The 144,179-nt window shown below is 38.5% G+C and overlaps 3 protein-coding genes and 1 pseudogene across 6 annotated transcripts; 3 read left to right on the forward strand and 1 right to left on the reverse strand.

The window, feature by feature from the left end:
- Positions 1-1,358: 1,358 nt before the first annotated feature.
- Positions 1,359-51,310, reverse strand: vta1 (vesicle (multivesicular body) trafficking 1). Of its 2 annotated transcripts, XM_063001208.1 has the most exons (8): positions 51,111-51,304; positions 35,022-35,116; positions 30,442-30,569; positions 22,224-22,299; positions 20,578-20,689; positions 6,676-6,867; positions 4,944-5,021; positions 1,359-2,183 (listed from the first exon to the last, which is right to left on the reverse strand). In XM_063001208.1, the coding sequence occupies exons 1-8, from the start codon at positions 51,199-51,201 to the stop codon at positions 2,038-2,040; spliced, it is 918 nt and encodes a 305-aa protein (XP_062857278.1). In that variant the 5' UTR covers positions 51,202-51,304; the 3' UTR covers positions 1,359-2,037. The 2 variants fall into 2 exon arrangements, with proteins under 2 accessions (XP_062857278.1, XP_062857279.1); XM_063001209.1 differs by lacking the exon at positions 4,944-5,021 and having other exon boundaries at positions 51,111-51,310.
- A 344-nt stretch (positions 51,311-51,654) lies between these two features.
- Positions 51,655-62,476, forward strand: LOC134320564 (uncharacterized). 3 transcript variants are annotated; one of them, XM_063002011.1, is made up of 4 exons: positions 51,655-51,901; positions 58,285-58,680; positions 59,118-59,217; positions 62,435-62,476. In XM_063002011.1, coding segments are annotated over exons 2-4 (495 nt in total). In that variant the 5' UTR covers positions 51,655-51,901; positions 58,285-58,286; the 3' UTR covers positions 62,436-62,476. The 3 variants fall into 3 exon arrangements, with proteins under 3 accessions (XP_062858081.1, XP_062858080.1, XP_062858079.1); XM_063002010.1 differs by lacking the exon at positions 62,435-62,476 and having other exon boundaries at positions 59,118-61,392; XM_063002009.1 differs by lacking the exon at positions 62,435-62,476 and having other exon boundaries at positions 51,835-51,901; positions 59,118-61,392.
- Positions 62,469-65,559, forward strand: LOC134320839 (G1/S-specific cyclin-E2-like; annotated as a pseudogene).
- A 10,100-nt stretch (positions 65,560-75,659) lies between these two features.
- Positions 75,660-120,274, forward strand: nmbr (neuromedin B receptor). The gene is made up of 3 exons (XM_063002475.1): positions 75,660-76,060; positions 76,714-77,059; positions 119,891-120,274. The coding sequence occupies exons 1-3, from the start codon at positions 75,660-75,662 to the stop codon at positions 120,272-120,274; spliced, it is 1,131 nt and encodes a 376-aa protein (XP_062858545.1).
- The last annotated feature ends 23,905 nt before the right edge of the window (positions 120,275-144,179 follow it).

Raw genomic sequence — 144,179 nt, forward strand, 5'->3', positions numbered from 1 at the left:
TTAGATTTCACCTTCATCAGCCAATAATACAGTGGACAGAGGCTTACAATGCAGATGAAGATTCAGAATTTGGTATAAACAGTATAAGTTCATGCGGCAGGCCAGACCTCTTAACAGTTTAGACTGGTGGTGCCATGGGAAATCTTGTCTTGAAGCATACTGCCCAACATTGTGAGTGTTGTTGCTAATCATTCTCAGCACTGCAATAACATTAACATGGCAATTACAAGGTAACCTGTGCTGTACTGTTATGTGTGAATTAGTGTTAGGATTTTTAAACACTGCTTAAACAAACTGGCCTTTTACAGCTACAATTGTCCTTTACCCAAACATTATTTGGTCAGTGGAGGGGGGGCAAAGGGGGTTTTCTTTTGACTGATAAGTGGAATACAAAGACTAAATACATAATAAATAAATACATTTGTATTTATGGTCATTACAGTGATGGAAAGTAAACCATCTGCCCATCGTCTGTTTAATGACTCAGTCCCAATTTAGGAGAAAAACCCCAATAAAAGCTGAAATTCCCTAAATGAGGAATTAACAAGAAATAAAAGTAAAGTAAAAATAAAAAGGGTCTAAATTATTTTGTTAATTAAATTTCAGTTTTTATCCATGTTTCATTCAAAATCAAACCCGCAACACAATGAAGTGGGCAAAATAACAGTGGGTCTAAATACCTTCTGAATCAGCTGTGTATGTATGTGGATGAATTGATAGCTGGACGGTTGGTGAACAGACAGACAAATGCAACTGAAAATATTCAAACCCAACAAATGAAAATGAGGATTTTTTTAACTTGCAAAACTATTTTACTTTAAATAAAGCCTTTATCAGTAAAATGATTCAGTAAATTAACAAAGAAAATGAATAGAATAGAATTAGAATAGCACCTAATCCTAATACCCCTTCTGTTGTGTTACAACATGTTTAAACTATTAGGACCAAATAATGACCCTTAATTTGCTTCAGCTGTGATGTGTTATATAAACACCACCCAGAGATTAAAGTGTTCAATGTGTGTGAAAACTAAGAAGCTACCACAAAAAAAGGAAGATCATTTCATTGCACCATAAGGGAAATGGGTACAAGAAGATTTCCAAGACCTTGAACATTCCTTGAGTTTATTGTCCAGAAGTTCTTAATTTATGGTGTAGCAGCAAACCTGCCTGGCTGTGGGAAAAGCCCAACATTTTGTTTAAAGGACTAAGCAATCTCATCAGGAAAACAAAGAAAAAAATCCATGTTACTAAAGGCAACCCACGTTAGCGGCAACCCTGAGAAGATAAAAAACCAAGTACTTAATGGCATCTCATTTTATTTTACCCTTCCATTGTTAAAATGTTTAAAGTAGAAAATTTCACATATTTATTTCTTGCATTTATTGAATTGTAGAAATAATCCATATAAATCAAACTATATATAACACAAATCAGTTCATTAATTTGCTTTTCTGAAGAATACTAATGATTGCTGCTGCTACCACTCTTCAAATGGAACAGAAAATATCTAAAGGACACTGATTTAGTGACGCTAAATAAACTCAATGTATGCAAAGCCATGGGAGTGAAAAGCAGCATGAAAATACAATTGAAATATGTTCAATCATTCGTTCATATAAATAATAACTTAATCCAATGTTCCAGTAACTGCTCTCAAATGAATGCATTCTCTCATGAGAGCAATAAGCAGCACAAACATGCCAGTCAAAAAGTGAACAGAACTAAAAGATTTATTGCCAATGCAATTATCCTATGAAACAATGAAAGAGAATCATTTGATGTTAATATGTAAAATAACTGCAAATCCCCTTCACCAAAACAAACAGGACAGCATAGTGAATGAAAGTTTCAAAATAATGAAGCTTCTGTTCGTCATGAATTATAAACAATCTCACTAACAACTTATGACTTTAATGTAACTGCATATAAGTAAAGAGTAATTTGCATGCATTAGTCATGATACTGCTCATTCTGATTCAAGCCTCTGCACAGTCCATTAGGGCCAGATAAGCGATAAAGTGGCCACACAAAGCCCTCATTCTTTGCCAGTGGTTAGAAGTTTAAGGGCTTTTTGTAGATTCTGTACAGCGGTAGCCACGTCTTCATACTGCAGAGCGCTACCGGCATATTTACAGTACTTCTGAGCCCGGGTAAAGTCTTCTGGTGTCAGATGCACACTACCTACAAGTGAAAGTAATAACAAGGACATTTAATAATCTGTAAATAGTTGAAATCTTAAAATAAATTCATTAACATTAAAATGAATAAAATATATTGTATTACATTAAATTAATCTTTAACTTACAGTGTTATGCCATATAACTAACTTAAGAATGAGCCAAACACAGTATCTTTATCAGGCAATAAAATATTTCTAATATACCATCACATCTACAAACCCAATGAATAATTTAAACAAAACTGACAGCAATTATTTGCAAAATGATTTTTTTTTATTAAAACTGCAAAATTATATTCATGTTTTAACCAAATAAATGTATTGTTTTTTGTGTATATATACAAAATTCAATGTTTTAACTTGATGGCTACAACATTTTCCATAAAAGGTTGGGGCAGGGGTATGATTATCACCATGTTACCAAGAAACCAAGGTGTTATTACCTTTCCTTTTAACATTTTCTGATTCGTTGGGAACTGAGGACACCACTTGTTTTAAAAGTGGATGTGAAATTTTCCCCACTTTTGTTTAATATAACTCATCAGCTGCTCAACAGTCTAGGTTCTGTGGATCTTTTCCACATCTGTGCCAAATTTACAATGAGACCAGCAGGTTTGCGAACAGGTAAGTCTAGCAGCTGCCCTCTCTACCCAAGAAGCCATGCTGCTTATACAAGCAGAGGCTTTTGAAAAGATGCTGTCTAGATTGCAGCATACAATGCAAAAAATGTTTACGCACTTTTTAGCAGTAATGGTGCTTTTGCAAATCTAAAAAAGTTGGGACAGTATGGAAAATGCTAATAAAATAAAAATTCAGTGTTCCTTACATGTACTTTGACTTTCATTTGATTGTAAACAGTTTGAACCTGAGATATTTCATGTTTTGTCTGCTCAACTTCATTTCATTTGTTAATATACCTCCATTCCTGCATTTCAGGCCTGCAACACATTCCAAAAAAAATCGGGGCAATTTAGGGCTAGTAATGCAGTTAAAAAACTAAAAAGTGATGTGATTCCAAACAGGTGATGTGAACAGGTGATTGTAATCATGGTTTGGTACAAAAGCAGCGTCCAGGAAAGGCTGAGAGTCTTTGATGAGCAGAGATGATCAGAGGATCTCCAGTTTGTCAACAAATGCATGAGAAAATTATTGAAATGTTTAAAAACAATGTACCTCAAAGAAATATTGGAAGGGATTTGCAAATTTCTCCCTCTACAGTGCATAATATCATTAAACGATTCAAGGAATCGGGAGGAATTTCAGTGTGTAAAGCCCAAGGGCGCAAGCTTAAACTGAACGCCTGTGATCTTCGGTCCCTCAGACGGCACTGCATCAAGAACCACCTCAACAATATCTGATATAACCACATGGGTGAGGGATTACTTTGGCAAACCTTTGTCAAGCATTACAATATGGAGTTACATGCACAAATGGCTGTTATCAGCAACAAGTCCAAAATCCAGGGTCTGTCATGGTATGGGGCTGTGTCAGTGCCATTGACAAAGGTAATTTACACTTCTGTGATGGCAGCATTAATACAGAAAAAGTACATTGAGGTCTTAAAACAACATATGCTGCCTTCAAGACCTCACCTTTTCCAGGGACATCCATGCATTTTTTAACAAGACAATGCAAAACCACATGCTGCACACATTACAAAGGCATGGCTGCGGAAGAAGAGGGTACGGATACTGGACTGGCCTGCCTGCAGTCCTGACCTGTCCCCAATAGAGAATTTTGAAATGAAAAATGCGACAACGGTGACCCTGTACTGTTGCACATCTTAAGACGTGTTTGCAGGTAGAATGGAACAAAGTAAAACCTGAAACACTAAATCACTTGGTATCCTCGGTGCCAAACGTCTTTTAATGTCCTTTAAGCAAGATCTCTACATATTCTAGGAATCTGTTAATAATGTTATGGACTGTAGATAGTGAAATCTTTAAATTTCTTGAAATAGTGCAATGAAAAACATGGTTTAAACTGTTTACTTAAGTGTTTTGAACTATATGGCAAACCTTGATTCATCCATGCTTATAAATGCTTTTTGTTGATGCTCCATGAAAGTAGAAAGTACCAAGTGTGGTTTTGATTACCCAGTCATACAATGCCAGTGTCACGATTTTTTTTGTGTTGCAGGTATCAAATTAAGTAACTTATATTTAAAAAAAAAACATAGAGTTGGTTAAGTAAAACATTAAATCCGTCAATGCCTGGAAAAAACAGTTTGCAAATTACTTGCTATGTTTTTGCATTCTGCATTACTAAACCTACTGTTGTGAAATTGGGTTTGTAGATCTGACTAAAAACAACAGTGACAAACATTTAATAGCCTGTTATTACATTCAAACTGAATGTGAATGTCAATCTAAAATGAATTAGCTTATCTGTGTTGGAATGCTTTCAGTCTTATATTTTGCTAATGAAACAAAAATGCTAAACCCTACATGCATTAATGAATGACTATTAAATATAATTTAACCAAGTCTAAGGGCTTAATTGTTTCATCCCATGCTTGAAGGGCAGTGTTTAGCTGTGGAATTTTTCTAATTATACATGCATCGCTGTGACGTGGCATTTCCTCAAGCAGAGATGGATTTTTTTTTGTCTGTGTTCAGTTGGCCCCCTGCAACTAGAAAAGTGCAGCTGACTTTTTACACAGGTAAAAAAATATTTAAATATTAAATAAAGTTTTTTATGCTTTCTGACCACTGGAAGAAAAAGATTTGGCAGATGGAACGCTGTTTTGTTGTTTACTATACCATCTTGGATGTTGTTGACAGGCAAGGGATCTCCTGGTGGCATGGTCCGGGAAGCTGGAACTGGTTTAACTGCCTCTCCTATACAGAAGTGATTGTATCAGTGTATAGTAATCAATCTATCTTTAGATTTGTGCTGATTAGCAAAGCAATAGCATGCAGTGTTTGTTTGCTTTTATGGGCAGCTCATTGGGTAGCACTGTCGCCTCACAGCAAGGAGGTCCTGGGTTCGATCCCCAGGTGGAGTGGTTTGGGTTCTTTCTGTGTGGAGTTTGCATGTTCTCCCCGTGTCTGCATGGGTTTTTTACAGGAACTCTGGTTTCCTCCCACAGTCCAAAGACATGCAAGTGAGGTGAACTAGAGATACAAAATTGTCCATGACTGTGTTTGACATTAAACTTGATGAATCGTGTGTAATGAGTAACTATCTGTCCTGTCATTAATGTAACCAAAGTGTGTGAAACATGGCATTAAAATGCCACCGAGCCATCCTATCGCCCAATAGCAATGCAGAGAACTTTTAAGAAAGAGATGCAACTTTGGGCAAAGCAAGCACAGAACTTGTAAAGAACAAGATATTGTTAAAATAGCTGGTTTCATTTTGGCTTCACCAACTAAGATCAGGGCAAAATGACTCATATGATTTGAGGCGAATTAGGATCTTTACACCTCGAAATTGGCTTGGAAAGGCTTAGTCACTTTCACCAAGCATGAAAGCAGAGGCACTATTCACTGGAGACTGTAGGCAACAACACCAGAGGCTGGAAGAGGAAATCTGGAGTGGGAGATATCACAATTGGATGCCAAACACACTACAGCTTTCTGGTTTAAAAGAATTAATGGAATGTGAGGCTTCAGAAATGAATTTTTGTTTTGCATTAATTCCACAATAAGATGACAATGAAAAGTCAAAACAACAAATAAGCTTGACTAGGCAACTAGTCGGTCAGTTTAAACCAAAAAATTAGAACTAAGAAAAATTTCTTATAACCCTAAAGTGTAGCTACTTTTACTAAGGTATATTATAATTTATATTTGTTGTAGTTAAATTCTTATTAGTGGATGCTTGATAATGCAATTACTTGTATTTTAAACACTACACATCACATGCTTAAATGCTTTTTATTGGGTGCGCCCATATTTAGGGGTCGACATATCTGATTTGTTTTTTATGCCACAAGTCTGTCCTGACGCAACCCTCCTTTTGATATCTAAACTTGGGATTGGCACTGAGAGTGCGCTGACAACACTGCCCAATGGCTAGGCTGTTTGGTCATCCCCAGGAATCACGTCTATGTAGAAGCCCAAACGGCTGATAGCACCACAGAGATCTAAACCCCAGAACTCAGCGATAGTGGGCTAATGTTTTGCAGTAGTATTTATGGTACTGTTAATAAGAAAAAGTAACTATAAATTACACACTAAAGCCTGGTTTATGCTTCCATCCTAACTGTATTCTGAAGTCTTTGGTTGGTCAGAAAACACTTTGGATGGGCAAAAACAGTTTAAAATTTTGGGCAGTTATAATTATTATACGCAGATATTATTTGGAAATGTAATTACACTAATTCCCCAGCTGGTATTAATTTTGCACATTGCAGGAAGACCAAAAAATAACACAGCTATACCAATATAAGATCCACATTACTGCATTGTATAGGTAATATTACCAACTGAAAAAAATCTACCAAAAGTTTCACAGTGAAGGTGTCATATGGAAAAGTCCAAATTGTACCTGAGGGACGTGGGAGATCTGCAGGAGTGTTGGCTGGAGCGTGGGAGCCAGGAGGAATCTGGATATTGTTGTAGTTGGGGGGACTGACTGCTGGGCCTTGGTCTGCTGGACCCACACTGAAGGAGGGCTGCGGATGAACTGGATCAAAAGAAGCCGGAGATGGACCGCCACCTTCAGCACCAAACTCATCATCTACATGAAAAGAAAAATGACTTTATGATTTTAACGTGTTGAAAACAAGGTCTTTAAACTATTCACACAGAATGAGATGGCTTTATTTACCAATACTACATGACTTATCAGAAACTATTAGTAATCTGTACAGTATGTATAAATCTTATTTTAATATTTGTTTAATATATCAACCATGACATTTAGCAGTCCAACATTTATTTCATGCCATTTTTATTACTTATAATTGATTAAAATCCATTTATTGCAAAGCTGAATTTGTTGATCATGTTAAATGGTTCCTAGAAGGAAATTCTAGGACTTGGTGGAAAGAGTAAAGCATGAGGCAAAAAAACCCAAAAAAACCCACATACAACATCCAAAGAACTTTAGGCTGAGCTGGAGACATCTAGAGTGATGGTTTCAACCACCTGTACCATATGCAGAACACTAAACAAAACAGGGCTCTATGGGTGAAGGCCCAGGAGGACCCCACTGCTTAAAAAAGGCATAAAAAGTGTGACTGAACTGTGCCAAAACCCACATAAACAAACCACAATCTTTCTGGGAAATGTTCTATGAGGAGCCAAAAAAGGTGCAATAAGCTCACAGATGGCTAAAAATGTTTGGAGGCTGTCCTTGTATAGTATAGTAAGAGTGTCTTAAATCTTGTCCATGTCATACTATGTATTTCTGTATTTCTTTTTTTAAATGCCCTCATGGTTGACAGGTCAACTTTTCTGTTAAATATATTTGGACATGCTATTAAAATATTAAAATGATACAATTTTGACTGCAAATTTATGGAACTGAAAAATTACCAAAATAGGTAGCACATTTTTTGTTGTTGCATGACAACTGAATTGAAATAACACATGACTTTAACCATTACACTGTATGTATGGGAATCTTTATTATATGGGAAATATGCAGCTGTAAATTGTGTGAAGGTGACATTATATGGATTTGATTAGTTTGTGATCAATGCATTTAACAAGTGGGATATCAATATTAAGAACATCCATGCACCATGAAATCTTAAATTGCCTTAATTTCCTTCGGGATTAATAAAGTATCTCTCTCTCTCTCTCTCTCTCTCTCTATCTATCTATCATTACTACATGCCCACTCCCCAGTAAACATGAGCCTGTGACACACAAAATTTAAAAACATAGGACCAGTGGTAATGTGGTGACTTGTATAAAGAAATATATATGTCCATATATTGGTAATGTTATAATGTTATATTGCTAATGCCAGTGCCTGAAATACAATCTACACCGATTAGCCATAACATTAAAACCACCGCCTTGTTTCTACACTCACTGTCCATTTTATCAGCTCCACTTACCCTATACTGACTGTAGTCCATTTAGTTCTCTGCATGCTTTGTTAGCCCCCTTTCATGATGTTCTTCAATGGTCAGGACTCTCCCAGGACCACAACAGAGTAGGTATTATTTGGGTGTTGGATCATTCTCAGCACTGCAGTGACACTGACATGGTGGTGGTGTGTTAGTGTGTGTTGTGCTGGTATGAGTGGATCAGACACAGCAGCGCTGATGGAGTTTTTAAACACCTCACAGTCCCTGCTGGACTGAGAATAGTCCACCAACCAAAAATATATCCAGCCACACTAACACACACTAACACACCACCACAATGTCATTGTCACTGCCGTGCTGAGAATCATCTACCACCTAAATAATACCTACTCTGGGGTGGTCCTGACTATTGAAGAACAGAGTGAAAGTAGGGTAAAAAATCAACAACTCTTTTCAATCAACAACTGAACTTAAAACTGGTTGCTTGTTAATATTTTATCATTTAAAGCTTTATTTTTGTAGTAATTCATTAATCTTCTCATAAACATGAATGCAGTTGATAAAGATTAGATACAAGGCTAATACAACAATCTTGTTTTAGTGTTCTTTGCAAGTTTCATTAGCTCTTAAATGGGAAATTTAGTTTGGGGGAAAGATTTTGATGATTTTGATGCTCTTGTAGATGTTAGGGAAGGTCAATTAGGAAATGTCTGATGGAGACAGGTACTTGGGAAGTTTCACACACTGGAGCCACTTCTCCCCTCAATAAGTGAGTGTGTTAAAAATATGTCAAATTTAGCACCTAGTGTATGCCACTTAATGGCTGCATTTTTCTAATTGGACATTTTGTTGGATGTTTACGCTCAGGCATATTTCAAGGAGCTTATTTTGTTTCAAAGTCTTCAATTCAGCCCACCATCGGTTTTCAACAAAGGTGTTTATTATTGGTTTGGCGTCTGAAGGTGGGAGTTTACGCTCTGTTTCTTGCTCTCCTATTTCCTCTTTGGCTACCTGGTCTGCACTTTTGTTTCCTGTGATACCCGATACCTTGTTCCTGGTATCTAACACATTATTATGTCATGGTTTCTTTTGGTAAGTACTTGTCTCTTTTCCAAGATGTGATTAATGACTGGGCGTTGCTGTGTAAAAGCTTCCATTGTTAAAAAGCATCATTTTAAATCAGTGCATAACAATGCATTAGGTAGGTGTGCTGTGTCAATATGTTTCAGTGCCATTTGAACTAAGTGGCCTTCTGTTTTGGATCTCGAGCTGTGTAATGGTAGGATTTCCTTGGCTACATATTGGTCTGTTACCATTGCTGCTGCTACTTGTCCTACATGTTAGGATACGTCTGTGCATATGACTGTATGGGATGGATATTTTTCTCTGACAATAGAATTCTTTGAGATATGTTTGCATGGGTAGTGTTTTTGTTATTAGTATAATGTTTATTTATTTGAGTTTCCATGGTGAAATGGCATTAATGTGCGGCTGGGTGAAGTTATTTAAATCCTGGTTTAAGGCATCCAGGTGTTGTTTTGCTCTTATTGTACAGTAGATTGACTAGCTTTGGATTTTGTTAATACTGTGTTGTGTACTACAACAGGCATATCTCCCTCTGTACCCAATGCATAAATCACCGACGTATCAGCTCTGGAATGTGCCTGTTGGAATTTTCTTGGTTAGGCTATTGATCTTGAGGTTAAAAAGGGTGACTGATAGTACACTCCCTTGCAAAACTCCCTTTTCCCAATTGTGATAATCTAAGTATCTGTTACTGTATGGAGGTAAACCTGTCTCATCAGATTTTGAAATTTAAAAGCCTTTGACTTTTGATTACTGAACTTTAAGCCTTTGAATTTTGATTACTGAACTTTTTTTGCCTCAGAATTCAACCCACACTATTTACAATAACTCATTTTCACTTTCATTTTTCGATGTTAACAAATTCAAAATCAAAAATTCAAGTTTATAAAATTCAAATAATATATATTCAGGTTGCTCAAATTCGATAGGTCAAATTCAGATCACAAAATTCAGATTAAAAAATTCAGACTAAACATCCGGGACACGCAGGATGAGCAATTGATTCCAGAGCCGTAGAGAGAACCGCTGTGACGGGGGCGGGACATTTCTCTGCGCAGCTCCGGGTGGAGCTCTGTTCATTTCCACTACTGAGCAGCATTTTCAGCTGTATGTTGCTTTGTTTTAAAAAAATAATGAATTTGATGTCATTAATATACTTAATCCTGATATTGTTTAGCATTTGCTCAGCACTAAATGTTACATGTTTATCTTAATTAATAGGTATAACCGAATTTAGCTTAGTCAATTAAGCTAAATTAATGCCACTAGAGTCTTTTTACCTTAAATGAGTTGATTAATCAAGAGTCTTGTTACAGAAATGATAATAAAACATTAGAACCATAATAAATCATGCTACTTTTACTTTCATACTTAAGTACATTTGAAGGTAAATACTTTAGTACTTGTACTCAGTGAAGTGGAGGTAAAGAGTTAAAAAGGTAAAGTTTATGTATAAACATGCTTGTTTGCATTACATGATTGGTCTGTTTGCATTCATTGTTGTACCAGGGGTTGCTTAGAAGTTTTTGGGATGTTCTCCTCTGCTATCTTTTTCAGAGCAGCAGTAAACAATTCCATTGGTAGCAAGCAAGCTAACATCTCCTCACGTGTAGCGAAAACGGTTAAATTGTCACTGAAAAGCCCACATTTGCAAATAGGTTACACTTGTACACCTTTATACAAATGAAAAATCAATGAGAATTTATTTACATAAAAAAAAAAAGAAACTCAGTTTGTTGCTCCGCATTCGTCCACCATATTTAAAATCTTTGGCAAAAAAAGTTGCACGCACAGAACACTGGGATTGCCTTCACCGCTAAGGAAGCATCGGAGGCTCCCTCGTTAGTTTAGTCAGTTTATCGCTTTGAAATAAGGCACCTTAGTAGGCAGCATGTTAAGGCATCTAAGAAGTCAGACAGCCTTCTTCTCGGGAGCATGCATAGGATGATGTAAAATGCTGTCTATGTAGTGAGCTCACTAAGTTGTCGGACAGACCCACTGTTAATTGTGGAGTATCAGCCATGACCTGATATGTTCATCAGACTGAGATTGTTTGCACTTAGGGCTGGACGATATGGCTAAAATTTATATCACGATATAACTCCTAATTTCGGTCGATACGATATAATTCCGATATCGATATGAATAATACAAATGTCAGAAAAACTGCCAGGAACACCAACATTGAAAGGCTGTACCTGCGAACCTCTGAAAAATTTATTTGCAAAGTCTATGAAATCTCACCCTTTACAACTACATAATATTTTAGAAATAATAATAATAATAATACAAATAAATGAGCTTTCACCTTTTACTTGTATTCAGCATTTGTATAGACAAAAACATGACATCATTCTCAAATAAACATAAGCTTTGACAATATATAATATAATATATTAACATATGTCTTAACCAGAGGTGGAAAGAGTACTAAAATATTGTACTCAAGTAAAAGTACTATTACTTTAATAAATTGTTACTTAAGTACGAGTAAAGTTACTAGTCTAAAAATCTACTCAAGTAAAAGGTATTACACTCATTTAAAATGTACTCAGAGTAAACGTTACTTAGTTACTTTATTAACAGCAGGGGGGGGGGGGTCTCTTCTGTGTAATGCAAACAGGACATGTGGATATAAATCTCACAATAGTTGTTTTTAATTCAAATATAATAGAAGAAACATGTTGATACAACATTTAAAACATTTAGGGGTGTGTAATGTGTCATTTTAGTCCCATAAAACTTTTTTAAACTGTATAACCACTAGTGATGTGTCGTAGAATTATTTGAATCTATTGAACGGCCCTTTAAACTGAAATAAAAGAATCGATTCGCGCTTCTGGGAGTCGTTATGTATATATACGGCTCTTTAAAAGGAACCGAGACAAAAGATCCGACTCCCCGTCGCAGAATTCACTGCAGCAGTTTCCCAGATTTCTTTAGCGTTTATTATTTTACTCAGTAACGGATCTTATTTAAAATGTAGCGAATTACAATTCTTAATACAAAACATACTTAAGTAAAAGTAAAATTACAGGCTGTGAAATCTACTTTGAAAAGTATAAGTACACAAAAAAACAAAAAAGTACACTCAATTACAGTAACGCGAGTAAATGTAATTCGTTACTTTCCACCTCTGGTCTTAATTAAGCAATAGAACACTAGCCTTCGGCTCGTGCCTGCGACCAAATCACAGCCGTGATGTTATTCGCGATAACACACGACCTCAAGTGTTCTATCGCTTTTATACAACAGTTTTTACAAAATAAAGAAAGAAAATAAATCAAAGAAGCCCTGAATTTCATATTAAATATGCTTTAATATTGACAATACCTTCCGCCAAAAAGTAGTTCCACAACGAATATAAAGTTTAACACTACAAAGCAGAAATCCCAAGTTGCAAAAACTCATTTTAGGGAGGTAAGAACAACAACAAGAAGAAGGCAAGAACCTCCGAAGGGAAAAAAAAGAAATAAAAAACCTCTCACACACACCAAAGGATATGGGTGATAACAGAACTCTTAGGAGCTGCTAACTGGGCTATTAAGCTAACTGTTCGCGTTACTAACACATTAAAGTTCCCTACATAGTGCACTAGATTGTGTATCAGATCGCAGATTTATGTTCCCTACTTAGTGCACTAGATTGTGTATCAGATCGCGGATTTATGTTCCCTACATAGTGCATTAGATTGTGTATCAGATCGCGGATTTATGTTCCCTACACAGTGCGCTAGATTGTACATCAGATAAACGCGATTTAAAGATTTAAAACGCGATTGGGAATAAAGTCTGTGTTGCCTGCGTGCGCGTTTGTGTGCATGAAGCTTGTCGTTACTGGCAACGCGTCAGCGGAGTAATACAGTTGTGGTGTGAAAAGGCCGTGCTGTTATCACGAATATCAGCACAGTTAGAACGCTTCTCAACCAATCAGATTGTAAGGTCGGAACTAACTGTTGTATAACTAACTTTAATCCACAACATATACTGATTATTATTTGTATGTAAACATTTTCGAACAGAAGTGCTCAGCCAGGATAAAGAATATAAAAAGTGCTTAAGAGTTGCTGCAGAATTTGCTGCAGCAGATGTTGTGCTTAAAGAATACAGAAAAAAAGAGTCTAGTCTTTCCTCTCTTATCAACTATTTCTACTGCTTCTTTTTTTAACTGTGGATGCTCGTTCACTCACAGCTGTTGAACTCATTCTGCCGCTGATATCCACCGTGTTGTAGCAGAGTGTAATCAGAGCGGTAACGCTGAGCACTGGTTTCGTGCCTGTGCCGAACGTCATCACGCACTGACGTATGAATATCGATCGAATTTATTTAAAAATCATATCACCGTTATTGAAACATTTTCTATCGCGATATATATCGATATCGAATTATTGTCCAGCACTATTTGCACTAATTAATTATTCTGTTATTTTCCCTTTTGAGTTTGTGTTCTGGCTTCCTTAAAATGGGTTGTGCCCATTAAAATCCCCAAGTAGCATATAAAGTTGGGGTTACTGTTCCACCAATTTTTCAATTTTTGGGTCGTCAAGACATAGTGTGGTGGAATGTACACATTACATATGGTGATGGTTCTTGGTGAGATGTTAGTTACTCAAATTGCTGTTGCTTAGAGGGAAATGTGGCTGTGAAGAATATCATTCCTGATGAAGATAGCCGTCCCTCCTGACAGTCCACCAGTGTCTGGGCCGTGATTATGTATATAAATGTAGGGTTTAATAAGCTCACAAATGGCTATAGTAAAGATATAGTAAGTATAGTAAAGGTGCATTTTTTAATGGCTTCATGTATGTTGTCAGGTCAACTTTATTGTTGAATATAATTGGACGTGCAGTTAAAATATTGTAATGAGATAAAGTTGATAAATAACCACTTATTTCTTAAAATTTTGGCTTTTTTATACTAAACAATTAGGGGTGTCAATAATCTGGGCTGCAACTGTATGAGTACAATTATGCTGTGACAGTATACTGTCTAAGCAACTGAGGGTTAAGGGCCTTGCTCAAGGGCCCAACAGCAGCAACCTGGCAGTGGTGGGGCTTGAACAAGTGACCTACTGATTACTAGTCCAGTACCTTAACCACTAGGCTACAACTGCCTACAGAGAATGCCCTTATTTGTCATATATACATATACACGTGTACAGTACAATAAAATTCTTTTTCCGCATATCCTGGCCCGTTTGGAAGCTGGGGTCAGAGTCAGCCATTGTACGGCGCCCTTGGAGCTGAGAAAGTTAAGGGCCTTGCTCAAGGGAAACTAAAAATGACCAAAATGTTTTTGTTTTGTTTTTGCATGACAACTGAATTAACCCTATTGAAAAACCAGGACTTTAACCGTTTAAGTTAAGGTTATTTATTCTTTGTTTGACTATGGCAGGTCTTACCCCTTTTTTGGGCAAAACACTTTGGTTTTGTGCTTCATTTTAATATCTTTGATGTCATGATGCATGCTCAATAATCCAGGTACACATCCACAAGGTTGAATCAGTTCATCTGGACACAAAGTTTCGTGTGGTTTTCTGAACTGGTTCAACTTTGTGAAAATCTTGGATTGTTTCCACTTTTCTTATGTCTGGATTTATTTTGCCATGTAAACTGGGGTAACTGTAGCCTAGCAGGTAAGGTACTGGACTAGTAATCGAAAGGTCGCTGGTTCAAGCCCCACCACTACCAGGTTGCCACTGTTGGGCCCTTGAGCAAAGCCCTTAACCCTCAATTGCTCAGACTGTATACTGTAATGTAAGTCGCTTTGGATAAAGGCGTCTGCTAAATGCCAAAAATGTAAATGTAAATGTAAGGGGTCTGTTTCCTGCTTTGTCGTCATTTTTACTCATGTCTTTCTAGCTTTGTACTTGGGTCAGTTAATTAAAATCATTCACTTTAAAAAGTAAATAATTCCTACAAGATCACAAACATTTAATAAAATAAAAAGTTAAGTAAAATACCTTTTTATGTACTATGTTTGAATACTGGCAAACATTAGCTCATGTGATCAGCCTGTCACACTGACTGACATTTTATTACTTTGCAACTGAACAAAAGGTCCAGTCCAATGTAACATTGACAAACGGGAGAGGAGCATCCATGAATGCCGCAGAGGAGTCCTGATTTCAAAGCAGCACACAATAACACACTGGACAGCTTTGTGTTGTTAGAATAATGGTGTGAGGGAGGTTTTAGATACTGAGATATGGTTCCAAAATGACAGCAGGTTTTGTGAATCCGTACTATAACGCAAAGGTTAAAGTGAAAAATAAACAACTCTGCATTTGTCCCAGGAAAAAACAGAGGATGAATACATAAGCAGTTGCCATGAAGATTATCAAAATTTTTATTTTAGCCTTTATCTCTATTTAGTTAAGCCTGCCATAACTACTAGTAATGACAGGGTAAGCTTCCATAGATGTAAAAATTAACAACATGGACTGTGACCTGTGGTCTCTAAGCTTTTGCACTGTATAGTAAAATTAGTGCCCTTAAACATTTATACATTTTAGTGTATAAAATTGTTTAATAATTTGAATAATTGTCTTAAAATTTACAGCAGAAAAATATTTAAGTTTAACAGATATAATCAGTTATAGTAATATAAATTGCAAACGGTCAGAAAATTACCCTGTTGGAATAAAAATAACTGGAATTTTAAGTCTCATGCTTGTTTACCCAGGTATTAAATCTTAATTACCAGAGCTGGCATTGCATGTGAAAGCTAAAATGCAGAGTGCATTGATTAGATAATTAATCATGTTAAGACCTAAGACATACATGTGTGAACAAAAGATAATGGATTACTAGATAATGCGAAGGGAACTGATTTAAACATTAAAAAGCAAATAACAGAAGCACCGCAGCCAGTTGTTTGGATGGATGAGTTTTTTGGGCATTTTGCACTGTATCTGTACAATCAAGTGACAGTTGGATGTCTGTAATGATTTTAACACTGTGCCAATTTCAGATCCACTCCCGTGAGAATTTGTTGTCATCCAGTTGCACTTCTGATGTAGTACAGGCATCCACAACATATGCTAGCAAAGCATGTCTCAACATGTCTGCAGCATAATTATTTTATTATAGAAATCTGCTGTAAATCTGTACATTTCATGGTTATGTGGTATTTAGAAAAACTGATTTTATTCACATTTCATGTGAATAATGTCAAAACTATTATTTTACCTAAAAAAAGAGAGAAAGAAGGCAAGAGTAGTGAAGCAAATGAGATCACTAGAGCCAGAGGGACCTGTGTATGTAAAATCACTTTCAGTGATTTCCTGAAACTGTTTTCACACCTGGCCTGAATATTTAAGTTCATACCTGGGGGAGGACATCATTACCACAATGATGGATTTCACAAAGACAACTCCGGTTTACACCTCAGCTTGATTTTAGCATTACATTCGAAGTGCATGAAGAATATGCAAATTACAAGATATGTTTAATTCATGTTTTTGTTTACTGAACTGTGTTTAAATAGTGACTTTTCACTTTTGTGAGTATAAACTGTAAATTTATGAGGAATAAAGATGGAGAAAGGCTAAATAATTTTGCAAGACTTTTTCATTACTAATACATTATTCAAAACCCAAAACATCTTTACACCAGGACATAGACACTGTATTTACAAAGTGTAAATCACTTCACATCCCCCACTTTGTTGGCACACTTTGCAAATTCTTTTAGGAATGGCTTTTGCAGCTCTACAATTTATACCTTTTCTGTAAAACACCTTAGATATGGTTTAATATTTTTTTTTTTAATGCATTTTCTCCCTTTTTTCCTATTTTTTAGCGCATCCAATTTTTACCCATTTGCGTTATGCATTCTCTCTACTGGTGCTGACCTCCACCCCGATTGTGGAGAGCGAACTGACACACGCACCCCCCGCCATGTGAGCAGTAGCTGACTGACCTACACGAGGCGAGTTCATATGCGAATCAGCCTTGTGCATGGAGAGCCACACCCTGATCAGGCATTATTCCTCTACTCTGTGCAGATGCCATCAACCAGCCAGTAGAGGTCGTAATTGCATCAGTTATGAGGTCCCTATCCCGCTTCCTCCCTGGGTGAACAACAGTCAATTGTTGTTCATGTAGCCACCCATACAGCCGGATGGCAGAGCTGAGAATCGATATGATGTATTCGAAATCCCAGCTCTGGTGTGCTAGCGTATTTTACCGCTGTGCCATATGAGCGGCTAGATATGGTTTAATTATAAATGTCTTCAGTCACAGCTACAAAATTCTGCAACTCGGTACAGGGCTCGACAGTAATAGTGTTTGAATGGAGCATCTGTGCTTCTACAGAAATGTAGAAGCACATTTACGGCATTGGATAGACCTGCAGAATTCTGGGACACAGTTCTACGGCGTGTCAAATGGGTCAGCAGTTTGTCTAGAGCAAGAAAGTCAAAGCTTATGACCAGAAGAATACTATCCTTAGTGTCAAGGAGGACTTCCCTCTCATAGAAAATCTGTGGGATTTAAAGAAAGCAGTACAAAACCCAACAAACCTCAGTAGGCTGGAAGCTTTTGAATTAAAAGAATGGCTGAAGATTCCACAACAGAGGTGTCAGAAGCTTGTTAACACTTAACAAAATCACTTATTAGAGGTGATCAAAGCAAAAGGATGTTTCAACCAAAAACAGACGGAAAGTTGAATTAAAGTGCACATGGACATTTGTCAAGAGAACTAGATTTACATTTTCGGCATTTAGCAGACAGACGCCTTTATTCAAAGTGACTTAACAGTACTGTGACAGTATACAGTCTAAGCAATTGAGGGTTAAGGGCCTTCCTCGAGTGCCCAACAGCTGCAGCACCTTGCAGTGGTGGGGCTTGAACCAGCAACCTTCTGATTACTAGTCCATTACCTTAACCACTAGGCTACAACACTCATCTGAACTAGATGCTTTTCAAGTAAACTCAAAATTAGCTCGAATTATGCTATCAAAATTGCTGGAATGTATCAATAAATATATATTTTTTTATTTGTAGAAACCTCCTTGTTTCTACACTCACTGTCTATTTTATCAGCTCCACTTACCATATAGAAGCACTTTGTAGTTCTACAATTACTGACTATAGTCCATCTGTTTCTCCACATATTTTTTTACCCTGTTTTCACCCTGTTCTTAAATGATCAGGACCCTCAGAGGACCACCACAGAGTAGGTATTATTTGGGTGGTGGATGATTCTCAGCACTGCAGTGACACTGAAATGGTGGTGTGTTCGTGTGTGTTGTGCTGGTATGAGTGGATGAGACACAGCAGTGCTGCTGGCATTTTTAAACACCTCACTGTCACTGCTGGACTGAGAATAGTCCACCAACCAAAAATATCCAGCCAACAGCGCCCCGTGGGCAGCATCCTGTGACAACTGATGAAGGTCTAGAAGATGACCAACTCAAACAGCAGCAATAGATTAGTGATCGTCTCTGACTATACATCTACAAGGTGAACCAACTAGGTAGGAGTGTCTAATAGAGTGGACAGTGAGTGGACACGGTATTTAAAAACTCCATCAGCACTGCTGTGTCTGATCCACTCATACCAGCACAAAACACACTTACACACCACCACCACCATGTCATTGTCACTGCAGTGCTGAGAATGATCCACCACCTAAATAATACCTGCTCTGTAGTGGTCCTGTGGGGGTCAGCCTAATGCCTTTTAATGTAAGGGGTTTAAATATTTTCAATTGCAACTGAATGTTACGTGATGTCTCACTAACTATAGATGTTTTCAATGTAGACACCCTGCTGTTTTTGTCAGAATGTTCTTGTTCTATGTTCTTGTTTGTCTGCTACAAAACTTGATGGTAAACACCTCTTATTTAGCCTCCTGGAACACGGACATCAATTTATTCTGCATAGTCTGATTGACATACTGCAAAACTCAAAAATGTAATACTAGGGTCAGTAGAATGACATTTTTTGGGAGGGGTACACATTGTTGGCAGTGAGCTAGAATGATGTCACTACTCGAGTGCTGAGGCCCAGCTGCTCAGAGAAGGTGCAGCACTTCTATAAACATTACACGGCTCTAAGTTTATTCATATAGCAAATGAGTAACAAACCTAAACCCCACATGGGAATGTAATGTCAAATAAAATAAAGATAAATATGTGATATACAATTAGGCATTGAGTCATGTTATAATAATAAAAAAAACAAAGACAATAAGGGTACAGGCCATACTTAAGTGAATCTTTTACTTTGTGCCTATGTAAATCTATACACACGCATTTCCCTGAGGATCAACCCGACAATGACTTCATCTCTGAACTGCAGAACTGAGTCAAAAGCAGCCCACCCAGCAGCTGCTCTAAGTGGGAATACATTTAACAGCCATTTTGGCTTGATCTATTTTAGCATGTGCGTTTGTGTGTGTCTCTATAGTACTCAGAGCCAAGTGAGCAAACCTTTCAGTGTTTATCTTCCTATGATAATCAGAATTATTTGATAAGTCATTGTTAAAGGTATAATCAGATGTTAATCCCAGGTAAAATTCTCTTAATGCTACAAAAGAGATACATTACTATATGATGTCAAAGTTGGGACAGAATATGCTATTCAGATCCTATAATTATTCACATATGTGAGGAGGTCAAATATGTCATCTGACTATATTCTTAGGTTCATCAAATCAGCCTCAGATAATTTCAGCAGTACACATGGGGTCTTATCATAAAAAGGCTGTTTGCACCGTACATCTAGTCCTGTATGCTTGCTTCATATCCAAGTGATCATAGGACCAAAGCATCTCCATCAAATAGCTGATTATGGAGACTTTATTATACTTTCCACGTGGTATGAGACAATGTGGGTTAAAGGCATCATTTTGATTTTTTAAAATAAATCCACTGCTTTTAATCATTATTTTTTTGCATCTGTCTTTGATACCTTTATTTTTATGGCAGCCCTTCCAAGAATTCTAGGCATGTTAACGTCACAATATACAGTTTGTACATTTAAGCTCATCAAGCTCAGTTAATTTTGTTGGCTAAAATTGTGGTGTACATCTGTGACATTTCTAGCCATCTATTCCGATTTACTTTATTCCAGAATGAGCAAATCCTTATCTCCAATAGTTAGGTTGCCTTGGTTGAAACATGTTATTGGGTTGGGAGTTGGGAAATTGCTCTCCCACCACTTCTCAGAATCTGATAAGAAACACAATGAGCTAACCTTTTCTGCATCAGCTGTGTAATCTTGGAGGAAAGGCTTGAGCCAAAGGGTATTTTGCTAAATGGAGCCATAGGTTTGGTTGTTTGTAGAGGGAGTTGCTGATATTATATCAGAACTTACCATATGCTTCCCCTTCCATGCCAATAGGCCCAGCTTGAGGTGTCTCACCGTTCTTCAGGCAGTTGTGAATATAGGTCGCCTTCCATCTAGAATACTTCCTGTGCTGGATGTTCTAGATGGGGGAGGGGGTGAAATGGAGGAAGGAATATTAATAGTGATAATTAAGGAAAGCTGTGTCAGTAACAACTCTCGCCCTAAGGGCAACATCTGCAGGAGTAGATTAAACTGAGAATGTTTGGACCAACTTTAGTCTGATATGTTGAGATCTACATTACAGTTCAAGTCAGGTTAAAATATTTAAATAAATAAAAAAAATCGAACATAAAAAAGTCATACCCCCTGACATGTTAAACCAAACCAACCGAACCATGAATCAAAATGAAGTTTAACATTTTGTAAATGCAATTATTATTATATCACAACTACTTGAAACTGTATGTGCTGATTTGTGCAAATGAAACAAATCATTGCATTTGAATACAACATACAAAAATAAAAGAATGACTTAATTTTTTTCTACCATAAATAATTAAAGAATGTGTGAAATCTCTTTGTTTTATTTTATTATTTTTTCTTCACTTTAATATAAGTAATTCTGCACTTACAAAACTAATGTAGCAAGATGAACATGTGCAAGATCTATAAGAGGAGGGCACTCACAGACACCCAAGACTGGTGGCTACTATACTGTAGAATGCTTAGGAACAAAGTGCATTAGGAATGGTCCTTAATATGCAAAAACCAGAGCAAATCAGCTCCCAGCTTCTGGTCATGGCTGGCGTATTACATTGCTGGGCCTCAAACTTACAACCTCTGGGTAATATTTTTTTACTTGGTTTTACATCAAATATAATCAAGAAAAGTAATAAAGAAAATTTCTGATTAAAATGGTCTATTTAAATATTATGAGTGCAAATGAAGTCACAAATGCTTTAACTAAGACACTAAAAAAGAATTGTTACCTCTTTTTCACATCTTTTTCACCACATAGACATAGATAAGATTAGGGCCCTTGAGGTCTGTTACTAAAAAGCTTCCGTTCTGTAAGTAATCCAATATGGCAGAGCTTTTTGTGGCCTGTTCAGAGAGTAGCAGTGTTATAATGGAGGGCTGTTTCTGAGGCCCCATTGTCTTGGTTCACATTACTCAGACAAGGCTGACTATTAAAACAGTGGAGCCAATAGGCACTCTACAGTAACAAAATGTCCGGCCCTAAGGGGCAAACAGCACTCAATGAAACATTGTCCATCGTTTGATGCAGGTCGCTATTCTTACTTTTCTCAGTATTACAATGAGAAAAAGAGAGAAGGAGAAAGCTGCAGCCATAGATACAAAGCTACAAGTATTAGGCATGTTGGAAGGAGAGTATTAACCCAGCTCTGCCACAACAGAAAATTCCCAAAAATCGACACACTCAACTGAGTGGTGAGCCATGGTTCTGGGCACCACTTTTTATTTTCCTCTATTCTTTTTCACTTAATAATGGCTTTTGTAGCTGCATTAGGGTTTAGCAACACAAGCATGCCAGACGGTGTTGCTGATTCCACTTTAATGTGTTTTCATTTCATCCCATTTTTCTACGGTTTCAGAGCTGTAAGTAATTGGTTATTTCAGACAACCTACATAGTCATTTTTGGCTTTCTTACCTCTTCTGACAACTCGCCAAACACAGAGAGCACATCAAGCAAAAGGCTTGCAGTGTAGAAAGACTTGATCATGTTCCTGGAAAAACAGGGAAAGATGTAAATGTGGCTACAAGTTTGGTGGGGAGACTGGGATGGGTGGTTCAAATGTGCAAGTACAGCTTGTAATAAAAGAAGGGTATTGTTTACAAAATGTTCATCATTTATTATTGTAGCAAGCTTACATGCAGCACAGTCGAAGTGTAAAATTGCTTTCTGCTGGCAGTGCCACTGATTGCTAAGCTTGAAATAATAAACAATGTAGACTGACAGCATTCGACAGTTTATTGTATGAAATTAATTATTTGATTCCAGGAGAAAAACATGCAACTGCGTTCTTCATAGTTCACAGTTTACCAGTGGCCATGCTGTATTTTCTCAAAATGTAAGGATTCTAATTTAAAGTTGGATACAAAAGCTCAGGGTTTTGTACAACACTTAGAATAATTTTGTCTGCCATGTATTCGATTCTGGCTACGTCATCTAAACAATCTGTCTTATTGGTGGCACTTTGAAAAGGTCAACAGCAAACAAAATTTAATCAGATTCATGTGTAATGCTCAAGGTAATGCAGCCTCACTCCATAGTAAACAATGGCATAGCCAGTGTAAGAGAAATTTTGCCTAATGACAATTGCTTACTTCACGTAGATTGTTTAATAATCACTTTGCATTGCTTCTTTTGCTGTTTTACAGTAAAAAGAGACAAATTTTTGGTGCAATTTTATGACAAACCACAGTTAACAAGCATAAGATTTATGAAGACTTCAGTTTATCAGACTCGTCTTTAGAGTCTAAAGTCCTTCATTTGTTCCTTCATTATCACTTATTGCTTAATTCTGGTCAGTCTGTCATAACAACTGGGGAGGTAGGAATGCACCATGGACAGGATGCCAATCAATCACTGGAACACACTGTCACACATTCATTCAATTTACTGCAGTCAATTAAAATGCCACATGTTTTCATGATATAGAAGAAAACCGAAGTGCATAATGGATACCCACACAGACACAGTGATGTAGCAGCACCCACACTACCAGCTGTGCCACTGTGATGCCTAAAGCTGCCTACATGAATGAGCAAAATCACTGAAGAATACGTTCACCCCTTCAAAACAACAGCAAACCTGGCCAGAGTCATAAAATTTGGGCAGGATGCAGCTTACTGGATTTAAAGGACCATAAAAACACATGCTTTCTGGGGGCCCCCTATAGCCATTGGCTACAAGTCAAATAAAGTCTTGTTAACACTTTGCAGAGATGGAAAGAAAGACCAACATGATGAGTTAAACATTAGTTAAACAATTTTTTATTCTATGTTAGCTCCTTCAAATATTCATGTCTGCACAGTTACAAATGACGGAACACTAATTTCTTCAAGTCAGGTTCAGCTTGCAAACTTATGAAGCATAGATGATTAAATATTGGATCTTACATGCAGCAGTCTAATACTCGAGCGCATCACTGCAGACTGCCCAAGCTTGCAATTAAAAATCTTAGCAGTGCTAATAATCTGTCCGGGCATCCAACAGACACAACTGGCCTTGTCTGGGATAGCCATGACGGAGATTCTCCTCACAGCCGCGGCGACAAGTGGGAGGGGGGAGGGAGTTGGAATTGAAGTTTAGGGGTGGTTGAATAGCATCACATAAAGCATAGCGTAACTCTCCATACTTTCTGTGTGGGGGCTAATCACTGCCAGGTGATAAAGAGCAGCCTGTGACTGTGAGTGTGTCAGAGGAATGTCACTAATTAAATGGTTAACAGATACCCAACAAATAAGTAATTGTTTAATTAATGCTGTCAGTTTAAAATGTCTTGAGCAATGCAACTATTACACGTTAAAATCAAGAATGGTGAAGCTAGTTGTTGTCACAAATTCAGACTGCAATGTGCAAATTTTTTTTTTTTTTTTTTTTTTTCATTTTCCAACCACCTGAATCGACGAGTTCGAGATATCAGCTCTGGTGTGCTAGCGTGTTTTACCGCTGTGCCACTTGAACGCCCATGCAATGTTTTTTGGTTGTTCCATTTTTGTTTGAAGAGTGTCATGAGTGTCATGATTGTGGAGTTTAGGAACCACTGACACATTGATTTATATAAAGTTAGAAACCATGTCAGAGCTGCTCATTTAGTAATGCTATCATTATTATTTATATACATGTACACGACTTTGAACAGCAGTTGAGCAAATTTAAGAGGCCCAACATCACATCACATTTAAACCCTGCCCAGAGTCTGAGCACTGAAGTGCTTACTTCCTCTGCAAAGTATTTTAGTCAAAATAACCAAAATGCAAACTGGCATCTAGCCGTTGTCTTGTACAACCCCCACCCCCCTCTCTCTCTCTTACACACACACATACACACATATGGCACTACTAAATTAGGAACCTGTGACTCAGACAGTAGTGACGTCATAAGAATTTTGGTCAATCCTTGATTTGTTTTTACTTTAAAATACATTTTTGTCTGAAGTTTGTAGTGTTTTTTTAATTTCCTTCAGGTGCTAACAGTGCAGCAATCCAGAAACTAAGAACTGTGTCTGTTAAGACAGCCATTTTTATTCTGGGACAGATTAATCATATTCACACGTCTCTTTTTCACTCTATGAAGTTCCTAAATCGTTGCCAAATAAACTAGTTCCAACACAGAAACTGTGGCTAGGCTGGATGTTGCTGATATTACTGGTGAGACTGGCTATTTATGTGTGACCTCTTCAAAAGCTTATTTGATACACAGCATTTAAAATGCACATACTGACTATAAAAAATAGAACAACTTTGAATAAGAAAATTGTGTTTAAAGCCCACTGAATCAGCAAACACACCTAATAAACTATTTGCAATGGCTTTAATCTAGAAACACTGGCCATAAAGTCAAGAGAGCAGCAGTAAATGCCCTCCATCAACACACAAACAGCAATAAGGACACGTGAGGCAGAAAAACACTGTTATTGCAAGGTTACGCTAAATTCTAACTTACACATTAGATTTCTTGTTTTTAGGAATGAATTGCCTAACCAAACATTTTATTGCCAAAATAAGCAAAAATTATAATGTATCCTATCAAAATGATTTATAGTGTTGACCATAACTGGGATAAAGCAATTGATGATAAAAAAAATAAATAAATGAATATATACACTATATTGTCAAAAGTATTCGCCTTCACACGCATATGAACTTGAGTGACTCCAATTCTTAATCCATAGGGTTTAATATGATGTTGGCCCTCCCTTTGTAGCTATAACAGCTTCAACTCTTCTGGGAAGGCTTTCCACAAGGTCTAGGAATGTGTTTATGGGAATTTTTGACCATTCTACCAGAAGAGCATTTGTGAGGTCAGACGCTGATGTTGGACGAGAAAGCCTGGCTCGAAGTCTCTGCTCTTATTCATCCCAAAGGTGTTCTATTGGGTTGAGGTCAGGACTCTGTGCAGGCCGGTCAAGTTCTTCCACACCAAACTCGCTCATCCATGTCTTTATGGACCTTGCTTTGTGCACTGGTGCGCAGTCATGTTGGAACAGGAAGGAGCCATCCCCAAACTGTTCCCACAAAGTTACAAGCATGAAATTGTCCAAAATCTCTTGGTATGCTGAAGCATTAAGAGTTCCTTTCACTGGAACTAAGGGGCCGAGCCCAACTCCTGAAAATCAACCCCACACCATAATCCCCCCTCCACCAAACTTGACACTTGACACAATGCAGTCAGACAAGTACCGTTCTCCTGGCAACCTCCAAACCCAGACTCATCCATCGGATTGCCAGACGGAGAAGCGTGATTCGTCACTCCAGAGAACACATCTCCACCAACCATATATACATACAGGGGTTGGACAAAATAACTGAAACACCTGGTTTTAGACCACAATAATTTATTAGTATGGTGTAGGGCCTCCTTTTGCGGCCAATACAGCGTCAATTCGTCTTGGAAATGACATATACAAGTCCTGCACAGTGGTCAGAGGGATTTTAAGCCATTCTTCTTGCAGGATAGTGGCCAGGTCACTACGTGATGCTGGTGGAGGAAAACGTTTCCTGACTCGCTTCTCCAAAACACCCCAAAGTGGCTCAATAATATTTAGATCTGGTGACTGTGCAGGCCATGGGAGATGTTCAACTTCACTTTCATGTTCATCAAACCAATCTTTCACCAGTCTTGCTGTGTGTATTGGTGCATTGTCATCCTGATACACGGCACCGCCATTGGATGCACATGGTCCTCCAGAATGGTTCGGTAGTCCTTGGCAGTGACGCGCCCATCTAGCACAAGTATTGGGCCAAGGGAATGCCATGATATGGCAGCCCAAACCATCACTGATCCACCCCCATGCTTCACTCTGGGCATGCAACAGTCTGGGTGGTACGCTTCTTTGGGGCTTCTCCACACCGTAACTCTCCCGGATGTGGGGAAAACAGTAAAGGTGGACTCATCAGAGAACAATACATGTTTCACATTGTCCACAGCCCAAGATTTGCGCTCCTTGCACCATCGAAACCGACGTTTGGCATTGGCACGAGTGACCAAAGGTTTGGCTATAGCAGCCCGGCCGTGTATATTGACCCTGTGGAGCTCCCGACGGACAGCTCTGGTGGAAACAGGAGAGTTGAGGTGCACATTTAATTCTGCCGTGATTTGGGCAGCCGTGGTTTTATGTTTTTTGGATACAATCCGGGTTAGCACCCGAACATCCCTTTCAGACAGCTTCCTCTTGCGTCCACAGTTAATCCTGTTGGATGTGGTTTGTCCTTCTTGGTGGTATGCTGACATTACCTTGGATACCGTGGCTCTTGATACATCACAAAGACTTGCTGTCTTGGTCACAGATGCGCCAGCAAGACGTGCATCAACAATTTGTCCTCTTTTGAACTCTGGTATGTCACCCATAATGTTGTGTGCATTGCAATATTTTGAGCAAAACTGTGCTCTTACCCTGCTAATTGAACCTTCACACTCTGCTCTTACTGGTGCAATGTGCAATTAATGAAGATTGGCCACCAGACTGGTCCAATTTAGCCATGAAACCTCCCACACTAAAATGACAGGTGTTTCAGTTATTTTGTCCAACCCCTGTACATATAACATTACATACATATAACGTTAAAACCACCTCCTGGTTTCTACACTCTGTCCATTTTATTAGCTCCAGTTACCATATAGAAGCACTTTGTAGTTCTGCAATTACTGACTGTAGTCCATCTATTTCTCTACTATCTTTTTAGCCTGCTTTCATTCTGTTCTTCAATGGTCAGGACCCCCACAGGGCAGGTATTATTTAGGTGGTGGATCATTCTCAGCACTGCAGTTACAATGACATGGTGGTTGTGTGTTAGTGAGTTTTGTGCTGGTATGAGTGGAACAGGCACAGCAGCGCTGCGGGAGTTTTTAAATACCGTGTCCACTCACTGTCCATTAGACACTCCTACCTAGTTGGTCCACCTTGTAAATGTAAAGTCAGAGACGGTCGCTCATCTATTGCTGCTGTTTGAGTTGGTCATCTTCTAGACCTTTATCAGTGGTCACAGAACGCTGCCCATGGAGCGCTGTTGGCTGGATATATTTTTGGTTGGTGGACTATTCTCAGTCCAGCAGGGACAGTGAGGTGTTTAAAAACTCCAGCAGCGCTGCTGTGTCTGATCCACTCATACCAGCACAACACACACTAACACACCACCACAATGTCAGTGTCACTGCAGTGCTGAGAATGATCCACCCCCCAGATAATACCTGCTCTGTAGTGGTCCTGTGGGGGTCCTGACCATTGAAGAACAGCATGAAAGGGGGCTAACAAAGTATGTACTGTAGATAAACAGATGGACTACAGTCAGTAGTTGTAGAACTACAAAGTGCTTCTATATGGTAAGTGGAGCTGATAAAATGGACAGTGTGTATAGAAACAAGGAGGTGGTTTTAATGTTATGGCAGAGAGAGAGAGAGACAGATAGATAGACAGATAGATAGATAGATAGATAGATAGATAGATAGATAGATAGATAGATAGATAGATAGATAGATAGATAGATAGATAGATAATATACAAATAGCAACCACAAGTCCAGCAGTTAACTACAGTATAAAAAGAATATATAATATTGTATATAACATTTCCGTAGATACTTTAAGGTGGCAGACTAGAATTAAATGTAAGGTTTAAAATAAGTGAGATTTATTCTACATGGCCAGTTTTTTAATAAAGCTAGCTTAGTTAAAACTATGCTTGGCAAACTGGGTTTAGTGATCTGAAATCATTTATTATTACATATATACAACAAAGGTGCTCGTAAAAGGAGCCTTCAGTTCTTCACATCACTTTGAGTTGAGAATTTATAAGGCATAAAGATCTGCCAACACAGTGATTTTTTTAAATTAAAATACAAAAGTGGGGTAAAATAATTGGAATTGTTTTTTAAATAAAAAGCTAAAAATTAGAAATAACTAATTCTTTTAAATTCACTTGGGACCAAATCTCAGTGGTTCCACTGGCCAGTTGTGAGTCAGACAAGATTGGCTATGCCTGATGGCTGAACAGCTTATGCCAAGTTCACACTACACGACTTTCCAAGTCGTCAGGTCGCTGTACAGTTCACACTACACGACTGAATCTCTCGCACCCGGGAGTCTTTCAGTCGGTGTATATTTCACACTACACGACTGATCGGCGATAGGGGGTTTCACACTACACGATCCATCACCAACTGGAATCTCAGGCGAGCTTCTCTGGTCTCCTTTTTTTCTTCTTTTAAACAAAAACACACGTGAGAAGTGACGAGGGTTTTAATGACACCACGTCCAAAAATGCACGTCAACAAGTAGCGAGTGATCAAAGCTGTTTGTGGTCTGATGTGCAGCGTAAAATCAAAGAGGAAAAATAAATGAATCTGAGTGGATTTGGCAACACAAACAGTATATGGCTTGTTCTGCAGTAAAGTGGATGTTAATTAATAATTTTGTAATGCAGCGTGGGTGTTATGTTTTGTAGAGGACGATCAAATCAGAAATACTACGTGTGTGTGCCGGTGTATCCTGATATAAACTATATCCTCTCCTGCATTTCCCCTCACACCGCATCCTGTGTTCTCATTGGCTGTTCGACATGTCACTCATTCCCAGTTGCCCATCTGAGATCAGATATCTGACGTGCTAGAAAACTCGATCCGGTTGGGTCGAGTTGTTGGATAGTTCACACATAGCGACTGAGAGCCGAGTTTTGATCGCCGAGTGAACGCTGAGTTGCTCCCGACCCGGAAAATCAATCGCCGAGCGAAAATCAGGGCAAAAATCGTGTAGTGTGAACTAGGCATTAGCCATTGGGAGGTGCACTTGTCACACCCAATTACTCACATCCATAAACCCAGGGGCAATTTAAAATTAGCCATGCAGCAGAATGTGCGTGCCTGTGTGTACGGTGTGCTTGGGTGCTTAGCAGCTTGCTTTGTGATTGTTTACTTTATTAGTCACTAAATGATTTTAGTACTTCACTTCTCCCCTTTCACACTGCACGCTAAACAATGGCTTATGCAAATAAAAGTGGCATACATAGGCAAACAAATGTAACAAAAGTACATTAATATATTTTTTTGCAGTAAAACTACCTGTCTACTAAAGTCTAGAAAGATTTGTTGCTTATTTATTGTTTAGCTGAGGAGTAGCTCAGCAGTTAAGATTCTGCACCACTTAACTGCCCAAACTTAAGTGCCCAAAAAACCTTAGGTTATATTTTGCATTTGCATATATTTTTACATTGCAGTGAATAAGAGCATGTGGCACATTAGGAAAGGAAAAAAAAAAACATATTTAAAATAAATGACCTTGAGCAGGGAAAACCAACTTAAAAACCACAGTGGTGCTTTGATAGACTTAAAACCTGAACCCATGCCAGGCATTCAGCTCACTGGCACCAGTGAACCAGTTCAGCTCAATGTGACGTCACTTCCCACAACAGCTTTATTATACCGGCGTGAACTGTAACACAACACCTGGGTAATCCATGCCTGTCTCACTCCCTGAACAGAACCTGTCTTTGTTGTTAATTTTAGATTTCAGCCCTGCTGGTTGTGGCCAGTTTGTACTGATGGGAAGGTATGACGAATTGATTTAAACAGTTTAAGGCATGTAGTCTAAAAACAATTACAGAAACCCTATTTGCAAGGAAATATAAGAAGCAGTTGTGCAGGCTTACTTGTGAAAGCGACCAGCTCTATCTTCATTGTCAGCATAAAGGAACATCTTTAAGGCATAGTTTTCAATGTGGGCATTACCCACAATCTCCTGGGAGATAGATTCATTTGTACTAAGCTCCTTCTTCATCTGCAACAACACAAATAATTAATGTAAATAAATAAATAAATAAATAAATATATATATATATATATATATATATATATATATATATATATATATATATATATATATTAGGGCTGTCAAACGATTAAAATTTTTAATCGCGATTAATCTCAGAATTTCATATAGTTAATCGCGATTAATCGCATTAAATAAAATCTGTGTAAATGTTATAGAAAACAAGGTTTTTTAAGTGAAATGTGAAAAGTGGACGTTTCTACACGAAGTGAGTGTGTTTTGACCCTTTTGGGGCTTCCATAGTTCATGGACTAGCGTGCTTGACTCCGGTATTCAGTGCCGTAACAGATTAAGTTAATAAAGTGTTTTGCTCCCGACAACTTGTGAATATACCGTGTATTTATTTCTTTATTATGCAAGTGCATCCCTACGACGCTCAGTTATATTATTTTAACAAACCGCAAATAAACAACGGTGGCAAGTCCGACATTAAAACGTTGGTTCTACCAGTCAAGTCTCAACATGAACTAGAATTTGCGTTAACGGCACTATTGTTTTTAATCGCGTTAAATTGAGATTGCGTTAATGCGTTATTATCGCGTTAACTTCGACAGCCCTAATATATATATATACAGTGCCTTGCAAAAGTATTCAGCCCCCTTGAACTTTTCAACCTTTTGCCACATTTCAGGCTTCAAACATAACGATATGAAATTGTAATTTTTTGTGAAGAATCAACAACAAGTGGGACACAATCGTGAAGTAGAACGAAATTTATTGGATATTTTAAACTTTTTTTAGAAATAAAAAACTAAAAAGTGGGGCGTGCAATATTATTCAGCCCCTTTACTTTCAGTGCAGCAAACTCACTCCAGAAGTTCAGTGAGGATCTCTGAAAGATCCAATGTTGACCTAAATGACTGATGGTGATAAATAGAATCCACCTGTGTGTAATCAAGTCTCCGTATAAATGCACCTGCTCTGTGACAGTCTCAGAGTTCTGTTTAAAGCGCAGAGAGCATCATGAAGACCAAGGAACACACCAGGCAGGTCCGAGATACTGTTGTGGAGAAGTTTAAAGCCGGATTTGGATACAAAAAGATTTCCCAAGCTTTAAACATCTCAAGGAGCACTGTGCAAGCGATCATATTGAAATGGAAGGAGTATCAGACCACTGCAAATCTACCAAGACCCGGCCGTCCCTCTAAACTTTCAGCTCAAACAAGGAGAAGACTGATCAGAGATGCAGCCAAGAGGCCCATGATCACTCTGAATGAACTGCAGAGATCTACAGCTGAGGTGGGAGACTCTGTCCATAGGACACAATCAGTCGTACACTGCACAAATCTGGCCTTTATGGAAGAGTGGCAAGAAGAAAGCCATTTCTCAAAGATATCTATAAAAAGTCACCTGGGAGACACACCAAACATGTGGAAGAAGGTGCTCTGGTCAGATGAAACCAAAATCGAACTTTTTGGCCACAATGCAAAACGTTATGTTTGGCGTAAAAGCAACACAGCTCATCACCCTGAACACACCATCCCCACTGTCAAACATGGTGGTGGCAGCATCATGGTTTGGGCCTGCTTTTCTTCAGCAGGGACAGGGAAGATGGTTAAAATTGATGGGAAGATGGATGGAGCCAAATACAGGACCATTCTGGAAGAAAACCTGTTGCAGTCTGCAAAAGACCTGAGACTGGGACGGAGATTTATCTTCCAACAAGACAATGATCCAAAACATAAAGCAAAATCTACAATGGAATGGTTCACAAATAAACGTATCCAGGTGTTAGAATGGCCAAGTCAAAGTCCAGACCTGAATCCCATCGAGAATCTGTGGAAAGAGCTGAAAACTGCTGTTCACAAACGCTCTCCATCCAACCTCACTGAGCTCGAGCTGTTTTGCAAGGAAGAATGGGCAAAAATTTCTGTCTCTCGATGTGCAAAACTGATAGAGACATACCCCAAGCGACTTGCAGCTATAATCGCAGCAAAAGGTGGCGCTACAAAGTATTAACGCAAGGGGGCTGAATAATAATGCACGCCCCACTTTTCAGTTTTTTATTTCTAAAAAAAGTTTAAAATATCCAATAAATTTCGTTCCACTTCACGATTGTGTCCCACTTGTTGTTGATTCTTCACAAAAAATTACAATTTCATATCGTTATCTTTGAAGCCTGAAATGTGGCAAAAGGTTGAAAAGTTTAAGGGGGCTGAATACTTTTGCAAGGCACTGTATATATATATATACATACAGTGCCATCAGAAAGTATTCACACCCCTTCACTTTTTCCACATTTTGTTACGTTACAGACATATTCAAAATCCGATTTGAGTATAGTTATCTTTTTAAAAATCTACATGAAATAGCCCATAATGACAAAGTGAAAACATGTTTTCAGACATTTTTGTAAATCTTTTAAAAATGTAAACATTTAAACATAATAGGTACATAAGTATTCACACCCTTTGCTATGACGCTCAAAACTGAGCTCAGGTGCATCCAGTTTACACTGATCATCCTTGAGATGCTTCTACAACTTGATTGGAGACCACCTGTGGTAAATTCAGTTGATTGAACATAATTTGGAATGGCACACACTTGTCTATAAAAGGTCTCACAGTTGACAGTGCATATCAGAGCAGAGACCAAGCAATGAAGTCAAAGGAATTGTCTTTAGAACTTTGTGTCGAGGCACAAATCTGGGGAAGCATACAAAATAATTTCGGCAGCATTGAAGGTCCCGAAAAGCACTGTGGTCTCCATTATTCGGAAATGGAAGAAGTTTGGAACCACCAGAACCCTCCCTAGATCTGACCGCCCGACCAAACTGAGTAATCGGGGAAGAAGGGCCTTGGTCAGAGAGTTGACCAAGAACCCAATGGTCACTAAGGCAGAACTCCAGTGTTCCCTTGTGGAGATAGGACAACCATCCAGTAGGTCAACCATTGCTAACACACTCCACCAATCAGGCCTTTATGGTAGAGTGGCCAGATGGAAGCCACTCCTCACTAAAAGGCACATGGCAGCCCACTTAAGGATTCTCAGACCAGAGGAAACAAAATTCTTGAATCCAATGAATTGAACATCTCTGGAAAGACCTAAAAATGGCTGTCTACAGACGCTGCCCATCCAACCTGACTGAGCTTGAGAGGATCTGCAGAGAAGAATGGAAGAAAATGCCCAAAAACAGGTGTGCCAAGCTTGTACAGACATACCCAAGAAGACTTGAGGCTGTGATTGCTGCCAATGGTGCTTCAACAAAATATTAAGCCATGGGTGTGAATACTTATGTAGCTGTTATGTTTAAATGTTTACATTTTTAATAAATTTACAAAAATGTCTGAAAACATGTTTTCACTTTGTCATTATTGGCTATTTCATGTAGATTTTTTAAAAGAAAACTATACTCAAATTGGTTTTCAAATATGTCTATAACGTAACAAAATGTGGAAAAAGTGAAGGGGTGTGAATACTTTCTGATGGCAATGTATTTATATATATATATAAAGCACAGCACTGGAAGAAAATCCCAGGAAGGCAGCAGGAAAGTAGCATTTTAAACACAGCCTCAGAAACTACACTCAAACATGTTCCACATGTGCAAAGTCATAAAGAGAGCCTGTATATCCCTGCTGTGGGACACTCTAAACAGCCCGGGCTTTCCATGACTCATCGATTCCTGGGATGCATGAGCCACTTTCATTCTTCTCCAGAAGTAATTAGGGTCCTCTGGAGAGTTGCCCACACATGATTAGTAAACTTGTCCACTGGGCTGTTCTTAATACCAGTGACAGCAGTGCCCAGCAGCTTTCACAGTTGGTTGGTAGTCCAAACAAGTTTTATAACCCATCACAATTTGCGCAATGATGGCATCTGTAAGAAATCTTTTGCAGTTATAAATGCCATTAGCAACTTAATGTGTTTAATCAAAATACATTGGAATAATCTAAAAATGAGAAGAATACCTAATAACTGGCATTGCACTGACGCTTGAAGTCAAAGTGTAATAAAATAGCCTTTACTAAAGTAATAATAATAATACGTGTCGGCATAACTATCTAATCTGGTTTCTGCATGGTTACGTGACAATGCATTTCTTAATTTTCTGTGGTTATCTTGATGTTTTAGAAATAGCATGAGCCAACTTATTACAGCAATAATTATAGCTCTAACTAAGCAAACTTAAAATTACAAAGGTACCCCCACTTTATACACAGTTGAGCTGCCAGGAGAAGGAAGGAATTAAGGTGAAAGTAAAGTGGTGTTTATGCAATCCTTACTTTTTGCTACTACAGTAGTGTTTTATTTCTGTACTTCTTACACTTGTGCTTGATAAGCCACAAATCAATGACAAGGTGTTTTAATTTGGTCCTTTTAATTTTAATTTATTAGTAGTCCCTATATAATTACGTATCCTTTCTCAATAAAGTATTGTTAACAATCAAGAGCTTTTACCATCTCCAGCTGATCCATGAGTTTAACAAGGAACTTTCGACATTCTGGAGTTTTACTGTCCAGTTTCATCCCTGTCTGCATGGCATAAAGACGACCTGAAACACATAAAACACATGAAGAGTCATGAACGATTTTACATGAAACAAAATTCAGTAGACAGGTATGTCTCAGCTCTAGTGGACACTAGTTTAATGCTGTCTTCTGTATTTAATATGACTGAGACGTCTTAATAAACTGTATACATAGTAGCATGTCAGCATAGACATAATGTCACTAATTTGACAGAGCTGTGCATTTTATGTAAGCATTTCTGTAGGTGTGGCTGGAGAAATCTAAAACACTTCCAATTATTATGTTAGATGCTTTAAATTAACACACAATACTACAGTAAAATCAGGATGGCTTTAGTGAAAGCAATTTACTCACAGATAAACTATTGACCACAAAAAGTGGTGTTAGTTTTTACAGGGTTGCTTCTAAACTACTGGACATTGTTCATCTCAGCTATTATGACATAAACTTGCAAACAAATACAAATAATTAGAAACTGTCAGGAAAGGGATAAGACAACAAAGGGCTGGAGCAGTGGGTCAAGGAAATTAAGCCAATGGAGTGTTCGGATCATTATGTGTTTATCGTGAACCCCGGGGGAGATCAGTCAGTAATGACGACAATACATTTTACCTCCCTCGCTGTTAGCAGTGTAAGAAAAACATGCAGCTTGTCAAACACTTTCTAAGGAAATAAAAAATAGTTTTTGCTTAGTTTACACACCCCAGAGATGATCTTTTTGACAAAAGAAAACAACCCAATTATTAAAGTACCATAATTATTGACATATGCTTATCTCACAAATTACTGGTGTACCTTAATGTGCAATTTTGTGTATGAATAATACAATATGTTATAGATTCCTTTTTTCTCTTCTAATAAACGCTAATAAATCGTAGATACAAAAACTGCCTGTAAGGGTGTTTGACATTGAATATGAACTGATAAATCATGTGTAACCTGTAACTACCTGTCCTACCATGAATGTAACTAAAATGTAAAAACATGACATTAAAATCCTAACAAACAACAAAATGCTTATGAATAAAATCTCAATTTTGTTAATATAAACAGTCCAAAATAAAGACCTAACTTTAGACCAGGCATATTTAATCTCATCAATAACGTAAAGATCCCATCTTTGGATGGTCTATAAATGATGCTATAAATGCCACACATTAAGAAAGATGAGACTAAAATCCTAACATAGTAAAATGATGTGCAGTGGTAATTACAACTTCCTCATGAGAGAGAAAAAGAGCAAATGTACACATCTGGAAATGCTCAGACTAGAGAGAATACATTTTGGGCACTAGGTGTGTGTGTGTGTGTGTGTGTGTGTGTGTGTGTGTGCGTGTGTGTGTGTGTGTGTTTTGTGCTGGAAAAACAGCTATATAAAATGAGAACACGTTTACCAAACAGTAAACATGACCAAATTCAAACCTTGTATGTTACTACGTCTGAAAAGTATTACCATTTCTTTTTCTGTATGCTGCTTGGCCTCTTTCTCCATACATTACATGTAAATCTTTTTCCCGCTGAATAATGGTTTTTACAGTGGTACTTAAACACAGGAAATGTTAGAGTCACATATCTAAAAGTCATATTAAATGACAAATCAAAGCCATTTCGTTAATTAAAAATAATAAAAAGTAAAAAAAAATTATCTCACTAAATATGTTTTAGACATTTGGGTAACATCCACAATTTAAACATCATGTTTTCATATACTTTCTTTATCTGAAAAAAAAAATGCTTCTTGGATGAAGCATAAAATATATTGGGTTCATTGTGTATATTGGGTTCATTGCAATAAAATAGAAAATGTTAACAAGTTAATCATTGACTACCCCAGCTAACATTCAGTTAATGCCATTTAAAACAACTGAAGTCACTGATAATGCAAAGTAATAAACATCACAACAATCATAGTCCGCTCCAGCCTTTGGCAGGATCCTTTATGTGATTATGAAATACCTATGTGTTACAGTCTTTAAAAAGAATGCAATATGCTTTAGTTTAGCCTTCTTAAATGTTTGGTTTCCAGCTAAATACAAAATAAATAAAGGTTAAAAATAAATGACTGCCTCACTAGCAACATTTAATTCCATCACAAGTTCTTTAAATACAGTGCCCTCAATATATCTTGGATCAAAATAAAATGACTATAGCACTACAAATAGCACTACTACTACTTTAACTTTTCAGTAAAACTTTTTTTAAGGAAATTTCCCTACATTATTAATGTTACACTGTAAACTAATGTTATCATTATAGCCATTTACCGGTTTGTGAAATCTGAACAAACATTGCTTTGGATACAGAGCATTCACTACATGCAAAAAATACCAGTGTAAAATGATCAGACTTGTAATTTTATTATTTTACCCTAATGCCATGACAGCAAAATATTTAAGGATTTTTTTCCATCCATTTGCTCCCAATTTAGTCTCCAATTCTACTCCCACTGGAATCTTGCAGTTGGCACAGCCCAACACTGGATGAGGGCTGAGACCACATGCACCGCCTGACACGCAATCCTTCATCTGCCCACAATGGGGCCTCATAGAGAGTTGCATCATGTACAGAGAGATATGCTACCTCTCCAGATCATCCATCACGAGTACAGACGCCTCGACCAGACAGCAGAGGCCGCAAAAAATGCTAAAATAGAAAGATTCTCTATTGTATACACACACACACAAAAACACTCACACAGTTCAGTTTCTTATTTTTGAGTAGGGTCAGATGATAATATGTCATCAGCGCTATGCAAAAGCAGACAGCAAGTCGATACGAGTTCAAATATCATGTCTATAATGTCTCTGTTTTACTGAAAGAAATAATTTTGTTTTCACAATGGTAGAAAAGTAAATGGTAAATAAATGAAAATAGTTGTAGTTGGAATTTGATATTTTTCCAGTCTTAAATGTGCATTTAGTGCTACTCAGTACCATCACTCACAAACTTTAATTGTAATGCATGTAAATAATCTCTATCTTGCACTCTGGTTAGATGCTACTGCATTTCATTGGCTACTTGTACTCTGCACAATAACAAAGTTGAATCTAATCTTTTATACATACAACAGAAATACGCATTTCAGTGGTCTTTGCAAAATCAGTTTCTATGTAAGGCTGACATTTGACAGACATTGCGGGGACGAGCGTAAGTATTTTCACTGACATCTGCAGTGAGGACAGAATTGTGTATTCAGGAATGCCAGCCTGCGCACTCTGCTCTTTTACTACAATGATCTCATTATGTTGTACAGTTTGACTTGAAGGTTGGAAGAAATCCAAAGGAGCAACAGTGAAAGCAATGTCAAAAAAAAAAAATTTCATTAGTTTATTGGCAGAGTCTGACCAACAGCAGTCAACAGTCAAATGATTTAGCTTTATACCTGTTCATGCTTATTGTAACAAGTGCAAGCCATAACCTAGTGGTAAAGGTACTGGACTAGTAATTAGAAGATCACTGGTCACTGCCCCACCACTGCCAGGTTCCTGCTGTTGGGCCCTTGAGCAAGGCCCTAAACCCTCAATTGCTCAGACTGTATACTGTAACTGTAATGTAAGTCGCTTTGGACAAAGGCGTCTGCTAAATGCAAGACATAATGTAAATGCAAGACAAAGCCAGGCCTCAATGTTTGTGGACACTGGCCTGTCTGCTTTCTAAATCTGTTTCCTATTGAATATGTATGGCGAAAAGAAATGAAAAGAGAAAATGTATGGCATGAAGAAGAGAATTAGAAAAGAATTAGACAATGGTGACCATGAACTGTTGAGCAGATAAAATCCTGTATCGAGCTAGAATGGGCAAAAAATCACTGGCAAATTTGCAGCAATTAGTATCCTCAGTTCCTAAACTAGGGGTATTAATTAACTACCTAACTTATAACCCAAAAAGCTAAAATTTGATTAAAACTGACAGTACAGCTAGCATGGAAGTTCAGACAGTTGATTATACTTATACAATTCCTACCAGGAATGGTGAACCTATTAAACATTAAAATCCCAAACAGAAGTGGTTTAGTGTCAGCATGGAGTCTGCACATGTGGTTCTATATCTAACCATATGTCCCAGTATAAAGGTAAATCTGTCATTTTAAAGTAACTATACTAAAAATGTCAATAAGATATTTAATATACTGACTGTGTCTTTATTAATTATGAACACCATGTTTAGTTAATCTCCAGACTGAACTGTTCACTTCTGACTGAAATCTACATTCTGAATGCTGAACTGGTTCTGTTCACGCTGTTCATCTTGTTGTACAGTACTATGTTCATATTATTGTTCTACATTGCTACATTCACTCCATCACACTACTTTTTATTAAATAAAAGTATCTTTATACTTTATTTAATACTAAGTAAGAAACACAGTGATGTGTTTTAAATGATCAGAGAGTAGAAAATCTATGCACAAAGATTAAAAAGTGTCTTTTATTAGAAAGGAGATGGAGAGCAGAGGTAATCATGCCACTTTCTCACCTTTTCTGAGTGTATTGCACACATCAGATTCAGAATTTGTTAACAGTTCTGTCAGTGAAAACCTTTTGAAAATGTTTTGAAAACTCAGAAAATCATCTTTGCACTTTTGTCAGTTAAATAAGTGCATTTTACAAAATGTGCCAACTTAAGTTGACAACAGAAGTTAAGCTTGTTCTTCCTAAGTAACAACTAGTTAAAACTGACTCACTTGTCAATGCTGACCTCCAGTGGCTTACAGTATTAACCATTCTAAACAGGAACCCATTGAAAATAAGCAGACCTGTATGTACAAATTAAAATATAAAAAAAATAAAAACAGATCTTGTTTCTTTTAGATTTAAAAATGTGTCTTAACCTATTCTGCAATAGCTTACAAGAAGCTATTTAGCTATGTTATCGACTATAACCACACAACTTCTACTGCTTTAACTGGGCCACTATAAGTTATACAGGCTATTGTATCAATCTAATGAATGTTCAATTTAAACAGAGTCCAAATGAGCTCTAGATATATCTTAATGATAAATAAAGATGCACCTGAACACAATTTAGAGTGCCAAGGGGCTGAATACTTTTGTGAATAATACATTGGTTTTTTTTGTTTTTATACAAACACTGGTATTAAGTGTAGTTTTATTGGTTAAAAAATTATAATTCTAGCATTTGCAAATTAATTCCAGAATACAAAAGTCTGAATACTTTCTGAACCCACTGTGTATGTAATCAGGTGTCTGAAGCCATGCGATGAATTGATGCCCTCATTTTCAGCACTGGAATAATTTACCAGTCCCTGCAGCTGAGAAGCACCGGCATAGCATGTTTCTGCCACTACCATGTTTCATTATAGCGATGAGACATGTGATGTGCAGTACCTATCTTTTACCAAACACAGTGTTATTTTTCTGCCCAATGAATTACATTTTTAACTCATCAGACCACAGAATTTTTATACTGATGTTGCCAGATTCCTTTACATGCTCCACACACAGTTTCTTGGACTTAATGGCTGGTATTATGACCAGATAATAAAGTGTAAATTGTGAGCTTTTACAGACCCAAAGTTTTACATAAGGTGGTGAATCCATTGTGTGTATGTATGTAATTATGTACATGACTGTAAATTGTTTTTAATAAATATTGCCCAGCCCTAAAACAATCAGGTATCAGTTTAAAATGTTCTGACAAATAAGAGAATGCTGTGAATTCTTTTGTGACCCCCTAAAAGAGTCTGTAATATGTCTTTGGGAAAAAATCTCGCCTGGCCACTAACAAATTCCCCACTATTAAGTTTTTTTTATTATTTGAAGACAGTGGCTCTCAGTGTGGTTCACTGGAGACCCAGAGGCTTAAAATTACATGGTAACCAGTCTGATATATTTTTAATAACATTCATCACTTATTTCTTCAGTCACTAACAAGTTGCTTGTAGTTTCTCTTAACTTAGAATCAAAGTGTGTAGAGGAAATGCATCCAGCAGTAGGGGTTTAGATTCAACATAATGTCAGTGTGATAAAAAAGGAAATGGTATACTGACACCTGCATAGGGGTCGAATTCAGACATCAGCACAACACCACTTTTTACTCTTTACATGCTGCTTGGGTGTGTGTGTCAATTTAAATACAAACTGTTAGCTGTTCAATTGATTTATCTTTTATTGGGCAACACTAACAAACAATGACTTGGATAATTTATAACATCATTATTTCAGTGTTTGTAGTTAACTTGGTTGGCCAAGTTTAAGTTTTAAACCAATAGCAGTTTTGGCCTTGTGTCCTTTGGGCTTTCTTTACTTTAATGTGTAAAAAATATGGATTTGCTAGATATGTGCTAGATAAACAATTGCTGTGACCTGAGATATGTGTAAGAATTACTAGAATTGTCTATTGATCCATGGTTAACAGAATAGAATAGAATGCCTTTGTCATATATACATACTGGTGCTGGTCATAAAATTAGAATATCATGAAAAAGTTGATTTATTTCAGTAATTCCATTCAAAAAGTGAAACTTGTATATTATATTCATTCATTACACACAGACTGATATATTTCAAATGTTTATTTCTTTTAATGTTGATGATTATAACTGACAACTAATGAAAACCCCAAATTCAGTATCTCAGAAAATTAAAATATTGTGACAAGGTACAATATTGAAGAAACCTGGTGCCACACTCTAATCAGCTAATTAACTCAAAACACCTGCAAAGGCCTTTAAATGGTCTCTCAGTCTAGTTCTGTAGGCTACACAATCATGGGGAAGACTGCTGACTTGACAGTTGTCCAAAAGACGACCATTGACACCTTGCACAAGGAGGGCAAGACACAAAAGGTCATTGCTAAAGAGGCTGGCTGTTCACAGAGCTCTGTGTCCAAGCACATTAATAGAAAGGCGAAGGGAAGGAAAAGATGTGGTAAAAAAAAAAGTGTACAAGCAATAGGGATAACCGCACCCTGGAGAGGATTGTAAAACAAAACCCATTCAAAAATGTGGGGGAGATTCACAAAGAGTGGACTGCAGCTGGAGTCAGTGCTTCAAGAACCACCACGCACCTTCCTTGTGTCAAGCCACTCTTGAACAAGAGACAGCGTCAGAAGCGTCTCGCCTGGGCTAAAGACAAAAAGGACTGCTGAGTGGTCCAAAGTTATGTTCTCTGATGAAAGTAAATTTTGCATTACCTTTGGAAATCAAGGTCCCAGAGTCTGGAGGAAGCGAGGAGAGGCACAGAAACCACGTTGCTTGAGGTCCAGTGTAAAGTTTCCACAGTCAGTGATGGTTTGGAGTGACATGTCATCTGCTGGTGTTGGTCCACTGTGTTTTCTGAGGTCCAAGGTCAATGCAGCCGTCTACCAGGAAGTTTTAGAGCACTTCATGCTTCCTGCTGCTGACCAACTTTATGGAAATGCAGATTTCATTTTCCAACAGGACTTGGCACCTGCACACAGTTCCAAAGCTACCAGTACCTGGTTTAAGGACCACGGTATCCCTGTTCTTAATTGGCCAGCAAACTCGCCTGACCTTAACCTCATAGAAAATCTATGGGGTATTGTAAAGAGGAAGATGCGATACGCCAGACCCAACAATTCAGAAGAGCTGAAGGCCACTATCAGAGCAACCTGGGCTATCATAACACCTGAGCAGTGCCACAGACTGATGGACTCCATGCCACGCCGCATTGCTGCAGTAATCCAGGCAAAAGGAGCCCCAACTAAGTATTGAGTGCTGTACATGCTCATACTCATACTGATAGCTCAGTGGTTAAGGTACTGGACTAGTAAACAGAAGGTTGCCGGTTCAAGCCCCGCCACCACCAAGTTGCCACTGTTGGGTCCCTGAGCAAGGCCCTTAACCCTCAATTGCTCATTGTGTTCCGCTCACTGTGTAAGTCGCTTTGGATAAAAGCATCTGCTAAATGCTGAAAATGTAAATGTAAATGTAATATTCAAATTTTTTGAGATACTGAATTTGGGGTTTTCATTAGTTGTCAGTTATAATCATCAACGTTAAAAGAAATAAACATTTGAAATATATCAGTCTGTGTGTAATGAATGAATATAATATACAAGTTTCACTTTTTGAATGGAATTACTGAAATAAATCAACTTTTTCATGATATTCTAATTTTATGACCAGCACCAGTATACAGATGTATAGTTAGTGCTGGACAATAATTCGATATCGATATATATCGCGATAGAAAATGTTTCAATAACGGTGATATGATTTTTAAACAAATTCGAACGATATATATTACGTCAGTGCGTACTTTTTTGCGGAAGCATTTTTGCTCGCAGGTGTTCCCACAGGGACGCAATTCAACAGCGCACCTCAAGCAGGTAGTTCTCCACCAAAACAGTGCAGTTACACACTCAACATAAATGTCAACCACCAACACAATTACAGAAAAAGTACTACTACTGAGTACTAATACTAGTGAGTACTAATACAACTAATATTAGTTGTGGCACGCTACGAGTAAAGGCACGAACGGGCTCTGGGCGTTCCACTGTTGCCAGATTGGGCGGTTTTTCTCCAAATTGCTATTAACAATTTAATAGCATTTAAATAACACGTCTATTGAAACGAGAATATTCAGTTTTAAGAAGCTCCAGCATTGTAGAAGGCTATTAAAAGTAAAGTCAATTTTCACTGCTGATTTGGCTTAATAGTGTTGGTCAGAATGTGTCATATTCTTGAAAGAAAATTAAAATTAGTTTTCCATGCATTCACACTAGCATGTTCTGGGGTTCAGATGAGTCTCATCAGTACACACAAGTTTGCAGTCAAATTATCTCAAAGGAATATCTTTGAAATTCTTCCTCATAATGTTAAGGTTATAGGCTATATTTTAGTTTTTTACTTGTCGGGGAAAATGAGAAAAAATAAAAAAGCTTATTATGCTAGGCTTGATGTAATTCTACATGGCACTCACTGCCATAGGTAAACGAGTGAGTGACCAAAACACTACTAGATCAACAGCCACTAGCCACATACAAAAAATAAGTTATCAGACAGTTTCTGTGCCACCCCTGTGAGCAGTGGTCTCAGTCTGGCCACCCATATAGAAATTGTCTGGCTCCGCCACTGTCCACAGTTGAAAAAGAAGCAGACAAAATAGCTGATAAGAGAGGAAGGACTAATTCAGTGGTGTATTCAGCTTGTATTTCTTGCCAGAAACCAGAAAAGAGGTTTGCAGGTACAGCCATCCAATTTTGGTGTTTTTGGCAGTTTTTCTGACATTTGTATTATTCATATCGATATCGGAATTATATCGTATCGACCGAAAATAGGAGTTATATCGTGATATAAATTTTATCCATATCGTCCAGCCCTATGTATAGTACAACGAAATTCTTCTTCGCATATCCCAGCTTGTTTTGAAGCTGGGGTCAGAGCGCAGGGTCAGCCATCATACATGGAGCACAGAGCTAATAAACAAAATATTATTTACTGAAAAGCTTTTGTATATATATATGTATGTATATATATATTTTTTTTTTTGCATTTTCTCCCCTTTTTCTTTCGACTTTTAGCACGTCCAATTGCCCTACTGCGTCATGCTTCCTCTCCACTAATGCTGTCCCCGGCTCCGATTGAGGAGAACAAAGCTAACCCAAGCCCAATCCGACACGCGGGCAGCAGCCGTATGCATTCTGTCACCTACACCAGACGAGATCAGCTGCGGATCAGCTCTGTGCACAGAGAGACACACCCTGATCTGCACTCTATCCCTATCTCTGAGCAGGCGCCATCAATCAGCCAGCAGAGGTTGTAGTTGCATCAGTCATGAGACCCTATCTGGATCAATACCCCACCCCTATATGAACAACAGGCCAATCGTTGTTCATGTGGCTGCTCAGCCCAGATGGCAGGCAGAGCTGAGACTTGATACGATGCATTCGAGATCTCAGCTCTGATGTGCTAGCGTGTGTTTTTACCGCTGTGCCACCTGAGTGGCATTATTGAAAAGCTTTTACATTAAGACTGGAAATCAAAAAACATAACAAAAACATAAAAAGTTACAGATTCTTTTTTTTATATAATTTAGGACAAAACACATAAAAAAAGAGATTAGGGTGGACTTAATGACTACTTTTTTATGACCTTATATTGTTTAGATGTGTTCAACATATTTCAGTATATTCTAAAGTTTGCAAATATAATACTTTAAAAGTTTAATTAACGTTTGTCTGCTTATATCAGCCAGTAGATCCTGAACAGTCCACAAGGAGAGCCAGTCATACACATTAAATACCAACAACCTACAGTGAACAGCATGGATGGGCAATACCAGACAGAATCATCAGACACCCAACATATGGTCACCCTTTTCTGTTCATAGCTGCTGGCAAATTGTGCATAGCAACAAATCAGCTACAATCAGTAAATTTATACCAAGAAAATTAACCAAAATGGTAAGTGCACTTGATGAAATGGTAAACTATAGAAAGTAGTTGTTGGGTGTGTCCAAGAAAATGGCCATTACTCCCAGAATGTGCTCACACAGCCTAAGAATCAGAGCCACTCTGCCTGAAAAACTGGACGGATCAGTTAAGAAAGACAATGTAGGTAAAAGTAAAGTCAGGTGTTCTATACATCTGACCTTGATCATTTGATTGATGTGGATTTGTATTTACATTAAAACTGAGCCTTTACTCTTTGAAAACACATTATACTGTGAAACACATGAAATATGATCTGAGACCATTCATCCATACAAAATTACTTAATCATTCATCCTACAGGTTTCCTATGGGGTTTAGGTCAGAGAACTGTGGTGGCCATTGCAAACCTTAATTACAGACCCATTCTAAAAAATTAGAATATCATGGAAAAGTTTATTTATTTCCATAATTCCATTCTAAGAGTTAAACTTTCATAGATTATAGATTCAGGGCCCACAATTTAAACGATTTCAAGTATTTATTTGTTTATTTTTACATAATTTGGGCTTCCAGCTCATAAAACCCACGAAAACAGGATTTCAAAAAATTTGAATACTGTGGAGAAATCAGCCCAAATTTTGCAGGGCATGAATGTTTTAAACTGAGTGTGACACACTAATCACCTACTAAACTCAAAGCACCTGCACAGGTTTCCCCTTCAGGTTTCCCAGGTTGCTTCAGTTTGGTTCAATTGTCTCAGTTCGGTTCAATAGGGGGAAGACTGCAGACCTAACAACTGGCCAGAAGACCATCATTGATACCCTCCATAGGATGGGTAAGCCACAAAAGTTCATAGCTAAGGAGGCTGGCTGTTCACAGAGTGCTGTGTCCAAGCATATCAATGGAAAGTCTAGTGGAAGGACAAAATGTGGCAGGAGAAGATGCACCAGCAAAAGAGATGACCGTGGGCTTCAGCGGATTATCAAAAAGAGAAGATTCAAGAATCTGGCAGAGATCCAGAAAGAGTGGAATGAGGCAGGAGTCACAGCTTCAAAAACCACCACATTCAGACGCATCCGGGAGATGGGCTACAACTGTCGGGTTCCTCGGGTCAAGCCACTTCTGAACCTGAGCCAACGTAGGAAGCGTCTCAACTGGGCCAAGGAGAAGAAGGGCTGGACCGTTGGCCAGTGGTCCAAGGCCCTCTTTTCCGATGAAAGTAAAGTGTGCCTTTCATTCGGGAATCAAGGCCCAAGGGTTTGGAGGAAGACGGGTGAGGAACAGAACCCAAACTGCTTGAGGTCCAGTGTGAAATATCCACAGTCAGTCATGATTTGGGGTGCAATGTCTGGTGCAGGTGTTGGTAAACTCTGCTTTCTTAAATCCAAGGTCACCGCAACAGTCTACCTGAATGTTTTAGAGGACTTCATGATTCCTTCTGCTGAGGATCTGTATGGAGATGCAGATTTCATCTTCCAGCAGGACCTGGCCCCTGCCCATGCCGCCAGAAGCACCAAAGCCTGGTTTGATGCCCATGCCATCACAGTGCTTGACTGGCCAGCCAACTCGCCGGACCTAAACCCCATTGAGAATCTATGGGGTATTCTCAAGAGGAAAATGAGGGCCACCAGACCCAACAACAAAGAAGAGCTGACAGCAAGCATCAAGGAAATCTGGGCTTCCATAACTCCCAGACAATGCCACAGGCTGATTGCCTCAATGCCACGTCGCATCGAGGCAGTGATTAAAGCAAAGGGATTCCCAACCAAGTATTGAAGATTGACATATCGTTTTGAAAGTACCATATTTTGATTGATTTGATGTGATCCTAATTTCTTTTTTTTCTGCAAAAACTGAGATGTAGTTTGGGCTGATTTCTCCACAGTATTCAAATTTTTAGAAATCCTGTTTTCGTGGGTTTTATGAGAATAAACAAAAATAAACAAATAAATACTTGAAATCGTTTAAATTGTGGGCCCTGAATCTATAATCTATGAAAGTTTAACTCTTGGAATGGAATTATGGAAATTAATCAACTTTTCCATGATATTCTACTTTTTGGAATGGGTCTGTATGTGGCTAGTAAAGAATTGTTGTGTTGATTTTAAGATGTGCTTTTGATCATTGCTGAAGTACCCAACCACAACCAGTTTTCAGTCTGGTTTTGATTTATTATTTCATGAAGGAATTTGGGGGGGGGGGGGGGGGGGGGGGGAACAACAAAACAGCACAACAGCAACACAAATGGACCACAGTGAGGATTGTGTGCTATTCTAAATAACTATTTCTGTGCCAAGCCCACATCTAACGTTTCTGTGCCAAGCCCACATCTATTGTTTATTGCAAAAAATTTATTTTTAATTATGGTCCTATTTAACCATAGAACACAGTCCCACAAAAATTTCCAGTAATGCCTGGCAATCTGTAAGCTCCTGAGTTTGTTGATCCTTGACAGCAGAAAACATTTTTGGCAACTACCCCGAACAAGTTCTGTTTGTCTGTGGTATTTGATAGCAGTTAAGGCTAAGTTCACACTACATGATTTTCGCCCTGATTTTTCGCTTGCCAACAGGTTTTGAAGGTCGCCAACAGATGCGCCAGCTCGGAGGCAAATCGGACTACGCTCAGGGCTTGAAAATTGGTTCTCAATCGCTATGAGAGAATTCCAAAATGTTTGCTGATTGCTCACAGACTACAGACTCATTAAAAATATCTAGCATGTGAAATATCTGGATCTATCAGCTACAGCCAAAAGGGACAAAAGATATGAAGTGAGTGGAAACCCGTGGGAGGAGTTGTTTAAACAATCAATAAGCATGGCTACAGCAAAATATAGTTACACAAGCTTTAAAGTATTTGTAACCATATCATCCATGCAAACCCCATTTTCATTGCTTTTTTCATTTACCTGATACTTAAAATTGACATTTTTAACTGCTTTAACTGCCATTCAACAACTTTTTGTTACAACAATCCCTGTATTTTCTGATCTTTCTCATAGTGATCAATAAGTAAGAGAATTAGGTCTGTGTGTCATCTCATATATGCATCAGTAAAACAGGAAGTCATAGCTAACCACTTAAATATTCCAAATCACTCAGGTGGACTTTACAGCATAAAGAATAAGAAGAAATATAGTTCTGTTCATAATTCATTCTGTTTATAAAAACCTGTAGGGGTGCCAGTGAAGTTAGGATAGCTTAGTAAAGGTTATTTTTTATATATATTTTTACACAACAAGCATTTAAAAGGATAAGCAATAATTCATGTTTTATACAGTGCTTTTGTTTTCCAGGTGCCAATATTTGAGGTGAGCATTGAAGTTCCTGCATGGTTAACCTAAATTATTAAAGTTTGGTTGTGACACAGTTCACTTGCTTAATTTTGTGACACAAAAATGTCTCCAAAAGTAAAAATCTACAATCTGTTTATCTGGCTATTGCTTATTTTTGTTCCTATTTTAATGGGCACAGTCAAACTAGCCATGTTTGTGCTGGCACAAAGAAGTCAAGGTAGCAATCAGTTGTCACAAACAAGCAATTAAGATGCATAATACAACCCCTGGCAAAAATTATGGAATCACCACTCTTGGAAGATGTTCTTTCAATTGTTTAATTTTGTAGAAAAAAAATAAATCACAGACATGCCACAAAACTATCATTTTTCAAACTGTCAACCCTCTGGCATTAAGAAACAATAAAAAAAGAAACAAATATAATAGTTGTGGTCAGTCACAATTGCTTTTAGATCAGGTAGAGGAAAAAAATATGGAATCACTCAAATCTGAGGAAAAAATTATGGAATCATTAGAAAACACTGCACCATTATTACTTTGTTGCACCACCTCTGGCTTTTATAATGGTTTAAACTCTCTGAGGCATGGAGTTAACTAATGACAAACAGTATTCTTCATCAATCTGCCTTCAACTGTCTCTTGCTGTTGCCAGATCAGCTTTGCAGGTTGGAACCTTGTCATTGACCATTTTCTTCAATTTCCACCAGAGATTTTCAAATGGATTGAGATCCGGACTATTTGCAGGCCATGCCATTGACATTATATGTTTTCTTGAAGGAAAGTTTTCACGTCCTTTGCCCTATGGCAAGATGCATTATCATCTTGAAAAATGAAGTCATCATCACCAAACATCCTTTCAACTGATGGAATAAGAAAAGCGTCCAAAATTTCAATGTGGACTTTGGCATTTATTGAAGACCATCTCCCCTGTGCCTTTACCCGACATGCAGGCCCATATCATCAACAACTGTGGAAATTAACATGTTTTCTTTAGGCAGTTATCTTCCTAAATTTCATTGGACAGACACCAAACAAAAGTTCCAGCATCATCACCTTGCCCAATGCAGATTCGCGATTCATCACTGAAGATCACTTTTATCCAGTCACCCACAGTCCACGATTGCTTTTCTTTAGCCTACTTTAACCTTGTTCTTTTCTTTTTAGGTGTTAATGATGGCTTTTGTTTGGCTTTTCTGTATGTAAATCCCATTTCTTTTAGGTGATTTCTTACAGTTCAGTCACAGACATTGACTCCACTTTCCGGCCACTTGTTTCTCATTTGTTTTGTTGTGCATTTTCTGTTTTCAAGACATATTGCTTTAAGTTCACTCTTTTTAAATTGAAGAATAATTAGCAAATCTAATCTGCTGTAGATGTTTTGTTTTTAAACTGCAAATTACAGAGTGATTCCATAATTTTTTCCTCAGATGAGTGATTCCATATTTTTTTCCTCTACTTGATCTAAAAAAAGCAATTGTGACTGACCACAACTATTATATTTGTTTCTTTTTTTTATTGTTTCTTAATGCCAGAAGGTTGACATTTTGAAAAATGATAGTTTTGTGGCATGTCTGTGATTTATTTTTTTTCTACAAAATTAAACAATTGACAGAACATCTTCCAAGAGTGGTGATTCCATAATTTTTGCCAGGGGTTGTAGATCATGATTTTTTTTTTGTTTTTGCCCAAAGAGGTATACTATACACTAATCAGTCATAACATTAAAACCACCTCCTTGTTTCTACACTCACTGTCCATTTAATCAGCTCCACTTACCATATAGAAGCACTTTGTAGTTCTACAATTACTGACTGTTGTTGACCACTGCAGTCTTAAGCAAACAAATCTAAGGTGGTTTAAACAGCGTTGTCACACAAAATAAGACACTTTATTATTGACCTAGTTAAATTAGTCACACCTCCGCCTGTATATGCTTTATTGTATTTGTCTTAAAACTATTTATATAAATATCTGTATAGACGACACCCAAATCACTGGAACTAACTAACTTTGAGTTTTAATTCTGATCTAATTATGTAATCGTAGAAACACAATGTTACAATAAAGAATTGTATAATACAGTACTAACAGGACAACTAGCTGGCGTGTATTATAATACTATTTATTACAGCTAAACGTTATTGAAGCTAACTCGTTACTGTTAATTGCTTACTAAGCTTGTACCAGAAGAAAGTCAAAAACGAATTCGTGAATGGTTGTGTTATTAACAGAATGCATTAGTTAAACTGTCATCTTTATAACTTCGTTAACTAGCTGGCTGGCTTGCTAACACTGAACTGAGTTCAGTAACCAGTCAGTTAGCACAGTGTCTAAGCTGAGGAAGTAAAACAGCACACTCACAGTAATACGCAACGACGGGGTCTCTGTTTTCATGTTCCTGTGCGGTTCTTAAATGGTGCTGAATTAATTTTAATTGCGGTGGAAGAGCCATACTTCACTTCCACTAAAACCACCCCAGCTTCCACAGTAAGAACATAAACACAAAAGATGACAAGTGCAGGAAAACCCTCCGCCGCTTCCGCGTTCCATGCGCCAAACCCAGCGTCAGCGACACCTCTCGGTTCGGAGGATGAGATCAGAACTCAGAAACGCTTCATCAAACCCACTGCGAGTTCAGGCGTGGGGTTTTCAACAAGCTTTTGATCAGGTGCAGCCCCGGTTCTGGACTGCTTTGCTGGGGGTATCAAGAAAGGTGTAAAGTAAAGTAAAGTCCGACAGATTAGCTGCTACTAACTAGCAGCTAACTGCTAATAAAATAATTTTAAAAATATTAAAGGTAAGTAATATTAAGCAACGAATCACCACGTTAAGCAAAACGTTACCATGTGGAAGTGAGTTTAAACTCGAAAAAGTGTTTTAAATTGTCCTTATATGCATGGGCGGATCTACCGGGGTGGCATAGGGTGGCACATGCCACCCTAAAAGAAAGCCTTGCCACCCCTGCTGCCACCCCAGTTGGCAGCAACGAATTAAAATAAAAGTTATGGCCAATTTGACATTTACAAGCGAATCTCCAATGTCCGACTGCAGTGAACGCAGCACGAGATAACGTCAGAGAGGCGCAGCGCGTCAGATTGGCGCGAAGCGAGGGAGCCAGGAGTCGCGAGGAAAGGAGACACGGGAGGAAAAAGGTAAAAACTGAGTAACTATCTATCAAGAAATTAAATTATAATGAAAGCACAGTGCTAGTATAGTTGCGATGCTGATTTTGAGATGTTAAAAATCAGGTTGAAGAACAGTTGCCATGGTGATGGTGGACGCTGGCGCATTTGGCTGCCGCTACCGTTACCGTATTTTATTGTATTTTTATCGTTTTTCGTTTTCATCTTTTTACACACCTTGTGGATCTATTTCTTTTATGTTACTTTTGATACTTTTATTTGTGCTTTTGATACTTTTTGTTCTTTCTACTGTACATCGCGTCTGCGGCCGGTGGTGAACGGTTGGGTGAGTTTTCCTGGGATCGGCACAATGTTGAACTATTCCGTTGACCAGCTGAGGAAGTTCAACAACTGCACTACTCCATCGTGTATTTCAGTCATCAAACAGCTTGGACTCCTTCGCCGGCCTCGTTATATTCACAGGGGCTCCCGGAGAAAGCTTGTTTATCTTCGAAACGGTAACGCTATTCCATCCTTCTGGTCAGCCGTGCGCACTGTCGCTCCGCAAACACGTCATCAGAGCGCTGCTGCCTTGCACACCAGTAGCGGTGTAGTCTCCATGACAACGCTGTCCACGGAGTGGGATGGGAAACGCGGAGTGGACTTAGCAAATCTCCGTTCTCTTCCTCGTTCCTCACAGCCAACTACACAACAATACCACTTGAAAATGGCATTGCTTAATGTTCGTTCACTCAACACAAAAAGTACTGTACTCAGTGAATTTATATCTGACAGTGAACTAGACTTTTTCTGTCTCACTGAAACTTGGCATAAACCCTTGGATTATTTTACGTTAAATCAGACCACGCCAATGGGATACTCGTATATTGATGAACCTCGTATGGAAGGGCGAGGTGGTGGTGTTGCTGCAGTCTATAGGGATGATATTAAAATAACCACTTTGTCTTTTCCTGCTGCTCTTTCTTTTGAACACCTGGCTTTCAAGTTGTCAGGGCCTACTCCTCTGGTCACTGCTGTAGTTTATCGTCCGCCAAAGCCAAACGCTTCCTTTCTCTCTGATTTTTCAGATTTTTTAACCCAGCTTAGTGCCCTCTCATCCTCTGTACTGCTTATGGGTGATTTTAACATCCATATTGATGACAACAACTGTAAATTTGCCAGGGAATTTTTGGAATTGTTACAGTGTTTTAATTTCACACAACATATAAATTTTCCAACTCATAAAAAAGGTCATACTCTTGACCTTGTCTGCTCTACTGGTGTCCTAGTTCATCAGCCGTCCAGCCATGACCTTACTGTCTCTGATCATTTGACAATCATCATGGACATTGAGGTCACTAGGCCCATCACTAGAGCTAAACGTAAAATATCCTTCAGGAATCTTCAATATATCTCTCCCTCTGCTTTCTCAGATTCTCTTGTTAAAAAGATGTCTGTCTGTCCTGTACTGTCTAGTAATTCATCTGACCTTGTCGATTACTATAATGACATACTCGCCTCATGTCTTGATGAGCTGGCTCCTTTGAGAACCAAATTTGTTTCATTTAGTCATTCTGCACCATGGTACACAATTGAGCTTCACCAAATGAAATCCCGTAAACGCCAGCTTGAAAGACTTTATAAGAAAACCGGTCTAACAGTACATTATCAGATTTATTCTGATTATCTTCAACATTACAAAGACGCTCTTACGGCAGCCCGATCCACTTACTATTCCGAACTCATACATGCTGGATCAACAAATCCTAAGACTCTCTTTTCCACAATAAATAAACTTCTCAAACCAGTTGACAATACTACCAATTCCTTTACAGTTGACAAGTGTAACTCTTACCTCTCATTTTTTCAAACAAAAGTTGAGAATATCCACAATTTTCTGACAGTTTCCCCTGTCATCTCTGTTTCTCCGCTTATCTCACCTCAATTTATTACCCAGCCTCTGTCTCAGTTCTCACCTGTGTCTCATTTGGACCTATCTGAGATCTTAACAGGGATGCGAAGCTCCACTTGTGTTTTGGATCCTGCTCCATCAAAACTTGTTAAGGGTTGTTTTCCAGTTATCTCATCACTTATCACAGAGATAATCAATTCCTCTCTTAGTTCTGGCTCAGTCCCTCAATCACTCAAATTGGCTGCTGTTACTCCCATACTTAAAAAACCTGGACTTGACTCTAACATTATGAGTAACTTTCGGCCCATTTCCAATCTTCCATTTCTGTCGAAAATACTGGAACGTGTTGTTGCCTCACAGCTCAAAGATCACCTAAATTCCAATAATCTATTTGAATCATTTCAGTCTGGTTTCCGCCCCCAGCACAGCACTGAGTCAGCCCTCCTCAAAGTCACAAATGACCTTCTTCTTTCCTCAGACTCTGGACAAATTAATATTCTCGTCCTCCTTGATCTTACTGCAGCTTTTGACACCATTAATCACTCCATTCTTCTGTCCCGCCTTGAATCCTCTGTCAACATCACTGGTACTGCCCTTTTGTGGTTAAGGTCATATCTCGTAAACAGACAACAGTTTGTTAATATCAACAATTGTAGTTCTGCCATTGCTCCACTGTCCCAAGGCGTTCCCCAAGGCTCAGTGTTAGGTCCCCTTTTGTTTATTCTTTATATGCTCCCCCTTGGTGACATCATACGTCGGCATGGTTTACATTTCCACTGCTATGCTGATGATATTCAGCTTTACATCTCCTCCAAATCCATTAATACTGAACTTCACTCCACTCTGACAAATTGCATCACTGAAATGAAATTGTGGATGAAAGCTAATTTCCTCAAATTAAACTGTGAAAAATCAGATATGATCATCGTAGGTCCTACAACCCTGGCAAAAACCACAAAAAATTTTCAAATTACCATTGATAATGACACTTTGTCTCCGTCTTCTAACATCCGAAATCTTGGTGTAATTTTTGATAGCAACCTCTCTTTTGACCGCCATGTAAATCACATCACCAAAACTGCTTTCTTTCATCTAAAAAACATAGCACGTCTACGTCCATCACTCTCCTTTTCTGCCGCCGAAACCTTGATTCATGCTTTTATTACATCCAGAATTGATTATTGCAATAGCATCCTTTATGGTACATCTAACAAAATCCTAAAAAAACTTCAGTATATCCAGAATTCAGCTGCTCGCCTCCTTACTCATACTCGCTCCCGTGATCATATTACACCTGTTCTACAAAAACTTCATTGGCTTCCCGTTGCTCAACGCATTCAATTCAAAATTCTTCTATTCACTCACAAAGCTCTCCATAATCAGGCCCCATCCTACCTCACCGACCTGCTCCATCAGCACATTCCCTCCCGTAGCCTTCGCTCTTCTGAGGCTAACCTACTGTCCATACCCTCTAGGACCAAGCACCGGACCTGGGGTGACAGGGCCTTTTCCATAGCTGCTCCATCTTTATGGAATGCTCTCCCCAAACACCTACGAGATTGTCCTGACCTGTCCAAATTCAAGTCACTTCTCAAAACTCATCTATTCAATATGGCATTTAACTTGTAACAACACGAAATAAATGCTTTTATTTTTGCTATTCTTTTTAATAGTTTTTATACTTAGATCACGACAGAAATGTGAAGTCCTAGATCCTAAAACTTGTAAAGTTTTCAGTTTCCTGATTGCATGTAAATCTGTCCTGTTTCTGTCTAATTTTAAGAAATTGTTCTATATTTGTTGTTCTCTCTCATAATTTAGCTAATTTTTAATGAACTGTCTTATGCTGCTGTCTTTGTTTTTATCTTAATTATTCTTGATGTTGATGTACTATTTTGATTTTGTACTATGATTTGTATGGTGTATGTACGTATTTGTTTTGATTATTTGTCTTATGTAAAGCGTCTTTGAGTATCTTGAAAAGCGCTATATAAATAAAATGTATTATTATTATTATTATTATTATTATTATTTCGCTAACTATACACAGACATCCCAAGTTGCAAAAACTAATTTCAGGGAGGTACCCCCGGACCACGACCCTGACCCCCTAAGCCCAAAAAAAACAGCTAAAAAACTTTTCGCACACACCAAAGGATATGGGTGATAACAGAACTTTTAGGAGCTGCTAACTGAGCTACTAAGTTAACTGTTTGTGTCACAAACACATTAATGTGTACTACATAGTGCACTAGATTGTGTGAAAGATTGTATATCAGATAACGGATTTATGTTCCCTACATAGTGCACTAGACAGTATATTAGACAATTGATTTATGTTCCCTACATAGTGCACTAGACAGTATTTTAGACAATTGATTTATGTTCCCTACATAGTGCACTAGACTGTATATTAGACAATTGATTTATGTTCCCTACATAGTGCACTAGACTGTATATTAGACAATTGATTTATGTTCCCTACATAGTGCACTAGACTGTATATTAGACAATTGATTTATGTTCCCTACACAGTGCACTAGATTGTATATTAGACAATTGATTTATGTTCCCTACATAGTGCACTAGACTGTATATTAGACAATTGATTTATGTTCCCTACATAGTGCACTAGACAGTATATTACACCATTGATTTATGTTCCCTACATAGTGCACTAGACTGTATATTAGACAATTGATTTATGTTCCCTACATAGTGCACTAGACAGTATATTACACAATTGATTTATGTTCCCTACATAGTGCACTAGACTGTATATTAGACAATTGATTTATGTTCCCTACATAGTGCACTAGACTGTATATTAGACAATTAATTTATGTTCCCTACATAGTGCACTAGACTGTATATTAGACAATTGATTTATGTTCCCTACACAGTGCACTAGATTGTATATTAGACAATTGATTTATGTTCCCTACATAGTGCACTAGATTGTATATTAGACAATTGATTTATGTTCCCTACACAGTGCACTAGATTGTATATTAGACAATTGATTTATGTTCCCTACACAGTGCACTAGATTGTATATTAGACAATTGATTTATGTTCCCTACATAGTGCACTAGACTGTATATTAGACAATTGATTTATGTTCCCTACATAGTGCACTAGACAGTATATTACACAATTGATTTATGTTCCCTACATAGTGCACTAGACTGTATATTAGACAATTGATTTATGTTCCCTACATAGTGCACTAGACTGTATATTAGACAATTAATTTATGTTCCCTACATAGTGCACTAGACTATATTAGACAATTGATTTATGTTCCCTACATAGTGCACTAGATTGTATATTAGACAATTGATTTATGTTCCCTACATAGTGCACTAGATTGTATATTAGACAATTGATTTATGTTCCCTACACAGTGCACTAGATTGTATATTAGACAATTGATTTATGTTCCCTACACAGTGCACTAGATTGTATATTAGACAATTGATTTATATTCCCTACACAGTGCACTAGACTGTATATTAGACAATTGATTTATGTTCCCTACACAGTGCACTAGATTGTATATTAGACAATTGATTTATGTTCCCTACATAGTGCAGTAGACTGTATATTAGACAATTGATTTATATTCCCTACACAGTGCACTAGACTGTATATTAGACAATTGATTTATGTTCCCTACATAGTGCACTAGACAGTATTTTAGACAATTGATTTATGTTCCCTACATAGTGCACTAGATTGTATATTAGACAATTGATTTATGTTCCCTACATAGTGCACTAGACTGTATATAAGACAATTGATTCATGTTTCCTACACAGTGCACTAGACTGTATATTACACAATTGATTTATGTTCCCTACATAGTGCACTAGACTGTATATAAGACAATTGATTTATGTTCCCTACATAGTGCAGTAGACAGTATTTTAGACAATTGATTTATGTTCCCTACATAGTGCACTAGATTGTATATTAGACAATTGATTTATGTTCCCTACATAGTGCACTAGACTGTATATAAGACAATTGATTTATGTTTCCTACACAGTGCACTAGACTGTATATTAGACAATTGATTTATGTTCCCTACATAGTGCACTAGACTGTATATAAGACAATTGATTTATGTTCCCTACATAGTGCACTAGATTGTATATCAGATAACAGATTTAATACGCGATGGGAAAAAAGGTCTGTGTCGCCTGCATGCACGTGTGTGTGTGTGTGTGTGTGTGTGTGTGTGTGTGTGTGTGTGTGCGCGCTCGCGCGCTCTTGGCCGCTCGTTCTAGATTCCGGGAGATTTTATCTGACTTGGGGGCATCAGGGAGCCGCTATGTATATGCGGGAGACTCCCGAAACTTTCGGGAGATTTGGGATGTCTGTAAACATGTAATGTTAGCTAGGTCTGACGTTAGTTCTGTGTAAAGTAGGCTATAAAAGCTAATATTGATTCAACGTCTGTCAAGGAAAACATTGAATGTTACTTTGAATCTTACAGAAATGAAGAGGAAGGGTAGCATACATAGTTTTTTCTCACCAAAGAGAGAGGCGACAGAAATAGAAAATGAACAACCGAGCAAGGTAAACAGTGAAGATGAGGTGGAAGGAGAGAGAGAAGAGAAGGATAAGGTGGAAGGAGAGATAAAAGAGGTGGAAGGAGAGAGAGAAGAGAAGGATAAGGTGGAAGGAGAGAGAGGAGGGCAACAGAAACGTGACAGAGATAGAATAGGCCAAGGCAACCAGGGACAGGAGGAGGTAGGAGAACACCATAGCGGTGAAGATATGGAGGAGGGAGAAAGCGAGAGACAAGATAACACACAGGGCTCAGACAGTGAAAGGGAAAGGAGAGTGCCTGAGCCATCACCAACGATCTCCAGTCGAGCTGGTCCACATGGTATGGAAATTGTTGCTGCATAGATTACTAAGTTACATATGAATAAGAACAACAAATGACAAAAACGGACATTTTGCTGTAAGGTGTATTTAAGAGACATTGCTTAGACTTCTTCAAATAAATATAAATATTCATGTTTGCTTAAATATGAATAATTGGGGAAACTTGTAAGTGTGAAAGTGTGATGAGATGGGGACAGAGTTTTAATATTTTGTGTACAATGTATTTTAGATCTATTGCTAAGGTTAAATTCCAAAATTACACAAATAAACCTAAAAATACTCTCCAGGCTAAAATGTTAGTGTGTGCTAACACAGTCTGATAGTTATAACTAATCAATGACAGTTCCAAATTGATTATGTTTTTACTAGTTGTTATATTGTATTATTAGTTCAGATGTAATACAGTTTGAATCTTTCCTCCCCTCCATCTTCTAGACGTATCCAAGTCCAGGTGTGAGGTGCCAGTGCAGCCAATGCGAGAGAGTTTCCCTAAGACCCTCCAGGGAGGAGCCAGGAGAAGCTTCCGCAGCGACTGGTACAAATCTCATCCCTGGTTAGAATACTCGCAATCCAAAGATGCAGCTTACTGTTTTGCTTGTAGGCATTTTTCCCTCCCCGATGCTCCAAGGACTGTTTTCACCTCATTCGAGGGTTATCGTAACTGGAAAAAGGCTACAATGAAAGACAGTGGTTTCTGTTCTCATGCCAGATCTGAAGGCCATGTAAATGCAATGTTTGCATGGACAGAGAACAAGAAAATTATGGATAAAAATACCTCAATGTTTGGACTAATGGATGAGTAAAAAAAGAAGCAGGTGGCTGAAAATCAATACTACATTAAAACATTAGCTGAAATTTTAGTTCTAACAGCCACAGAAAACATAGCACAGGGAGTATCTCGACTCAGAAAAAAGGGTGTTTTTCTGTCTGTGTTAGACTTGCTGGGTAACCATAACCCCATCATTAAAAAAAGACTTGAACAACAAGTTAAAAATGCAAAATACACCAGTAAAACAATACAGAATGAAATACTTGAGTGCTTGGCTGCAATGGTCAAAGAGGAAATCATCCAGGAAGTTAAAACGAGCAAGCAGTTTTCAGTTATTGTTGATGAAACTAAAGATGTTAAGAAAAAAGAGCAAATATAATTTGTTCTGAGATATTTTTACAACGGTGTGGTTCATGAGAGCTTTCTGGAGTTTGAAGTGGCAGAACACCTGGATGCTGCCAGCTTAAGTGACAAGATTATATGCTTCCTTGAGAAGCATGGGCTGGAGTACAAGAAAAACTTTGTAGGCCAGGGCTATGATGGCGCGGCAGTGATGCGCGGGGCACATGCAAGTGTTCAAGCAAAAATAAAAGAAGTAGCCAAACATGCCTTCTATGTTCACTGTAGTGCACACTGCTTGAACTTAGTTATAGTAGACGCTGTAAAAAGTGTGGCAGATGCAGGAAACTTCTTCTCATTATTGGAACGACTGTATGTATTCATGTCTGGGTCTTATGTACATAACAAATGGCTGGAAGTGCAGCGGGAGATGTTTGATGGTGCACCAAGGGAACTCCAACAGCTAAGTGATACACGTTGGGCCTGTAGGCACATAGCATGTCGCAATGTTATGGACAGGTTGCCTGCAATAGTACAGGTGCTTGAAGAGATCGCATCTGAGAACCATCCACAAAGAGCTGTTGAAGCAAGAGGGATATTGGCTCAAATTGATCTGAATTTTGCTGGATCTCTTGTTCTGTTCAAAAAGGTCCTGAGTGACTCCAAATTTTTATCAGACATGCTCCAGTCTAAAACAGTGGACTATGCCAAGGCTGTTGAACTTATTGAAGCACTTAAAGAGACACTGGTCCAGTACCGTAGTCAAACCTCTTTTGAGGAAATGTGGAGTAAAACACTAGATTTATGTCAGCGAAGTAACATTGATACAACTCAGCGAAAACCAAAGAGGCCAAGACAGACAACAAAGGTGCTTCAGGATACTGTCATCCACTCCACCTTGGGACAGCATGTAGTTCCAGATAGCAAACACACCTTTTGTGTCTCTGTGTACTATCCAGTTCTGGATAACATGATTGGAGAAATAGGAAGAAGATTTTCTAACACAAATTGTAAAATTATGCAGGGTGTCCAGGCACTAAATCCGTCAAGTCCAACTTTTTTGAGGGAGGAGGCTGTTCTGTTATTGGCTGAAGCTTATGATTCAAATATTGAGGATCTCAAACACGAGTTACATCAGACAAAAAGAGTACTAGACAGAAAAAAGGGGGAAAAGGAGAGTCCTACCACTTTAATGGAGTTCACTCAGTTTTTGGACCCATACCAGGATGTTTTTTATGAGTTGTTCAGGTTGTGTAAAATAGCAGTTGTTTTACCTGTGAGCAGTGCATCCTGTGAACGAAGTTTTTCATCTCTCAGGCTCATAAAGACTTATTTGCGGTCTACTATGACAGAAAAGAGACTATCAAGTTTGGCTGTACTCAGCATTGAATCAAAACGCACAAAAGCATTAGACCTAGATAAATTTGTTAAGCGTTTTGCTGAGCAAAATGGAAATCGCCGCATTCAGCTGTTATAGTGTTGTTGTTATTGTTGTTGTTTTTAATGTCTCTTTCGTATATACAGTATAAATCTGTTCAAGCTACTAAGGGACAAATGGGGAGAATGTGTGTTTCGAGTAAAAAATAAAAGCAATGTCCAGTACCTTGTTTGAGTGCCATGACCCATTTATTTCCACAGTGTATTTATGCTCACCTTAGTACAGCTCAGTCCATAGATCTTCATGGGTACGTTTTTCTTTGGATAGTTTCTTCTTGTACAAATGCTGGCTGCAACGCTGCCACTCTGACCCTTTTGAAGTGTGTACATACTATTTCTCATCAAACTGTGATTAAATTCAGTATAAATACGTCTGCCATATGTTGCCACCCCTCAAAAATTCCTGCCCCCCTCTCGCCACCCCATGAATATTTTTCTAGATCCGCCCCTGCTTATATGTAATACTGAGCTGTATTGAGCTGCTCGAAGCAGTCTGTTTTATATGACTCAAAGAGCCAATTAGAAATAATTCGCTAATAATTACCAGTCCGTTTCTATAGATTTACGTTTAGCTTCAGTGGGTCACGTCTCAATCCGCATATTATTTAACTAAATAGTAGGGCTAAAACAAAACGTTTAAGTTGAATAGGCATTGCACCAATCTGACATACCGAAGAAGCACAAACGCGTATAGAATGGGGTCTACAGGTGTCCGAACACCTTACCCTTTGCAACGTTGTTTTGATAAATAATGGTTTAATAATAATAATAAAAATAATAACAATAATATTTATTATTAGTAATAATATTTTAATTGTTATTAATTATTATTATTATATTATTATTATTAATAATAATGGTTTTCATGTTAAAAAATGTGTTTTTGAAGTTGTGATGGTAATGACAATTTACTTCAATTTCTTCAATTGTTCTTCAATTTTAGCCATCATTAAATCTTTACTTTGAAGCATGTAAACATTATTTTGACATAATCAAAAAAAAATTTAACACATTTTATTTTTCAAAAGTTAAGATGGTCAAAAGAGCCCGCAACTGAAGAATCACCCATAAATATTTTAATATGTACCTATATCTACTAGTGTACTGACTCGCTATGTTACCCTAGTTGGTGTTTGTGTATGTAGGTGTTTGTGCTGTCTGATCTGGAAAATTCTTCTTGCAAATATAACACTGTTTTGTTTTACAGAAATATCAGATAACTTTTGGAACCTGTTAGAATAATGCAAAGGTGAGAAAGGTTGTTGTAGCACAGCCTAAAAAGACATGGTGGAGATCAGTTTTACAAATATTATTATTATTTTTTTTTTTTAGATCCAAGAAGACCTCAGGAGAATCATCTAACCCTGCAGCAGCAGACCAGCGTACTGGATGTTTAAGGAAGAGAAAAGCAGAGGTAGCTAACTGGCTTGTTAGATTATTTGCAAAATGGGTTCAGTCTTTATATTGCTATTTTTCTCAGCCATGCAAAGGTAAAACCCCTGCGGCCAAGAAAGTAAATGCATCTGAAATTCAGGTGGGTGAGCTTAATATTTATTAGTAATATCCATTTACAACATATAATTTCTTTCTGTAAAACTATACATGCACTATTTCCATTATTAATGATGTATTAATGGTTGCATTAGCCAGTAAAAATGTATTTATTCATTTTTACTAATTGCATACAGTGGGGCCAAAAAGTATTTAGTCAGCCACTGATTGTGCAAGTTCTCCTACTTAGAAAGATGAGTGAGGTCTGTAATTCATCATAGGTACACTTCAACTATGAGAGACAAAATGAGAAAAAAAAATCCAGGAAATCACATTGTAGGATTTTTAAAGAATTTATTTGTAAATTATGGTGGAAAATAAGTATTTGGTCAATAACAAAAGTTCAACTCAATACTTTGTAACATAACCTTTGTTGGCAATGACAGAGGTCAAACGTTTCCTGTAAGTCTTCACCAGGTTTGCACACACTGTAGCTGGTATTTTGGCCCATTCCTCCATGCAGATCTCCTCTAGAGCAGTGATGTTTTGGGGCTGTCGCTGGGCAACACGGACTCCACAAATTTTCTATGGGGTTGAGGCCTGGAGACTGGCTAGACCACTCCAGGACCTTGAAATGCTTTTTACGGAGCCACTCCTTCATTGCCCGAGCGGTGTGTTTGGGATCATTGTCATGCTAGAAGACCCAGCCACGTTCCATCTTCAATGCTCTCACTGATGGAAGGAGGTTTTGGCTTAAAATCTCACGATACATGGCCCCGTTCATTCTTCCCTTAACACGGATCAGTCGTCCTGTCCCCTTTGCAGAAAAACAGCCCCAAAGCATGATGTTTCCACCCCCATGCTTCACAGTAGGTATGGTGTTCTTGAGTTTTTCTTCTTCCTCCAAACACGACAAGTTGAGTTTTTACCAAAAAGTTCCATTTTGGTTTCATCTGACCACATGATATTCTCCCAATCCTCTTCTGGATCATCCATATGCTCTCTGGCAAACTTCAGACGGGCCTGGACATGTACTAGCTTAAGCAGGGGGACACGAATGGCACTGCAGGATTTGAGTCCCTCTCGGCGTAGTGTGTTACTGATGGTAGCCTTTGTTACTTTGGTCCCAGCTCTCTGCAGGTCATTCATCAGGTCCCTCTATGTAGTTCTGGGATTTTTGCTCACCGTTCTCATGATCATTTTGACCCCACGGGATGAGATCTTGACCCCAAGGGAGATTATCAATGGTCTTGTATGTCTTCCATTTTCTTACAATTGCTCCCACAGTTGATTTATTCACACCAACCTGCTTGCCTATTGTAGATTTACTCTTCCCAGCCTGGTGCAGGTCTACAATTTTCTTCCTGGTGTCCTTCGACAGCTCTTTGGTCTTGGCCATGGTTGAGTTTGGAGTCTGACTGTTTGAGGCTGTGGACAGGTGTCTTTTATACAGATAACGAGGTCAAACAGGTGCCATTAATACAGGTAACGAGTGGAGGACAGAAGAGCTTCTTAAAGAATAAGTTACAGGTATGTGAGAGCCAGAAATCTTGCTTGTTTGTTATTGACCAAATACTTATTTTCCACCATAATTTACAAATAAATTCTTTACAAATCCTACAATGTGATTTCCTGGATTTTTTTTTTCTCATTTTGTCTCTCATAGTTGAAGTGTACCTATGATGAAAATTACAGATCTCTCTCATCTTTCTAAGTAGGACAATCAGTGGCTGACTAAATACTTTTTGACCCCACTGTATGTCTGCTCTTTTGTAGAACCAGCGGTACAAAAATAAACTGGCAGAGACAAGTGACCAGTCTGATTCAAACCACTTTCCACCGAGTGTCATGCCATGTCTCAGGTAAGAGTTCCAACATGATTACACTGCTGTTAGTACTGTGAGCATAATCAGCAATGCTCATTATGAGTTTTTGTGTCCACTTCCATCTGCTTTTGTGCTGCTAAATCATAAAATGTTGTATTTTCTTCTGATAGTTGGGCTGACTCGGAAGATGTGTGGAACAACATGCTGACCAAGGAGTTGAAGTACATCCATGATAAAAGCTACATGGAACAGCATCTCAGATTCAAACTCCTTATGAGAAGCAACATTCTGGATTACCTTACACAGGTTTGTGATTTAGAGTTTGTACCTGCAAAGTCATAGCTTCTTGTTGTAAAGGTGTGCAATATGCCATAACATTTTTTGACTTATTGCAAATGATTTTCTGGTTCTGTTTAGGTGTGTGAAGCGTGTAAACTTCAGTATGAGGCTTTTTACTTGGCACAGGGGATCTTTGATTGATTTATGATGACGCAGATGGACATTGGAACAAACCAGCTGCAACTAATTGCCACAGCATCACTATACATAGCAGCTAAAGTGGAGGTAAGTAAATGACTTTGCCATTATTTGTAATAGATTTTGAATAAATATGAAGCTAACACTGTTTTACCTCTCTTAATCTCAGGGCACCTACCTGTTCTGTATCTCACTCTGCAATGGGAGTGAGATACGGGACATGGAATGTGTGATCCTGAAGGCACTGAATTGGCATCTGCCTCCCCAAACAGCAGTTTCCTGGTTAAAACTGTACACTCAAGTCGACGCTTTGAGGGACTGCCATAAATTCTTTGTGTGTCAGTTTTTATACAGGTGTGTAACTTTTATACCATTTTACATGTAGTAATTACAGTACTGTGTAGCCATATTCATAATGAAATCCTCTCTTTTGCTGGATATGTGTATACTGGACATCACCTCCCTGGACTACCAATACAGAGTTCTGGCTGCTGCAGCGTTTATTACTTCAGCTCAGCTAAAACGGTGGAGAGAGTAACTGGTACGTTCATCAACTTTTACTATTACAATATAAAATTGCACCTAGCTTCTAAATAGTATTATGTAATGCCATGAATACAGCACACGAGGGACTGTAGTCAAGACCACTTCTGGTCAAGACCACGTAAAATCATTTTTAAATTGCCAAAATTGGGGACAGTAGCTGAGGTGTGTGTGTATGGTTCTCTATGTCAGGTCTGCAATGGGACACTATCTCCACCTGTGTGGACTGGATGGCTCCTTTTGTGAAGATGTTAAATGGGTACAGCTGGACGAGTGTGAAGGAGTTTCCACTTTGCTTGTTTTTTATCTCACCATGTCAAAGTTCTAAGCAGTGTTTTTTTTTTTTTTTTTCTATATTTTCTTCAGCAGGAACAGCAGAAGAACCCAGAATGAAGTCCTTAACTGTGCTTTAATTGATGTTTAGGGTCGAGGTAGGTATGATTGACTGGGTAGGTATGATTAGTCGCTGTGGTAGGTATAATTCACTTGGGCGAAAGGTAGACAGGTCACAAAGCAAACACACACATACATACATACATACACACACACACACACACACACACACACATTTACATTTACACCCCAGGGCATTTTTAGTAGCTCCAATCAACCTGACTTCATGTCTTTGGACTGTGGGAGGAAACTGGAGGAAACCCATGCAGACACAAGAGAATATGCAAAATCCACACAGAAAAGACCCGGACCGCTCCACCTGGGTATCAAACTTCTTGCTGTGAGGCGACAGTGCTACCCACCGAGCCACTGTCCTGCCCTGCTGGAAGAACTTGTAATTCTGTATATAGTTCTGAATGCAGAAATTAAATAATAAAAGCTTTTAGTATAACACTGTTGTTTGTACAGTTATTTAGTTACTAGTTATTTGTAAATGTTAAATTATAGTAGGGCAATCTGTGTATGCGATCAAAGTTTGGGTGCTGATGCTGAATGCTGTTTTTAATGCAGATTTCTGTTAATGTTGTGCACATACTCTATCTACTCAAACAAATGTGGACCTTACCAAGAGTGTGTTAGGCTTGCCAGTGCAGTGGGCATTATCAATTGGGGAAGCAGGCAATAGACTCTTTAGACAAAACCACAACAACAGGAAGGTTTAAAAACTCTGTGCGTGCAGATCTCACATCTCGGCTTGTATTTTAATGAGTCAAGACTGCCACATGGTGCCATTTCTAGGTAATCATATGTGCCATGATAATTTCTATGAACAGTTGTCCACAGGAATAAATTAGAAGCAGCTGGAACAGGGGTGTCACTGTTCTCAGTCACAGTGTCCTAAAAATCAGCACCTTAAAGCTTGACTAAATTTTTTTTAATGTTACAACCCTAAATCAGAAAACATTGGGACAGTATGGAAAATGCAAATAATAAAAAACACAGTGTTCCTTACATTTACTTTGACTTTTATTAAATTGCAGACAGTATAAACCCAAGATATTTCATGTTTTGTCTGCCCAACTTCATTACATTTTATAATACACTCTCATTCCTGCATTTAAGGCCTGCAACACATTCCAAAAAAAGTTGGGACGGGGGCAGTTTAGGGCTAGTAATGAGGTGAAAAAACTAAATAATGATGTGATTCCAAACAGGTAATGTCAACATGTGTTTGTAATTATGGTTTGTTACAAAAACGAAGATTGGAAGGGATTTGCATATTTCTCCTTCTACAGTGCATAATATCATTAAACAATTTAAGGAATCTGGAGGACTTTCAGTGTGTAAAGGCCAAGAGCGCAAGCTTAAGCTGAACGCCCGAGATCTTCGATCCCTCAGACGGCACTGCGTCAAGAACCGCCACTCAACCATAGCTGATATAACCACATGTGCAAGGGGTTACTTTGGCAAATCTTTGTCAAGCACTACAATACAGAGTTATATGCACAAATGCCACTTAAAACTTTACTGTGCAAACAAGAAGCCTTATATTAACCATGTCCAGAAGCGGCGTCAACTTCTTTGGGCTCAGAGGGATGGACCATCACACAGTGGAAACGTGTATTGTGGTCAGATGAATCAGCATTCCAGGTCTTTTTTTGGGAAAAATAGATGCTGTGTGCTCCGGACCATCCAGACTGTTATCAGCAACAAGTCCAAAAGCCAGGGTCTGTCATGGTATGGGGCTGTGTCAGTGCCCTTGGTAAAGGTCATTTACACTTCTGTGATGGCAGCATTAATGCAGAAAAGTACATTAAGATCTTAGAGCAACATATTCTGCCTTCAAGACGTCATCTTTTCCAGGGACGTCTATGCATTTTTCAACAAGACAATGCAAAACCACATGCTGCACACATTACAAAGGCATGGCTGCGGAAGAAGAGGGTACGGATACTGGACTGGCCTGCCTGCAGTCCCGACCTGTCCCCAATAGAGAATGTGTGGAGAATTTTGAAATGAAAAATGCAACAACGACGACCCCGTACTGTTGCACATCTTAAGACGTGTTTGCAGGAAGAATGGGACAAAATAAAAGCTGAAACACTAAATCACTTGGTATCCTCAGTGCCAAAATGTATTTTAAGTGTGGTGAAAAGGAATGGCAACATTACAAAGTGGTAAATGCTTTACTGTCCCAACTTTTTTTGGAATGTGTTGCAGGCCTGAAATGCAACATGCAAAATGGATGTTTATTAATAAATAAAATGAAATTGAGCAGATAAAACATGAAATATCTCATGTTCATCCTGTCTGCAATCAAATAAAAGTCAAAGTAAATGTAAGAAACTCTGTGTTTTTTTATCATTTGCATTTTCCATGCTGTCCCAACTTTTTCTGATTTGGAGTTGTAGTTGACATTGTATTAGTTCATAATTTTCTTGAACAGCAGTCAGAACAAATTTGGATTTTCATTCAGTACGCATGGGTGCAAGCTGTTTTTGTTTGGGTTGTTTTTTTCCTCTCAGACAGCATTCCAGTATGCACAAACATTATGGCATGCATACGACCAATGTTTTCTAATTACACTATATCAGGGTTTTCAACCTGTTGTTTCAAAGGTAGTACAACATACAATGACACCGGCATGGCATTCTCATTCTCCTGCCCAAAACCTCTTCTTCCTCCTTCTTTTCACTACTGGATGATACAATGTATATTTTTTTCTGGGCCAGATAAGCACATCAGTCAGAATAAAGTTCAAAACTGTATTGTAGATCGACTTGTTAACTTCGACGATCAAGGACAATTAATGTTTTTTCATAAGCAGTACACAAGAGATTACTACGTACTCTAAAGTTTGTATTTTATTACAACCCCAAATCAGAAAAAGTTGGGACAGCATGGAAAATGCAAATAATAAAAAACAGAGTTTCTTACATTTATTTTGACCTTTTTTTCATTGCAGACAGAATGATTTGTCTGGTCAACTTCATTTAATTTATTAATAAACATCCATTCCTGCATTTTATGCCTGCAACACATTCCAAAAAAGTTGGGACAGTAAAGCATTTACCACTTTGCAATGTTGTCATTATGAAAATTGGTCAAGAGTTACAAAAATTTTTTTTATTGGGCAATAGTCTTCATTTTGCAAGTGGAACAGACATTAGGAGATACCCACTGACAGTTAATTGCTTTCTAATTTCTTTGTGGCCAATTCAGATTATGCAAATTAACTTCTGGCATTTCCCATGTCTGAGATTGCTAAACATTATCTTTTTAGCTCTCTGGCTTTGTCTGAATTCGCTTTGACTGCCCCCTCAAGAACAAGCTCTTTCTGTTAAGCTTAGGAAAATTGATGAAATATAAACTTTATTAAAACAGAATAACAGAAATGTGAAAATTCCCAGGTCGCACAAACTGCACACAAAACGTGCTTAACATGCTTATACTGCCCTCTATCTTACCAACTAAATAAAGAACTTTTCTCAGATATGGCCCTGCAAATCCTCACATGAGCCATCTATCACAAATAAATAAAGTATAATGTTTAACTGGTGTAAGCTGGTATTTAAATCAGAGGAACTACAGTGTTCGCCCCTCTTGTCTCAGTCCTTAGACCCCGCGTTACATAATAGTTCCCCTCTTTGGACACAGCGAGATGTTTTTTGTTCAAGCGTTCCCGGACTATGACTCCATTGGTTTCCCTCAGACCTGCACGCTTAGTAGGCCAGCTCCTTATGATGGAAGCAACCTCGGTGTTGAAAGCTTCCTTCGTCAGTGCAAGCTCTACCTGCAGTACCTCAGCGACCCTCAGCCCTCTGAGAAACAAGTATTGTTCATGATGTCTCGGCTGAGGGGTGAAGCTCGTGAATGGGCTAGGAAGCTATGGTCTGAAGGGGGAGCTGAGCTGAACTGGGTGCAAGTGTTTGAGGGCCTCATGCAAATTGAATTTTCACCAAGCAACCCCTACCAGTTTGGTGTAGGGAGGTTTTCCCAACCTCCTGTACCCATTGGTGACCCCTAGTCAGCCTAAGTCAGTGTCTAAGAAAGTCCATGGCCGTACCATGCAAGTTCAGTCCATGTCATGTTTGCCAGTTTCAGGTACTCGGGTTCGGGTGAGTCCTCTGCCGGTTCCGTCTGTTTCCTTGACTCATAGTCAGTTTAAGTCTTTGTCTAGGAAAGTTTATGACTGTATCCTGCCAGTTCGGTCATGTTCGCCAGTGTCTAGTTCAGTCCAGTCCATGTCCTGTTCGCTAGTTCAGACTCGTCCAGCCACTGCGTTTAGTCCAGTTAATTCTGTTAGTCCGTCGATCTTGTCTGTTTCTAGTCGGTCTGTCCAGATCCGTTCTGTTGCGTTGTCGGATTCCATTAGTTCAAGTTTGTCTGATCCAGTCAGTCAGTCTGTCATGTCTTGTCCGTCTGTTCAAGTTAGTCATGTCTCTAAGTCGGGTTCCATGAGTTCTAGTTTTAGTCATGTTCCATGTTCATCTGTCTCTGTCAGTTTCAAGTGTCAGTCAGCAGATCAGGATTTTAAAGAGAATTTGGTTGTAGTCTCGGGTCCTCCAGTCAATCAGTCAGAGTCTACCAAATCTGAGTTATCTTTAAGTTGGGTTTTTTACCCAAGAAACCTGTTGCTGACTCCAGATGCCCCTTCAGGTTCCAAGCAGCTGATTCAAGAAACCTCACCAGGTTCCAAGACGCTGATTCAAGATGAATCTTCAGGTTCCAAGCAACTGCCGAATCTTTAGATTTCCAGCAGTTGATTCACGATGTCCCTCCAGGGTTCAAGCAGCTGATTCACGACGTCCCTCCAGGGTTCAAGCAGCTGACTTCTGACGCCTCTCCAGTGTTTTCGCAGCTGATTCGCAAAGTTTCTCCAGTGTTTTCGCAGCTGATTCCGGACGCCTCTCCAGGGTCCTCGCAGCTGGTTAATGATGTTTCTCCAGTGTTTTCGCAGCTGACTTTGGACGCCTTTCCAGGGTCCTCACAGCTGATTCAAGGAGTTTCTCCAGGGTCCTCGCAGCTGACTCCGGATGCCTCTTTTCAAGGGTCCTCACAGCTGACTCCGGACGCCTCTTCTCAAGGGTCCTCGCAGCTGACTCCGGACACCTCTTCTCAAGGGTCCTCGCAGCTGACTCCCGAAGCCTCTTCGCCAGGCTCCACGCAGCTGACTCCGGACGCCTCTTCTCAAGGGTCCTCGCAGCTGACTCCGGACGCCTCTTCTCAAGGGTCCTCGCAGCTGACTCAGGACGCCTCTTCTCAAGGGTCCTTGCAGCTGACTCCCGAAGCCTCTTCGCCAGGCTCCACGCAGCTGGTTCCTGTTCCCGAGTTGGCGCCCCCCGATGGCGCTCCTGTTCCCACGTCGGCACCCATTGATGGTGCTTCTGAACTCTTGCCGGCGCCGCCCGATGGCGCTTCTGTCCTCAAGTCAGCACCCCGATGGTACTTCTGTTCCCGAGTTGGTGCTCCCCGATGGCGCTTCTGTTCCTGAGTTTGCGCCTCCCGATGGCGCTCCTGTTCCCGAGTCGACGCCCATGATGGCACTTCTGCTCTCAGGCCGGCACCTCCAGAGGGTGCTTCTGAACTCTTGTTGGCGCCTCAGATGGCGCTTCTGCTCTCAAGTTGGTGCCCCCAAGGGCGCTTCTGCTCTCAAGTCAGCACCTTCCGACGGCGCTTCTGAACTCTTGTTGCTGCCCTCCGACGGCACTCCTGAACTCCCGTCGGCACCCCTAGGTGGTGCTCCTGGCTCCCCGTCAGCGCCCCACGACGGCGCTTCTGTTTCCTCGTTGGTGCCCCCTGATGGCACTTTTGTTCCCGAGTTGGCGCCCCCCGAGGGCGCTTCTGTTTCAGTGTTGGTGCTTTCTGACGGTGCTCCAGTTCCTTAGTTGGCGCCCCCCGATGGCGCTCCTGTTAAGTCAGCACCCCCAGAGGGTGCTCCTGAACTCTTGTTGGCTGGTTTTTCATCAGCAGCCTGTGTTCTGACGCTTTTGTCATGCCTGCCTCAAGATATACTTAATGACTTCAAATTTGCCCCGCAGGGTCCAGGACCTCCTTGTGGTTTTTGCTTTCTAGGCACTCCAGGAGGAGTGCCCTTAGGGGGGGGTTATGTAACACTGAAAGCCTCTGTGTGCTCTGGTGCTCCTGAAGTGCCACGCCCCCCCTCTCCATGAGCACACTGAGTCTCCTGCCACACCCTCTCTCACAATTGGTTCATTTGAACTAATTAGCTCCAGCTGCTCCTGATAAAAGGAGGCAGCTTCTCCACAGACGTTGGGAACTATTTTGGTTTGTCATCTGTTCATGACTCTGTTTGGCTTGGTTTGGGTCTGTATATCATGTTCCTAGCTCTAGTTTAGTCATGTTCCTAGCTTTTGTTTTGTCCAAGTTTATAGCATTTGTGTTCTGCTGTCGTTATTAAATAAACCTTTGTTCATATATACATCTCTGCGTGTGTGTCCGCCCCTCTTGTCTCGGTCCTTAGACCCCGCATTACAATATGATACCTATATTAGTCTCTAATCGGAGAAATCTTTAAACTGTGGTAATTCTTCTTTAATCCAGTGGTAATGGATGGCCTACAAAAAATCTTCCATGAGATGACTCAACCAGAAAGTAAAAAAACCCATGAGAAACATCTAAGAATCTCAAGTCACTGCTCACCCTGGACAGGCAGTGACAAAGTACAGAAATAACTGAGCAAGTTTACAAGATGGCCATAACATAAAAGGAGCTACTGAATGACATTAAGTCTCACAAGTTGCAACACGTTGGGCAAGTGATAAGGCACCTACATGACAGGAGAAAGAACAATCTGGATTGACAACTTCATAATGTGGATTGGATTATCACGGACTAGCCTCCAATAGTCAACATGAGACAGAGGGCATTGGAGAAAGCTGACCCATCTGTGCATGAATAGTAATATAATGTGAATATAGTTCTTTTTAAACTTAAATTATTTAATTATTCATAAACAAATGTGTCTACATTTATCTTGTGTCTAAGGCATTAATATTTTATATAAACAAATAATAAAATCAATATAAATAAATTTTACATTTGATACAAGCAAAAAAGTTGGGACAGTAGCAAAATAAGAGCAAAATGTTTATAGAATATTCCATTTTCACTGTTTTCATGGGTTTGGAAGAAATTGTCACCTGTCCACTTCTGCCTCAAGAAATGCAACCTAAAACACTGTTGTGTGCTGTGGTCTAATGTGTCCATGTTTTTTGGAAAAACTGACGTTGAGTTCCTTGCGCAGGGACGAAGAGGACCATCCAGACCACATCAGCAAAGAATTCAAAAGCAATGTTTGTCATAGTGCGGAGTGGATCAGTGCCCACAGCATGGGCGACTTTTATGTGTAAATGTATTGTTAATGCTGATGTGTATATTGGGATACTAGAAAGACATATGCTGCCATCATGGCAACATCTTTTCCCATGGTTATTTCAGCATTACATTGCTGGACCTCATTCTAAAGATGCTACCACTGTGTATCTTTGTAGGCACAGACTGTGTGCATTTTGCTAGCCTGTCTGCAGCTCAGATCTGTCCTGCTGGAAATGCATTATGCATTATGAAGAGCAGAATCAGACCCCTGAATTCATATACATCTTATTTGTATTTTAAAATCAAAATTGACTACAAAAATATTTTGTAGCTTTAATGGGCAGCCATTTGTGAAAATCTTTATGTCAATTTTTATATACAGTTCATAAAATTTTTTGAATATTTGAGTAACAGCCAAAGCTTTTTGAGGTACACACTTTTTTACTGTGTTATACTGTAGGGGCATGAAGTCAGTTACATAAAATATATTATACCGTATATTATAACAATTAGTGTCCTCACTTTAAAAGATTCACAAAACATTGTTAAAAGGATAGGTGATGTAACACAGTAGTAAACAAGCCCTTGTCCTAATAGTTTTGACACATGTTGCAGCCATTATATTTAAAATAAGTGTATATATACAAAATGTTTACATACATTTTCGAATCATTGCTGTCTGTTACTGTTATAACATGTTTGGTTAATATTACAGTGTTTCTGTAAACGTATCAGTAAACATAGTTAGTGTTTAAATAATGTAATATTTACAAAGAAATAGAAAACCTAAAACACGTTTTGTCCCTTATCTCAACAATCAGAAATATATACAGTGTAGAATTAATAGTCAGACACCTTGACTTTTTGCACACTTTATTGTGTTGTGGATTTAGTTTTGAAAGGATGTATTTTCCATTTTTACCCAATAATCTACAGTTAACCCATAATAAAGTAAAAGCATGTTTTAATTTTTCCCCCTTTATCCCCCAATCTAATTACAATCCCCTGCTGTTTGCACCAACCCACTATGGCTGCAGAAGGGCTGAGTACCACTACACATTCCCTTCCCACATGTGCACTGCATAAGCCAGCCACTTTACTGTGCAGAGAGAGTCACACTTATCTTAGTATAAATCCCCCTAACACTAAGCTGGTAACTTGCAAGTCACAGAGATGAGTTCACGTAATGGCAGACAAGGTAACCTCCCTTGCTGACCACCTGGCTGGAATAGCTGACTATCAAACTTGGATCTTAGCAGTGTAATGCTACCATGTTGGACAGCTGGAACACCTGAGCAATCAAAAGTTTTTTCTTAAATTAATAAAAATCAAAGACTGAAATCTCTCATTTGCAAAAGTATTTGGACTCTTTATTCAGCACTTTGTAGAAGCCCATTTTTCATGGCAGATCCTCAATGTCTGTCAGATTGTTTAAAATGATGAAGACTTGCAGCTGTAAATGCTGCCAAAGGGGCTTCTACATGGTATTAAATACATTTTTTAACATTTGGTTAACAATCTAAACCACAGAGAAAATATTATAATTATAAATTATGAAAGATTTTTAAGGGGAATTAGTTTTTTTATGTATTTAATGTATTACTGTTAGCTAATGTTAGAGTGCAATGACTTATATTTATGAGTATTTACTGAGTTAGTTTGTTGATAGACTGTTATGGCCACACTTAACACTATGGCTTTATGAACTATAGCTTACTAACATTGAAATTAATACCAGTTTTAATAGTATAATGCAACAAAATAGACTTCAAATAGAAAAATTTAAAAAGATCATTTTTGATGTATAAGTCTATATCTATCTGTATGTATCTATGTTCGACCTAATTATTTTCTCTATATAAGCTGTTGTTTATAAATATAATTAGCTTAAGACAGGGAATTTAAGTAGATTCAATTAAGTAATACAATTAAGTGACAGCTAGAATACCTAGCCCGGATAGCTATCGAGATTAGTTATTTATTAGATTTTCGTACACTCCCCCCTGCATGCCACACATAGAATGGCACCAAGGTGGCTCAACAGAAGTGCGCACACACACGCTTAGAACCGGCAGAGCAGAGGGAAGAAGCACTGTGTGATGCTGAGAGTACTTTCAGGTGTCACGTTTGCCTGGAAAAGGGAGTATTTTATCTTTTAGCAGGTTACTTTTAGTGGCCTTTAGTTTTGTTTTCTTGTGCTATATTTGAATACATAGAGTAGCTAGTATTTATATGCATCCAAACAAGAGAATTTAATAAAAGGGGAAACAGTTTTAATATTTTGATTTTTTTTTACATTGTAAAAAAGTGTAAATTTTAGTACAAACTTTACTTAGTAAATTTCTCTGCAAAAGCATGTCAGAAATGAATACTACTTTCAACGCATCATTTTTTAAGGACGTTTTCGGCTACGGTAACTTCAGCGATGAATGGACGTCGGACGCACAGGAGTCGGTTCACTTTGTGCTTCGCTGTGTAATACCGTCCGTTTACATCCTTATCATTTGTGTGGGCTTGCTGGGCAACATCACACTTGTCAAGATCTTTATTACGACGAGTTCCATGCGCAGCGTGCCAAACATCTTCATTTCCAGCTTGGCAATCGGAGATCTGTTGCTCTTGGTGACCTGCGTGCCTGTGGACGCGTTACGCTATTTCTACGAGGAGTGGGTTTTTGGCGGCGTGGCTTGTAAATTGATTGGAGTGATCCAGCTTACATCAGTTGGAGTGTCCGTGTTTACCCTTACAGCACTCAGCGCGGACAGGTGAGCCAAATGCATATACAGTATTCCTAATGCTTTAAGAGTCAAGTTTTCTATAACATATCGTTAGGTGCACTGGCTACCTTTGCTCCTGTGTGTAGGTTAGTGGGTAAATGTAGGAAACCTTTACATGACATTTAGCAGGCACTTTATCCAAAGTATATAGTCCAGTTGTGCCTTGAGGGCCTTGCTCAAGGGCCCATCGCCCATCGCACTCAAACACCTAATGAAAGCACGTCTTTCTAAAACCACTATGTACACTTTTCATCTTTCATATTTTCCAGAAACATATGCAATAATTATAGGTCAATAAAAAGGTGTTTTATAATAATCATAAGCTATTTTGTTTAGCATCCTGTCAGTATATGGAAAACATGACGTTGTTGAGGACTGAACGATAGATTGACAAATCTGAGGTTATATTATGTACGGTTTATTTAAAAGCTATAATTAATAGCTAAAGGGCAGTGAAATCAAGGTAACAGGAGATAAAGGGGATAAATAATAATCTTTTATCCAAAGAAAGAAGTGTTTTCTCTTTACTGTACATTCTAAGAACACAAATCTCCCAAAATCATAATCAAAGAACACAGCAGTGGTTATACATTGTTCCATAATGCACGGTACTAAGTAGGTCCATCTGACTCTTATTCCAGACACAAAGCCATTGTGAACCCCATGGACATCCAGACATCCAGTGCTACATTCTGGACCTGCTTAAAGGCCATTTCTATCTGGGTGGTCTCAGTGCTCCTAGCTGTTCCTGAAGCGGTCTTCTCACAAGTGGTACATATGTCAGATGGGAATTCCACCTTTGCTGCATGTGTGCCCTACCCACTGTCAAATGAGATGCATCCCAAGGTTCATTCTGTGATGATCTTCTTAATCTATTTTGTAATTCCCCTTGGCATCATTTCAATCTACTATTACCACATTGCCAGGACACTGATCACCAGTGCTTACAACATGCCTGGTGAAATGAGTGAGCACACCAAACGGCAGGTAAGAGGCTGCAACTCATGACCATCCCAACCGGTTTGTATTTAGATTTTTATTTTTTTTAAAAGATGTCATTTTTTTAGGAGAATTACCTCATAACAAGCAGCAAGTGTCAGTATAATTCCACTCAAATAATTTTGTAATACAAATATTAAAATAACAGTAGGTTTACATGTGGTCTCCATGCTGATTTCCTGTCACCCTCCAGAAATGCAGAAAGTAAATTAGCTGCACTGATTTGTCCTTAAGTGTGAGTGAATGTGTGTGTGTGTCACAATGTGATAGAATTCTTGGGTCTTGGGTGTATTCCTGCCGTGTGTCCAGCATTTTTAGGTGATGCCTGATCCACCACAGCAACGGACAAAGCAGTTAATGAATATAAATTAAAAAACAGTTGGGGTATGGAGTATTCTGTATGGGCTAAAGCTCAAAAAATCCTAAATGAGGTTTTAAAAAATAGTGATGTTGAATAGTGACATTTAATTTGTTGCAGGATAGCATGTTTTTTTTCAGGACTTAGGTCTGATTGTCATTGTCTGCAAAGAATTTGTTATGTTATCTCTGTGTCCATGTGGGTTTCCTTCTGTTATTCAGTTGGTTGACCACCTTAAACAGGCACGTGCACAGACATTTTTGGGGGCAGGTGCTCAAGCCAAAAAAAGGCACCCATCGCCAAAATTATTAATAAAATAATAATAATTAAAAAACCACAGTAGGATATTTAACTTATATATTTATTTTGTTAACACAATCAATACACATCTAATCAAATAAATCAAATTATCAAATTGCATAAATAAATGAAAAACAGGCAAAACAAGGCCATATTGTGCACACTTTTTAATAACCAAACATCTGATACATCTGCCTCATTTGCTTTACTGGTAGATGGCCTAATCCAGGATAAAAGAGAGCTGCTACCCTGTAGTTCCTTTTCTTTCTGCTTTTGTAACCTTTCTTTTCTTGGCATTATGCTGCAAAATTTGTAAATGAGATAAATCAATGTTGTGCAATAATAATTTCTGACAGAGTTGAAGCATTACACTAATAATATACCATTACTAGTATCAATTTACCTCACCAGACTGTCGTGTAGCTCAACTTAAGACCTACCTTTGATTTCAAATCAGAAACCCACTTTGGGTAGTTAATGTTAACAGTGGGCTTATTTTTATGCCAATCAAATCAAATAGACAGCTAAATAACATTTTCCTATTTATTCATCATTTTTGTATGCTGTTCTATATCATAGAGCATTATGTTTAGCCTTCTACATATATTAGTAGAGGAGGAGGGAGGGGCAAGGCGGATCAGATCGGGGCAGAATTCTCTCAAGAACTCAAATAACTGCCCGTCAGATATCAAAACACTTTTGGGGGTAATTGATGACAGAGAGGGTAATTTTTATTTTTAAATAATGATGAATGTAGAAACAAATTGGGCTCTAGCAGAAAGGGCACTTTTCTCATCCAGGGCAAAAGGGCAGGTGCTTGAGCACCACTAGGGGTCTATCTGTGCACGTGCCTGACCTTAAATCATACCAGTAGGTGAATTTGTAACTTGAGGTTGTCATTAGCTAAAAGTAGCTTTTATCAATTCAATTCAGTGTGGTTTATTGACATGACCATGTTCAGTTACATCAGTGGTAAAGCATCATCAAACAATAAACACAAATGAATAAAAGAGAAATAAAAAAAAACAGTAATAATAAAATAAAAAATATCAAAGAAAACATAAACACCATTAAAAAGCCAATTACAGCATTACGGGCAACTTTAAGAACATTACAGAAAACATTTAGAACATCAAAATAATATTTATAGTGTGCAAGGAAAAGAAAAATACAAACTGGGCAATTTTCCATATACAGTGCTACCTTGAAACTCAACATTTAAAAGGCATTGAGTTTCAAGGTATTTCTTCCTATAAGAATGTATGGAAAATCTGTTAATGCCCTCCATGGTCCCGTGAAACTGCATATATTTTAAGCTTATGTAAAATAATGGGGTTATATTTGACACGTATACACTGGAAAACATGAAAAACACTGAAATACAATTGAAGACAGTTCAATAAAAGATCAATAACAAAATAACAAATGCACTTTACCTTCACTTCTTTATTGTTTCCTTATGCTTCTTAATCATGGAGATGCTTAATGTTGGAATACTGTATTCCGTTCAGTAAAGGTGCATTCACATGAGAAGCTTAATGTGACTTATTGTACTAAAACGAGCGAGGAATTTCATTAGTGGAGAGAACTTATGAGCAGTAATAATTAAGAGAGGTTTAGTGTTTCTATGTTGTCACGTTAAACTTTTTTTTAACAATAAGTGTTTTAGACTCACTGTCACTCACTGTCCCTAATAATGTGACAAGCAGATATAATCGACCTGCTAAAGTGCAGCTTTCTGTTATTTTTTCTTACAGGATGGGCAGTTTGTCCTTATATCAGAGGCGATTAAATTGGGGGATTAGATTTTTAGAATTGTTCATATTTGCACATTATGTAAAAAGTGCAGCTCCACCTCCACATTGTTGCTATCGCACTGCTGGCAGAGTCTTTGCTCTTTAGGAAGCCAGGATTTCTTGTATTTGTTGTCTTCATGGCCAGGCTGTGTTAACTAAGTTTCTGTCTTTCGGATCACTCACTGTGTTCAAGTATCTGCTACAGTGTACTGTCTTTTTAGGACCAGCTAGCAATGCATTTTGCTTTGTGCTTGTGTCTATGTGTTCCAATGGGTGATCTAGTTTTGTTGTTGAACTGTTATTATTTGGCTTTGGTCTGATTGATTGTATTATAGACTGGTCCTGACATCTAACAGTGTTTGTGTGTGTTAGTGAATTCAGTGTCAGAACCAGCTGTGTGAGGAAACTCTTCTCTTTGCCCAGCTTTTGGCATTGTATGGCTTTGTAATGATAGGACTAGGTTCACTGTATTTTAGATGTAGCCAATATTTAATTCTTTTTTTGAATTGTGAGTAGAAGTGGAAATTGGATTTTTTTAAATTAATGAAACATTGTTCTGATTTACATGTGGATCAAACAGGGTGTGTAGGGTGTAAATATAATCTAATGTGATTTGGTATGAATCCAGTCTGACTTTTACTCAATACTGTTTCATAAGGAAGTCTATAAATCTAAAATTGATAATGCTGCTGAAAACCTTTACCTGCTTACTTACACACAGATGCCCCGATAATTATTAGGATTAAATTTATTTCCACTTTTGAAAATGGGAGTTGTGAGACCTTGACTCCAGATGTCAGGGAAGTAACCTACACTTGAATAGTTTGAGGATGGCTAATTGGATTTTTTTTTTTTATTGTGTTTTCATTTAATACACTGTCAGGCCCACTTGCCTTTTTTGGTTTTAGGTTAGATATGTATTTCCCTGATTAGTAATGGGGGAGTCCACTGCCAGCAGCTCTTGTTTGGTCATATTGTATTTTTGCTCCTCAAGAAAGTGATCACTAGCTTAACACCTCCCCTATACCATGATTGCTGGCATCTGTATCCAGGATAAATAGCTAATCCATTTAGAGAAGTGTCAGGATCAGACCTTTACACAGGCACTGCTTCAAAGTGTCAAAGGCCTGTTGACTTTCCTCTGTCAACCGAAAGTCACTCCCCTTCTCTGCAAGATGGTGCAGTAGGTGGGCAATGTCAGAAAGTGCTAATAGGCATCTCCTATTAGCACTTCCAGCTGCTCCTTCTACTCCTGCTGGTAGAATTGTGATGTTTAATGAAACCTATGCATCAAACCCCAGGACACCTGTGCCCAGGCTTCACTTTTACATTCACTGGCTGCCAGAACTGGTGGCACTTTAATACTCCTGGCTGTACCACGCTCATTGTTGAGCCAATGTCGACCTGGGTGTCGTAATAATGGTTGCATTGCAAGAATAATGGTTGCATTGCAATTGTCTTTTTCTGTAGACATTTTGATTGATGGCAGCCATGACAGACCACCCTTGACATTGCTGTCACAGCCTCTTTCTTCATTGTAGCTTTATATAGTTCCTACATGTAGCAATTATTTTTTTCACATAGTTATCAATTTTTTTATCCATAAAATATACTTCTTGTCATATTATCATTGTCATTATAGCTTTGTTTTCCTGTGATGAGTGAAAAATCAGTTGTTAGTCTAGTGGAGAAGATTTTAGATTTTAGCAGGAAAATGTACATTTAGGATTTAGAAATGACCAGAGTAGTAAATATCATACACTATACAAAATATGATTTATGACCTTGATTTATGACCCCCAATGTGAGTGACTGGGTAGTTTGATTGACAGGTCATGTTGACTGACATAGGTATGGAACGCCCACCCGCCCACCTCTCCCATCCCGCCCACCTCTCCCACCCCACTCACCCCACACCCCAGCACCCCCCCCATCCCACACACACACACACACACACTTAACACTACTCAGACACAAAAGCGATTTAAGTTGGTGTCTTAAAGCAAACATCATTTGATTAATGCTAACTAAATATAAAATTATATTTAAAATAAAATGTATAATAATACAATAAATGAGATACTTAGTTTTTCTTCACAGGCCAACACCACAGACCCCAACCCACCCACCCACCTCTCCCATCCCATCCCACCTCTCCCACCCCACTCACCCCACACCCCAGCACCCCCCCCATCCCACACACACACACACACACACACCCACACACTCCACACTACTCAGACACAAAAGCAATTTAAGTTGGTGTATTAAAGCAAACATCATTGATTAATACTAACTAAATATAAAATTATATTTTAAATAAATGAGATACTTAGTTTTTCTTCACAGGCCAACACAACAAGCATAAACACACACACACACACACACACCCCACACACCCCCACACCTCAAGGGTTTATCTGGTTAGGGGCACCTCATAGTTTCTAACATCAAAAGTCAATTAGGTGCGATGTCTCTATATATGTTAATGTTTAAGGTTTATAACATTGGACAGACCGGCAGACAGACTGAGGTTATCTTTACTACAAAGGGGGCTTTCCAGACGTGTATCCCCCACCACCCCACAAACGGTGAGGGGGCACAAACACGTCTCCTAAGGTTTACGAAAACCCATATTACACAGACTGTTAAATCTTTTTAGATATTTTTCAGCAACCCCAACTGTTAGTTCTTGTGTTAGTGAAACAATTAGATTTTTGCACCAAGGAGAAAAAGATTATGTCAATGCATATGACAGCCGACATCATGATCACTTTAAGGTAGCTAAATTAACTTATTTGATTCTTGGGGTTATGACATTTTGTGGGTTGAACAAGAGTAGCATGACATACCCTGTTTTGTCTGTTAAAAGAAACATCAACCACATTCACTTACACCACCCCACAACATTCCACCACTACTCAGACACAAAAGCGCTATAAGCTAGCGTTTTAAAGTATGCACCATTGATTAATGCTAACTAAATATAAATGTGTATTTTAAATTAAATGTTTAATAAAACAAATAAATGAGATACTTAGTTTTTCTTCACAGGCCAACACAACAAGCATAAACACACACACACACACACACACACACACATACCATCACAAATTAGGCTAGTTTAAGGTATAGTGTTTTTTTTTTGTTTTTTTTTACATTAAACGTATAGCCACCTTTCCTAACACTCTAAAGCTACATTTTCTTAAGACTGAAGACATTTTTTCAGCAAGAGATTTTATTTTGTGAATGGCAAAATATATTAAGATAAGATAAGATAAGACTTTATTGATCCCCTTAGGGAAATTAACTTGTTACAGCAGTATGAAGACAGGAAAAAAATGGAAAGAAATATTAAAATATTGCACACATAGTGTGTAATTATTTACTCTAAAAAATATCTAACAATAATATATACATTAGAAATATACATAATATATTAGGTTATTGCACTTCTTCTTCTTCTTTTGACTTTTCCCTTTTCAGGGGTTGCCACAGCGAGTCATCCTCCTCCATCTCACTCTGTCCACTGCGTCCTCTGTCCTCACCCCAACTACTTCCATGTCCTCTCTAACTGCATCCATATACCTCCTCTTTGGTCTTCCTCTTTGTCTTTTTCCTGGCAGCTGCATATCTAACAACCTTCTACCAATATACCCACTGTCCCTCCTCTGGACATGTCCAAACCATCTCAGTCTGGCCTCTCTAACTTTATCTCCTAGTTGTTTAACCTGTGCTGTACCTCTGATTATCTCATTCCTAACCTTATCCATCCTTGTCACTCCCAAGGAGAATATTAGGTTATTGCACTTATTGTAAATAAATTACATATTGCACTTGTTATTACACCATGAACATGTAAGATTGGGTATGAGTGAGATTATTATATATTATTACTGTTGTCCTGATGGCTGCTGGAATAACGGACATGCGGTAGTGCTCCTTCTTACACAGGGGGGGCGGAGAAGAGCTTGGTAGGTCTCCTCATGTAGTGGATGTGTGGTGATGTCTAGGATGAATGACAGCTTGGCTATCAACCTCCTATCTCCCACCTCCTCTACAGGTTCTGGGATTTAGCAAGTGATTGTGCTGTCAAATTTAGTTTTATACAATGTGGATAAAGGTTCCACATACATTTTCTTATTAGCTTATTAACCTATAGAACTACACACTAGATAAATACTTAATCCCAAAATGAAAAAGTTACCAAATAAATTTTTATACATGTATAACACATGTATAACTTTATAATACACCTATAGCTAAACGTATTGCTAAACCACTAATTACACTTAAAACAATTACAACTTAAAATACAACTGAAATTTTGCTTGTTGCCCCCAAAACTTTTCCAGTCTTTGTTCGAATGTGGATGGTGCATCCGTCCTTCAGATCTACTGCATTTAAACTCTGGAGCCCACTCTCTCCCACAATTTCTGTTCTGCTCTTCCATCTCTTTCTTCAAAGATCAACTAAAAACTTTCTTCTTTACAGCTCATTACTTTTCTTCATCCATCTTTTACTGATTTTTATGTTTTCCTCTTCTTCGTTATACCTATCATAAGTATCGCTGAGTTTGTGAAAAAGTTATATAAATAGAGTTATTTAATATTATTATTATAGTATTTAAGATGCTTTTACTTGCTGTTTTTGCATTGAAGTAGTTAGCTTGCTACACATTTGCACAGCGTTTTGTGTAAAAATAATATTATTTTAATCATTAAGTAGTTTCACACAAGGTTTTTTTCCCAATAACACTTTCTTAAAGCGATGCAGCCATAAATTTCACCTGTGGTTATCAACATATTGTAACGGTTTGTGGGCTAGACGGACAGGAGGGGCGGACACAAACGCGGAGATGTGTGACAGAAACTATATTTAATAACAATAAAGACAAGACAGGGTAAACTGACAGAACAGGACTGAACAGGACTAACGGACAGGCGAAACAAAGACTAAACCGGCTAAACAGACTAAACAGGCTAACGGACAGGCTAAACAGGCTAACGGGGCTAAACAGGCTAACGGACAGGCTAAACAGGCTAACGGGGCTAAACAGGCTAACGGACAGGCTAAACAGGCTAACGGGGCTAAACAGGCTAACGGGGCAAACAAACAGGCTAACGGGGCTAAACAGGCTAACGGGGCAAACAAACAGGCTAAACAGACTAAACAGGTTAAACAGACGAAACAGGCGAAACCGACGAAACAGGTCAAACAGAGCAGACAGAGCAAACAGAGCAAACAGAGCAAACAGAGCGAGAACGGACAGAGTACCAGGAGCCGAGATCCCAGACGCAAACAGAGTTACCATGCAATAGTCTCCAACCAGCCTTTCCCTGAGCCTCTCCTAAATAGTAGCAGCTGGGGCTAATTAGCCCCAGCTAACCAATCAGGAGAGGGAGGCTGGCTGGAGACTGGGGAGAGAAGGGCGTGGCACACTGGAGCACAGGATCACCCTGAGGCTCCAAGCGTGACAGTAGGCCCCTCCCCGAAGGCACGACTCCTGGCGTGCCCAAATACAAAACAAAAAGGAGGTCCTGGACCTTGAGGGGCAAATTCGAAGTCATTCAAAAAATTCTGAGGCAGGCATGACAAAAGTTCAGAAGCGCCGTCGGTGGGTGCTGATAAAGAACCAGGATCACCCTCTGGGGGTGCTGACTTGACAGGAGCGCCTTTGGAGACAGGAGTGCCATCAGGGGGCACCGACTCGGGAACAAGAGCGCCATCGGAGGGCGCCAATTTGGGAACAGAAGCACCATCAAAGGACACCAACTCTGGAACAGGAGCGCCATCAGGGGGCGCCAACTCAGGAACAGGAGTGCCGTCGGAGGACACCAACTCAGGAACAGAAGTGCCGTCGGAGGACACCAACTCAGGAACAGAAGTGCCGTCGGAGGACACCAACTCAGGAACAGAAGTGCCGTCGGAGGACACCAACTCAGGAACAGAAGTGCCGTCGGAGGACACCAACTCAGGAACAGAAGTGCCGTCGGAGGACACCAACTCAGGAACAGAAGTGCCGTCGGAGGACACCAACTCAGGAACAGAAGCGCCATCGGGATGCGCCAACTCGGGAACAGGAGCGCCATCGGGATGCGCCAACTCGGGAACAGGAGCGCCATCGGGATGCGCCAACTCGGGAACCGGAGCGCCATCGGGATGCGCCAACTCGGGAACCGGAGCGCCATCGGGATGCGCCAACTCGGGAACCGGAGCGCCATCGGGATGCGCCAACTCGGGAACAGGAGCGCCATCGGGATGCGCCAACTCGGGAACAGGAGCGCCATCGGGATGCGCCAACTCGGGAACAGGAGCGCCATCGGGATGCGCCAACTCGGGAACAGGAGCGCCATCGGGATGCGCCAACTCGGGAACAGGAGCGCCATCGGGATGCGCCAACTCGGGAACAGGAGCGTCGCCGAGGGACGCCAATTCGGGAACAGAAATCAACTGCGGTGAGCCTGGCGAAGAGGCTTCGGGAGTCAGCTGCGGTGAGCCTGGCGAAGAGGCTTCGGGAGTCAGCTGCGGTGAGCCTGGCGAAGAGGCTTCGGGAGTCAGCTGCGATGAGCCTGGCGAAGAGGCTTCGGGAGTCAGCTGCGTTGACCCTTGAGAAGAGGCGTCCGGAGTCAGCTGCGTGGACCCTTGAGAAGAGGCGTCCAGAGTCAGCTGCGAGGACCCTTGAGAGGCGTCCGAAGTCACTTGAGAAAACACTGGAGAAACGTCATTCAGCGGCGAGGACCCTGGAGAGGCATCCGAAATCAGCTGCGAAAACACTGGAGAAACGTCATACAGCTGCGAGGACCCTGGAGAGGCGTCCGAAGTCAGCTGCGAAAACACTGGAGAAACGTCATTCAGCTGCGAGGACCCTGGAGAGGCGTCCGAAGTCAGCTGCGAAAACACTGGAGAAACGTCATTCAGCTGCGAGGACCCTGGAGAGGCGTCCGAAGTCAGCTGCGAAAACACTAGAGAAACGTCACTCAGCTGTGAGGACCCTGGAGAGGCGTCCGGGGTTAGCTGCGAAAACACTAGAGAAACATCACTCAGCTGTGAGGACCCTGGAGAGGCGTCCGAAGTCACTTGGGAAAACACTGGAGAAATGTCATTCAGCTGTGAGGACCCTGGAGAGGCGTCCGAAATCCGCTGCGAAAACACTGGAGAAACATCACTCAGCTGTGAGGACCCTGGAGAGGCGTCCGAAGTCAGCTGCGAAAATCCTTGAGAAACTCCTTGAAACGGCTGTGAGGACCCTGGAGAGGCGTCCGGAGTCAACTGCGAGGACCCTGGCGAGGAGGCTTCCGGAGTCAGCTGCGTGGACCCTTGAGAGGAGGCGTCCGGAGTCAGCTGCGTGGACCCTTGAGAGGAGGCGTCCGGAGTCAGCTGCGTGGACCCTTGAGAAACTGGACTCAGCTGCGAAAACACTGGAGAGGCGTCCGAAATCAGCTGCTTGGACCCCGGATATGCGTCAGAAGTCAGCTGTTTGGACCCTGGAGAAACTGGACTCAGCTGCGAAAACACTGGAGAGGTGTCCGAAATCAGCTGCTTGGACCCTGGATATGCGTCAGAAGTCAGCTGTTTGGACCCTGGAGAAACTGGACTCAGCTGCGAAAACACTGGAGAGGCATCCGAAATCAGCTGCTTGGACCCTGGATATGCGTCAGAAGTCAGCTGTTTGGACCCTGGAGAAACTGGACTCAGCTGCGAAAACACTGGAGAGGCATCCGAAATCAGCTGCTTGGACCCTGGATATGCGTCAAAAGTCAGCTGTTTGGACCCTGGAGAAACTAGACTCAGCTGCGAAAACACTGGAGAGGCGTCCGAAATCAGCTGCTTGGACCCTGGATATGCGTCAAAAGTCAGCTGTTTGGACCCTGGAGAAACTGGACTCAGCTGCGAAAACACTGGAGAGGCATCCGAAATCAGCTGCTTGGACCCTGGATATGCGTCAGAAGTCAGCTGTTTGGACCCTGGAGAAACTGGACTCAGCTGCGAAAACACTGGAGAGGCGTCCGAAATCAGCTGCTTGGACCCTGGATATGCGTCAAAAGTCAGCTGTTTGGACCCTGGAGAAACTGGACTCAGCTGCGAAAACACTGGAGAGGCGTCCGAAATCAGCTGCTTGGACCCTGGATATGCGTCAAAAGTCAGCTGTTTGGACCCTGGAGAAACTAGACTCAGCTGCGAAAACACTGGAGCCGGCGAACACACAGAAGGACCCCCGGAGCCCTTGGGGTTGAAACAGGAAACAGGACCTAATTAATATTGACTGGCTCCTAACGTGGACTTGGGACAGTCACGAGCTTTATAAGCGGGCACTGGCTCCTGGACCACATCCGCAGTGGGCACTGGGGAAAATTTAACCTCCTCAGTGGGCACTGGATGCCAGGTATAAGCTGCAGTGGGCACTTTGCTACATGAACATTTGGTTCTCATGAGGCCCTCGAAATCCTTCACCGAGTTCAGCTCAACTCCCCTGTCAGACCAAAGCTGCTTAGCCCACTCACGAGCAGCACCCCTCAGCCGAGACATCATAAATCGAACCTTGTCGATTTCAGTTGGCTGGGGGTCCAGAAGGTTCTGCAGGTAGAGCTGGCTCTGTAGAAGGAAGCCTTCAACCCTATGGTTGCTTCCATCATAAGGAGCCGGCCTACTAAGCGGGAAGACTTGAGGAAACCTCATAGAGCCAAAGTCTGGGAAAGTATAAACCAGTAACATCTCGCTGTGTCCTAACGGGGGAGACTATTCTGTAACGGTTTGTGGGCTAGACGGACAGGAGGGGCGGACACAAACGCGGAGATGTGTGACAGAAACTATATTTAATAACAATAAAGACAAGACAGGGTAAACTGACAGAACAGGACTGAACAGGACTAACGGACAGGCGAAACAAAGACTAAACCGGCTAAACAGACTAAACAGGCTAACGGACAGGCTAAACAGGCTAACGGGGCTAAACAGGCTATCGGACAGGCTAAACAGGCTAACGGGGCTAAACAGGCTAACGGACAGGCTAAACAGGCTAACGGGGCTAAACAGGCTAACGGGGCAAACAAACAGGCTAACGGGGCTAAACAGGCTAACGGGGCAAACAAACAGGCTAAACAGGTTAAACAGGCGAAACCGACGAAACAGGTCAAACAGAGCAGACAGAGCAAACAGAGCAAACAGAGCAAACAGAGCAAACAGAGCAAACAGAGCAAACAGAGCAAACAGAGCAAACAGAGCAAACAGAGCAAGAACGGACAGAGTACCAGGAGCCGAGATCCCAGACGCAAACAGAGTTACCATGCAATAGTCTCCAACCAGCCTTTCCCTGAGCCTCTCCTAAATAGTAGCAGCTGGGGCTAATTAGCCCCAGCTAACCAATCAGGAGAGGGAGGCTGGCTGGAGACTGGGGAGAGAAGGGCGTGGCACACTGGAGCACAGGATCACCCTGAGGCTCCAAGCGTGACACATATTTGTTTGGGTCTAATCATGTTGTAAGAAGGTTTGATGAGTGATGCTAATGAGGTGGCAGGGTAGGTAATACATTTACATAAGTTATTGTTTTTTGTTGTTTTTGTTCTTTTCTTGGTACAGGAATGATTTAAGATTCTTGTCCATTGTAATCACTAATGCTATAGAATGGTACATAATATAAGGTTATAATTTATTCCTTTAACATAAGAGCACACATTTTCCTGCTTACATCAAAATGAGAAACATTAATGCTGGCACAGTTATACTTTCAACATATTCTTCACAACACAGCAGTAGTACAATCCAAAGTATGAAAAGTCACACAGGATCACTTTTTAAAGTGACAAAACTCTTAACTCAGTACATGCATCACATATGTTGTTTAATTATTCTAGTTAATTATTGTTCACTACATATACTAGGTTATCAATAATGCTGTGAAGTTTTTTGTTAAGTCCATTGCACTTGGTTATTATTATTGTTTATAAATATTAAAAACTTAGATTTATAATCATCCATAGTATTACAGAATTGACACAGAATGTTGTAGAAGAAAGGCCTTTAAGTTTAAATGTCTTAAATAATTATTTAAATGTTTTTACATCAACCGATAAAGCTATAAGTTCTCGCTGCAACTAAATACAAACCATTTTACAAACAGCCGTATGCAATAAAACCAAAGAAAAATACAGTCAAGAAAGAAAGACAGGCCATATTCGTCAGATAAGGTCACTTTGTGATCATGCAAACTGATTGCTACTGAAGACATGCAAATTGCTAGAGCGGATGTCGGTGAACAAATAAACTTAAAAAATGTATTGTTCATATAATTATGTATAGTTAGTAATTAACAAGACTGATCTTGTCATTCGGACTTTGTAAAGTATCATCTATTGTTTTTAACTAAATAAGTTTATCATATCTAGAATCTTGCTTGAAATAAAAAAGATTATGGTGAAATACATGATTGTAACTGTAAGATTAACACACACAAAAAAGAAAAGAAAAAAAAAAGTGAAATAACATATTTACACCTCAAACTCAAGAAGGGAAATGTATAAACATTCACTCATACTGTTCTGCCTACAAAACAGTTGGCAAACTTTGTTAGCTCAATAATATGATGCACAAGAGTTTAGTATTCTTCAAAAGAATGTAAAGACTCATTTCTTCTTAATTTCATTTGTTGCTCGATATCATCTTTTAGAAGTTGGAAGGTTTTCAATTTGGGCTTATCATTAAATATAACCGGTTTATAGATAAAATGTGTCTGTATTGACACAATTAAAATTCCTATTTCATCGCAATACATAATGTATTAGGCCATAGAACTGTTTTAAACTGTTGTCAGAAATGTTCAGACTATGTTACTAGAAATAATAAAAATACTGCTCAAGCTATTTCTTGAAATGCCGGATTCATCTGAAGTTATATTTATTTTAGACATACATTTTTACACACAGATAATGTGAGCATTTTCAACACATTCACCATGAATGATGGGTATATGAAACAAGAAAATTGAGCTTAACAGGACACAGGAGACATCAGGATTTCCCCCCTACTCTTTCCTTAGAAACAATAGTATGGGTTATTTTAATATCATCATAAAGCAGGTAGTGTTAAACTTTTCTGGTTGTAACAAGAGAAAGTCCGGTGCAAGGTATCAGATACGTATGTCTGATTGTACTTGATATCAGTACTAGATATTACCAGATTCAGTTATCATTGTTCATCATCGCTTCATTAAAACAGACAAACTTTTACTGATCATTACTGTAAAACTGATTTCATCAAGGGGGACATGCAATGTGATTGTTAAATGTAACTATCATGTGGTTTTGATACAAAACATTTTTTATTAAAATATATACAGTAAAAAATTGTATTGTGCCATTCAGTTTATCATTATAAACATGGGTTACATTAAATTACAGTAGTGTTTAATAAATCTGCCATTAATAGTTACAGATCAATGATTTAGTTTACATGCTTTATTTTACTCTTAACATATATAAAAACAAATAAATATTTTCATATCCACGGATTAAACAGGTTTTACTTAATCGGTAAATTGTACGGCTTACATAATAGTTTATCGTACAGCCAGCTTTAGTCATATTTAAAGATCATACGACTAAAAGTATCCAAATAGTCAAGAGTTTACGCATGTACTTGATTTGGTAGATAAGTGCAACTGTCTAAAATCTGAGAAGCTGTATTAAATCATACATTTTTTACTCTAATATTCTTATACACATTATCTGTGATGCATTCATTACACACAGAGTTTATCAATCACAGTAAATGTTGATAAATTCAGTTGTTTAAAGCGGTCTGATTTCTTGTTTCTAGTGCTTTACTTTCTCACAAAGTTACCATCATAGCATATCACCAAACAGCGGTTAATGTATAGTTGTGTTTGTTGGGTGAATACATTTGTACATTTTTAATAGTGACCGAATATACTGTATGTGTCCTTGTTCATTTAACCCTTTACAGCCGGCCCATTCAAATTTCGAAACAATAATTTCGATGGCTTGAAGCCTTATATCTCCGCCGTCCAATCACTGATTGTAAATCTGAAAACTGCCCCAGGTAGCTGACAACCCAGGCTAAAAGGCAATGTTATTGGTCAAGCGGTTTGTGTCGTGGCTGGTTTGCATATTTAATGAGAAGGCGGAGAATTTATTTTTTTCATTCGCCCCGCCCTCACACGGAGCGCTGCTGAGACAGTCGACTGGATAACAACACAGAAAGAGAAATTCTGTCAGTGAAATAAGGTAAGATTTATTTTAAAACTGTTTATTAGTGTTATTACTTTTCATTTCTACTCAGAAAACTTGGCTTTAATGGTAAAATTGTAATATTATTAGTGTTTACGCTTCGGAAAAGCCGAGGTGATTCTGAGAGTTGCGTTCTAAGTTTAGTCAGTCAGCTGCATAACTCTCCTTTCTGAATCGATTGTAATGTTTTTTATGTCCATCTAGATGGAAATAAATACGTGTGGAGAGTTTATCAGATACCTTTTTAGTCTCGTTTGTTTAGTAGTTTGTAAAGTATGCAGCAGTTTTACACAAATAAGTGATTAGTAGTGAACCTAAGCTAAGCTAAGCTACCGGAGCTGTTTGTTGCATCCTGCAGCCATGTGGTTTGAAAAGGCTGCTCTCAAACTCCAAAGTTAGATTTTATGCATGTAATCTTGAAATCAGTTATAGCTTACTTGTTTTACTTCAATACTGTCTAAAGTCTGCTTAGAAATCACCTTAGCTTTGCTCATAATATCATTACATTTTGCATTGCATGCATTTAGCATGACTGGCTGAGGCAGAAAGCATAAAGGTGTGGATAATATGTCAGTCTGGGCAATTTATAACCTTTATTTCCATGGTATATTTTATCTGTGGTAATTTGTACTTATAACAGAGAAATATTATTTTATCTATAAAATATTTCTGTCAAATTTGCATCATTTTCTAAAAAATTGCTGCATTTATTTGAAAGAGACTAAAGTATGCTATGCTACCATATAGGTGCATATAGGTAGATAAAATGTCAGTCTGGGCAATTTATAACTTCTTTTTTTACCATAATATATTTTTTTCTGTGGTAATTCTTACTTGTATCAGTGAAATATAGTTTTATCTATAAAATATTTCTGTCAGAGTTGCATAATTTTCTAATGTATTGCAAGAGATATTTGAAAGGGACTAAAATATGGTATCAAACTTTTTTTGAAAGCTTTTTTTGAAAGCATACAGGTGCATAACATTTCAGTCTGTGACTATTTACAACATTTTAAATATAACCATAGAATCAAGTTTTGTCTTGTATTTATTGCTCCTCTTAGATAATTATTGTTTTATGTGTAAACCATGTGCCAGATTTGAGAAACTTTTGTCATATGTATTGGTTCAGTGTACTTGAGTTTACTTCTAAACATGAGCCTGTGGACATTAGCTTCACAGAGTATAGAGTATTTGTGATTGAATTCTACATATATGTAATTATTTTTTAAAATAACATCACTGTCACCACCTTTATTCACTGTAATCTCTTTCTTTTATTATTCTGAGATGGATGGAGACAAGGCTCAATATTCACGCCTTATGGAGTCTCTGAAGAGGAGACAGCGGCTAGGCCCTGACGAGCTTAGACTTATTGCTGAACATGACAGCGATGAAGATCATGAAGGCATGACCATTGAAGAGGAGGACTTCATGGACATGGAGCTCCTGGATGAAGGGGAAGAAGAGGATGAAGAGGAGCAAGATGAGCAAAGGGATCAACCAACAACCTCCTATCGCTAAATGCATGTATTCCAATAGTGTGTATTTGTAAATGTGTGTGTGTACATATATGCTGACAATAAATGTCAGCATTTGCACCCACACACACAATTGGGGCTGCCAACAAAAAGTTAAAATTAACAAAAGAGTACAAACTGAGATTATGATTTTTACTAATGTTTGCTTTCTTTTATGGGTTTGGTTAGTCTTTCTTGTCCCATGTCAGGTAGGAAGCGGAAACGCTTTCCTGACTCTGTATCCTTTCCTTCCTATGCTGATGTAGACACAGAAGCACCAAAGCCCATACCATTTAATCCTTCTCGTCCAGTAGGCATAGATCTGGGAAGTGTGCGTAGGGCTGTATGGTCAGCCACAAGTAACTTGCGTGAAATAGACTTCTTCAAGTTGTTTTTCACGTACACCATCGTTGCCGAGATTTGCCAGTTTACAAACTCTAAGGGGTGGGAGCTTGTACTGAATAGGCCGTCTTATGCGAACCATCATGGGGCATGGGAAGAAGTGACCCCGGATGAATTCTACCGGTTTCTTGGGCTCCTTATTTACATGGGTTTCACGTCCCTGCACAGCATTCACAGATATTGGGGAACCAAATCTCTTCAGGGTTCATGGGCCAAGTTATTCATGTCCCGTGACCGTTTCAAGGAATTGATGGCAGCCCTCCATGTTGTAGATCCTGCCACAGAAAATAATCTTGATCGTCTTAGGAAGTTGCGTTACCTGATGGACCACCTCAAAACCAAGTGTCAGCAGCTTTTCCAGGCTAATGAAAATCTGAGCATAGACGAGAGAATGGTAAAATCAAAAGGTCGATCAGGATTCAAGCAGTATATGAAGGGCAAACCTACTCGCTGGGGTTTCAAATTGTGGGTCATTGCAACTTCAGATTCGGGGTATACCTTAGACTTTGATGTTTACACAGGCAGTCTTGATGGGCGCATAACTGATTTGGCTATAAAAGTGATCGAAGACCTTGTGCAACCATTTAAAAATCAAGGTCACACAGTTTGGTTTGACAACATCTATACATCACCAACTGTTATGGTCCGACTTAAGGAGTGGGGAATCAATGCTTGTGGGACATGTAGGATTAATCGTAAGAAATTCCCAGTGGATTTCAAAGATGTCAAGAAATGGGAGCGGCAAGCTAACCGTGGTGATATGAGGTGGTGTAGAATTGACGGAAATGTCTTAGTTGTTCAGTGGAAGGACACGCGAGCAGTTACATGCCTCTCTAATTTCCACAATGCTAATGATTCATCAGAGGTTTCTAGGATGGTAAAGAATGGTGCCACGTGGGACAGGAAAGTAGTCCGTCAACCAGCTGTAGTAAAGGACTACAATAAACACATGGGAGGTGTTGACAGATCTGATCAAATGTTAAACACATACAATCTGCTTCAGAAAACTCAAAAGTGGTGGAAAACACTTTTCTTCCATTTTGTGGACATAGCCGTCGTTAATAGTTTCATTTTGTTTCAGGACTGGCATCATTCCAATCCAGCATCACGTTATGGGTTTAGTTCAGCAGGCTACAGCCAGATAAACTTTAGGGAAAATCTGTCGCGCCAACTTGCAGACATTTCTGTCGATTCAATTTTGCCATCTCAGCTTTCAGTAGCTCCAACCACTTCCTCATCGTTTTACGTCACCCACATTCCTCAGATAGAGCAAGTATCAAGAAATTGCTGGCTTTGCTACAAAAAATTCAAAAAAGAAAATAAAACAAAGATTGCATGCATGGCTCCTGAGTGCCAAGGTAGAAGATTTTGTTTAGTTGGCAATCGAAACTGTTTTCAGTCTTGGCATTCTAGCGAAGGAGATGAGTTTCGCAGTTAGACCTACACAGGGCTTCTGTCTTCTACTGTCAGTCCCTCTCATCCTTTCTCAACCCCTGTGTTTGTGTATATGTTCTTTGTTTCTCTTTCTCTTCACAGGTCAAAGTTCAGTGTGCATTGTTCATTGGAAGGAGGTAATTTGAGGTAATTATCCATTGTGCATTGTCTGTTAAATATTTTGTAGTGAATTTTTGGCAAAATGGCTTAGATGAGATTTGATATCCTGTTGCCTCAAAACTGTTTACTGAATTGTTCAATGATTATCCTGAACAAATAATTGCTTTTTCTTGTATTGTTGAATTGGATTATTTGAGAGTTTGTTTTATGGAGTGATGTTCTTCAATAGTGCTGAACTATATTGTATTGTTGTTTTGAAATTATTTATAGAATGAGAAGTGTATATAATTCTAATAAAAATCTTTAATGTTTTTGAACTATACACTGTTGTTAGAGTGCTTATTTTGTCAAATACATTTTATCTGCTGTCTTTCAAAAATATGGATGTTGACAATTTAGTAATAATTAAGAAAAAAGTACACTTTCATTGGTTTATAGTGTATGCTGACATTGGTAAAAAGTGAGGTAAAAAAGGAGCTACACGAACATTCTAAATTGCTAAATGACACCTTCTGCTAAATTGATCATAACTTTTGAATAGAAGATGATAGATTCAAAATTATTTTCTTGACAAATGGCTCACAAAATTGCAAACATTTCATATGTTCTATATTGTTCTCTATATTGCACAGAAATGTGTTAAAAATGTAAGTATTTATGAATTAAATAAAAAACGAGAGATTTTTTTAGGTTGATTTTGAAGGTTTTTTGTAAACATTTATTATATTACACTTGAAAAACATTGTGTTTCATATAATTTTAAAGAACTGATTCTCCTGGTTATAATGGTGTGTGTATATGCAGGGTTTTTTTTCATAAAAGTACACTTTCATTGGTTTATAGTGTATGCTGACATTGGTAAAAAGTGAGGTAAAAAAGGAGCTACACGAACATTCTAAATTGCTAAATGACACCTTCTGCTAAATTGATCATAACTTTTGAATAGAAGATGATAGATTCAAATTTATTTTCTTGACAAATGGCTCACAAAATTGCAAACATTTCATATACTCTATATTTTTCTCTAAATTGCACAGAAATGTGTTAAAAATGTAAGTATTTATGTATGAAATAAAAATTGAGAGTTTTTTTAGGTTGATTTTGAAGGATTTTTGTATAGATTTGTTTATATTACACTTAAATAACCATACTGAGTTTTATATCATTTTAAAGAACTGATTCTTCTGGTTATAATGGTGTGTATATATAGTCTATGCTATGTACGGTATTTACACAATAAGGTTTTTTCTATGACCATGTTACATAGTGTCCGAAAATGGAATGTTCCACTCAGGCATGAAAGGGTTTAAAATAAAAAATCAATGCTTTTCTGCTTACAATAAACACAAAGTCAAAAGAAAAAAGAGCACTTATTCACCTAAATACGGAATAAGAGCCTCACTACGCATGTTTCGATTCATGTGCGTAAGGTGCATCCGTACTTTACGTATGTATAGTTTACACTATTATTTCCATAAAATCGCCACTATTTCTGTACCTGCAAAGCAAAGTATTCAAAAACTTACAATCTTCCAATGTCTACCAATGTACTGATATCTGTTAGGATTTTAACAACATAACAACGAGACGGTACCGCAACAAAACACAGCAGAGCAGGAGGGGAGGAGTAAGGTGAGCATGTAAGATGTGAGAGAAGCAGCGCCTGTACTTTACTTTCTGATGAAACGGGAGAAACATGCTTAATGTAGAGGAGAAAAAGTACAACTAAAGTATCGATCCCATCACAACGGTATCGATCCGACACCAATACCAATATTATATCGTAATATCGTAACATAATATCGTTATTTGTATCGCTCTACCCACCCACTACTTAACATGCCATTAAGTACTGTCAACATTACTTTGCAACATTAAATTTATCAACATTTACTGTGATTGATAAACTCTGTGTGTAATGATTGCATCACAGATAATGTGTATAAGAATATTAGAGTAAAAAATGTATGATTTAATACAGCTTCTCGGATTTTAGACAGTTTACCATACGGTTAATTTTTAAAAAAGATAAAGGAATGCATGCAGCCATTTTACAGGGACAAAAACATGAAAAAAGTGATTTGACAATATTTTAAGAATGAAATATTGTCTATTTTAATAATAATGTTTTAAAATTATGATCTTTTGAGGTCTGCTCTAGAGTTGATTAGCTCTGTTAACCATGGAGCTATATGTATAAATCAGATTGATTTTTAAACTGGTTTATTTGTTCCTTCTATTTTTATTTGCTCAGTCTGAGTAGTTTTATTTGCACTTATCTACCAAATCAAGTACATGCGTAAACTCATGACTATTTGGATACTTTTAGTCGTATGATCTTTAAATATGACTAAAGCTGGCTGTACGATAAACTATTATGTAAGCCGTACAATTTACCGATTAAGTAAAACCTGTTTAATCCGTGGATATGAAAATATTTATTTGTTTTTATATATGTTAAGAGTAAAATAAAGCATGTAAACTAAATCATTGATCTGTAACTATTAATGGCAGATTTATTAAACACTACTGTAATTTAATGTAACCCATGTTTATAATGATAAACTGAATGGCACAATACAATTTTTTACTGTATATATTTTAATAAAAAATGTTTTGTATCAAAACCACATGATAGTTACATTTAACAATCACATTGCATGTCCCCCTTGATGAAATCAGTTTTACAGTAATGATCAGTAAAAGTTTGTCTGTTTTAATGAAGCGATGATGAACAATGATAACTGAATCTGGTAATATCTAGTACTGATATCAAGTACAATCAGACATACGTATCTGATACCTTGCACCGGACTTTCTCTTGTTACAACCAGAAAAGTTTAACACTACCTGCTTTATGATGATATTAAAATAACCCATACTATTGTTTCTAAGGAAAGAGTAGGGGGGAAATCCTGATGTCTCCTGTGTCCTGTTAAGCTCAATTTTCTTGTTTCATATACCCATCATTCATGGTGAATGTGTTGAAAATGCTCACATTATCTGTGTGTAAAAATGTATGTCTAAAATAAATATAACTTCAGATGAATCCGGCATTTCAAGAAATAGCTTGAGCAGTATTTTTATTATTTCTAGTAACATAGTCTGAACATTTCTGACAACAGTTTAAAACAGTTCTATGGCCTAATACATTATGTATTGCGATGAAATAGGAATTTTAATTGTGTCAATACAGACACATTTTATCTATAAACCGGTTATATTTAATGATAAGCCCAAATTGAAAACCTTCCAACTTCTAAAAGATGATATCGAGCAACAAATGAAATTAAGAAGAAATGAGTCTTTACATTCTTTTGAAGAATACTAAACTCTTGTGCATCATATTATTGAGCTAACAAAGTTTGCCAACTGTTTTGTAGGCAGAACAGTATGAGTGAATGTTTATACATTTCCCTTCTTGAGTTTGAGGTGTAAATATGTTATTTCACTTTTTTTTTTCTTTTCTTTTTTTTGTGTGTTAATCTTACAGTTACAATCATGTATTTCACCATAATCTTTTTTATTTCAAGCAAGATTCTAGATATGATAAACTTATTTAGTTAAAAACAATAGATGATACTTTACAAAGTCCGAATGACAAGATCAGTCTTGTTAATTACTAACTATACATAATTATATGAACAATAAATTTTTTAAGTTTATTTGTTCACCGACATCCGCTCTAGCAATTTGCATGTCTTCAGTAGCAATCAGTTTGCATGATCACAAAGTGACCTTATCTGACGAATATGGCCTGTCTTTCTTTCTTGACTGTATTTTTCTTTGGTTTTATTGCATACGGCTGTTTGTAAAATGGTTTGTATTTAGTTGCAGCGAGAACTTATAGCTTTATCGGTTGATGTAAAAACATTTAAATAATTATTTAAGACATTTAAACTTAAAGGCCTTTCTTCTACAACATTCTGTGTCAATTCTGTAATACTATGGATGATTATAAATCTAAGTTTTTAATATTTATAAACAATAATAATAACCAAGTGCAATGGACTTAACAAAAAACTTCACAGCATTATTGATAACCTAGTATATGTAGTGAACAATAATTAACTAGAATAATTAAACAACATATGTGATGCATGTACTGAGTTAAGAGTTTTGTCACTTTAAAAAGTGATCCTGTGTGACTTTTCATACTTTGGATTGTACTACTGCTGTGTTGTGAAGAATATGTTGAAAGTATAACTGTGCCAGCATTAATGTTTCTCATTTTGATGTAAGCAGGAAAATGTGTGCTCTTATGTTAAAGGAATAAATTATAACCTTATATTATGTACCATTCTATAGCATTAGTGATTACAATGGACAAGAATCTTAAATCATTCCTGTACCAAGAAAAGAACAAAAACAACAAAAAACAATAACTTATGTAAATATATTACCTACCCTGCCACCTCATTAGCATCACTCATCAAACCTTCTTACAACATGATTAGACCCAAACAAATATGTTGATAACCACAGGTGAAATTTATGGCTGCATCGCTTTAAGAAAGTGTTGTTGGGAAAAAAACCTTGTGTGAAACTACTTAATGATTAAAATAATATTATTTTTCACACAAAACGCTGTGCAAATGTGTAGCAAGCTAACTACTTCAATGCAAAAACAGCAAGTAAAAGCATCTTAAATACTATAATAATAATATTAAATAACTCTATTTATATAACTTTTTCACAAACTCAGCGATACTTATGATAGGTATAACGAAGAGGAAAACATAAAAATCAGTAAAAGATGGATGAAGAAAAGTAATGAGCTGTAAAGAAGAAAGTTTTTAGTTGATCTTTGAAGAAAGAGATGGAAGAGCAGAACAGAAATTGTGGGAGAGAGTGGGCTCCAGAGTTTAAATGCAGTAGATCTGAAGGACGGATGCACCATCCACATTCGAACAAAGACTGGAAAAGTTTTGGGGGCAACAAGCAAAATTTCAGTTGTATTTTAAGTTGTAATTGTTTTAAGTGTAATTAGTGGTTTAGCAATACGTTTAGCTATAGGTGTATTATAAAGTTATACATGTGTTATACATGTATAAAAATTTATTTGGTAACTTTTTCATTTTGGGATTAAGTATTTATCTAGTGTGTAGTTCTATAGGTTAATAAGCTAATAAGAAAATGTATGTGGAACCTTTATCCACATTGTATAAAACTAAATTTGACAGCACAATCACTTGCTAAATCCCAGAACCTGTAGAGGAGGTGGGAGATAGGAGGTTGATAGCCAAGCTGTCATTCATCCTAGACATCACCACACATCCACTACATGAGGAGACCTACCAAGCTCTTCTCCGCCCCCCCTGTGTAAGAAGGAGCACTACCGCATGTCCGTTATTCCAGCAGCCATCAGGACAACAGTAATAATATATAATAATCTCACTCATACCCAATCTTACATGTTCATGGTGTAATAACAAGTGCAATATGTAATTTATTTACAATAAGTGCAATAACCTAATATTCTCCTTGGGAGTGACAAGGATGGATAAGGTTAGGAATGAGATAATCAGAGGTACAGCACAGGTTAAACAACTAGGAGATAAAGTTAGAGAGGCCAGACTGAGATGGTTTGGACATGTCCAGAGGAGGGACAGTGGGTATATTGGTAGAAGGTTGTTAGATATGCAGCTGCCAGGAAAAAGACAAAGAGGAAGACCAAAGAGGAGGTATATGGATGCAGTTAGAGAGGACATGGAAGTAGTTGGGGTGAGGACAGAGGACGCAGTGGACAGAGTGAGATGGAGGAGGATGACTCGCTGTGGCAACCCCTGAAAAGGGAAAAGTCGAAAGAAGAAGAAGAAGTGCAATAACCTAATATATTATGTATATTTCTAATGTATAAATTATTGTTAGATATTTTTTTAGAGTAAATAATTACACACTATGTGTGCAATATTTTAATATTTCTTTCCATTTTTTTCCTGTCTTCATACTGCTGTAACAAGTTAATTTCCCTAAGGGGATCAATAAAGTCTTATCTTATCTTATCTTAATATATTTTGCCATTCACAAAATAAAATCTCTTGCTGAAAAAATTTCTTCAGTCTTAGGAAAATGTAGCTTTAGAGTCTTAGGAAAGGTGGCTATACGTTTAATGTAAAAAAAAAAAAGCAACACTATACCTTAAACTAGCCTTATTTGTGATGGTATGTGTGTGTGTGTGTGTGTGTGTGTGTGTGTGTGTTTATGCTTGTTGTGTTGGCCTGTGAAGAAAAACTAAGTATCTCATTTATTTGTTTTATTAAACATTTAATTTAAAATACACATTTATATTTAGTTAGCATTAATCAATGGTGCATACTTTAAAACGCTAGCTTATAGCGCTTTTGTGTCTGAGTAGTGGTGGAATGTTGTGGGGTGGTGTAAGTGAATGTGGTTGATGTTTCTTTTAACAGACAAAACAGGGTATGTCATGCTACTCTTGTTCAACCCACAAAATGTCATAACCCCAAGAATCAAATAAGTTAATTTAGCTACCTTAAAGTGATCATGATGTCGGCTGTCATATGCATTGACATAATCTTTTTCTCCTTGGTGCAAAAATCGAATTGTTTCACTAACACAAGAACTAACAGTTGGGAAAGCCCCCTTTGTAGTAAAGATAACCTCAGTCTGTCTGCCGGTCTGTCCAATGTTATAAACCTTAAACATTAACATATATAGAGACATCGCACCTAATTGACTTTTGATGTTAGAAACTATGAGGTGCCCCTAACCAGATAAACCCTTGAGGTGTGGGGGTGTGTGGGGTGTGTGTGTGTGTGTGTGTGTGTGTGTGTGTTTATGCTTGTTGTGTTGGCCTGTGAAGAAAAACTAAGTATCTCATTTATTTAAAATATAATTTTATATTTAGTTAGTATTAATCAATGATGTTTGCTTTAAGACACCAACTTAAATTGCTTTTGTGTCTGAGTAGTGTGGAGTGTGTGGGTGTGTGTGTGTGTGTGTGTGGGATGGGGGGGGGGTGTGGGGTGAGTGGGGTGGGAGAGGTGGATGGGATGGGAGAGGTGGGATGGGATGGGAAAGGTGGGATGGGATGGGATGGGAAAGGTGGGATGGGATGGGAGAGGTGGGTGGGTGGGTTGTAGTCTGTGGTGTTGGCCTGTGAAGAAAAACTAAGTATCTCATTTATTGTATTATTATACATTTAATTTTAAATATAATTTTATATTTAGTTAGCATTAATCAAATGATGTTTGCTTTAAGACACCAACTTAAATCGCTCTTGTGTCTGAGTAGTGTTAAGTGTGTGTGTGTGTGTGTTTGGGATGGGGGGTGTGCTGGGGTGTGGGGTGAGTGGGGTGGGAGTGGTAGGTGGGATGGGAGAGGTAGGCGGGATGGGAGAGGTGGGCGGGATGGGAGAGGTGGGCGGGTGGGCGTTCCATACCTATGTCAGTCAACATAACCTGTCAATCAAACTACCCAGTCACTCACATTGGGGGTCATAAATCAAGGTCATAAATCATATTTTGACAGATAGTGTATGATATTTACTACTGACCAGTGGTATTGAGAATTATTGTGGTACTACCTGGTCTGTGATCTGTGCAGGCTGGTTCTCTAATGGTCTGTCCCACCTGCTGGCCCTCTGGATTATACTGTCCACCAGAAAAAAGCTCAAAGTTCATGGTCACAGAGATTTGCATCAATCAGGGATGTTGGGCTGCTGCTTGATCACTCAGGTTTGTTGACAGTGGGGATTGTGGATGCTGATTTCACAAGAGAGCCAATTCCCGCTGGACTGCTGGATGTGATTGGAATCAGCAGTGACTGCACTCACATGTCCAGAACTCACTATCAGACTCTATTGAACCAAAGAGTGAACTGAAGAATGAGGACCTGTTATTACTATCATTATACTTTGTTGGTTTTTTCAGCAGAACAATGGTCTTAAAGTCAACACAAAAATTGACCACAGAATCAAAATTTTGCCATAGCCATCCCATTCCTCAAATCCCATAAAAAATCTCTTGGATGAGTTAAAGAGGAGACCTTGGAATCTGAAGATCTAGGACTCAGATAGATTGCCATGTGTTTATTATAATACTCAAGTAAGCTATGCAAGGCCGCACAATATACTAAATCAAGTTATGGCAAGAATATTTGCATACATATTTTTTTAAATGAGCTTTTTTAAAAATCATTACACTATTTAAAGTGTTGATTTTGTTAATATTTTGAGTTAAAGATCAGAATAAGCAATACAAAAAGTCGTGGCCTTTCCAGCCTGCTGTGGTAATATTTTCCATGGGGGGCATTATTTGCGGAGGACTGTACATAATGCCACTATCTGTGTGGTTGTTAGTGACTATTACTAGGAGAGCATATTAACAGGTACACCAAACCAAAATGTTTTTGAAAAAATTAGCTTTGCAAAATTATGGCATTCCAGCCAATTGCATCTCCAAACACAAACACAAACACACACACACACACACACACACACACACACACACACACACACACACACACACACACACACACACACACACCACAAGGTTTACTAATAAAACATTCAGTTTGTTTGAGGGACTTTAAATCTGCCCACCCTATTACCCTTTGATGTGGGCTGGCTACTTTAAAAAGCACTTAGACCCATGTTTCCCCCTGCTTGTTAGTTTCACCTGACTTCTGAAGGTCACTTAAAAAATTTAAGGCTCACCTTGTAACATTTATTTTGACATTTATTTAATTACAGGCAGTATGAACCCAATGTACTTCATGTTTTATCTGATCAACTTTATTTATTTTTTGTTAATATACATTTATTCCTGCATTTCAGGCCCACGACACATTCCAAAAAATAGTAATGCAGATGTAATTTTAATTGTAATATTGTCATTCCTTTTCACAACATTTAAAAGATGTTTTGGCTTAACATGTTGTTGTTGCATTTTTTTTGTTTCAAAATTCCCCACACATTCTCTGTTGTCATTATCATTATTTTTAACCTCATTACTAGCCCTAAATTGCCCCATCCCAACTTGAGAAATGAATTTACAACCCCAAATCAGAAAAAGTTGGGACAGCATGGAAAATGCAAATAATAAAGAACACAGAGTTTCTTACATTTACTTTGACTTTTATTTCATTGCAGACAGGATGAACCTGAGATATTTCATGTTTTATCTGCTCAATTTCATTTCATTTATAAATAAACATCCATTCCTGCATTTTAGGCCTGCAACACATTCCAAAAATAGATGGGACAGTAAAGCATTTACCACTTTGTAATGTTGTCATTCCTAGTTCACCACACTTAAAATACGTTTTGGCACAGAGGAGACCAAGTGATTTAGTGTTTCAGCTTTTATTTTGTCTCATTCATCCTGCAAACACGTCTTAAGATGTGCAACAGTACGGGGTCGTCGTTGTCGCATTTTACGTTTCAAAATTCTCCACACATTCTCTATTGGGGACAGGTCAGGACTGCAGGCAGGCCAGTCCAGTACCTGTACCCTCTTCTTCCGCTGCCATGCCTTTGTAATGTGTGCAGCATGTGGTTTTGTCTTGTTGAAAAATGCATGAATGTCCCTGGAAAAGATGATGTCTTGAAGGCAGCATATGTTGCTCTAAGATCTCAATGTACTTTTCTGTATTAATGCTGCCATCACAGAAGTGTGAATTACCTTTGCCAAGGGCACTGACACAGCCCCATACCATGACAGACCCTGGCTTTTGGACTTGTTGCTGGATGGTCCTTTTCGTCTTTGGTCCGGAGCACAGGGCGTCCATTTATTCCAAAAAAGACCTGGAATGCTGATTCATCTGACCACAATACACATTTCCACTGTGTCATGGTCCATCCTAAATGCCTCAGAGCCCAGGGAAGTCAACGCCGCTTCTGGACATGGTTAACATAAGGCTTCTTTTTTGCACACTAAAGTTTTAAGTGGCATTTGTGCATGTAACTCCGTATTGGAGGAAGTGAGTGGCCAAGCATTCTTTGGACCTTATTACGCCGTTGGTACCCTTGTCTGGCTTTCCCCGAAACAATCACGTGATGAAACATTTAAACATTTGTTTGACAATGTGATGGTCTTAGTTGGCCAGAGTGTCCAATCTGGGACCAGAGTACCCTAGTCCTTCTTTGTTGTAATTATGGATAAACTGTCAAAACAAAACTCAAACTGGTAAAACAGTGTATGTACCCACTAGCTACAGAAAACCTCTACTCTTTGGATCATATTACAAGCCTATGTCAAGGCACTTGGGGTAGATAAAACACTTAAATTTTTACAGATTACCACAAATGCACCACTGCTCCCCTACCCTATGCCTTTTGAGCATATTCAACACATATTTGAGCATGTATAGCTTGTCAGGCCATTGGACCTGATAATCTCAAGGCAGTGCTTGTATGGACAGCATGAAAAGAGCATGGCAGAGGCACTATTTCATGTAATCTTCTGGGTGGGGATACCCAAAGAGATCCTGACTAAATTAAGGCAATTTGCACCAGCATGTATCATACTCCGAGAACCTGGATGGTGGAACACTTTTATAAAAAATGTTTTATATGTTCCTTCATAATGATCAGAATGAAAAACAAATGGTTTAAACATCTATTGCTTGCCATTTGGGATGTACCTAGGCCTCCATTAGGTTTGTCCTGTTTGAACTTTTGTGCAGCCAAGAGCCCAAGCTGGGAAGATGGTCCCACCCCTTAAAAAACAAGTTACAAAATATCCCGAATCTGAGAGTAAAATTTCACTAAAACCTTTGTCAGATTTGCCCCAGGTCAAGAAGTAGACAATTGAGACAATTTCAAATCAGAAAGGTTTTGCATTGCCCCCCATGTCCACCATAAAATTGCTCGCCACTTGGCAAGGACAAGGTAGGGTCACACAGCCAGAGTTGGAGACATAGATCATAAGGTGTTCAGAGAGGGGGAACACCTCCTAAAAATGGATGGAGCTGGTCCCCATTACTCTGGCAATTAATGTGGCAGAAAGAAATGAGTTGAAACCGAAGTGTCCAAAGACAGCTAGACCCACTCAAATTCCCTTTGCAAACTTTCTCTCTCCGTCCCTAAGATTGAGAAGATTGCAAATTGAGATGAGACTTTGATGTGTTTTCCCACCTGCTGTGGTGGAACGACCTCATTGAACGACGCATCAAAATGTCTATTGGTTTAGTGGTATGTACCCTACACTATCACTGTGCATAAAAAGGGGGTTCAGGAACAGTGTGAAGTAGGACGACTGGCAGAGTACTACTGTAGTTTTGTACCAAGGTATTTAGACCTTGATAGCCTGCTGACACCAGATCCATCCAAGTAGACGGAGCAGTGCTACCATGCTTTTCTTAAAAATTCCCCTGATTTCTCTCTCCCCTTTGTTTCTCAGATAAATGCACGGGACAGGAAGCTGAGATCCATGGATGGGAGGATCGTCCCGTGTATTATATTAACCAAAAGTACAACACCAATGAAAAATGTGTCTGGCTATGAAATGGGCTTGTTTACACTCTCTGATATTGCTATACCTGCTGGGTTGCTCTTTCACTCTCTCTTCAGACAATGCTATAGTGGGAGAGAATTACTGGAGGATAAAAACATACCTTTGTCTCCTTGGTTCTCTTTGATGTATAATACGAAATGCTATAGTATCATTGATGTTGAGGCATATGATTAGAATTTTAGAAAGGCATATCCTTCCATCAAAGCAGTATCTTTTTCTAGGAAGTCCATAATTATTTGAGCAAGACAAAATGCTACATTCAGCGTATGCTACAGCAGCATTGCTTTGTAGATACAGAGTGCATGAGCATGAGTCGCCTGCCTGCCTGCAGTCCATATCCGTTTTCTATTAAAAATGTATGACACGTTATGAAGAGGAGAATCAGTCAACAGTGACAGAGTGTTGAGCAACACAGTGGTGTTGCAGGCATCGAATTCGACATTTGTTTATATTTGCAAAATACAGTCAACACATTTTCAGTCCTACATTTAAGTCTTTATGTTAATTAAGTAAGAGTTCAGGAGAATTAACACATTTAAAATTTGTTGAAAGATCTGAAACATTTAAATGTGACAAATTAACAAAAATAGAAGAAACTGGATGGAAGGCAAATCATTTTCACAGCACTGTACCTGTTTCCCTATTTCTATTTCTAAGTGTTTAAAGAAAATAAATAAGATTATCTATCCCCACATCACCCAGGTAAAAATTGAAATGTATGTTGGTCATTAACTTTCATTTCATTAGAGTAAATGTTGTGCAGTGGTCTAATGTGCTTGTCCACCAACGCTGAACTAACAAATGCTCAAGTTTCAGCTGGCTGAGCACCTACACAAACATGAGTGACTGAAACAAAAACAAACAAACAAAAAAGACTCATTTTATTAAATGTATGTGTTGTATAATTACATAAACTACAAGAAAGGTGCACACTTAATCAGCTTACAGTTTACTTGGTTAATACAAGAAAACAAATTACAATAATGTACTAATAACCTAACAAAACTTATGTAAGAAGGACTAAAACCATAATGCAACAACCTCAATGGGATATGCAGTTCTATAAGAACAGGGTTCATTCAGTATTTTAATAGGGGTTTGGGCCAGAGCTCTGTGCAGGTCAATCAAAGTCATTCATGCGAACATTTTGCTTAAATACTTTCTTAATAGGAACTAAGGGACACATCCTAAGCCATTAAAAACAACTTATGTTAGTCAACAGCTTCATTGTCCTGGCATCTGCAAAAGCCAAATTTGTTTAGCCGCTTTAAAGATGACAAAAGGTCAAATAGCAGTGTGCTCCTGCAAATGCTTAGAATTACTCATTATGATGGTGTTAAACCCATTAAGGACCTAATGCACAGGTTTCCAACAGTTCCACGTCACCCCATCCGAAAATTACACTAAATATTCAAAATAAAATAAAAATGTAAATGTATCTTGGTTATTAACTTTTATTTCATTAGAGTTAATGTGGTGCAGTGGTCTAATGTGCTTGCCCACCAACGCTGAATAACAAATGCTCAAGTTTCAAACTTCTCTATCAGCTGGCCAGGCACCTACACAAACATGAGTGACTGAAACAAAAACAAACAAACAAAAAAAGACTCATTTATTAAATGTATGTGTTGTGTAAATATTACAGCCTACAAGAAAGGTGCACTAAATCAGCGTACAGTTTACTTGATTAATACAAGAAAATAAATTACAGTAATGTACTAATAACCAAAACTTATGTAAGAAATGCTAAAACCATAATGCAACAAACTTAAAGAGATTTGCAGTTCTATAAGAACAGAGTTCATAAAAGCAATAAGCCACAAGAGACCGTGCGTTACTGCGATTTTATCACGGGGAAGGTTGTTAAAACGTGTTTCCCCGTGATAAAATCATAGCAGTAACGCACGGTCTCGAGTGGCTTATTGCTTTTATAAAACGGCGGTCAACATGAAATATAATAAAATACAATGTTCAATTTATAAATGTTTTTATTTACAAAAACACTTACAAAAAGCATTCTTCTGTGACCCCAGGTAGTTCGTTAACAGTGTTGCTAGGCAACATGAGGGCGAACATAACATTCACTTTTTCTTTTCAGTGGCGTATTAATATGGAATGATGTGAGGTGGTCATAGGTGTGCGTATATCGGGGATTTTACAACGGCTTCGAACGCGGCTCAGCCAATCAGATTTTAGGACCGGAACTATCCGTTTTATAATCAGTATTTTAACAGGGCATTTAAAAAAGCAGTATTGTGCTTTATTTAGCAATTTTTAGAAATGTATATAATTATAACATTTATAAAATATAAATATTATTTTTTAATCAATTCTTTTATGTATATAATCAAATTTCAATTACTATCTCTGTGTTTGATCAAATTCTAATCTCTTTATTTTATTTATCAAAATTTCATTCTCTATTTATTTATTAGTAGCACAACATGCAAAATATGTCTTAATATTTGTCATTTTTGTATATACCATGTTATTAGACAGCTAACAAACCAGCCATATAGCAGGCCAGCTTATTAGACAGCATAATTCAGCTGGAATAAAAGGCATGTTGCCAACAGCCAGCAATACATTCACATTAGTCACTGGTATTAACAGCTTAGAATTTAGAATTTACAGTTTGGCATGTTCTCCCCCTGGTTGGATTCCCTTTGTATTTCCTCCCACCTCCCTAAACATTCTTGTAGATGTCTTAGCTATTCTAAATTACCCCTAGGTGTGTGAATGAAAGGGGGATTATGTAAAGAATAGCACAGCAAGAAACATAGGCAGTAGGTAAGCCAGTTTCTGATAAATACACCATGAAACAATGCTGGCTCCAGACCCACTGTGACCCTAATCAGGCTCATGCAGTTATTTGACACAAATGAATGAATAAATAATCAGATCGAATAAGAGCCATCATATTGCCTAAGAGAAAGTAGGACATCAGATTTTCATGAGCATGTTAGATTGAGTGATGTTTCTTGCGCCTGGCTTATTATCGTTTTCTATGTTGGCAATTTATCAACATGTCAAAAAGAATTTATGTATGTGGGTGTGAGAGAAACATGCTCTGATTTCATTATATTTGTTTGTTTATGTGTGTGTGTGTGTGAATATTATTTTGTGTACGGTACTGTGGTGAAGCAATGTAAAGCTATAAAACTGATTCTTGACTCAAGCAGTAAAATGTATGGATACAGCTAGTGGAGGTATACAGTGGTACCCTGAAATTCAACGTCAACTGGTTCTGGGAGCGGCATTGAGTTTAAAATACGTTGAGTTTCAAGGTATGGATGTATGAAAAACCTAATGCGAAATGACTCTTTTCAAACAAATTATTCATTGGAATCGGATCAGTGAGCTGTGCTCTTATCTATGGTAAAGATTCATTCGTTTTACTGACTTTATTTCATTATGGTTTCGTGCGTAAACAACTCCATGGATCAGTGCTTTCGTTCCAAAGATTCAGTTGTGGTTTAGACCTTGAAAAACAGCTGTATAAACCAACCAGGAGCTTCTAAATTCAGATTTTGGGTGGAATTTCAGATGTTCTTTTAATCCAAAACAATATATGCAACAATACATGAAAATGTAAATGTATATGCAAAAGTTTTTGGTTCTCCAATGTGCATCATTTAGGTACATAAGCTGGCAATGAAAAACTCTCTCTTTATTGGTTGTAGAGATATAAGCGACAGCTTAGTTAACGAATTACCAGTTTCAGCTTTTAACCACGAAAGCAGAAAGAATAAATGATCTGACTAAGACAGTTTTCGTTAGGTGGACGAACACAGTTTGATATGGATTTATATACAGGGTGAGTCAAAATTATGTTAACACTTGAATGGCGGAAACCATTTATTCACAAAACATACTTCATATGTGTAAGATGATTTACAGGACAGTCTCAACCTGTTTGCCATCATGTTCAACACACAAAAACCAGCGAGCAACAGTACCAGCTTGGACACACATTTCACAGGGAATAGATCCATTAGTGTTAACATAATTTTTACTTACCCTGTATTCTCGAAATATTCTGGAAACATACAAGATGGCCGCCAAAAAGAAAAACAAGTGGATTATGTCCCTAACTGAACAACTCCTACTCCAACCTTGGAGTAACCAGTTCGGCATGGCAATGGATGGCCTCCTACCTGGAAGGGCGCTCTTACCAAGTGTCATGGAGGGGATCTATATCCCCTCCATGCACTCTCTCAACCGGTGTTCCTCAGGGCTCTGTACTTGGCCCACTTCTTTTCTCTATCTACACCCGCTCTCTGGGTAAGGTCATAGCCTCCCATGGCTTCTCTTACCACTCCTATGCAGATGATACTCAGCTCATTCTGTCATTTCCTCCTTCAGACACACAAGTCTCTGCTCGCATCTCAGCATGTCTGCAAGATATCTCACAATGGATGTCAGCTCATCATCTAAAACTCAATCCCAGCAAGACAGAGCTGTTACTCATTACTCATTCCTTCAATCTCCAACCCAGGACCTAGTTATCTCTCTTGATGACTCCCAGATCAGACCATCTGACAATGTAAGAAGCCTTGGTGTCGTCCTGGATAACCAGCTGACCTTCTCTCCGTGTGTAGCCAACATGACAAGATCGTGCCGGTTCCTCCTCTACAACATCAGGAAGATTTGGCCATTTCTCTCCATGGAAGCTACACAGATTCTGGTCCAGTCCCTTGTAATCTCACGGCTGGACTACTGCAACTCCTATATCCACTATTAAACCCTTGCAACTCATCCAAAATGCAGCTGCTCGCCTGGTTTTTAACCAACCTAAACACTGCCACATCACCTTACTGCTGCGTTCTCTTCACTGGCTTCCTGTAGCTGCACGCATTCAGTTTAAAACACTGATGCTCACCTACAAAGCCAAAAATGGACCATCCCCAAGCTACCTTCGTGGTCTGATTAAACCCCGCTCTGTACCACGCAACCTCCGAGCCACTAGTCTCACTCGACTTGATCCTCCACCCAGGACTAGAGGAAGACGAGCATCAAGGCTCTTCTCTGTACTGGTACCCAGGTGGTGGAATGAACTTCCTCTCTCTGTCCGAACATCTGAGTCTCTTGCTGTCTTCAAAAAACGATTAAAAACTCACCTTTTTACTAAGCACTTAAGCTGACTAGTACTTACTTACTAACACTCTTTCATTTCTTTCAAAAAAAAAAACTTTGGTTCTATCAGGGTTTTAGCAGATTTGTGTTCTTGGACTGTTGTCTACTTAAACTAGAGTAATGAAATGTTTGTTATGGAAGCACTTCTGTAAGTTGCTTTGGATAAGAGCGTCTGCTAAATGCCGAAAATGTAAATGTAAACAACACACGGGTGTAGATTTGGTGTAGATTTCAATTTAAAGAAGAGAAGCTCAGGTAAGCAGCGGTTTATGATTTTATGCTGCTGTGTGGTTGATCTGGATTGCGGTTCTGCTGTTTAGCGTGCGCTTTCATTTTGCAAAGCAAAGCATTATCAAATATTGAACTTTTTTGGGATTTATTATGCTTATTCATTTGAAGTAAAATGGACAGCATAAATGTGATTCTGCTGATTTGTTAGATATAAATATCAAACGGGATATTCCGCTAACACACGAGCGCAGAGATTCTGAACTCCTCGAAACTTTCGAAACTCGGCATTGCCACCGGTCAGCTGGGCGCCATCTGGCGGGCATAATTGGCAGTGCCTGCAGCAGATACTAATTGGCCATCGTATCTGGGGACCGGACTATGTGTGGGTGGGATCTTCATAGGCTTCATAAGGACCCTGATTGGCGGAAGAGACCCCTGTGCAGAATGCAGGGGCAAGAAGAGGAGGGCTGTGCACGTGTCGGAAGAGGCGTGTACAGTGATGTGCTCTCCTCAGATGCAATTGGGTGTCCCTCAGCAGCGGAACACAAATTGAGTGTGCTAAATCAGGAGGAAAATGGGGTGAAAATGCATAAAAAAATACAAATGAATAAATATTGTCAATAATAATACTTTGATGACGTTTTATCGCACCACTCAAGCCAAGCGCTGAACAAAGTGACAGTCGCACACACTTAAGGTTTAAAAAGTACAAAAAAGTAAAAGTTGAGTTTAAAGGTACAAATTTCTCGACAAAGGGCATTGAGTTTCAAAGATTTCGAATTCTGGGGCCTCCGAGTTACAAGGTGCCACTGTAGAGTACAAATGGCAATGACAATATTGAGTTGGCCCCATCTTTGTAGCTGTACCAGCCTCTCTATGTATTGAGAAGGCATTACAGCTATTTAGGATATGACTAAGGAACTTCAGTTTAATTTCAGATTTAAAAGTCTCATTAAGTTTGTCCGCTTACGTCAGTCATTAGTAATTGATAGGGTTAAGGCCAGAGTTCTGTGCAGGTCAGTCAAGGTCTTTCATGCCAACATTTTGCAAACTATTTAAATACTGACCTTGCATTGTGCACTGGCACACTATTATGCTGAAACATTGCCTCAAAGTTGGAAGTGCACATTTATCCCAAATGTTCTTTTTATTCAAAAGCTTTAATATTTTCTTAATAGGAACTAAGGGACACATTCTATGCCATTAAAAACAACCTATGATAGTCAACAGCTTCATTATCCTGGCATCTGCAACAGCCAAATGTGTTTAGCAGCTTTATAGATGACAAAAGGTCAAATAGCAGTGTGCTCCTGCAAATGCTTAGAATCACTCATAATGATGGTGTTAAACCCATTAAAGACCTAATTCATAGGTTTCCAACAGTTCCTCTTTCGTGAATTTGTCTGGCTTACTTCGAGATATTTAATTGAAACACTATTTAAAATTAATCAGAGAAGCTAATGCAGGGCACAAGATGCCAGGAAAATGAGATGTTGGACAGGTGGCAACCATGTTTGAGTGCCATGTTTAAGGTCACTAAGCTCTTCAGTATGATCTATTCATAAATAAATGAATTACTCTTCAGTATCCCTTCCCTCTGATCAGGGTCATGATGGCAGAAATCAGTGTTAATTCTTTAAAGGTCAGTTTTCACCTATTTATTTATTGACTGAAATCTAAGGGCAAATGATGTTATCTATTTTATCTATAGGCATGTTTTGGGAGGTGAAAACAACCTGCAAGAAACCCCCACTGACAAAGAATAGAAAGACATACAGAAAATAACCTGACTGAGGCTGTTTCTATGTGGTACCCACACCTGCTCTGCCACTGTGCTGTTCAGTATTACTCATTCTAAGCAACTGGTCTCATTAAAATAGACTAAAATACGAGCCTAATTAAAGGGAGCATCTACATACTATACATATACAGTGTATTACAAAAGTGAGTACACCCCTCACATTTCTGCAAATATTTTATTATATCTTTTCATGGGACAACACTATAGAAATAAAACTTGGATATAACTTAGAGTAGTCAGTGTACAACTTGTATAGCAGTGTAGATTTACTGTCTTCTGAAAATAACTCAACACACAGCCATTAATGTCTAAATGGCTGGCAACATAAGTGAGTACACCCCACAGTGAACATGTCCAAATTGTGCCCAAAGTGTCAATATTTTGTGTGACCACCATTATTATCCAGCACTGCCTTAACCCTCCTGGGCATGGAATTCACCAGAGCTGCACAGGTTGCTACTGGAATCCTCTTCCACTCCTCCATGATGACATCACGGAGCTGGTGGATGTTAGACACCTTGAACTCCTCCACCTTCCACTTGAGGATGCGCCACAGGTGCTCAATTGGGTTTAGTCCATCACCTTTACCTTCAGCTTCCTCAGCAAGGCAGTTGTCATCTTGGAGGTTGTGTTTGGGGTCGTTATCCTGTTGGAAAACTGCCATGAGGCCCAGTTTTCGAAGGGAGGGGATCATGCTCTGTTTCAGAATGTCACAGTACATGTTGGAATTCATGTTTCCCTCAATGAACTGCAACTCCCCAGTGCCAGCAACACTCATGCAGCCCAAGACCATGATGCTACCACCACCATGCTTGACTGTAGGCAAGATACAGTCGTCTTGGTACTTCTCACCAGGGCGCCGCCACACATGCTGGACACCATCTGAGCCAAACAAGTTTATCTTGGTCTCGTCAGACCACAGGGCATTCCAGTAATCCATGTTCTTGGACTGCTTGTCTTCAGCAAACTGTTTGCGGGCTTTCTTGTGCGTCAGCTTCCTTCTGGGATGACGACCATGCAGACCGAGTTGATGCAGTGTGCGGCATATGGTCTGAGCACTGACAGGCTGACCTCCCACGTCTTCAACCTCTGCAGCAATGCTGGCAGCACTCGTGTGTCTATTTTTTAAAGCCAACCTTTGGATATGACGCCGAACACGTGGACTCAACTTCTTTGGTCGACCCTGGCGAAGCCTGTTCCGAGTGGAACCTGTCCTGGAAAACCGCTGTATGACCTTGGCCACCATGATGTAGCTCAGTTTCAGGGTGTTAGCAATCTTCTTATAGCCTAGGCCATCTTTGTGGAGAGCAACAATTCTATTTGCCATGAGGTGCCATGTTGAATATCCAGTGGCCAGTATGAGAGAATTGTACCCAAAACACCAAATTTAACAGCCCTGCTCCCCATTTACACCTGGGACCTTGACACATGACACCAGGGAGGGACAACGACACATTTGGGCACAATTTGGACATGTTCACTGTGGGGTGTACTCACTTATGTTGCCAGCTATTTAGACATTAATGGCTGTGTGTTGAGTTATTTTCAGAAGACACTAAATCTACACTGCTATAATAATAATAATAATAATAATACATTTTATTTATAACGCACTTTACATTTGAAAACAAATCTCAAAGTGCTAAAACATTAAAATCAGTTCAACTATGCAACATTTAACAAATAATTAACATACATACAAAACAACATACATACGCACCAACATATAAACATGTAAATCAAATAAAACCACAAATGGACTCAAATGCCAAAAAAACAAACAAATTACTTTTCAAATTTAACTTAAATGCATCTATTGTGTGGGACTCCTTTATGAAAAGTGGAAGACTGTCACCCTTGAACCTCATTTTGAGAGCGTGGAATAGGTAAGCTGGTTGGAAGATCGTGGAGCTTGTGGAGTGGAGTGAACACAGAGAAGGTCTGCGATATAACTCGGAGCCAAGCCGTGTAAAGCTTCCAGACATGCAAATGCTGCGGCGGGATCCCGATAGATGTAACATGGGCGTCGTACTGTTCCCATAGCAACACAGCGTGTGTAAACCTCAGTAGGCAGGCGAGTGTTTGAATTTAAGCACAGCAGCTCCGGTCCCGAGTAATAAGGCATATCACCGTATATGTGAAAGTATATGGCAGACTTTGAATCATTACCCGAGGCAGGGTAAAGTCCATGAATAAATCCAAACAGGACTAAAATTGCCACAGCAAATTCAGAGTTGGAGCAGGGCAGCAACGGCTCGTGTTAGGCAAGCGATAGTACAGATTAAGTCCAGAAAACTCCGGGTGCAATAAAATCCAATTCAGTCCAGACTGAATGTTGTCCTCCCGTTCCTGAAGGAGTAGCGATAATCCACCAATAAGATCATTTACTAATTAAAATTCAAAAAATAATAAAATACGGTAACGGTAGCGGCAGCCAAATGCGCCAGCGTTCACCATCACCATCCAGTACCCAACAGACGCCGAGACCATCCGATGAAAAACAGGAGCGGCAGAGACCACAAAAAGACGAAAACAAAAGAAAAACATGACAAAAATACAACAAAACACGGCAAAACATGACAAAATACAGCAACGGCAGCGGCAGCCAAATGCGCCAGCGTCCACCATCACCATGTTCTACATGTGCAGAATGATGCTATACAAGCTGTACACTGACTACTCTAAGTTATATCCAAGTTTCATGTCCATAGTGTTGTCCCATGAAAAGATATAATGAAATATTTGCAGAAATGTGAAGGGTGTACTCACTTTTGTGATACACTGTATATGGTATCTCCAGGCAGACATCAAGAGACTTGTACCTGGCATCAAAATAAAATGAATGGAGATTTCTGGAGGTTCTTTTTTGGATGACTTTTACTCAAAATGAATATCAGGCATACAGTGGGGCCAAAAAGTATTTAGTCAGCCACTGATTGTGCAAGTTCTCCTACTTAGAAAGATGAGAGAGGTCTGTAATTTTCATCATAGGTACACTTCAACTATGAGAGACAAAATGAGAAAAAAAAATCCAGGAAATCACATTGTAGGATTTTTAAATAATTTATTTGTAAATTATGGTGGAAAATAAGTATTTGGTCAATAACAAAAGTTCAACTCAATACTTTGTAACATAACCTTTGTTGGCAATGACAGAGGTGAAACGTTTCCTGTAAGTCTTCACCAGGTTTGCACACACTGTAGCTGGTATTTTGGCCCATTCCTCCATGCAGATCTCCTCTAGAGCAGTGACGTTTTGGGGCTGTCGCTGGGCAACACGGACTCCACAAATTTTCTATGGGGTTGAGGTCTGGAGACTGGTTAGGCCACTCCAGGACCTTGAAATGCTTTTTACGGAGCCACTCCTTCGTTGCCCGAGCGGTGTGTTTGGGATCATTGTCATGCTAGAAGACCCAGCCACGTTCCATCTTCAATGCTCTCACTGATGGAAGGAGGTTTTGGCTTAAAATCTCACGATACATGGCCCCGTTCATTCTTCCCTTAACACGGATCAGTCGTCCTGTCCCCTTTGCAGAAAAACAGCCCCAAAGCATGATGTTTCCACCCCCATGCTTCACAGTAGGTATGGTGTTCTTGGGTTTTTCTTCTTCCTCCAAACACGACAAGTTGAGTTTTTACCAAAAAGTTCCATTTTGGTTTCATCTGACCACATGATATTCTCCCAATCCTCTTCTGGATCATTCATATGCTCTCTGGCAAACTTCAGACGGGCCTGGACATGTACTGGCTTAAGCGAGGGGACACGCCCGGCACTGCAGGATTTGAGTCCCTCTCGGCGTAGTGTGTATACTGATGGTAGCCTTTGTTACTTTGGTCCCAGCTCTCTGCAGGTCATTCATCAGGTCCCTCCGTGTAGTTCTGGGATTTTTGCTCACCGTTCTCATGATCATTTTGACCCCACGGGATGAGATCTTGACCCCAAGGCAGATTATCAATGGTCTTGTATGTCTTCCATTTTCTTACAATTGCTCCCACAGTTGATTTATTCACACCAACCTGCTTGCCTATTGTAGATTCACTCTTCCCAGCCTGGTGCAGGTCTACAATTTTCTTCCTGGTGTCCTTCGACAGCTCTTTGGTCTTGGCCATGGTTGAGTTTGGAGTCTGACTGTTTGAGGCTGTGGACAGGTGTCGTTTATACAGATAACGAGGTCAAACAGGTGCCATTAATACAGGTAACGAGTGGAGGACAGAAGAGCTTCTTAAAGAAGAAGTTACAGGTCTGTGAGAGCCAGAAATTTTTTTTTCTCATTTTGTCTCTCATAGTTGAAGTGTACCTATGATGAAAATTACAGACCTCTCTCATCTTTCTAAGTAGGAGAACCTGCACAATGACTAAATACTTTTTGACCCCACTGTAACTAACCAGCATACATAGTTGTTGTTTATTACATATAAAGACTATTACATAAAAAGAAGAATAATGGTCTGATGGTTTTAAAATGAATTGAAATCTGAACATCTTAACTGTTTTGAGACATTTTGTTTATTTTCCTCAGTTGCTAGCTGCGTCTATAACCTTAAATCAATCTATCAAGATTCAGTGAACTTATAATGGCAAGAATCAGTGAACTTATAATGGCAAGTGTTTATTCACTACTGACAGATGTAGTTGGACACAACTGTTAGGAATTACTAGACTGCTCTAACACTATCCTTTAGTCAGTTGTGTGTGTTTTTGACTTGTGTGTTTTATATGAGGCAAAAAAGCCAACAAACAGTAATTGAAATTTTGGCAGGGAAGTATATGACCTTTAGCAAATTGTCTTCTGAGAATAAATGTAATCATTAAACATTGCATTACCAAAATCTAAAAAAGGCATTGTGGGCTAAACCTGCTTGCAGTGGACGGACATCTCAGCCTCTCACAATATATCCAACTGTCTTTTAAATTGAATAATACCATTTTGGTGACTTAAAGCGTTAATCCACTCAATCCAGGTTTATTGACAAAGCTAGAGTGTCACTTAAAGAGAGATAACAGCAACAAAGAGTAGGAGAAGAAGAGTGACAGTAACTCCATGCTGTGACTGGATAGTTTAGTTCTAAGCCTTCTTTACTGTCTGTTCTGACTGATCCATGTTGATCTGTGTTGCTTTGTGTGCTTTTATAGAAAACAGTTCTGTTTTTACTCTTTGTACAAATTTTTACTGATTGAGAAAATATTTAGTTTGTGTTTATTTACATTTACAAAGGATGAATTTTTGTTCTACCAACATCACTTCAAAATTCTATTCTTGCCATTTTTATAAAATTTAGGTTTAGTCTAAATAAGCTCCAGTAACCCAGACCCTAATCCAATTAAAAACCTTTGAAATTATGTAGATTATTGATTACAAATTCTTACACACTTCAAAATTATGTGGAAAGCTTTTTAGAAGGCGTGGAGACTGTTATAGCCACAAATGGGGAGCCAACACCATATTAATGCTCATAATTGTTTTGGAATTAAATGTTTGTTTATTAGCATTTTAACATCATGTTTTACATGACAGGAACGGTAGTTACAGTTCATCAGTTCACAAGGTTATATCAAACACAGTCTTGGACAATTAAGTGTCTTCAATTCAACTTACCCACCATGTCTTTGAACTGTGGGAGGAAACCGGAGCACCCGGAGGAACCCACACGGAAATGGGGAGATTAAATGTCTACTAGTTTATAGTGAGGTGTCTACATACATTTGACGATATAGTGTATATTTGTGTGTATGTTTTTATTGAGTACATGTACGTTAATGTTTTTCTCTTCTATTGTTATTCTTTGTCTTTTCTATTCTCATTATTCTTACTGTAGAGAAATTTATTATGATGTGGAAATAAAACATTTTTGTACATATTGCACATTTGCAATAATATTCTTATTATTTTAGTGTAACTCTGTTATTTCAGTGTAAATCTGACAGCAGGATTAAGCAGGATAAATGACTGTAAATCTATTCTTGCTGATAAATGTATTTCTCACTCTATATGTAGATGGAGACAAGGAAGCGTCTGGCCAAGATTGTACTGGTGTTCGTGGGCTTGTTCGCACTCTGCTGGTTCCCCAACCATCTTCTGTACATGTATCGCTCCTTTAACTACGAGCAGATTGATTCCTCACTACTGCATCTGATTATTACCCTACTGGCACGTGTGCTCAGCTTCTCCAGCTCTTGTACCAACCCTTTTGCACTTTACCTGCTCAGCGACAGTTTCCGTCGGCATTTCAATAGCCAACTAACATGCAGAAGGAGGCAGTACCAGGAACGCAGCTCTAGTTACCGCCAGAGCACCTCAGCCATCCCCATGACCTCCATTAAGAAAAGCTATCCTGTTGTGAGCAATGGTGAAGTGCATAATGCTGGAAAATGCATCTAGCTCCAGGGAAGGTAAAAAAAATGACATTCTACTCCATCATGTGAGCTATTTGTAGAAGGATCGGGTATGGGATGAGCCTCAGGAGTCAGAACTGACGATGAGCACTGTGGGCACGCTGCTGAGGGCTGAACTGATTGCTGAACATGTTGGGACTGTTTGGGAGTTTGTCAGAGTAGCATTATAAATGTCAAATTGTTTAATTTACACAATATATACATGCATGTTTATATTTTGTATGCTTGTGAATAATGTTAATCAGTGTCAAGTAATCATTCGTTTATTTTATTATTCTGATCTGTAGGTTTGTGATTCATTCGTAAGTAAGCACCAAAGAATTCATAGTGGACACTGAAGCTTTAAAGTCAATTTCCTGCACAGAACTTACTTCATGTTGAGACATACAGCGAAATTGACCTGTGTATTTTAAATTACCCATACTTGTGAATAAGGGGAAGAATGAGTAAATAAGTAAGTAAGTAAGTAAGTAAGTAAGTAAAATTCATTTATATAGCACTTTTCACAGATAAGAATCACATAGTGCTTTACAAAAACATTGCATGACAATATACACTCATCTTCATAATAAAACACAACATAAAATAATTTAAACAATAATAATAATAAATAAAAACAAATAAATAAATAAATAAAAATAAATAAATAATTCATTCAACATTATACAAATGCCTGCTTGAAAAGATAAGTCTTTAGTTGTTTTTTAAAAGAATCTACAGAATCTGCAGATCTTAAAAAAAAAAAAAATTAAGTGGCCTTATGTCTTGTGCTCAGCATAAAGCAGTTCATAAAAATCAATAAATGAAGAATGAATGTAGTAAATGGAGTATGTCAGTCTTTTCTGGGCACTTTTACGTAAGGGAAGTGTGATGACAGTGCACCTGTAACAATAACTGTAAACATTAAAGAATGGTCTTGGATGCATTGCAAGTCATTTGTTTAGTAGTAAACGAATTAAGATTAAAGCCTAGCATCAACATGTAACTATACTTTAAAACACGCTAGCACACCAGAGCTGACATCTCGAACTCGTCAGTTCGAATCTCAGCTCTGCTAATGGCAGGCTGAGCACCTACACGAACAACAATTGGCTTGTTGTTTAAGGGAAAGTGCCGGAGGGGATTCCTCATAACTGATGCAAGTATGACCTCTGCTAGCTGATTGATGGTGTCTGCATAGAGACGTGGGATAATGTGTGATCAGGGTGTGGCTGTCCGTACACAAAGCTGATCCACATATGAACTCGCCTCGTGCAGATAAAAAGATGCAGTCGACTACTGTTAGTCACGACTCTCCTTAGTCATAGTGGAGGACAACATTAGTAGATAGGAAGCGTAATGTGATCAGGTAATTGGATACGACTGGAAAAAATTATTTAGGACCAAACATACATATTTAAGTGTTGTGCATTACTCTTTTCCTATGTTTTCTCTATACTTTTTAAGAGATGTTTTTGTGGTTAAAAACAAGGTTTTTTATTTTCTACTGTATGGAAAACTGTGACCTTATATAATGTGTCCTTATGTTATAATCGAGTACAGCTGTTATCTTAGATCCTTTATCTTAAAAGACTTTATGCGCATCAGACTGGATACTGGATACTGGATTAAAACCAGAAACATTTTGAGTTTAATTTCATGACTCCTAATTAATTTTAAGTTGTAGATGTTCAGATAAATTAATATCTGTTGTTAAAGTTGTTGTGAGCTGGCTGACTTTTCAATGTTTAAAACGTATTCAATTAAAATAGTTTATTTTAGATAGATTTTAGATAATAATTGTTTTTGTGTTTATTTCGTGCGCATATTTGTACTGTAAGTTTGGTCTTTTTTCAAATGGATATGCTCTGTAAATGTACCGATTATCAGTGAAATATTGATGATTTAGCAATAGCAGATCAAATTATATGTAATTAATAAACCTACAAAGGATATTACATCTAAGGTTTTTTGTGTTGGCTTTATGTGGTGTTAGCACACAATGAAACCGTGTAAAATAACCATGGTATAAAACACAACTTTAGATATTGAATCTGTGATTATAAAAGGTCATTGTTTTAAGAATAAGTTTAGATCAAAGAAAATGTCCACACATAAAAGATAACAGGCATAGGGCATATGGATAGGCATTACACTGGAGACACTGGGCTTCTGTCTCCACTACAATTCTATATACTCTATATGTTAAGTGGGCCTCAGTGAGTTATGAAATCATAATTCATCACAACAAAGGCTCATTGTAAAAAGAAATCCAAACATGTTTTCAAATGTTCAAAGATATATTTAGAAAGTGTTAATTCATACAGCTATGAATTAACATGTGCAATGAGTTTTAATGTTACATACATACATACATACATACACCGATCAGCCATAATATTAAAACCACATCCTTGTTTCTACACTCATTGGCATTTTATCAGCTCCACTTACCATATAGGAGCACTTTGTAGTTCTACAATAATTGACTGTAGTCCATCTGTTTCTCTACATAGTTTTTAACCTGCTTTTACACTGTTCTTCAATGGTCAGGACCTTCACAGAACCACCACAGAGCAGGTATTATTTAGGTGGTGGATGATTCTCAGGACTGCAGTGACAATGACATGATGGTGGTGTGTTAGTGTGTGTTGTGCTGGTATGAGTGGATCAGACACAGCAATGCTGCTGGAGTTTTAAAATACCGTGTGCACTCACTGTCCACTGTATTAGACACTCATACCTAGTTGGTCCACCTTGTCGATGTAAAGTCAGAGACGATTGCTCATCTATTGCTGTCACAGGACGCTGCCCACAGGGCGCTGCTGGCTGGATATTTTTGGTTGGTGGACTATTTTCAGTCCAGCAGTGACAGTGAGGTGTTTAAAAACTTCATCAGCATTGCTGTGTCTTATCCACTCATACCAGCACAACACACACTAACACACCACCACCATGTCAGTGTCACTGAAGTGCTGATAATGATCAACCACCTAAATAATATCTGCTCTGTGGTGGTCCTGTGGGGGTCCTGACCATTGAAGAACAGCATGAAAGGGGGCTAACAAAGCATGTAGAGAAACTGATAGACTACAGTCAGTAATTTTAGAAATAAAGTGCTCCTATATGGTAAGTGGAGCTGATAAAATGGACAGTGAGTGTAGAAACAAGGAGGTGGTTTTAATGTTATGGCTGATCGGTGTATATACATACATACATACATACATACATACATACATACATATATAATCTCAGGTGGATCAAAAGACAGTGGAACAGTTTGGTGTGGTCAGTTGAGTTGACCTTTTGGAAAAAAATGAATATTGAGTTCTCCATAGCAAACATGAAAACGACTATCCAGACTATTGTCAGTGAAAGGTGCAAAAGTCATGATATGGTGGTGCATCAGTGCTTACGTCACAGATGACATGCATATGTGTGAAGGTACCATTGATGCTGAGGTGTATATTGCAATTTGAGAGACATATGCAGCATTCAAGATGTCTTTTCACCTAAAATCCATCATAATTACATTAGGCCAGGACTCATACTGCACATGCTACAATGTTGTGGCTATATAAACACAGAGCGCATGTGACTGGCCTGCCTGTTAAAAGAAATATAATGCATCATTTTCTCATTTATCACTGAAAAAGCATGTGCAGCCAATCATTGCAAAGTGCTGATGGCATAGTGACATAACATGACATGATATTAAGGAATATATTGAAAAAGTGATGGGGAAAGTCAAAATAATGTTTAAGCAGTCCAAAGTTTCTGATGGACTAGCATTTTTAGAATCTTCCAGTATTTTTAGGTTTTGACATTTTTGGCTGTACGTTTGGGGTTATTGTTTAGCTTTTTGGCAGAAAAGATTAAATTCTTCTCTAATATGTCCTGATACTTCATTTATGTTTTTTACATTTGATTTAAAACAGTCCCAATTCCTAATGCTCTCACCTTCATACTCCACTGAGGTTAAAATGTTTTCGAGATCATGGGGGCAAACTTTCTTTCCCTTTTGTTCTCCAAACATAATACACCGTATAGGTGTAAAAGTGTTCTAATTAGCCTGTGTGCACATTTCAAATTCACATGTTTGTGTTTCCTTTAGTAGAGGAGTTTTGTGTGTGGTTGTAGGAACTTTTATGTTTGCAGTAAATTGTTTATTGTTCTGTGTGGAACTGCTGGCCCTGCTGTTTTCAGGGTATTCTGCAACATTTGTTTTGAGTGGCTGTTTTTCTACTTACCTTCCTCATTATTAGTTTTTTGTACCTTTACATAAAGTATATGCTCTAATAAGCCAAAGCATCAGGACCACCTGCCTATTATGCTGTCAAAACAGCTCTGACCTGCCAAGACGTGGACTCCACAAAAAATATGAGAAGGTCCTGTGGTATATGTAGTAGTCCTACGTAGTCCTATATAAATATGGGTTTGTTTGTTTGTTTATTTATTGGGATTTTAACGTCATGTTTTACACTTTGGTTACATTCATGACAGGAACAGTATGCTTGTTACACAAGGTTTTTCAGTTCACAAGGTTATATCGAACACAGTCATGGGCAATTTAGTATTTCCAATTCACCTCACTTGCATGTCTCTGGACTGTGGGAGGAAACCGGAGCTCCCAGAGGAAACCCAAGCAGACACATGGAGAACATACAAACTTTACACAGAAAGGACCCGGACTGCCCCACCTGAGGATTAAACCCAGGACTGTCTTGCTGTAAGGCGACAGTGCTAACCACCGAGCCACCGTGCCAGCCAAATATGGGTTTGATGCACTGTATTGCACTGTATGTATTATGATACATTCACCTCTTTACCAGTCCGATTCACATTATCATTAAAATAATCTGCACTTTGATCCACAGCAGTCCTTCTGCTGGTCTTGCCCCTTCTCTTACTACTGCTGGTGGGTACTTACCATGGCTTCTTGCTGTTTTAGAGATTTAATTCAGTTGTCTGGCCATAACAATTTGACCTTCAATACATTCACTTAGGTCTTTACGCTAATATTATCACTATTACTATTCCAATTTTTAATATTTCCCTGATTGTGACATTTATCATTTTTAAGAAATATGCATTGCCATGCATATTTTTAGGGAAAATCCCGACATTTTGAAGAACATTTTAAATACAGTGTATCACAAAAGTGAGTACACCCCTCACATTTCTGCAGATATTTAAGTATATCTTTTCATGGGACAACACTGACAAAATGACACTTTGACACAATGAAAAGTAGTCTGTGTGCAGCTTATATAACAGTGTAAATTTATTCTTCCCTCAAAATAACTCAATATACAGCCATTAATGTCTAAACCACCGGCACCAAAAGTGAGTACACCCCTTAGTGAAAGTTCCTGAAGTGTCAATATTTTGTGTGGCCACCATTATTTCCCAGAACTGCCTTAACTCTCCTGGGCATGGAGTTTACCAGAGCTTCACAGGTTGCCACTGGAATGCTTTTCCACTCCTCCATGACGACATCACGGAGCTGGCGGATATTCGAGACTTTGCGCTCCTCCACCTTCCGCTTGAGGATGCCCCAAAGATGTTCTATTAGGTTTAGGTCTGGAGACATGCTTGGCCAGTCCATCACCTTTACCCTCAGCCTCTTCAATAAAGCAGTGGTCGTCTTAGAGGTGTGTTTGGGGTCATTATCATGCTGGAACACTGCCCTGCGACCCAGTTTCCGGAGGGAGAGGATCATGCTCTGCTTCAGTATTTCACAGTACATATTGGAGTTCATGTGTCCCTCAATGAAATGTAACTCCCCAACACCTGCTGCACTCATGCAGCCCCAGACCATGGCATTCCCACCACCATGCTTGACTGTAGGCATGACACACTTATCTTTGTACTCCTCACCTGATTGCCGCCACACATGCTTGAGACCATCTGAACCAAACAAATTAATCTTGGTCTCATCAGACCATAGGACATGGTTCCAGTAATCCATGTCCTTTGTTGACATGTCTTCAGCAAACTGTTTGCGGGCTTTCTTGTGTAGAGACTTCAGAAGAGGCTTCCTTCTGGGGTGACAGCCATGCAGACCAATTTGATGTAGCGTGCGGCGTATGGTCTGAGCACTGACAGGCTGACCCCCCACCTTTTCAATCTCTGCAGCAATGCTGACAGCACTCCTGCGCCTATCTTTCAAAGACAGCAGTTGGATGTGACGCTGAGCACGTGCACTCAGCTTCTTTGGACGACCAACGCGAGGTCTGTTCTGAGTGGACCCTGCTCTTTTAAAACGCTGGATGATCTTGGCCACTGTGCTGCAGCTCAGTTTCAGGGTGTTGGCAATCTTCTTGTAGCCTTGGCCATCTTCATGTAGCGCAACAATTCGTCTTTTAAGATCCTCAGAGAGTTCTTTGCCATGAGGTGCCATGTTGGAACTTTCAGTGACCAGTATGAGAGAGTGTGAGAGCTGTACTACTAAATTGAACACACCTGCTCCCTATGCACACCTGAGACCTAGTAACACTAATGAGTCACATGACATTTTGGAGGGAAAATGACAAGCAGTGCTCAATTTGGACATTTAGGGGTGTAGTCTCTTAGGGGTGTACTCACTTTTGTTGCCGGTGGTTTAGACATTAATGGTTGTATATTGAGTTATTTTGAGGGAAGAATAAATTTACACTGTTATATAAGCTGCACACAGACTACTTTTCATTGTGTCAAAGTGTCATTTTGTCAGTGTTGTCCCATGAAAAGATATACTTAAATATCTGCAGAAATGTGAGGGGTGTACTCACTTTTGTGATACACTGTACCTTGATTTGTTCAAAGTTTTAAACATATAATTTTTATGGTAATACATACAATTTTGATATTATTTACAAGAACTGAGGAAAGAAATTACATACATTATGTGTATACATTTTTGAAAAAGATCAGAAAAAAAAGATGTTTTAAATATACATTATATATATTATTTAAAGTTATTAGTAAAATCTTTGTGTCATCTTTTTAGAACCCTTGTTATGTTTACATTAAAAACAATTTGGACCATGTATTAGGAAAACATATGAGAACAATTTAATGTTATATATATTCCACTCACTGTCCACTCTATTAGACACTCCCACCTAGTTGGTCTACTTTGTAGATGTAAAGTCAGAGACGATTGCTCATCTATTGCTGCTGATTGAGTTGGTCATCTTCTAGACCTTCATCAGTGGTTACAGGACGCTGCCTATGGGGTGCTGTTGGCTGGATATCTTTGGTTGGTGGACTATTCTCAGTCCAGCAGTGACAGTGAGGTGTTTAAAAACTCCATCAGCATTTCTGTGTCTTATTCACTCATACCAGCACAACACACACTAACACACCACCACCATGTCAGTGTCACTGCAGTGCTGAGAATGACCCACCACCCAAATAATACCTACTCTGTAGTGGTCCTGGGAGAGTCCTGACCATTGAAGAACAGTGTGAAAGGGGGCTAACAAAGCATACAGAGAAACAGACTACAGTCAGTAATTGTAGAACTACAAAGTGCTTCTATATGGTAAGTGGAGCTAATAAAATGGACAGTGAGTTTAGAAACATGGAGGTGGTTTTAATGTTATGGCTGATCGGTGTATATATATATCAAGTTGAATCAGTAACTGTGTATCAGTATGCAATACAAAATGCAATATTAAGTAGTAATTTATTTGAGTAATTTGCTAAATTTAAAAGAAAATGTAGCCAAAGAAAGAACTAAATCTGAATGACCATAAAAAACAATAAAAGGCTAAAATAGGTTAACAGATCTTACTGTGCACATAATTTTCATCATTCATTTAACCTCTGACTTGTTAGAATTCCATTAGTTTTACTGAAAATTATGCTCCCCTCCATTTTTGCTGGATTCTCAATTTATTAAGAAAATCACCACTACAATTACCCACATTTGCAAGATAGGAATAATATAATGATAGAGAGCCTCAAGTTTAATGAAATAATTTTCATGGCTGATGAAAAAGTAATGGAACTTTATAAGCAACCCTATCCCACATGAGCATGTTTGTGTCTCTTTTTTGGCAAACACTGACTGAAAAACTGACATCACTGAATAATAAAAAGGTAAAGGACCAAACACAGTGACACAAGGCCGTTTCAGTCTCTTCATTGTGTATCTCAATTTTAGGTATCAGGCCCATGTGTGCATTTTTCTTTAAGACCCTTTACTAGAGGAGAGGAAATGAAGTAATTACATTATTGTTAGTTAAGGTCACACATGTCCTAATACCCATAATGTTGACTCTTTAAATGCAGATCCATCTATGCAATTTGCAAATAGCTGCCCCTCTGTCATGCCTACAGCTGAGCAGTGGTTCTAGGAAATGGTGTTTTGGTGTTCATAATTAATTGCATTAGCTAATTAAGTTTCATGAACTTGAGGACAAAATAAGGGGCCAGAAAATATAGCGACTGTCTGTTCTCAATCTTTTGCATCAGAGACTGTGATCATTGTGATCATTTACGATGTTCGGACAAAGTTTTATCAGATTTGTCATGAAAACACAATCACACCATACCATACATTTGTGATTTACAGCCTCTTATTGTCTGGAAAGGCTTTACATAAAAGTTTTAAAGTGCCTGTGGGAATGTGCACCCATTTAACACTAGAAACCAAGAGCCCCGGTCACCGCAGCGATTAAATTTTTTTTTCTGTTCACTCAATTAAATTCCATGACCCTCATTTTATGACTTTTCCCCACAAATGTCAGTTTTATTACATCATTTTCAAAAACACACCAGTCACACCAGTACAAGGTAGATTAAATCTTTTGCTCCTGTTCGTGTGATATTGCCTCCAGCCTCGTGTTTGTCTGTATTATTTCCTGCCTTTTAAGGCTGCAATTCAGAAGAGCATTTGGAAGGTTAGGCACTGCTTGTTGATAATCATCTTCACTGTGTTTCATGATATATGTACAGTGTATCACAAAAGTGAGTACACCCCTCACATTTCTGCAAATATTTCATTATATCTTTTCATGGGACAACACTATAGACATGAAACTTGGATATAACTTAGAGTAGTCAGTGTACAGCTTGTATAGCAGTGTAGATTTACTGTCTTCTGAAAATAACTCAACACACAGCCATTAATGTCTAAATAGCTGGCAACATAAGTGAGTACACCCCACAGTGAACATGTCCAAATTGTGCCCAAATGTGTCGTTGTCCCTCCCTGGTGTCATGTGTCAAGGTCCCAGGTGTAAATGGGGAGCAGGGCTGTTAAATTTGGTGTTTTGGGTACAATTCTCTCATACTGGCCACTGGATATTCAACATGGCACCTCATGGCAAAGAACTCTCTGAGGATGTGAGAAATAGAATTGTTGCTCTCCACAAAGATGGCCTAGGCTATAAGAAGATTGCTAACACCCTGAAACTGAGCTACAGCATGGTGGCCAAGGTCATACAGCGGTTTTCCAGGACAGGTTCCACTCGGAACAGGCTTCGCCAGGGTCGACCAAAGAAGTTGAGTCCACGTGTTCGGCGTCATATCCAGAGGTTGGCTTTAAAAAATAGACACACGAGTGCTGCCAGCATTGCTGCAGAGGTTGAAGACGTGGGAGGTCAGCCTGTCAGTGCTCAGACCATATGCCGCACACTGCATCAACTCGGTCTGCATGGTCGTCATCCCAGAAGGAAGCTGACGCACAAGAAAGCCCGCAAACAGTTTGCTGAAGACAAGCAGTCCAAGAACATGGATTACTGCAATGCCCTGTGGTCTGACGAGACCAAGATAAACTTGTTTGGCTCAGATGGTGTCCAGCATGTGTGGTGGCGCCCTGGTGAGAAGTACCAAGACAACTGTATCTTGCCTACAGTCAAGCATGGTGGTGGTAGCATCATGGTCTTGGGCTGCATGAGTGTTGCTGGCACTGGGGAGTTGCAGTTCATTGAGGGAAACATGAATTCCAACATGTACTGTGACATTCTGAAACAGAGCATGATCTCCCTCCCTTCGAAAACTGGGCCTCATGGCAGTTTTCCAACAGGATAACGACCCCAAACACAACCTCCAAGATGACAACTGCCTTGCTGAGGAAGCTGAAGGTAAAGGTGATGGACTAAACCCAATTGAGCACCTGTGGCGCATCCTCAAGTGGAAGGTGGAGGAGTTCAAGGTGTCTAACATCCACCAGCTCCGTGATGTCATCATGGAGGAGTGGAAGAGGATTCCAGTAGCAACCTGTGCAGCTCTGGTGAATTCCATGCCCAGGAGGGTTAAGGCAGTGCTGGATAATAATTGTGGTCACACAAAATATTGACACTTTGGGCACAATTTGGACATGTTTACTGTGGGGTGTACTCACTTATGTTGCCAGCCATTTAGACATTAATGGCTGTGTGTTGAGTTATTTTCAGAAAATCTACACTGCTATACAAGTTGTACACTGACTACTCTAAGTTATATCCAAGTTTTATTTCTATAGTGTTGTCCCATGAAAAGATATAATAAAATATTTGCAGAAATGTGAGGGGTGTACTCACTTTTGTGATACACTGTATATGTAGTGTCTGTTTTTGTACCCTTCTCCTGACTGGTACCTCTCAAAAATGAGATCAGTTTGATTCTTTGTAAGCTTTTAGTGGACTGTTGATTTTGCTGTAAGATGCTGTGAGTAAATGTCATTAAATCCTACTAGAAAGCTGAACTTTACACGGTTTGAGTTTTTTTTTTTTTTTTTTATTAAATTGCACAGATGATAGGTTACATTAAAGATGAAAATAAATCTGACATGATTCTATGGAGCTCAAACGCTGCCATAAGTATCTGAATCTGAATTTTATAAATTTGAAATATTTCAATCTGAATTTTATAAATTTGAAATATTTCAATCTGAATTTTATAAATTTGAAATATTTAATGGCGTAATTTATAAATTTGAATTTTAACAATGCTTTTTTGTGATTTGAACTTGTGAGGTGGTGAAATTTGCTGTTGAAAAATTTTCATTTCAAAATTACAACTTGCAATTTTCAGATTTTAAAAATTCAGATAAAAAAAATTCTGATCTCTCAGATTCAAATCTCAGAATTACGAATTCAAGCTTGAGGTGAAACATCCGGGTTTCCCAGGAAAAGTAAACTTTCCAGAGCGATTCGAACGCAGCATTTAACCAATCACAGCGCTGCCTCACCTGCGTTCATGTCTGTGGAGGAGAAATGAATCCCAATGAGGAAAGTGCATCCAAAGTTCTTCAGATCCACACAGTCAGCTAATTATTTATAGTTCTGGTAAATACTCAACGTGCTTTACGGCAAGTTTTATATTTTGCGTTATGTAACGCTGGTGGCGTGATAACGCGCGGGGTAAGGTTAGTTAGCGTTAGCTAGCTTGTTGGTAGTGGTTAGCTAAGAGTTTTGCTTGGCATGAGCTGGTCTGAGTTTAGGAAGGCATGGATATTCCGTTGCTTGCACATATTAAAACGGGGAGTTCAGAAATGTTGTGAAACTTCTTTCCTGGTGTGCCGTATAGCACTTCAGAGTTCAGTCTTTACCTCATTTACCTAACACACCTGGTTCGACTCATCTGGTCAGTTGAGGTTGACACTTTGGATGCACTTACCTCATTGGGATTCATTTCTCCTCCACAGACATGAACGCAGGTGAGGCAGCGCTGTGATTGGTTAAATGCTGCGTTCGATCGCTCTGGAAAGTTTACTTTTCCTGGGAAACCCGGATGTTTCACCTCAAACTTGAATTCGTATTTCTGAGATTTGAATCTGTGAGATCTGAATTTTTTTTATCTGAATTTTTAAAATCTGAAAATTGCAAGTTGTAATTTTGAAATGAAAATTTTTCAACAGCAAATTTCACCACCTCACAAGTTCAAATCACAAAAAAAGCATTGTTAAAATTCAAATTTATAAATTACGCCATTAAATATTTCAAATTTATAAAATTCAGATTGAAATATTTCAAATGTATAAAATTCAGATTGAAATATTTCAAATGTATAAAATTCAGATTCAAATACTTATGGCAGCGTTTGAGCTCCATATGATTCAGCTTGGTCTGATTTTTACATTACAGTTAACAGGGTTGTAAAGACTTTTTATATCCACTTTATAAAAACACAACCAAAAGAAGAATTCTGCTATGAGTGTTTGTGAAACAAATATTAATAGTTCTCTCTAAAATTAGAAGTGTTTTCCACATAATTTCTGGCAGTGCACAACACAGAAAGACCACCTATGTAACAAATACCCTCTCATAGTCATTCAAACCAGAATAACCCTGTGCTAAAATTGATAATGGCTATATAGTGTCTGTGCAACACCAAAAGACCACCTGTATAATGAATTATCTCTCCTAATCACTTCCTACCTCCAAATTACAAAGCCAAAATTTACTAAGCAGTTTAGTATTGAAAAAAAAAAACATTTATATTCCTTGCACTTTTAAGACCACCATTAATCCTGCCTTGGCAACATACTTAAGTGCACAGATTAGCAATTTTAATGAATTTATAGCTCATCTCTTTGTGAGGTCTGTTAGTATAATAAACTAAATAAAAACAAAATAATATAAACTGAGAGATTCAAGACTCACCATGGCATCTGTTTGGTTTTAATGATGTAAAAACTTGAGATACATTTGGAATCAGTTCTCCTTAATCTAACCATGCTCATCAAAATGTATTCTATAATTCCAGGTACAGCTGTTTTAGTAGAACAACTATAACTCCTAATTTCAGCTGATCAAAACTCTCCTAACTTTAGATTATCCAAAGCTAGCTTAAAAACCACTGTGGGAAAAAGGCTCTACAAGCTTCTGCTGGTGTCAACTGAGCAGGATATACCAGTCGACCATAATGAGGTCCCTGACATTTACAGTAGACATAAAAAGTCCTGTTAAATGCCAGGTTTTTGTGATGTAAAAAAGTGAGACCAACATGAATAATTTCAGAACTTTTTCCACCTTTAATATGACCTAAAATCTGTGCAATTCAATATAAAACAAACTATTATTTTTAGGGAGGAAAATAAATTTATGGTTGCATTAATATGCACACACATAAGCTAATGCTTTGTTGAAAAACCTTTTTAGGTAGGAGTCTGTCAGCATGTAACTTTTTGACTTTTATATGCCCACTCTTTTGTGCTTCAAATCTGACAGAATGAGAGAAAACCCCCTATGCACAGGCCTCTTCAGGTAACCCCAAAGATTTTCAATAAGATTCAGGTCTAGGCTCTGGCTGGGCCATTTCAAAACTTGAATCTTTTGGTGAAGCAGTTCTTTTGTTGATGTGAAGGTATGCTTTGGGTTATTGTCGTGCTAAATGATGAAACATTTTAACCTTCAGGTGTAAGGCCTGAGAGTTTCGCCAAAATTGACTAATATTTGAAACTGTTCATAATTCCCTCTACCTTGACTAAAGACCCAGTAAGAGCTAAAAAAAACAGCCCCAAAGCATAATGCTGCCACCACCAATATTTGCCAGAGGTTCTAACTCCTTTAATGTTGCTGTGGGTCTCTTAGCATCCTAAGGTGTACAACAGTGCAGTTGTCATTGTCGAAATTTTCATTTTAAAATGCTCCACATATTTTCAACTGGGGACAGATCAGGACTGCAGGCAGGCCAGTCCAGCATCCATACCCTCTAATTCTGCATCCATGCTTTAGTAATGTGTGCAGCATGTGGTTTAGCATTGTCTTGTTGAAAAATACATGGATGTCCCTGGAAAATATGTCGTCTTTCAGGCAGCATATGTTGCTCTAAAATCTTAAATCTCTTTTAAGAATTGTGAGAAGAAACATTACTTAGTGGTAAATGTTACGTTTTGCAGAAATGTGTTCCAGGCCTGAAATGCAGGAATGATGTCTCTACAAAGACTATATAGAGACATCACTAGTATTTTAAAGCCACCTGGCAACAGTGTCTGTAAACTCTTTAAAGGTTGCATATCACCTGTATATTTACTACTGAGAGCCCCATACAGCAGCTGTAACTGAAATTTGTGAGGCTTAGAGTGTGTCTGGGGTATCAGATAGCAATTTACTGCAAAAACAACATCAGACCACTTTTAATATTAGACAATGATCCAAGTACACACAAAACACTTCTTAAAAACTCTTTTCATTTATTGAAGGAAAAAAATCATTTCAAGCCTACCTGGCTGAGTGTCAAAACGTAATTGCCCCCTTAGTTACAAAATCAACCAGTTAACCAAATCTAGTTAAGAATTGGGTTTAATTTTTCAAGCCACCTCCAGGCATGATTACTGCCAGACCTGTTAAATCTAAACATGACTTCAATAAAATCTGTATGGCAATGTGAAGCAGGCTCAAAAGCAGCAAATGATGCCACGTTCTAAAGAGATTTAAATACAGATGTAAAACAAAGTCACTGAGATCTAAAGAGTTACAGAAGGGTTACTGGAAAGGGCTACAAAGCCACTGCTAAGTGTTGAACCTTTCCAGGAGTGGCTAGCTAACCAAAACGAGGTCTCACTTGTGATGACTGGCGACCTGTCCAGGGCATTTCCTACCTATTGACAAGTGAATTGGATCCAACGTAACCCTAAATAATATAAATTGGTGGTGAAACAGATGATGAATAAATTATTTAAAAAAAAAAAAAAAAAAAAAAAAAAAAAAAAAAAAAAAAAAAAAAAAACACCACTAACAAAAATAACATTGAGTCATTCTGTGGAATGATGAGTGAAAAGTGGGACATTTTGGAAGACATGGCATAAAGCTAACACTGCATCTCAGCATCTCACCATCATAACAACAGGTCAAACAAGATTTGATATTGTTTTGATGGTCTGAGAATGTTTTGTTTCCATGGGCCTGGACAACTTGTTATAATTGATAGAACCATGAATTCTGCTCTTGGATTATGCAGCATTGTTTGATTGCAGACAGTTTGAACCCAAGATATTGTTTTGTCTGCTCAACTTTATTTTATTTGTTCCATTCCTGCATTTTAGGTCTGCAACACATTCCAAAAAAAGTTGGGATAGGGGCAATTTAGGGCTAGTAATGAGGTGAAAAATCTAAATAATGACGTGATTCCAAACAGGTGATATCAACAGGTGATTGTAATCATGGTTTGGTACAGAAGCAGCATCCAGGAAAGGCGGAGTCTTTGATGAGCAAAGATAGCCAGAGAATCTTCAGTCTGTCAACAAATGCATGAGAAAATTATTGAAATGTTTAAAAACAATGTACCTCAAAGAAAGATTGGAAGGGATTTGCATATTTCTCCCTCTACAGTGCATAATATCATTCAGCAATTCAAGGAAGACGTCATCTTTTCCAGGGACGTCCATTCATTTTTCAACAAGACAATGCAAAACCACATGCTTCACACATTACAAAGGCATGGCTGCAGAAGAAGAGGGTACGGATACTGGACTGGCCTGCCTGCAGTCCTGACCTGTCCCCAATAGAGAATGTGTGGAGAATTTTGAAACGAAAAATGCGACAACGACGACCCCGTACTGTTGCACATCTTAAGATGTGTTTACAGGAAGAATGGGACAAAATAAAACCCGAAACACTAAATCACTTGGTATCCTCTGTGCCAAAATGTCTTTTAAGTGTGGTGAAAAGGAATGGCAACATTACAAAGTGGTAAATGCTTTACTGTCCCAACTTTTTTTGGAATGTGTTGCAGGCCTGAAATGCAGGAATGGATGTTTATTAATAAATGAAATTAAGTTGACCAGACAAAACATGAAATATCTCAGCTCCATACTGTCCATACGGTCTGCAATGAAATAAAAGTCTGTGTTTTTTTATTATTTGCATTTTCCATGCTGTCCCAACTTTTTCTGATTTGGGGTTGTAGTAGTAGCAGTAGTAGAAGTAGTACTCCGAGTCAGAGTCTGAGCATTTTAAAGAAAAACAGTTACATTTAAATTTAAAATTAAGGTTTTATAGTGGACAAGTTATACTTTAAGCCCCACTGAGATGAACAGGCAGTTAATTCTCAAATGTACTCTTAAAAAGCATTGCTGCAAAGAAGAGTAGGCCAAAAGTCCATACAGCAATGCAGAAGATTGATCTGCAGTTGTCAAGTGTTTACTTGCAGTTGTTGCTGCTAGATGTGGCAAAACCACTCATTAAGGCAGTGACCTTTTTACACAGAACCAGTTAGTGATGATTAACCTTATTAAATGATCCAATGCTGACATGATCAATAGCAGTGGGTAAGGATATTTTACAGTGATCTTGTTTAGCCCCCAGTATTCATGCACGGTCAAAGTAATCCTCCTTTATTTCCTATGAAATAGAAACCAGCTGAGGCAGGTGATGTCAAAGGTCGTATGTAGCAGTGTTGTAGCTCCACAGAGAAGTGCATCCAGGAAGGAGGTCTGTTGTACAAGCATATGATCTGTGTGGCAGCAAACCACTTGCTTTGGCTTTGCTAAAAACTTTGGGGTGGAATATTTACTGTGGGAAAATGACTCTGGGCTTTTGTGGAGACTGAAGCTGTGGTAAATGTAGATAAATATTAAAACAAAATTGGAACGAGGCTTTGACCCCTTTGCCTTCCATTTCTTAGAATAATGGGGTGTTTTGTGGACCTGGTGATGAGAAAGGTAATGGTCTCTTGATTTAGTGCACTGACGCACATCAGCAAAAATGCTGTACAATAAGTAACAGCTCTGTCTCCAGTGGGTGATTCATCAATTACCTTGATGCAAATTGTGGGTTTTAACAGGTTTTAAGTGTTGTTCCCTGCAGCACTAGCAACTGGAGGACAGAAAATGTCTTTTAAGTGGATAATCTGAACACTTTTTTAGTAAAATATGGAGAAAGACTCACCAGGGAAACAATGGCACAGGTGGGGTTCCTTCTTTCGGTGGGTGACTGATTGCGTCATTCTGCACACTGCGTGGTATGATGGGCAGACGCACCATAATAGAAACAGAGACAAAGCTGTCATTATCACTTCCTCTGTCCTTTTTGTTTAATTTTGTACAAAATGTTAAAAATACACCAATTAATTATTTCTAAAATCTGTTACTGTGATATTGCAGTGAATTTCTTATTAAATTAAAAGATATATAATATTAAGAACATCCATACAATTTTGTTTTTGGACATGTCATGTGGTATCTGGTTTGTGTTTATCACATGCAGTAAAGGCATAAAATTGTTAAAACTGACAACTCGGTTTATGGTTTAATAGTTTAATGAAGAGTTGATGATGTGTATCAAAGATAAACATTCCCAATTACATTCAAGCATTACATTACTTTACATGTATTACTGATTCTGTATTTTAATGTAAAGAGAACATTTGTTGTCTACAATTTTTGGTTATAAAAATCATTTCTGAGTAATTGAAGCTGAAAGGCAACAGCAATACAGGGCACGGCAAGACATTTTGCAGAAGTAGGCAGCTCAAAAGACAAAATGCAGGGCTGACAAGCAGCCAGTCTGGGTGAAAGAGAGCAAAGCTACAAGTTTTAGGCAGATGTGGAGAAAATGCTGCAAAGTAAGAATGCTTTCAAAAATAGAAGTCTACATAGTTTATTTTTGTTAATTAACAAAATCCAAAGTGAGTGAAAGGAAGTGATGATATGGCCCCAACAAAGCCCTGATCTTAACATCATCGAGGGTGTCTGAAATGACATAAGAAGACAAAATGATTTGAGCAAGTCTACATCCACAGAAGATATGTGGTTAGTTCTCCAAGATGTTTGGAACAACATCCCTGCTGAGTTCCTCAAAAACTGTGCAAGTGCACCTAGAGGATTGTTTTTATTTGAACTGAAATAGGATACTTTCAATTCAATTTAAATTTACATTTGTTTCAGACAAAGGAGGTCAGGATAAAGGAAGGAGAGCTCTTAATTATACAAAGAAATTCAAACAAATAAGTTTTGATGGAAAAAAACATTTAAAAAAAAAAGCCTTCAGAGACTCAAGCATGTGTCTGAATCCCTTCAATAAAAAACACGGAAACAGATAGAAAGACATATCAAGCCCCTACAATTGTTCAAATAACTTTTTTTTCACAAAAAAAAAAGATGGCTACTTAGGTGGCGCACCAGAGCTGGGATTTCGAATGCATCGTATCAAATCTCAGCTCTGCCATCTGGCTGTGCTGGGCGCTGGGACCTCACAACTTCATCTTTAGTGAAGGACCATGCACCCAATACGACTATGAAGGCAAATTAGCACAAAGTTATTAAAAAAGTGATTCCCAGTGGTTCTTTAGTCAATGTGTCATCAGATGATTACTCTCACACCAGGAAAGGTCATCTACAGATATTAGCTGTCTCTGCAGATTCTTGAGTGTACATCACAACAAACTTTTGAATTTAATTTTGAACCCATCCTTTCTGTCGCCACCAAATCAGATGTCCAGCCCAACCTTTCTGACTCCACTGATGAGCAAAAAGCACAGACAACAAATGAAATCAAATAAAAAGCTAAATTATTATTGGATAGTGGTGTGTCATCAAATATGATGATGAAGTTTATCTTTGGACCGCTGTTGAGGTTAATGAGACAAACGTCACATGCATGCACAAAATGGGGTATAATCAGTTCCTCTGGTCAAATCATGTGGGTACTTTGTGGTATCTTTTTGATTATGTCCTCAGAATGATTCCACTACCAACCTCAGTAATAGGTTGTCAAGTAGTAATAAACAAAAATAATTGGGCAGAAATCACGGATGAGTGATTTGCATGCAGACATGACGAATCTGGTATGGTAAAGTATGGGGGACACTCTTCCTGAAGAGGTTGCATAATGATTATGGATGTGTAGGCTCTCTGAGTTGGACCCTGGTTAGATCAGTAATGCATGAGACAAATGCATATTTGTAAAATATCTGTCATTTAGATGTATTGGGTTAGAATCAAATAATTGTGTTTATATTTTAAAATTCCTTAAAAGTTTGAGTCAGGCAGAACATTTTGTATTTGGTCTTTACCCAAGCTAATCTAATCTAACCAACTACAGGTGGTCAACTCTGTTACTCAAATCAAGTCTGCATGTTTAAGGTTTTGCTTTAAAATGATCATTAGATATATTTTACTTTTAACAAATAAATCAAATGTTTAGACAGCTGCATTTAGACAGTTATACAGCTATATACATACATACAGTCCTGTTTTTAATCTGACTTAAGAGTAGTGTGTTCATGTATAAACTAACTAGTTGCTAGGTATTCAGTTTTCTTGGAAAAGTTCACAGCATTTAGCAAATATTCATGTATAACCTTTACATGTGTCACTGCTAGAGTATCCTTGTTCATAAAATCACAGGGAGAAAGGTTTGGGCACAGATGGAAGATTAGTATGTGTCTTACAGCACATACTGGATCATCTTTCACTTAGCTGTCTGACGTTTTTTAAACATCAGTATATTCATATTGACTCAGCTTTGCTGAAGTAGGTGCTCTCACAGGAGTTTTGTGGATTAACCCGAACATATATTAAAATTTATTATTCACACATATTAAAATTATTTTCTAAAAATGCATAAAATATGCAGCACTTCTGACAGAAATCCTTACAAACTCAGACTAAGACAACAGTTAACCTTTCAACATGGCAATGTCCTGAAACATTCACCCAAAGTGACAAAGTTCAACTTCAAAACTGCTTTGAACATGAAGAGACCTGAAGATGGCAGTTCACCAATGCTCACCATTTAATTAGATTTGTAATGAAGAATGGAATTAACTACCCACATCTAAGTGTGCGACGACTGTAGAGACATATCCAAGAAAACTTACAGCTGTAACTGCTGCCAAAGGGACTTTTACAAAGAGATTAATAAAGGGTTTAAATAATTTTGTAAAAAATAATGCTAATTTTCTAATATCAGAGAAACTTTTGTAACAAGCCAAGCCAGTATCAGCAGAGAGGCTTCTTCACGGAATCATGTATGAGACATTTGAGGCCAGCAGACATTTATGTATTTCTGAGAACTCGGTTGGTGTTGTAGCACTTTTCAGGCATCACAAGGGGAACCGTCCTGGATTAACAAGCTTCCCCAGAGGCAGTATAATGACACTTGTTCATAGCTGTGAGGTGGGGTGCTGTTCGAGCATTGCCATCCCTGGCTTGTTTTGTATTTCCTTTTGAGGCTACACTTGACTCAGTGTTGAATCACCACCAGCTATGTCACGACATGGTTTTACATTATGGATATACATATACTCTAGCAATAAGTGTTTGATGATTTTAGAAAACTTGTTAATCCTATCTAGGAATTTTTTTTTTCTTTGAATCATTTCTTCAAAGATGTTTACCACAGAAATACTAAACTTATTATGTTCTCATTTTAATACGTTTTTGTTTGTGTTAAGTCATTTTAATCTGGTAATAATAATGACTGTCCTCCATTGCTAAAGATGCTGAAAATGAAGATCAGTCCTGAGTATTTCTGAAGCTTTTTAGCAAATGAGTGTCCCTCTGTGTAAGTACCGAGGGGAGATAAGGCTTTGATAGTAAACACCAAGGTCACATAATAAATAAAGAAATGAAGGGAGACAGCACAAATGTTAAACCTAATAGATGCATTCTGAATTGCATTGCAGGAGGAAAGGAGCTTTGACAGTCAATTTGAAAGGAAATTCACATGTGCAATCTGACAGGAAATGGAGTTCACAGTGGAGCATGGCGTAAAGTGATTGCACTTGATGGCTTGTTGAGATGGTATCATTTTTCATCTCATCACAGTGCTTAAATTGAACAACACACACTTGAACAACAAAACACAAGCAGACAGGAACACCTTCTGTTGAGTTTTCCTTTACTATGGCAGCATCTGATGAAGATGTGTTAGTATTTACAGTATGTGTTACAGGAGCTAAAGCTTTATACTCATATGCTCATTAAACACCTTGTCTGCTTCTAATAGGGCTGACATATAAATGGGCTTTTTGTATGAGAGGCCGTGTAGGCCATAATTCTGAGTTGAATTCTCTCACACACACCATCATACTCTCACACACACACTATCATACTCTCTCACACACACCATCATACTCTCTCACACACACCATCATACTCTCTCACACTATAATACTCTCACACACACCATCATACTCTCTCACACACACATCATACTCTCTCACACACACCATCATACTCTCTCACACACACCATCATACTCTCTCACACACTATCATACTCTCACACACACCATCATACTCTCTCACACACCATCATACTCTCTCACACACACCATCATACTCTCTCACACACACCATCATACTCTCTCACACACACCATCATACTCTCTCACACACACCATCATACTCTCTCACACACACCATCATACTCTCTCGCACACACCATCATACTCTCTCGCACACCATCAAGGTGTTCAAAGGAGGACAGGAAGGAGGAGGAAGGAGGACAGGAAGTCAGATTACCTGATTGGCTTACAGCTGTAAGAACAGAGCCTGCACAAAAATTGGTCTACAAAAAACCTTTAAATCTGGCAGCAGACCTTTTAACAATGACTTTACACTTTTGTTGAGCTTTGTTGAGCTAGCCATGATATTTCTACTTTCTACCTTTTTTTTTACAAGGTCACTTTGGTTTGTGGAAATAAATGGTAATGAGGAGGACATGTTTTACTATTTTTGTCTATCACAATGAGATGCATTTAGAACATTGAAAGGAAAACTGACAGCATGGGACATACCAGCATGATTCTGGAAATATTTTTTTGTGAGCTTAATGGATAAACACTGACAACTTTTTATTTTCTTTTAATTAGCCAGCAGTTAGAAGGAGGTGACAGTCAATGAAGTTTGGATGCACTGGAGGCACTTTATGCATGTTTTTGTTCCCTAAAAAATTCATATGAAAACTCAAGATCAGTAGAAATTAGACATAGGGATATATTTACTCCAGGAGTACCTCCAACAATCAGAACTGGTCATCCTGGTTGCCATCAGTACAATATACTACATAAACAAATTACCTTCGGTTTGTCTCTTGAAATTCGTTGCTAAAGAATAGCTGTATGCTTTGGAATCATCAGGAGGAAATTATACAGGCACAGACAGCAACTTCAAATTGGTTAACTGACGTATACAGCAATGTCTGATGCGGCTTTGGCTGACATTGTTAATAAGATTCTTCAAACCACCCCAAATGCAGATGAATGGTATGTGCTAGGAGGACTACAGTCTTGCAACATGCGCTGCAAGTGCTTGACCCAAATTGACATGCCTTCCGTCACGGGCGTGCAACTGGCCAAAAAATTTACAATGTTCAAATTCCCAATTAGTTATGGTTATTAAAGTTATTTGTGATAGTAATTAAACTTCATGAAGTATTTCTGATAAATGAAACAATGCAGTAATGTAAAAAAATGAGGACACCCCATATAATATTTAGATATTTATTTAAGTTATGGACAGGTCAGGAAATCACTATTAGACTGGTTAACAAAGTTCTTGTCCCAAGCAAACAAATGTTTTTTATTTATTGTTGCATGCAGAAACCAAATATTTCAGAACAGTCTCAACAGCAAATAATCTGTCACTCAGATGGATTAAGGTATCCTTAGCCCTTGTAGTCATACAATGACTGGTGTGGTACTTCTGTGGTCACTAGATGCTGTTGTCGTGTCAACCTCCACACCACTGTCCTCTAAATCTGTGGTGACAAACTAAAAACAAACAAAACAAACACACACACAATGCATTTAGAAAATTTTGGGGGTTAGCCTATTGCCAAACCATGAAATCTAAATGCTACAAATTACTTATTATTATTAATATGCAATATAAACATACTGCTTACATTATTTTTAAATAACTTACCGTAAATGTGTAATGGTCTACTGTACACTGCCCTTGATGTAAATGTATTGTGAATCGTGAAGCCATTTAGTTTCTGGCCCTCGTGCAACTTTGGTGAAACCAGTTTGTTTCCACATGCCATCAAAAGTTCAATACTGAAAACACAAAAATTGAATTTAGTCTATAGCAATTCACCCAATACAACAAATATTTAGAGAACAGTTACTCAAAAGAGCTTGGTCTCAATCTATAATGAATTACATAACTTTTCTGTAATAAAAGAAATATAACAAACTTTAATAGTACAAGTGACTAAGTTAGAATGAGCACTGAGACAGATTTTGAAATGTCTGTAGCTTTCCATGTGCAGCAGCTTGTTTATGATTGTGTATATAAAATGAATCTATATTTTATTTTACTTATCAAGATAACCTACATAGGGAAGAGTCCAAAAGTTCCATGTAATTAGACTTAAAAAAACCACTCTAATGTAGTGACACATTAATGTGGAGCAGCTATAGACATTAAAACGATAAAGTAAATTTATTTATTGTTCTTTAAGAAAGCTTCCAAGACAGAGTTTCTTATAAATGTGCTTTATGAGAACTCACTTACTTAGTTTGGCATTACTAAAACGTTTAAAACGTGTAATTTGCAGACGGTCCCTTACAAAGAGGAATATTTATTAAATATCCTAATCTAAACCCGAATCTATCAGAAGCTAAATGAAGAGTTGAATGATATGTAGTGAACTCACCTGTCCCCTGACTCTGGAGCCTCTGCTCTCTGTGGTTGAGGCTGATATGGAGCTCGCATCACCTGGCTGATGATTCGGATATAAAGCTTCACCGCATTTCTTCCTCCGCGGCCGCGTTTAGACTCCTGTCGGGCTGTCCACATTAAATCCACATTTCTGACATGGATATGGCAGCGGTGGAAAAGTTTAAAATGTTGTTAACAGGCCGAAGCTCCATTGATCCTCTCTCAGTCCACTTCCTCCCCTATCAGTAATAATGAGGAAGGCGGGACATGTCTGTGAAATCCCGCGTCTTCTACCAATCAGGTACTGAGAATTTAATATTACTTCCGTTTCAATCAAACTCGTTTCCGTTTCAATCAAACTCTCTCACACATACAACTATTCT

This window comes from Trichomycterus rosablanca, chromosome 9, assembly GCF_030014385.1.
Source record: "Trichomycterus rosablanca isolate fTriRos1 chromosome 9, fTriRos1.hap1, whole genome shotgun sequence".
Classification (NCBI taxonomy): Eukaryota; Metazoa; Chordata; class Actinopteri; order Siluriformes; family Trichomycteridae; genus Trichomycterus; species Trichomycterus rosablanca.

Coding starts and splice junctions, on each gene's coding strand:
- vta1 (XM_063001208.1), bottom strand. CDS start 51,201: ATGGCTCTTCCACCGCAATTAAAATTAATTCAGCACCATTTAAGAACC. Junction 22,300..30,441: donor AGAGCTGGTCGCTTTCACAA/GTAAGCCTGCAC, acceptor CTGTTTTTCCAG/GAACATGATCAAGTCTTTCT. Junction 6,868..20,577: donor CATGGAAGGGGAAGCATATG/GTAAGTTCTGAT, acceptor CTTTTCATGTAG/ATGATGAGTTTGGTGCTGAA.
- LOC134320564 (XM_063002009.1), top strand. CDS start 60,005: ATGCGCGGGGCACATGCAAGTGTTCAAGCAAAAATAAAAGAAGTAGCC.
- nmbr (XM_063002475.1), top strand. CDS start 75,660: ATGAATACTACTTTCAACGCATCATTTTTTAAGGACGTTTTCGGCTAC. Junction 76,061..76,713: donor ACAGCACTCAGCGCGGACAG/GTGAGCCAAATG, acceptor CTCTTATTCCAG/ACACAAAGCCATTGTGAACC. Junction 77,060..119,890: donor GTGAGCACACCAAACGGCAG/GTAAGAGGCTGC, acceptor CTCTATATGTAG/ATGGAGACAAGGAAGCGTCT.